Consider the following 121896-nt stretch of genomic DNA (forward strand, 5'->3'; position numbering starts at 1 on the left):
CCTGCTAAAGCCTGCAGAGTGCTTTTGGGGGGGTGGGAGAAGGCAAAAATGCCACCATTTTTGCAAAAAACGACCCGTTTTTCGCAAAAATGGGATGTGGGGGCAGGGCTTCAGGAGGCCAAAAAATGGCTATATTCGGTGTATAAGACGCACCAACATTTCCAACATGGCTCTTTTAGTGGGGAAAGGTGTGTCTTATACTCCGAAAAATACAGTAAGCTATGTTTAGTTAATTACTATGTTTAGGCTTAGTTACTCAAAAGGCTTAAATTTAGGGGGGGGGGAATAAACTACCAGATGTAAAGGATTTTGGATTACTTACATTTAATATTTTAAGGCTCAGCTCCAGAATATTTGGACATTATTTTTCATTTAAAATTGCATCCTTGTCTTTTAAATTATAACCAAATGAGGTTCTTTCTTAAAATATGTGCAATCTTTTTGGGTTCAGAGTAGCTATATTGGATTTGCCTGAAGTGGAAAACAGCTTTGTACTCGCTATCCTTTATTCAAAAATGATCTTTACAAGATAAACTTGGAAGCCATCCATTTTTGTCCCACTTCCTCATGAAATAGTTAAGAGTATCATACAATAATTTAAAAAAATATGCATATAAAAGTTTAATCTGTTGTATAAAAAGTATAGAAGACAATTACATGTTTCTCCTAGATTTTGTTTCTCAAAGGCACATTTAGAGTATCCTGACTAGCCTTTGGGCTCAATTGCACCTGATTCTGCCACCAATTACTTCAGTTTGTGATTCTGTCTAGAGACTTGGAATAAAAAAGTTTTTTACATGCAATAACTTCTGGCATGATGTTTGTCCTACTTCATTTTTTCCCTTCATTTAGCAGAATAAGAGTTGGAAGGGACCTTGGAGGTCTTCTAGTCCAATCTCCTGCTCTCAAGCAGAAAACCATTTCAGGCATATGGTTACCTGATTTCTTCTTAAAAACCTCTGGTGTCAGAGCACTCACAGCTTCTGGAGGCAAGTTATTCAACAATAAATTTTTCTGTCAGGAAATGTATCAGGAAGTTCTAGGTAGCTTCTCTCCTTGAATAGTTTCCATCTATTGCTTCTTGTCCTGCCTTCTGGTGCTTGGAAAATAGGTTTATTCCCTCTTCCTTGTGCCATCACCTTAGATTTTGGAATACTGCTATGATGTCACCCTCTAGTCCTTTTTTTCATTAAACCAATCAATAAAAGAAAAATAAGAATACTCAATTCCTGCAACTGTTCCTCGTATGTTTTAGTCTCCAGTTCCCTAATCATCTTTATTGCTCTTCTCTGCACTTTTTCTAGAGTCTCAACATCTTTTTTATAACATGGTGACCAAAACTGGATACAATTTCCAAACGTGGTCTTACCACGGCATGAACACTTCATGTAATCTTGATTCTATCCCTCGGTTAATGCAGCCTAGGACTGTGTTGGATTTTTTTTTTTTTAGTGCATGGAATAAATCAAGCCAAAAGCTGTTATCTTGTGAATTTTGGCTGATCCTAATAAAAATATTGCATCACTTGTATTTTTAAAAATCTTATTTCAGAATATCATCCCCATCCCCCCAAGACTGATATCCTTTACCCTTTTTATATAAGTACATTTCCGACAACAACCTTATCTACCAATATATTTATCCATCTTAATTGGTAAACAGGTGGGCATGTATATTGCTGTTGATTTCACCAGTAAGCCATGATGACATCAAAATGACACGTGCAGTAACATCATCACACAGTGCCTTTGTGTACTTGGGTGCTGGTGTCTGTCCTAAATACATAAATTACAGCACTTGTGCAATTATGTTGACACACATATCAAGCAAAGGGAGACAAATACATGCAAATATCTACCAGCAGCAGTTGTGTGATGCCATTGCACATTGTTGTCTGCAGCTTGTTCCATATGCCACTGATTACTAAGCATATGGATCACTGCTTAAATCAAAATTACCATCCCTAAAAAGATGAAAAGTAACACTGAGAGTATCAATACTTGGGGAAACATTATTATTACTTCTTCCTTTTCAGCCACTCCTGAGCAAAAAAAAAAAAAAAGTTTTTGTTAAATGCGACAGAGTTGTGATGATGCAATCTGATAATTTGTGTAGAGGGCAGGAAGGCACTGGTTGTTGGTATTTTAATTACTGTATTTATTTTATAAAGTTACACATTTATCAATTGTGTATTACAAAAATAATCTTTCCTTCAGGGTTTTTATTTTTTGCTTAACTTAGGTATTTCCATGTACACAACCTAGGAACTTAGCCACAATCCTAAAGTGTTGACATATTTCTGCTGTGAGATGAGGGGAGCTGAACAGTAATACATATTTATCAATTGTGTATTACAAAAATAATATTTCCTTCAAGTTTTTTTGCTTAACTTAGGTATTTCCATGCACACAACCTAGGAACTTAGCCACAATCCTAAAGTGTTTACATATTTCTGCTGTGAGATGAGGGACTTGAGTAGCCAAGGCCAACATGAACTTTCTATAAGCTCAGCATTTTATCTTGATAGAATATAGAAAGTACTACTGTACTACTGAATGGAATGGAACAGATTGTATCACTCAACTCAAAGATCATTATACAATATTTTCTGTTTAACTACATCATTACCTTCACTATCATATAGAGAAGGTAAAGTAATTTATTGTATATTTTTAAAATCCTGTCATTGCCAGGTAAGAATTGGTTACTTTCCTACTTAAACCCCTGGAGAAGTACGGCTAATCAATATGGCGGCTTCTGAGCTAAATATACCAATGAAGTGACTTGCTGTAAGACAACTACCAATGTTTCCTTCGAAAAGGAACAGCAGATGGAGAGGAACACTTGTTGCTGAAAACAGACAAAACTTAGCACAAAGACAACCATTCTAAAAAGTGGATTTTGTATCTGGAACCATCAAACTTTTGTTTCAAAATTTCAGCAGTTCTACCACCTCTTTTTTGATAGAATCCAACATAGATCTGGAGGCATTCTTCTCTCCAAATTTATAGCATGTACCTCTTTTCTTCTCTCCCATATACATGCACGCTATGTGGAATCCTCCAACAATATAATTGTTTGATGTCACTCCTAAGTTCTTTCACTTAAGAACTTGCTTGAACACAGCTCTACTTCTATTTCATAGACATCCATCTTCTTTCTGGCAAGTGTGAAGGCTCAAACCAGTTATCCAAGGCAAAGAATGGACATTTGCTTTGTTTTTGCTCCCGTTTGACACCATAACTGAGGAAATGTGTTGCTGGATTGGTGAATGAACGTGATATAAAATGAAAGTATTAACAAACCTCCTGAGATGATTTGGTATAATACAGAATCTTTCATTTGCAACTAAACAAACAAACAAACAAAAAAGAAAATGAGATAGAAGGGAAGGGAGAAGTTATAAAAATGGTCAGCAAACTGTCTCATGGCATTATGAGGCCCTTGGGAAGATAATGTCATTGGAAACACATAATGGCAGAAATGGTAGAAAAATTCAATATTGTTTAACCAGAATTCTAGAGTCAGGGCATATCCACAGCAGTTTCTAAACTCTGAGAAGTAAATAGGCCATATGAAATCTGCAAAGACTCTAACCAAGAGTTATCAAATGCCTGAAGGCCTAACGAAGTTTCAGCTCCTACAAACTCTCCCGGAACCTTTGACGCCATTATACAATGTAGATTGTACGTCGGATAACAACCTTCTGATCCACTTGCTATTTTCAAAAGGAGGGTTATCCTAGCCCAGAGTTTCCTTGGCTGCCTTGATGAGTCGAAGTCAACATGCCAATGGATTTACTGCACACATTCAAGAATTCTTTTCTCAAAGCAGGATTTACTGCCTTGTGGACACTTTCCTTCATGCCAATTCACAGCCTTCAGTTCCATCAGAGCCGTCAACGCTTTGGAGATAAGCAGCCAGAACTGACCCCAGACACAGCTGGAAGGATTCTCTGAGTCGCCAGTGGGCGTTTCTAAATCAACCAGGCCTTGATTCTGGCTTCTTACAGCTCCGTTGTTTTCCTGGGTTCTATCAAGATTGTACTTAACATTCCCACTTGACATTCTTGGTCCTGAAGCTTCCTTGCAGTTTGAGAGGGGCTCTGACTTCTCTGGCGCCCCTTCTGCCAATTCTTCAGCAGCAGCAACACGGTCACTAAGACCAACACAATAGTGACTCCCCCAAATACAAGCACTAAAATGAGCTGTGACTGACTCAGCCCCGAGTCTTGCTGAGTTACCACCTCTTTCACAGAGATTAACAGCCCATCATCATTTGATTTCTCGCTGTAGTTAGTGATCCGCTTTCCAGTAACTATAACCTTGGCTGGCTCAGACTGGGTCATCCAAGAGTAACTGCTGGTTGTGCTTCCCAGAGCCCTGTTGTGGTCCTTGTCATCAGGCTGCGACTCAGTGATCCAGGTTGCCTCTGGAGCTTGGAGCTGACATGTTTTCCCAGCAAAGCCCTCGGGACACAAGCAATCAAAATCGTTGATGCGATCATAACACTTAGCCCCATTCCTGCATGGTTGGCTGGCACAATCATCAATGTTGATGGTGCAGAAACGTCCTTCAAAGCCAACCTGGCACTGACAGGAGAAGCGATTAATGCCATCGAGGCAGGTGGCGCCGTTGGCACAGGGACGCATGAGGCAGTCGTCGACATCAATCTCGCAATGTGCACCAGTGAATCCAGCCAGGCACTTGCAGGTGTAGTTGGAAGCAAAGCCATTATCATCGTGGCACAATGCACCATTTTTACATGGAAATCTGAAAAGACAAAAATCAGGGGAAAATTAAGACCCATCATGCTTTTTTTATTTGATTACCACAACCCCATAAGGTCCATTACAAAGTTGGAAGTTTCAATTTTCTCTTTGTAAAAGTAAAACTTTTCAATCTTTGCCCAAAGGTTACAGTTCTGACCTAGGCTTCTCGAGAGCATGAAGCAAACTCCTTGTCCTGACAAAATACCCCTTTTACTAATTTCCTGTGAATTATGCTCATTCACATCCAGCAAAGTCTTTCAAGGGAGGATTTACAGTCCCAGACTTTATCTGACTTAGAGAGCTGACAGGCCGATATCTGCAAAACTTGGTAAGGAGTCTCGTACAGTCACGAACCAATTAAGTGAACTAATTGTCTCCTGCAAACTCCACTCCCCTTTTGCTCCTCTTTTATTTCCTCTGGAAGGACCATTCATCGCCCACCTGTGGCCTTCCTCCCAAGTCGACCCCTGTTCTTTAGCTGTTCCCTTTGTCTGGCAACTCTGCACATGCGCACACTGGGAACAGGCTCCAGCTGTTCATCTGCCTCACTATATCTGACTCTGACGGCAGCTGATAACTGGCATACGGCTCTGGCCCCATCTCTGCCTCCGACACAGAGCCCTCATCAGAGCCTTCCCCAGACTCCAGGACTGGCATATGTTCCTCCCCAACCTCCTCACTGTCTGAATCTGCTGCCAGCTCTGCTGGCCGGCCACAATAGTTACACTTATTTTCATTTACATGGCATTTTCTTGAAGATGTAAAATTCATCGTGTCAGCCTCTGTTTCGCTGTTTGCTTTCGGCTGCCATTGAAAAAGGGAGGGTGAGCCCTGGTATTTGGGAGGGGAAGCTTTAGTACAGGAGAGATTGTAAAGTGGGAGTTTTGGTCTCACCGTTACTGCGCATGCTGGAGATTAGCGCTTGGTGTCGGTCAAAGTCAACCGTCCGCATACCTACCTGATGATGCTCCTTGAAGATGGAACTCACATGACACCTAAGGGATTTACAGATTGGACAGTGGGATGAGGGTTACCAGGGGGAGGGGGTTGGTCACATATTGATATGTATGATTTCACGCACTTTTGCCTCAGATCTTGCTTTGCCTAGCTGCTATCGTTTCATAACCAGTAAAAGTACTCTTAATTCTGCAAAATGGAGTTAAGTGGTTTCTTTCTTGGTTACTGAAGGAGGCCGGCTTGACACATTGTGACCAAAGCAGAGGAGCTCTGGTCTCAGATTATCTTCTGCTTTTTTACTAGGACTGCTCACCCTGCTTTCTCACACGGCCCTGTCTTCAGTTCACAGTCCTTTCCATGGAACCCTTCAAGGCACAGACAGGAATATTCTCCATCACGATCGTATACACACTCGGCTCCATTTCTGCACGGTGACTGATGCTCGCAGACATGAACATCTGAAATAATTTTAAAAAATAAAAAATAAAAGGTGGGTTTAAAACACATTTGAGCTTGATTGTCTCATGCCAATTTTAAGTCTCACTTAAAAAAAAAAACACATTTATTTTTACACTACAATCATTAAGTAGAATTTTTAAAAAATACACAAAAAAGGATGAAGATCCCATAGAAGTCCATAGGGAGGTGCTTCATAAAAGTTACAGTTATTTGGCCATCTACCCAAGATTCACCTTTAGGCAGTCCTTGACCATATGTGAGCCCAACATTTATGCTTACGAGACAATTGTTAGATGAGTTTTGCCCCATTTTATGATCTTCCTTGCCACAATTGTTAAGTGAATCACTGCATTTAATAAGCTAGTTGTTAAATGAATCTGGCTTCCCCATTGACTTTGTTTGTAAGAAGGTCGCAAAAGGGCATCACATGATCTCAGGAGACGGCAACCGTCATAAATATGAGCCAGTTGCCAAGCAGCCAAATTTTGATCATGTAACCATGGGGATACTGCAATGGTCATAAGCGTGAAAAACAGTCATATTTCACTTTTTCCAGTGCCATTGTATCTTCGAATGGTCACTAGACAAATGATAAGTTGAGGACTGCCTGTAATTTGACTTGACCTATGGGAAGAAGTTTTCTTTTAATGAACTTGATCTCAAGAAAAGATGGTAAATATATTTATTTACTGATAACTGAGTAGTATAACATACTTAGTGTCTGAAACAAACAAAATGACAATCGAGGAGGAGGAAAGTATAGAACTGAGTAGTTAGATCAAAAGGAAAAACATTTTCCTAAAATAATTTATTGTCTGGATTCCTTCCGTCCTTCTTCATACTCAGAAGCTACTTTTTAATTTTTCTCTCTCAAAAAACAAACAAACCCTGAAACCCACTCACACAACAACTAACCAACCTATAGTGGAGTTTAGATACATGCTTTATCCATGCTTTACACATTCTCAGAATGTAAGAATGTCCCTCCCAAATAGGGTGAAATGTTCAAAGGATGAATATTGTTGACCCAACGGTGTGTCGAAGGGGAAACCTTGCAAGGGATGGAATGAAGTGGCAGCAATATTCAACAAAAACCGCTTTTGCTGAATGGCCCCACTTATACTGAAACTGCTAAAATTAAAAATGGCTTTTTTTCAGAAGTACATTATCATTGTCTTTACTCTGCCTGACGAGGAGGCACCTATTCCTACTGAGGCTTGTATAGGCAAGTCCAGTCTGAAAGAAAGAGGACCAGAGGTGGTATTCAGCAGGTTCTGACCAGTTCTGGAGAACCGGTAGCGGAAATTCTAAGTAGTTCGGAGAACCGGTAAATACCACCTCTGACTGGCCCCGCCACCATTTATTCTCTGCCTCCCGAGTCCCAGCTGATCAGGAGGGAATGGGGATTTGCAATAACCTTCCCCTGCCACGCCCACCAAGCCACGCCTACCAAGCCATGCCGCACCCACCAAGCCACACCCACAGAAACGGTAGTAAAAAAAAATGAATCCCACCACTGAAAAGGACCAAGAACTCTAAGCAACTGCTGTCTTCTTAAAAGACACCCTTTCAAATACAAGAAGACACTGCTAACAAGGCTATATGATTACTGAGATTAGGTTGAACTGCTACTGTTGTTTTAAAGCTAAAGATGGGATAAGGAACTAAGGTCAGAAAGAATACAGATGTCGGTTTTTAAAGCAGGGTACTAAATGGACTAAAAATCCTAATCTAAATTTTAAAGTGTAGGAGAAAATGCCTCTGGCTTAAACCTTGGGTCTGACCCACATGCACAGGTAGTCCTCAACTTACAATCACCATTGAGCCCAGGATTTATGTTGCCAAGTAAGAAATTTGTAAAGTGAGTTTTTTCCCCATTTTACAACTTCTCTTGGCCATGTTTGTTAAGTGAATCACTGCAGTTGTTAAAGTAGTAACACAGTTGTTAAGTGAGTCTGGCTTCCCCATTGACTTTGCTTGTCATAAGGCCCCAAATGATGATCACGTGACCTCGGGACACAACAACCGTCATAAATATGAACCAGTTTTCAAGTATCTGAATGTAAATCACTTGACCATGGGGATGCTGCAACAGTTATATATGTGAAAAATGGTCATAAGTCACTTTTGTTCGGTGCCATTGTAGCTTTGAATGGTCACTAAATGAACTGTTGTAATTTGAGGACTACATGTACATAGAATTCAATTCTGTTCTTCTCTGCAGATATGACTTCTTTTGTATCTACAGTAAAAGCTACATATCTTGCTCTGGCATGCCCTTGAACTTTTTGTAGTTTGGCTACCAAGTATGTGGTCAAGCTTCTGTACACACACACACACACACACACACACACACATACACCAGTGTAAAGCAGCATTATGTAAGAGTATCCACTTCCAATATGTGTTACCCAGATTTTATTTAAGATTTTTCCATCCTGCTTCAATTGGAGTAACTTACCTTTGTCACAGAACTTGCCAGCCCAGCCAGTTTGGCAAATGCATTGCCAGGGCTGGTGGCATGTCCCATGGCCACAGCCAGGCATTCTCACACAGTGTTCACAATATTTTCCCTCCCAACCGGGATCACATCTGCAAAAGAATGCAAGATCTGGATGAGCAGAGAAAATTCCAGTATACCATAGGTAGTCAAGGGATTTCCCTCCCCCCCTTCCATACTAAATATTTGCAAGCTGAATCTTTTCCAATTCTATACGTAATCCATAATGTGTGTCTGATATATATTCCTACACCTTACAATCTACTTTGAGATAAGCAAAAAATTAAAGATATTGAACTGGAATTCTGACTCTGATACTGATTTTCCCTCTGGCTTTGGTTAGTAGAACTTCTCATCTTCCATCTAACTTCTGCCTCAGAGAAGCAATCTGTTTTTAGTCAAAAAATAAAAGGTTTCCCAGTGCCTCTTCCTCTTTGTCTTCAACCTACTTCTACAGAATATGTCCAATTCCATTTGAAGAATGTTCCAATGCCATTTAAACCAATATCCCACTAGTATATCAAATTGTCTGCTGGTCCATCTCCGGATCACCCAGCCAATAAATCTTCAACAGCCACTGCTGTCTAACTTAGTTGCTAATCATTACACCTTCATTTTTTTTTAAAAAAAAATTTATTTATTTGATTTCTATAGCTGCCCATTTCAACGAGTGAACCTTAGCGGTCCATGTCATAACACATAAAAAACAAAACTATTAAAACAGTACAAAATAATATAGAATACAAATTTAAATAAATGCATTCTTCTTGTGTCCAGAATTCTCATTTTCAAGAACTCACAGCTGACGTCAGCTCCATAGGCCCTCCTCCTCTTATGGGAATATCTTGCTATAAATAATTAAGCTAAATCCTTCTCTCAGCTTCTATTTATCAACTTACTGAAACAAAGTGGGGTTTTTTGGGTGTCTTAGCCTCTTTGGCTTCTGTGATAGAATCACAGAAAGTCAAGCCTTCTTGGGTATAGCTAAGGATTTTACTAAAGGGGAAACAAAATTGGTTCTGTATATGGTCACAGCAGCTAGGTTGTTGATTGCGCAACATTGGAAGAAAGATTTTTTACCGACAATTGGTCAATGGACTCAGAAGGTGGCGGGGTTTGCCGAAATGGCAAAAATTTCAGCTTTTTTAAAAGATCAGAAGCAGGAGAATTATACACAGGAATGGGTAAAATGGATTGATTATATACAGAATAAATACCAGACTAGGAGGTATTATGTAGCCTTTAGGTAAGAATGTTTAGACTGATAGTTGATCAGAGTAAACAATACATGGGATGCTTGGAATTGTTAGAGTGGTGTATAGCGGAAGTCAGGGGGAGGTGTTGAGTGGGAGGTGGGGGTGGGTTAGGGTGGAGGGTGGGGCAATATATATGTATAAATAAACTAGAAGATGGGATTAATGAAATATTGTTATTTTAAGAGAAATTTATATTATGATTTATATATGTTAAATTAGCTTAGAAGATGGGATTAATGGGCTATTATTACTTTAAGAGAAACTTATATTGTGACTGTTGGGAGGAGAGGGGGTACAATATGTGAATGAGTAATTTACTTTTAGACGGGGGGAGGGGAGGGGTAAAGTAATTGGTATAATATTCGAATGAGAATTTTTTGGGGGGGTTGGGGGGAGGGGAGGGGGTATAGTATCTGTATGGGATTTATACTGTATGGTGGGGGGGTTAAAAGGGGAAAATTTGTTTGTATAAAACTTTTTCAATTAAAAAAAAAAGTCAAGCCTTCTTGTGACTGTCATACGCATTGTTACAATATATTATATTGAAAAGGAAGCAATGGCAGACAGAATGGAAGGCTACAGTGGAAAAAAAGCTATACTTGCATTAAAATAATTGTTTACCTGCATTTGCCATCCTTTTCACAGCTGCCGTGGGCCAAATTACAGTGGTCACTGCAGTCATCACCTGCAACTTAGAACAGAGCATAGAACTTTATGTACAACAGAGCCAAGAATGCAGTTAACTACATCAACATTACAGTGAAAGTATAAGACTGACATAATAGTAGGGATCCTTCTTAATACACACTGGTCAAATCATAAAAAACCTGGGATCCCAGTCTAAGATTCTTCATGGGTATTAAACTTCTATGTTGCCGAGAGTCGCCTTGGCAAGATGGGTGGCATAGAAGTTAATAATAAAAAAAATTAAATGAATAAAATATAAATAAAATAAAATATTACAATCCATGAAAGTAGTGCCGGTTGTATTTGAGGTTCTCCACTGACTTCATTGGAATAACTGCACGTTTATTCTTTTGCATATGGTCTTCTTTCTCACACAAATGGAAAAGCACTTAAGACAGAAGCTTTGTCAAAACCCTATGCTCCATTGGAACCAAGATACAGAAAATTCCTTTTCATTTCAGACATACTTTTTTCAAATTCTGTTTATCTCATTGTATTTTCCACTGTATCAGACCACCTTCACCTAATCCTTTATTGTATAGGTCTTGTGCGCTTATAATGTCAGTCTAAACATTTCCCCTGAAAGTTCAAGTCTGCAAAATCATATACATGAAAGGACATTTAGGTATCCAAATAAAAAATTATTCAGCCTGCCCAGCCTGTTTAACTAATGAGGGGGAGCCCACTACCTCTTTGATAATTGGTTCCATCATTGAACTATTCTTGCATTATAAAGTATTTTCCTAATGTTTGGCTGGATCTGCCTTTCTGTAACTTCTGTTCCTTATTCTATGTCCTGCATTCTGGGTCATAGAGAACAGATCTGGACATTTTCCCCATCCAGACATTCACAGTCTTCAAGGACTGAGGCCGTACTCCAACAGCATCACCTTTCTGGGCCAGGGTGAAAATATATAACTGGGTATCATCAACACCAATAATGCTATACCTCATGCTTTCAAATGACCTCACTTACTGGTTTCATGCAGATGTCAAAAAAGGTCAGTGAAAGACTTGATCAAGTTTCACATTTCAGAAACCTAGAACTAAGCCTCTGTTCCCCAATCACCAATGTTGACTGGAACCAGCTGCATAGGAAGGAGAACAACCACTGCAAATCAATACCTCCCATTCCCCAAAGCTGGTGTAGAAAGATACCATAGTCAATGTTGTCAAAAGATCCAAGTGGACCAATATGGTTCTGCTATCTCCATCTCAAGCCCTCACAGGTTTTCCATGGTGAAGTTTCTCTGAATCCAGTCAGCTTTGCTTTTCATTCTTCATCAAAGCACACAAGGCATCTCTTGTACCACTTCCTCTTTCACAACTCTACAACCACAAACTCTACAAGACCTGTGACCACAAAATCCTCATGAGCATAATCCAATATAGAGCCCCTGCCATGTGCTCATTCCAAACTGCAGCAAAAGCCTCCACTGAATTATGTGCCAGAGCTTCATGGAAAACAGGTAAGCTCCTACTGAAATTGCATTGGGTCCATCCGTTGCTTAAGGTGGGCTTATCAAGAGGCCCTTCATGAAGAGGTCTCTATGAACAACTCTAGGGCTAGGGTAAAGAACTGTAATCGACCCACAACTTCCAAATCACAATTCCACTGCCTTGAAAGAAAAAAATCCAATGTATGGGCCTCCATGGGCACATTTCAGAGACAGGACACCCTTTCCACAGGGTCAACCTATTCTACAAAGCACCTGAAAGCAGGACAAGAAGTAATGGATGGAATCTAATCAAGGAGAGAAGCCAACTAGAACTAAGGACAAACTTCCTGACAGTTAGAACAATTAAACAATGGAATAACTTGCCTCCAAAAGTTGTGGGTGCTCCAATATTGAAAGCTTTAAGAAGCGTTTGGGTGATAATTTGTCTGAAATGGTACAAGGTTTCCCGCTTGAGAGATGGGGTTGGACTAGAAGACCTCCAATGTCCCTTCTAATTCTGTTATTCTGTTATAATTTTGCCCAACCAATTTTTCCTTAAAACCAGAATGACTGTAGCAATATAATAGTCACCCACAGACAGCCAGTAACCCCAATGGGGCTCTAGTGTGCACAATGCAGCTGGTTAAGGTGATACCTGTCTTGGAGTTGCAATGTTACAAGACTGATTATAATTATTAAAAGAAAGTAATGGTGAGACCTTATCTGAGTTTCCACACTGTTAACTATTCAAAACCTTGCCTCTCCTGGATTCCCATCAGCCATCATGGGGAAGTGCAAACAGAGAAAGAAAAGAAGCACTATCTAGTAAGAATGGCTATTGCTCAGTATAACCACATCAACTAAAACTGGAAAATAGTCTAGAAACTGGCATGGATTCCTCCACCTTCAGTTCTGAGGCCACTAATATTTCCAGTTCTTTGCCCCATCACTTGATACAAGAATTAGAAGTGTTCCAAGGTGTGGATTTCTTTTTAATTATCTAAGTATCTCCAAGGCTGTAATTGAGCCATCCTCTGGTCCCACCTTTCAATTTTCTACCATTACTTCTTTCCATCCTTTGTCTCCATCTTAGTTTCTTGTGTACAAAGCTACTCTGGCTTCTCTTTCATTGAGGGGGTTTGATCATTTATTGTTAGGTACCTGTAGGATATGCTAAAGTTTCCATCGGGAGAAAGCTAAGATAATGTAGAGAAAACTAAATAAGATACAAAGTACTGATAACTATAGTATACCTTAAAATGGAAATCTAATTGTGTTCTAATTCTAAAATCTAATTGGTAGTAAATTGTGATGGAGGAAAAGGATTAATTAATCTTTCTTCTGATTGTCATTTCCTGCATCAAAACATCTTCCCCAAGCTGAGGTTTTCTCCACGATGAAGATAGTATAGCAACTAGCAAATAGCAACTTTTTTTCAGATCAAAGTGTAACTTTAATAAGAATAAGTTAAGGTATGAAAATATTGTAGGGGACAAAGTAAACAATAACAACAAAACATTCAGATGAGATTCTCACAGCCCACGTAGGATTTTATAGGTTGTGTGTGTGTGATATATGCAATACAGCCCTGGTTCGATTCCCAGTAAGGGTATGGCTAGCTGATGAGACCTAAATAGGTTGAAATAGATCTATACTAGTCTCCCTTTATTTATTTATCAGCACAAATACAACACACACACATGTGTGTGTGTGTGTGTGTGTGTATACATGTATACATACATACACACACACACATCATTTTCTGTAATGAGCCAAAGGACAGAAAGGGGGAGTAGTGAGCTCCCTCCCATATTTGGGCATACCAGGGGTTGTAACACAAATACATACCTATTTCCCTGGCTCAGCTGATAAGGAGGAGAGCCTGTGGCTTAGTGGCTAAGACTCCTGCCTAATATGTAATACAGCCCAGGTTCAAATCACAGTAAGGGTATGGCTAGCTGATGAGAGCTAAATAGCTTGAAATAGATCTATACTAGTCTCCCTTTATTTATTTATCAGCACAAATACAACACACACACACACACACACATACACACATATATATGCTGGTCTTGTTGCATTCGGGTCTTTTCCCATGTAAGATTGAGATTGTCTTGGCAATGTTTCGGCAAGGTCTCACTCGCCATCTTCAGGCTGGGTTTTGGGCTTAAAGCGTGGTCAGAGCTAAGTAAGTGGAATCATTGGTTGTGTGGTTGTATCATGACTGGTAGATTGGTGCTGACTGGTGCTGGCTGTGTGTCCATTGTTGTTTCATGTTGTAACAGCCTGGGTGGTAGGTGGGGCTCGTTTGTTGACTAGGACTGGTTTCCAGATGTCTGGTAGGCAGGAGGTATCATCACGTTTAATACATATATGCATACACACAAAACAAAACCTATAAAATTATATACATACATACATACATATACATATACATATACATATACATATACATATACATATACACATACATACATACATACATACATACATACATACATACATATCTAATAAATAATCAGTTCTTTTTTCCTGATCTATGGCAGAATTCAGGCATTTTATATTATTTTTATTGTTTTTAACTCTGTTGGCTTTTTTACTTTTATTTTATTTCAATTGTGAACCATCCAGAATCATGTATTTGAGACGAGCAGCCTGTATATTTACTAAATAAATAATAATGTAGCCTCTGTTTTCCATTCTTGATTATTTCTGGTCCTCGGGAATATTGTAAGGCCATCCACCGAGTGTCCAGTAGGTGTCACTGCCTACATTAAAACTTAAAATGCAGGGAGGCGCAGTTCAGATGCAGGACAGCCGGCACAGTAACAGATCAGACATCCTGAATGTCAGCCAATTCAAGTTAAACATGACTTCCATGTTTTCCATCCAAACTCATTCCAGATGCAAGCAGAGATACATCGCAGTGAAAGGCCAAAGTAAGTGTTTCCATTCTAAAACATCCTCCAGCTATTTTCTCCCTTTATGTGAAAAGATTCAGGTGGAGAACACTTGAGAAAGTGTGTGAACACTTTCCTGCTCTGTGTTAAGACTGTATTGGATTTGTTCAAAGGGAAAACAACATCTCCTATGGGTTCTAGGAAAATCCAAGGCAATCCTGTGCCACCATTTCCCAGGAAAAAATTGTTTTTTCCAATACTCTTTTCATTTTTCTGCAGTGAACATTTCTTGCCATTGGAAAGGTGTCATATCAATCCGTTACTAATATTACTGTGACTTATTGTGAGGAACAAGGCAATTTTCACCTGCAGCCCATCTACCACTCTAAAATCTTTCAATGTTTTTTTATGATGGATTACTTTATATTTATATTATTTTTATGATAGATTATAGTTGTATGATCCTTCCTTAACTCATAGTGGGGTTTGCATGTACCCAAACTCCACTAGTGCCCAATATCACATAAGGATCTCTTGCTCTGCTACCTTTGTGCCCTGTATAGCTTTGTATTCTACCATCATTTGGGAAAGAAATCTGAATAGCTCCACAGACATCATGCTTTCTTCGCCTTGTCCTCAAAACTCGTTTGCCTCGTGGTCCAAACTAGGGCTAGGCTGCTATGGGCTCACCTGGGTTCGGGAGAACCAGGGGTGGGTTGCTGCCGTCATTACTGCCGGTTTGGTGCGCGCGCAATTCAGTGCGCATGCAATTTTGCCTCCGGAACCCGGGGAAGGCGAAAATGCTCCCCCCCACTCCGCTGTAGTGCAGGAGGCCGACTGGGCCACGCCCACTATGGGCCATTCCCACCCAGCAACTGGGCAGACAACCCGTTTTGGGAAGGAATCCCAACCTCATCCAAATCCTGGATGCTAATTTGGTAAAGGTGCTTATTTGGCACCTGAAGTAGAACCCTCTTCAAATGAGACTCACCCCTCACAGAGAGCTATATAAAAGGAAGGCCATGTGTTCAGTGACAGAATAAAACATTCTCTTCTCTTCGGCGGCACTCGAGAGAGCTCAAGGGAATGTTTAGCTAATCCTCACCTTGGATGAAGTGGTGATGGGCCGCAAGGATCCAAAGCAAGGACATGAGCTGAAGACAGAAGCTCCTGAGCATGATCAGTGTGGCCCCACCGAGATAGTCACCTACAAGAAACAAAGATAAGATCAGGATCCTCTCTTGCAGCATTAGCAAGCCATTTTATATCCCAAGTAGTTGGATGGACGCAAAGTTAAACATGTTAAAATGAGAAACCTTTAAGACTCAGCTTGCATATTGTGCTCCATAAGCAATCGAACCCATCCCTCCGACCTTTTCAAGCTTTTCTCCCCATTTAATACAATACAATACAATACAATAGCAGATTTGGAAGGGACCTTGGAGGTCTTCCAGTCCAACCCCCTCCCTATACCGTTTCAGACAAATGGCTATCCAACATCTTCCTAAAGACTTCCAGTGTTGGGGCATTCACAATTTACTTGGGAAGGGATTGACAGCTCCATATCTATGAAAAACCAAGCCCTTCTTTAAAATCAAGGGCATACATCAGAGAGTGATTCTTCTGAAATCACTGTTCCCTACATATGTGTTCCAAAGTGAAATGCTCACTGTACTGAACAGATAACCCCCTTTCGAGCTTTAGTTAAATTTAAAGTTGAAACACAGAAAAGTTCATGGGGTTACTTGGCTAATTAAAAGTGTAATCCTCTGCTGCCTGCTCAGAAATAATTCCCACTGTTTTCTGAGCCGTTCTGAGAATTTCTCTATCTCCAGCAATACAAGGACACTTAATGGGAGTACAGTTTAAAATTGGACCATGAATTTAACCATGTTGCTGTTTAGTCACAGCTATTCCTACTGCTTCATGTCTCCGGCAGAACAGCCCAATGGTTATTTTCAACGGCTGTCTACCCTTCTGAAGGATTTTTTTTTAAATGGTTGGATATATTTATTACATGTGCTTCCATTTTATTGTGAAAAATTGGAAATCCCTCGTGTTAGGGGATATTGGTCCGATATGAGCAATGTTAGCTTGCTCCAACTTGCAGACCTTCAGATTATTAAAGCATAAGTCTTTCGATACACTATCTGGAGAGGCAGGAGTTGAGTCCAAGATCTTCCTTCTAGGAAGCATGTATGTTCCTACTCTGTTTCTCTGCAAATGAAACATCCCTGGATAATAAGCCCAATCGGGCTTTTGAGCACATGCGCTAAAATAAGCCCTACCCTGAAAATAAGCCCTCCCTGAAAATATTGCAACACAGCCACAGCCATGAAGTGACTACGCTTGCCGCCTCCTGCACCTCAAAAATAATAAGACTCCCCAAAAATAAGGCCAAGCGCTTATTTCAGGGGGTCAAAAGAAAGTAAGACCCTGTCGGTACTAAATGTCAGCTTTTCCCTTTCTTCCAAATAGCTCCAATCTTGTGGCTATTCTATAGTATTATTCATGCCAGCAAGAGTGGGAAACTTGAAGAGCCAGCAATGCAGGTGACCCAAGCTACTTTTTGACACCTGTGAATCCTCACTGATCACACCAGGTGAAAAGTCATGATATGCTGCATCAAGAGAAAGAAGGACTAGGGGAGACATGATAGCAGTGTTCCAATATCTCAGGGGTTGCCACAAAAAAGAGGGAGTCAAACTATTCTCCAAGGCACCTGAGGGTAGAACAAGAAGCAATGGGTGGAAACTAATCAAGGAGAGAAGCAACTTAGAACTGAGGAGAAACTTCCTGACAGTGAGAACAATTAATCAGTGGAACAGCTTGCCTCCAGAAGTTGTGAATGGCCCAACACTGGAAGTCTTTAAGAAGATGTTGGATAGCTATTTGTCTGAAACGGTATAGGGTTTCCTGCCTAGGCAGGGGGTTGGACTAGAAGACCTCCAAGGTCCCTTCCAACTCTACTATTGTATTGTATTGTATTGTATTGTATTGTATTGTAAGAAAGACTCCAAAGCTGTACAAATAACTCCCCAAAGACCCCAGACCAGTTTTATTTTTTTTAAAATCAAAGATAACTATGGACAAATTTCCCCTGCTCCCTTCCCACCAAAATCACAGCTCATCCTACATGTGGCAGATACACCTTTTTTTGTTGTATCATGGCTGTCCCTCTTCTTCTTCTCCACCCCCCATCATCCCCAATAGTATGGACCATATGGACCAAAGCACTGAAAGAAGAGACACAACCTCTTCTCTTCAATCTTGGAACAAAACATAGCCTGCTGTAACATTTTAACCTTTCTTCAAATTCTAGGGTAACCTCATAGATTGCACATGTTCACACACACACACACACACACACACACACACACACACTTATTGGTTTAACATGTCTTCCCTCTTTTGGCAGGGCCAGACAAATGTGTTTCATCCAGAGGGTGCATTTTTCAAAAAAGGGGGTCTGGCAGCTAAGAATTACAGATAGAATAGCAAGGATATATTACTATAATTAGAGTTGCAGAAGTAGAGTTTTGGACCTCGTTTTTCACACTGGGGGAACCAAGGGCAAAAGAGTTTTAAGCCCAGTGAAAATTTAGTGAACCAATTTTAGTCCTTGTTTTATGAAATAGATATAAGAATAAATATATACAGTAAGTTTTTAGGACACTAAGAAGGAGGGGCTGGGGTCCTTCAGTCATGTGTCATTCACCCTGGCTGCAGGGATAGTCTTATTCACTAAAGGTGTGAAATAGATGCTGAGGACAAGGAAGAAAAGTGGAGCGAGTAGGATGTGCCAACCTGTGACTCTTAAAATAACCACCTCACATTTGCAATAAAGATGCTGAACCATTGCTGCTATTAACTAAATGTAACAGCAAGTCCAGTCAATTTTTGTGTACAGAACAGAGGAAGCACCAGCTGCTCCTTTGTTTTTGGTGGAAAACAAAGTCCCCCACCCACATTCTCTCAGCACTTTCCCCAAACTACAATCCCAAAAGTCACTGTAACATAGCTACAGTAAGTAGAACTTTTGTTGCTTTGTAGTGATGATAGAGCTTAAGGCAATATGAAAAGACAAGAATATAATTACAAGCCTATTGCGCCCATTTCAGAATTGTTGATCTCATGAAGCTGGATGTATTCTTGTTGAAAAGATATTCTGGGTGAGTTTACAATAAAGATTCCATGCATGTTTGATTATTAAAGGATGTTATTTTTATGAGCCTATGTAGAATTCTGGTCGCGTTCTGCTGAGGGTAACCGAACTCTACCATTTCCCTAAAATCCTATTGTTGTTCCAATTGGCCAGCAGATTGGCTTTCATTTCTTATCCTGAAGTATTATGTCGTGGTGTAGTGTTTTGTGCTGCTGAACAGCTGCTGCATATCAGGGAAGGGCAAAATGATTCCTGTGAATCTTATAAAATAATTTATGGATTAAGGATGAACAGTTGGTAACCAATTCCTTTTGAGCTATTAGGACCCCAGCTGAATGCCACATGTCATTGAAAAGGTCATTTCTCCCCTCCATTCCCAATAAAGTCTTCAAAGCAGAGATATGACCTAAGTCACCAGCAATCATAAATCAATTATTTTTTTCTAATTGTTTTCCCCCATAAAATGTATTAGAAGCTACCCTGAACCACTTTGAAAGTTCTTCACAACTTTCATTGTAGGAGACCTGAGTTAGTCCATGGTCACCAAAAATCATAAGGAATCTGGTAGCATCTTTTCTGAGTAATAAAATGTTGACGTTTTCACAGTATCACTTAAATCCTGTTCTCAATATTGCTACTTCAATCTCTCTGTTTAATGATTTGGAAAGACGTTATTCCTTTCACAGGCAGCTAATAAAATTCCAAAGGAATCTTTTCATTTATAACTAGTTCAGGGCTCTCCAACCGTGGCAACTTTAAGGCTTGTAGACTTCAACTCCCAGAGCAAAGCTGGTTGAGGAACTCTGGGAGTTGAAGTCCACAAGTCTTAAAGTTGCCAGGTTCAGTTGCCCCTGAACTAGGTGGCTTCCCTGAATTAGCTGAATTTGGAGTCCCTAGGAGGGTGAAAAAAAATGTACTTGTGTACATTTCTGGGTTATAGGTTATGCAATACCATTTGAAATCATATGGTGGGGTCTCTCATCACTATGTGCAGCAGTTACTGAATCAAGAATTCATCAAGAAACTAGATAAGTAGCTGATTTCTCTGCTTCCAATATTTTCAACTGATCCTTTAGAGTTGATAGACTGACAACCTGGAGAGGACAGATTAGAGAAATTAGCACTGAGATAAGTGTATTTTTTTTTTAAAAAGCAGGGACCTATATGTTATCCTAAGACATGGAAGCAATTTCTGCTGCTTTACAATGGGGCTCTAAGATCTGAGTTTCTAATTCCATGCCCCAGGAAAGGAACAAGCATTATTCAAATTTTACAAAGGCAAGATTGGCCAAGTAACAAACCTAGGTGGAAAGCCCTGTTAGGTAGAATTGGTTATCCTTCTATACCAGTGGTTGTCAACCTGTGGGTCGGGACCCCTTTGGGGGTCGAACGACCCTTTCACAGGGGTCGCCTAAGACCACCGGAAAACACTTTTTTTCGATGGTCTTAGGAACTGAGACACCAATTTTATGGTTGGGGGTCACCACAACATGAGGAACTGTATTAAAGGGTTGAGGCATTGGGAAGGTTGAGAACCACTGGTCTATACCCTGTATGCATATGCAGGCTTCTGATGTTTAAAGCCTACTGCTAAAAAGCAACGTGGCTTTTGCAACTTTATTTATTTTTTAAATTTGTAGGCTGCCCATGTCCATCAGGCAACTTCCAACTTAGCTGGACAAAAAGGCAACTTGACAACGACCCTGTCCCCTACCGGCTCTGGGTCTCCCCATCCCGACAGCATAGGCAGAGTTGACCTCGCCTACGTTTGAGGGTACTTCCCTTCAAAATTGCCTTTTCTGGCAGGGCGGATTGTAATAGACCGCTCTTCTGCCTTAACCTCTTAGCACAGCAAGAGAGATGAATGCACAACCTCATTCAGAGGCGGCGGCGAAGCTCCCCCACCCCAAAAAGGCCGCCTGTCTATGCTGGCCACATCCTCTGCCTGATGCCTCCGGCGGCTCCGCATCGCCTGGTCCCTTCTCCGCCCGGCTCGCCTACGGATTCCCGCCGGCCCAGAAAGAGGCGCCTCTCCGGAGGGCAGCCGGAGCCACGGCGTAGCACTCCTCCCCAGCAGCCCCACGTGCTCCTGCTGCCGCTGCCGCCGCCTGGCAGGCGAGCCTCTCTGACAGCCTCTTCCCGAGAGCCCCACCCCAAGGTAGGGCGGCAGACCCTTCCCAAAGCCACAGTCACCTCCGCTCCTTCCAGGTGTGGAGGGGAGGAGCGCTCTCGCCCAGCCGCCGCAGCGCACATGCCGAGGACTCTCCCGCCGCCAGCCGCCATCCAAACATCCCCACCCTCGCCCCAAAGAGCAACCTTCTCCGACCGCGCCTGACTCCATTTGCAGGGCAGACCCCGGGGTGCCAGCTCGCCCTGGCAGCAACACCCCCCCCCCCACGCCATCTCTCGCTGCTTTTGCCGCCTGCCTCCTCGTGCGCCGTGGGATCCTCCCTCCCATTTCAGACCTACCTTTCTTTCCCGGCAGCTCTTTTCCCCCAATTTCCCCGGATCCCTTCCAGGCCACCCTGCCTCCCCCCCCTCCTCTCCCTTGCGCGCATCCCTCCCCTCTCGGATGCCCCCACCCCGCCCCAAAAGCAGACAAACAACTTCCCCTTTTCCTCACCTCGGCGATCGCGGCGGCTCCTTGCTTTCACCCCCCCCCCCGGGCCGGGGGCGTGCCTGCTGGCCTCCCTCTTGCTTCGGGACTAGCGCAGGGATCGGCGAAGGGGGGCTGCCATGCCCTGCCCTGCCCGGGCACGGAGGGTTCGGGAGGCGCGGCGAAACTGCCTGCGAGCCTCCCCGCTCCTCCGGTTGTTGCTCCTCCTGCTGCTGCTGCGGCAGCCGCCACCGCCGCCGCCGCCGTGCGCGCTCAGGCCGGCTGCCAGGGGCTGCGTGTAGCTACACATCCCTGCTCCCTCCCTGGGACATGCCGCCTCCCGCAGCTCGACGATTGCAAGAGGAGGGAGCCAGGAAACCCAAAGCCCCCAAACCGCAGGCGGCGGACGTTCCTCTCCCGCCCAACCCGATCACCTCTCACCTGCGACTCCTTTAGCCTATGCTGGGCGAGGGAGGGGAGGGAGGGGGGAAGAGAGAGCGGAGGAGAGACGCCTTTCTCCAAACCGGAGTAGGATTGGCGCCTCCTCCTCCTCCTCCTCCTCACTCCCTCCCGGCCAGACCAGCAGTTCTTCTCCCGCGTTCTCGTCCCAGCGTGCAAATTGCCCCAGCCGTCGCTCTAGCTCGCCGAGTGGCCTCCCTTTCTGCGAATTCAGGGCTTCCAGGATTGACCCGAGACTCCGCCGTCCATCCTCCGCCGTAATCTTCGGCCTTTCTAAAGCCTTCGCTTATTTGGGAGGTTGCCTTTGGCTTAAGCGTTTGTGGCTGGCAGCCCGATTCACCACATCTGCAGGGTATATAGTCCTAAGGAAGGTAGGTTGGGACGCACGAAAGCTGATGTGAGATTTGTTGGAAAGTTTTCATGAGCCATTTGCAGATGGCACCTGACACACACACACACACACACACTCCCAGTCAGTCCCTGTAGCCACTCCAGAGCAACTTACATGTCATTCAGTTCTGCTAGCAAAAAAAAAAAAAGCTTGATGTTTATTAAACTTCAGCAAACATCAAGGGTGAAAAGCCAAGCAAACACTAGGGAGTAAGAGATATGAACAGAGATAAAAGGATAGACAGCTTAATATCAGGAATCTATGCTATTTATATGTATACTATCAAAAGGTCCAGAGCTTTTCAGAGCCATGGAAAACAATACTGTGGGTCATTAGGACTATGGACAGTCCTAAAGTCCTTTGGTTATTCATTTTATGTACCCAGTGGAACAGATCAGAGATAGAAAGTAGGATCCTAGGTGATCCTGCCTCTATTCTGCACCATGAATTTGGTGGACTGGGATAATGTATCCAACGTTCCTCTTCTCATCAGCTCTGTACACCATTCAGAATTGTACACCATTCACCATTGTTCCGAGCACTGAGTGTTGCTGCTGCTGACTATCAGAACCCGAGAAAGTGCTCCCTGGGCAGTACCTTGGTAAGCACATCTCCACCACATTGTCCATTGAGCAATCTATTTTTCTTGCCCCTTTTCATGTGCGTTCTTCTCATAGTGCAGATTAACGCCTGAAGGCTTCATATCGGCTCTGGACTGCTTTTTTGTCTGCAGTTCTTAAATATGCCATGTTGTCCTTCAATAATGTGGTTGGATCTTTTATTTAGAATCTAATAGCTCCCTGCATGCTGGTTCTGCCAAGCAATATTTAGCCTTTGTAGATGATGAAGACCACCATGCTTTGTTTCTTACTATACTAGGCAATGGGTGAAACTCATTAGGATAATTGTACAATATTTTGCACCTGATATTTCATCATATAGTGCAAGGGTGTCAAACTCGCCATGTCACATTGCCGTCATGTGATGTTTCGCGATGTTTTTCCCATTCACGGAGCTGGGTGGGTGTGGGCTGCATGTGATGCATCCAGTCCACAGACTGACAGTTTGACACCCCTGATATAGTGTATCCAAAATGTTTTGGGTGATTAGTTTACCTGCAGATTAAAATTAAAGTCCATAGTCTCTGTTAACTATCTGCCTAATCTTTTTACACCTGTCCAGTCCTGCGTGAAGCCTACTTACAGTTGCATTGCATGTAGTAGTTTCCACAGCTATCTTATACTGCTTATTGCTTACCATCTTGCTCCATTTTTGCACCTCTGCAGCCAGCAATCTTTGCACTTCTTTCTATGAACTGGGATCAGGTACATCACTTGCTCTAGTTATGTTGCAAATACTTTCAGATAGAATTAAAAAGAGCTCAAAGATCTAAATCCTAATTCTAATTCTTGGTCTGACTGTGTGTCAGAAGCCTCTATTCCAGTAGAAGAGAATGTATGTAGCTCAAAGTTGAACTGTAGAGTCCTTTTTGAGCTTGGTTGTTTGCTTTCAGATATTTCATTATCTGACTAGGTAAATATCAGCAATGCTAGTGAGAGTGGGATTTGCTCCGGGGATGTACTCCAGACAAACTATGGACCAGTAAACAATACCCTAATTGAAGAGCTACCAAGGAGAAAAACACATTCTGACCAACATCAGCAGGATAAGCTATTAAAACAGGGAAGCAGTGATTAACAGAAATATATATTGCTATTTTTTTCAAGCTAAAAACACATGGACAGCTCTCCTTCTCAAGACTGCAGAAAGCCTCATTAGGTACCTTTGGTGATGAGTGGCCCTCCCTCTAAATCATAATGATTAAAAGTCAAAGTCACGTCTTTCTATCATTTCGGAGCAGGGAATATATAAAAACTATGCTGTTGCCCTTACAATACAGTTCCAAAAAGAGAAAAAAATGAGAAGACCTGAATAAACAAACTACAGTATAGTGAATAAAATTATTATATCTCACATTTATTTATGCAGAAATACACACAATCCCTTCTACCACTGTAACTCAAACCAATGAAGTGATTTGTAATCCTGGAGATGCTTGACTACAAGGTCATGAAGCACACCGAAATACAAGGGCCTGACACCATCTGAAGCACCACAAACTGTTCAACAGACGCTTACGGCACTGGCTACCAGGCTAAGGAGATACACTAGAGAAGCAGAGACCAAGAAGATAAATACTCTGTTCTCAAAAAAACAAACAAACACCACCATCCAAGGTATACTACCAAGTGCAGTGTAACAATACAGTAGCACCAAAACAATACTTGCTTCCTCATAACATGGAAAGTCCTATTAGGCACCATAGCAACCAAGCTATTGGACCATATGGCTATAGACAGCTCAGAAGGGCATTGGGAACAACTTCAGAGGCTCAAAGCACCTGTCATAGACAGAGCAGTCACCCAGGATTTAGGATCTAGACAGACCAATATGAGCCCAGTTTGAATTCCATGGAACTGTGGGTGCCTGGCACTATGCAGAGTCAACAGGATGCTAAGGATCTTTCTTAGGAACTCAATGGGAGGAATGTGAAAGGCAACATTGGAACTCAACCCAAGACAGCTCACACAAATGGCCCTCAAGTGTGGCATATACCTAGATGATGTACTGTGCCCATTGCTGTTTTTCATAGATTTGCACCCCCTCAGTCAGATAATCAGAAAGACTGAATATGGATATGAGTTAAGTGTGGAATTCCATCAGCGACCTCCACTCAATGGATGACACCAAGCTGTACGCTAAGGGTGAACAAAACTTTAACTTGCTGATCCACTTGACTTGGATCTATAGTGTAGACACTGGAATGTCCTTTGAACTGGAGAAATGTGGCTGAATGGTAATAAGAGAGGAAAGTAGTTAAGACCGATGGGGTGGAACTACCAGTGGGCCACATATAGCAGGTATATAGACAAGCTATGAGTACTTTGGTATCCCACAGTCACCTGCGAATCACAATGAGGTGGCAAGGAAGACAGCAATATCCAATACCACCAAAGGATGAGGCAGGTCCTGAAGAGCTAGTTCAATGGGAATAACAAGATCCACACCATCAATATGTATTCCCTTCCAGTCATCAGATACCATGCCGGTACAGTGAGTTGGCTAAAGGAGAACATGGAAGCTGCCATTGTGAAGACCCGGAAGCTCCTCACAATGTATGGAGGTTTCCACTCCAAATCCAATACCCAGAGACTGCACCAGCCAGAAGGAGGGCTAGCAGGGTCTAGTGGAGTATCAATCTTGGACAAAACCCAGAGCATCTAGGAGTAGATCAATAAAACAGTTCCCAAAGATGAGCTGCTGAGAGAATGCCTGGGAGGAAGATCAACAGAGGAAGTGCAATGAGATAGATATCTGAGGTGGCAGACATTGGGAAGTCCTACCAGTGATTGGAAGTAGCTGAATTAATAGTCAGATGATTAGCTGATCATAGCAGTACAAGGATAGGCTTTAAATACCAGTTCCATACAAGGAGGAGTCCACCACATTAGACAGGACCCAAGGTGCAGACTATGTAGGAAACCCTGAGAGACAATCCAACACATAGCGGCAGGGTGTAAGGTGCAGGCAGGAACAGCATATGCCGGTGATGGCTAACCTTTTTCTCTCCGGGTGCCGAAAGCGTGCACAAGCACACGTGATAGTGCGCATGCATGCTGTCACCCATAATGCAATGCGGGGGGCTGCGCTTGCGCTCATGACCCCTCACCCCACTGCACATGCAACCCCACTTGCTCCCCACGCATATGCGCATGCCATCCCCTCTGTTTTGGGCTAGGAGGCCTCCCTGCAGCCTCCTGGGCCCCAAAATGGGCCACCGGGGTAGGGGGGCGCACCACAACCCCCAGCCTCCCGCGCATATGTGCACAACCCCCACACACATGCACACACATCTCCCACATGCGCTTCCCCTGTGTATCCCAAAAATCAGCTGGAGGGCGGGAAGTGCGCGCACCTGCACGGTGGAGCTGAGCTAGGTGATGGCTCGCGTGCCCGCAGAAAGGGCTCCACGTGCCAGCTGTGGCACGCGTGCCATAGGATCGCCATCACAGGCGTATGCTGAACAACAGAACCAATGAGCCAACCAAAGACACAATGTATGGAATAGACTCTCCCTATCCAGGTGGGAGATTCCACAGAAGGTCATGAAGAATAACAGGGCTAAAATGCTGTGGGACTTCCTGCTCGAGACAGGCAGGTAGGTAGGTACTAGCCAATCAATCAAGTATTGTGGTAATAGACAAGGACCAGAAGACAGCAGTGGTGATAGACATAGCAGTGCCAAATGACAGCAACTTAAGGAAGAAGGAGTATGAGAATCTGGGAAAGTACCTGAAAGAGGAATTTAAAAAGATATGAAAGTAAACACCAAACTGATCCCGATGAGGATAGGAGCATTTAGGGCAGTGACTCCTAAGCTGGGAGAGTGCTTCGAGAGATCCCAAGATCAACATCAGAGCTCTCTGTCCAAAAGAATGCAGTGCTAGGAACAGCTAAGATACTGCACAGAACCCTCAAATTCCTGGGCCTCTAGTTCTCCGGCGTTTTAATTTCTTTATCAAATGTGTGTAGTTGCCATCTCCCTCAAAGTGGAGTTGTATAAAGAATGGTTCCATGGGTTTTTAAAAAATCATTACACATCTTCCCAAGCATTGTTCAGGGCCTAAAATCCATCTTTCATTGGATGCAAACAGAAGGATGAGAGAAATTTAGTTCAGTGAAGGCCACCTGCAGAAGCAACTTTGAAAAGAGACATCCTAGCTTAAATGAAGCCCCAAGAGCAATAAAAGAATGGGCATAGCAACCAAAATAGAATACTGTACCTCGTTTAAGAAGACTTTTACGAGACGGCTTTGCTAATGCTAATGCCTGGCCTTGCTCAGTGCAATGTTATTAGGCCAATTATTAATTTTTCCTTTGGGGAAAGGAAACCTTAGGAGAGCTTGCATAAAATCCTCTGGCATTTCATATCTTGCATTGCTTATTATCATACAGTCCCAGAGGCTTGAATTAATCAGCTGCTGGATCAGAGTTAGGAAAATCATCTTCTTCTTCTTTTTGGCCCTGCTAGACAAAAAAAAATGTCTATGTGTATACACACATTCACACAACCTTATAAGTCGGAAGACTTGAGATGGAAAAGCGTTTGGGCATCTTTCCATTGGAAGCATCTTCGGCAGGTTATCCTCTGAAACTGCCTTCCCTGAATCAGGCAAAGTTCACTTGGCTAAAATCAACCAGTGGTGCTGTTTTCTTTTTTTGCAGTTTGCACCCTGCTTCTTGGAGCACAACAAAGGTGCAGTGTGGAGGGAGGAATAAAGTGGTGTTCAAGGACCTTTAGCCAGAGGTGGATTCCTACCAGTTCAGACCAGTTCGGCCAAACCGGTAGTAACTTGGAGGCCTGGGTTGCTGGAACCAGCAGCGACTCACATTTGCCATGCCCCCGAACTGGTTCTCCTAGGGCGACGCCCTCTTGATGTTCGGTTCTGTGCATGCGCAGAACAATTTTCATTGCAAATTTTTTTCCCCTTTTTGTAACATTTTTGCCCGTGCTCAGACCTTTTTATGTGCAAATGCACATAAATGCACATAAGCCAGCAGTAACGCCAGCAGCAACCACCCCTGACCTGGGCCAATCTTCCCCTCCTCCTCTAGTTGCTGAAGGGAGATGCAGGCAGTCAGGGCTATGAAAAGCAACTGCAGAAGAACAGTAGACCCAACTACAATGCCAGATTAAATTAATAACTCATAAGTGGGCGCTCATACAAGGTCCATTGCAAACAAATGCCCATGCAGAAGTCTGTGCTAAATCAGGCTTTACGAGCCGAATGTTCTCCTATATGCTGTGATCTTCCTCTTTCTTTTCCTGCCCCAGCCAAGGCTCACCGTTAGCAGCCTGTTCACCCTGCAATAGTGTAACCCAATGCCTTACCATTGTTTCCCCGTCCCCAACATCTATATTTGACTCTGCAGCCACAATGTGTGCAGTGTGTATGTGTGTGTGTGTCTTTGTGCGTGTATGCGCGTGCAGGCATATGCTTTGGTATTCAGCACCTCATTCCCTAAATGCCCAGGATTGCTTAGAAATAGCTTCCATGGGCAGAAGGGAGCTGTGTATATGTCTCCCTCTCTCTCTCTCTGTGCGTGCATGTGTATAGATGTGTGTGTCAGGAAGAGAGAAGAAAGAGAGGGAGAGCTGATGGGGCAAGAGTGAAACAGTCTGTGGCTCATCATTTATTATTTAGCCTATTCATCTCCCCATGGAAGCTGGCTTTGTTGAAATGTAGATCTGTGCAAGTTGTGGCACGGAGAGGTAGCCACCCTCTCAAATTGCTGCTCCTCAGCACATACCCCTGGACATAAAGGTTGCTTGCTAAAAGCTTCCACCTGCTTCCTCTTTGAAACAGGAAGAGGGGATTGCTGTTGTAAGAAGGCACTTGGCCTCTCTGCAATGGGGTGGACAAGGATTATTGAAGCTAATCCGGGCAAGGGGAAAAGGTCGGGGTCTTTATAACCTTTCATTAGATTAGAGTGGGGTTGATTGTGTTATAATCCAAAGTGAATCAAGGTGCAAGAGTTTAATCCTCTGATACTTATTTGTGAAGGATCAAAGATCATTGTGCCCAATTCCTTGTCCAAAGGCAAAACTGCCCATACCAGCTCTCACATATATTGACCTGGGCTATCTGAAACACAGCACTGGGGCCTGGTCTGTGTAAAAGAATCTATACAGAAAAGTCTGTTGTGTATAGCCTGATTATCCAGCCTTGAAATTTTTGAGATTGATTTATTCATCTTGCAGTTGGCCAGTTGACCCTAGACCAGGGGGTGTCAAACTCAATTTCATTGCGGGCTGCATCAGAATTGTGTTTGACCTTGGGAGGAAAAGTGTGTGTGTGGCCAAGGTGGTCATGGGCACAGTGGTGAAATTCAATTTATTTTTTCTTCCGCTTCTGTGGGCGTGGCGGGCGTGGCAGGCGTAGCTTGGTGGGCGTGGCAGGGGAAGGATACTGCAAAATCTCCATTCCCACCCCACTCTGGGGCCAGCCAGAGGTGGCATTTCTCCGGTTCTCCAAACTACTCAAAATTTCCACTACCAGTTCTCCAGAACCTGTCAGAACTTGCTGGATTTCACCCCTGCATGGGCACTTTGATGTCAGTCTTGTAGAGTGGCTGTGGTGGCCCGAGTACTCTGCCAGCAAAAACAGGCTCCCGATTTCCGTTTTCGGGTGCGACGGCCTCCTGCAATCCTCTGCCAGCAAAAATGGAGCTCCGTTTTTGCTGGCAAAGGTACCATAGGCCGGTCCTTCGCTTTTCCAGGGTGGCTCTGCCAGCCAGATCTAAGCATCCCGTGGGCCAGATTTCGGCCTACAGGCCTTGAGTTTGACACCCCTGCACTAGAGCATTTAGGATATTTGCTATTTCTTCATCAAGCAGCAGAAAATGTCTCAATGCTACTTCAATATATATAATGTGGTGTCTACTGCCTTTGTATAGGCTCAGCTCATGCTTTTTTTCAGTCTCCAGCAATTTTGCAGAAGAGTATAAGAAGAATCCTAATTGGGATTAGTCACTATGACTAGAATGATTAATCTGATCACATAAATTTTTGAATAGGATTCTAGATTGTCCTAAAATGAGGTTTATTGAAAGATCTATACTGGGCTGGCATATAACTAAATCCATACCAGGGATGTGCGGTCAGGGGAGGCAGGGGAGGCAGAGCCTCACCGCTCTCATCATGAAAATAAAAAAAGGGAAAAGCGAAAAGGCACTGAGGAGCCTTCCTCAGCCTCCCTCCTGCACACGTGGTCCCATTCCCCGCCTTCCTAAGTCAACATGAAAGGGACCACGGAGCGTGAGCCACGGTCCTGCGGAGCGCGCTCCATGGTCCCCTTCATGTTGACTCAGGAGTCAGGAAGGCGGGGAATGGGACCACGTGTGCAGGAGGCTGAGGCAACCTCAGCCTCCTGCACACGTGGTCCCATTCCCCGCCTTCCTGAGTCAACATGAAGGGGACCGTGGCTCGCGCTGATGACATCACCAGCCTCACCAGCCATAAACCTCACCGCATGTCACTGATCCATACCATAAGCTATGCTTTATAAATCAGAGGGCCACATCTTGTGAAGTAAAAACCAAAGAAACTAGAACTGCATAGTGTGATATAGAAGTTAATAACTGATTTGGAAGTAGGAAAGCAAAGAGGGAAGAAAAATAGCAGAGCAAACAACTGGCGGGTAGAGAATTTTGCACTGCTGCAAACCCAGGATTTACAGAGTTACTATTAAAAAGGAACTAACACACAGGTAAGTCCCTGACTTACAACAGTTCATTTAGTGACTGTTGGAAGTTACAATGGCACTGAAAAAGCAACTTACAATTATTTTTCACAGTTATGACCTTTGCAGCATTCCCATGGTCATGTGATCAAAATTCAGATGCTTGGCAACTGTTTCATACTTAATGACCGTTGCAGTTGCAAAAGGTGATCAGGCAGTTGCTTGATCACCTTTTGCAACCTTCTGACAAGCAAAGCCAAGGGGGAATCCAGCTTCACTTCATTAACAACTGGGTTATTAATTTAAAAATGGCAGTGATTCATGTAACAACTGTGGCAAGAAAAGTAATAAAATGGTACAAAACTCAACAAATTTCTCACATAGCAACATAAATTTTGGGCTCAATTGTGTTAGTAAGTCAAGGACTACCTGTATTTACATTCCAAATAAATGTACTATAAATTCAATTTCCTAAAAATGCCACAGCAGGTGGCAGTATCGAGCTGATCTTGGCAGACTAAAAAAAAACAACAACAACCCAAAGACATGGATGGGAGACCATAAGGAAAGCTATGTGTGGAAACTAGGAAATAAGCCATCTTCCAAATTGCTAACAAGAAATCTGTGCAGCTGTGTCCATATATTTAATAGCAGTCAAGCTCACTTTTCCAGTCTCCCTAAGCCTTGCATCATTCCTCATGTAGGAATGTATGCTGGGTTTGATTTTAAAAAGTCAAGATGGCAACTGCAAAGGTGTGGTCAAAATTCTGGTTTTTATGTGCATCACATCTTGACTTTTTTGACCACACTTTACAGACACCTCTGTTAACTTTTGAATCTATTTAAAAAGTACGTGTCTATGCTGCTTTATGTGGACATAAGCAAGATTGAGCGCCTGAGTAAGTGTTCCTGAATCAACAGCATTTCGGTTAAATGTTTTCCATATTGCGAGGTTTCTGGTGATGCTGCTTCAAATCAAAAACATATATGCCCTGAAGGATGGATGCTCCCCAAATACAAAATACATTGCTGAGGTCCCAAAGTTTTGTTCATTCTATTAAGGATCCTTCAATTTATTGTCAGTCTTCCAAGCCCAGTGCTGCCTGATCTATTTGGTCTGTCACTTCCAGGATTCTCAACCATCTCTTTCCAACTGGAGGGCATCAGGCTGGGAACAGCTGCCACAGTATAACACGGAACTTGCTGGCGGAAAGGTAAATTATAAATCAAGAGAGAGAAATTTGCCTATGCAATATCAGTAGTAGCAGCTCCTGATTTCTGAACCGTTTCCAGGAAGCAACAAAGGAGTTATGCCAGCTTACTTAAAAGAAATGTACCCTAAGGCTACAGTGATTTAGAGGCTTGTTGCTGGTTGGATTTCATAGTGCTTTTATTACAAATGAAGAGAAGTATTGCAATTAGCGTGCTGACTCAGTATGGTTAGAATAGACTCAGCCCTTAGCTGCAAATTAAATGGTAAAATTCAGGCCCGTCCCATTCAGAGTACAGAACGAATATTGGTCAGAATTACAGTGCCAGAAAAAAGCGCCAAATCATACTATACAGTCAATTGCTGGGTTCATTGATAATGCCAAGGCATGTTTTCTGATTTGTTAATAATTCACTGTGGCTGTCTTCGCACCCAATGCTAACTCTGAAACCATGATTTATAATAGCATTTTTCAACCTTGGCACCTTTAAGATGTATGGACTTCAATTTCCAGAATGCTCTAGTCAATAGTTATGTTTATAACAACCCTTAAGGCAAAACAAATATAGGCGGCTTGGTGATGTCCGGTGCAAGTCCAGAAGCATTGAATTGCTTCCATGAATGAGCACGGGTACCCTGAAGCAAACTATATTGTGTCAGGATGTGTCATTGATCTGGATTGCCTCTTTATGAACTTTTCCACAGGAGTGTATGTGGAATTCCTAAGCAGACTAACTTGCCAGCAAGACCTAATTAATTAATTAAGCAGGAATTTGCTTAATTTAAAAGTAGGCAGAGGGGGAGGGAGGTAGTGATTAAGATTTTGGATTAGAAATACAGAGACCCAGAGTTCAAGTCCACCCTGAGTCACAGAATTTAATTAGTGACTTGTGCCAAAAGCCTCTCCCAGCCATCCTCACAGGGTGGCTGTTGAGAGGAATATAGAGTGTGCTTGATTTAAGTTCCTGAACGAGAGGTAGGGTATGCATCCAATCAATCAATCAATCAATCAGTAATGTATATGCTATTTTCACCACCATGCAAACAAAGGAATTAATTCAGGAATAATCCATTGATAGAAAAGCTTGCATGATTAAATCTTCACCGACTATAAAAATTGAAAATGCATCATTTGAGCAGCAATTCTGGCAAAGAGAACCATTCCAATAGCACGTTCTCTCTAGGAAATGCCGTTTGTATCAGTAATCCAGCAAAGGAAGGAGTTGGCCATCTCCTCTGACCTTTGATTTTGAGTCATTAATGTCCTGTGTCCACACTACTCAGCCCTGCTTTTATTAGTGAATTAAGTGCAGGTCATGGGTAATCATTCTAAGAAGCTTCCATTCCCACTTTTAAACCCTTAAATATCAAACTACATTAGATGAAGGTAAATGATAAAACTATCAGATCGGGACAGGTCCACAGAATCATTTACTAACAGGTTAAAATTAATGAGCCAGCTCTTTTAGCGGGATCAACCTCAAGTCATGATTTGAAAATGCATCAGGGGTGTTTAACCGTCAGCTACCAAAATTTATGATTTCCCTCCCTCCTTAACTTTATAATTGTTAGGAACTACAAAGCACATGTGGAATAACCTTCCTGAATGCACTAATAATTTACATAAATTAAGGGGGAAGGCATATGAAAGAGTGAAGATAAAATTGCAGATGACTTTCACACTCCATCAAGGTTAATAGCCATTGATCTCCAGGACTTCTATGAAGTGGTGGTCCAACACTTTTTTGAAGCTAGCACAATGGCCATGCTAATAAAGGCAGTGCCTGACAGCAGGCATAGTTATATATGGTTTTTCTATAGTCATCAGCTCAAAGAAAAGTTTGCAGCTCTGTTTTATACCCTAGCCTTCAAGGGGGGTGGGGGTGGGGGAGGACTAGTTCCAGAACAACCCAATCAGGAGTCTACCATCCTTCCCTTTTTACAAAGGTGGCTTTTATGTAATGTAAAACAAAGTTTGCTCCTCCAATGCCCCTCCATACTGCCCTTGGAAACATGTCCTGCCCTTTAAATGGATTGAATAGGCTGCAAGAAATCTAACCAAAAGTTGAGGCAAAGTATTTTCTGTAATGAAGAATTGAGCTCTATAGCAATAAAGAGAAATCCATGTTAGCCATAAACCTTGATTTTTATAGTACATCTGAATCTCTAGAAGATTATGTAACAGTATCATTCTTGTTACACGTGATTGCTTTAATTTCACATGCCAGGTTTTCCAAAGGAACAAAATAAAACAGAAAGCGGCAATTAATTTGTCTGCCTGCTGTCATTCTCCCCCACCCCTCTTTGAAGATGGTGTAAGATGTTATATTGATACATTTTGGAACATATTGTGGAATCTAACTTCCCAAGAATGTCATTACATCGAACTACCAAATGTAAGCAAACTTGTGATGTCACACATTTATTGTAATATGTTTAACTTTTGAAATAACACAGAATCCTTTCTTCTTGCTGTTGTGAGAGCTGAAGCTAAACTAACTTATGTCCTCCTGGAACTTTTTTTTATGTTTCGAGTGCCATTTTTAAGGAAGGAGGGGAGGAGAAAGAGAAAGAAAGAAAAGAAAGAAAGAAAGAAAGAAAGGAAAGAAAGAAAGAAAGAAAGAAAGAAAAAGAAAGACAGACAGACAGACAGACAATAAAAGCATATCACATGGAGCATGAAAAGGACCCATGGAGGCAGCACATTTTAGTTAAAATGAATAAATATAAAAAGGACCTGAATGATCATGGAGCAGACAAAATGAGTCTTTATAGTACATGGCAACTGTAGCTTTGTTGCTGAGGAACTCTTAAGTGGTCCTATCTGAGTAGAATCTTCCTACCCAGAGGTTAATGGCCTGCCTGATTCAAAGAAAATGTTTTCAGACTACCAGGCTCCTTGGCCATGGAGTTATCTTGTGAGCCAGCAGTAATACAACTCAGCTACTCACCTAAGCACCAACGGTGTCCTAAGGTAAAGTAATTCTTTCTCTGCCTGTCCAAACCTGTCCTATAAACAACTAAGCTTCCACAGGGAAAACAGTATTACAGATTTCACAAGATTTCTCCTTAATGCTGCTCATTGCTCTGGAGAAATCTATGCAGCAGACTTCTTTCTCTGACAGGCAAAGACTTAAATGGATGAGTCCTACAACAGTGATATCTGTCACTGGATTACTACCTAGCATAGTTATTGAAATTGACTAGGTAAACACACACAGTGACAAATTTTCTCCCATTCATTTATGGAGGAATTGGCTCTTGCTTTACCTTATGCAAATGAGTCATTTCCTTAATGCACGCAAGATAGAGGGACAATCATCTCACATTTGGCCAGAGAACCAGAGAACAGTTTATGCAACTACTTGCACATAAGCCAAGTTACTACATTTTCTCCAGAAATGCATAGTCAATCACCTGGCAAGGAGTTATTGGAAGCTTCAGCTGGCAGAGAATACAGATGTCTGTATTCATGTAGGAAAGAGGGAGTAAACAACTGGGTCACAATAACACAAATGTTTCCTTCTCAACTGCAAAGGTTGCAATTGATCATTTCTTTTAAAACTGTATATCAGCTTGGAGCAAGATCAAAGCTTGGCTGTTTAGATCACTTACAGAAACCTTGTTTTCCGATTAGATGGCACAAAGGACAGGGACATTCCTGAAGGCATCCATTGTTGCAAAACCATCTGCCATGGAAAGATCACTGGATTCACGATTATATTTTGGAAAAAAAATAAAAATATCTCTTTCAGACAGAACTACCTTAGGTTTGTAAGATTCCATCCTTATAGGTGATGTCTCTTTGTTTTAACCAATCTTTATTTAAGATAAAGGGTTTTAATCAATTCCTTTCACAAATTCCTTCCCTCCTACTTTATGCAACATGTTGAACAAGCAGTATAGCAGGTATCACAATTTGAGGGTGATTTCCTTTCAAGGAATTCACTTTTCTTTTCTACCTGTTGCATTGAGTTTGTCATTGCCAAGGTAGGAATACAGGGTATGGCCACTCAATTGCAATTCTCTGCTACTTTATCTCTTCTATAAAAGACTTTGCGGGAGGGGGTGGGTGGGAAACCTGTCAGACCAGAAGCATGTTCCAAGTGGTGACAATTTTGTAAACATTAGCATTTTCTAGCACAATAAATTAAATCAGAAGTGAGACACTTTCCCAAAGTCTGGAGCCTGAATTGACTTTACTGACCAGCTGAAGACTACAAGATAACAGCAGGCACACACATATCCATGTTTTTTGAGGGTAATTAAGAAGTGGAAACAGAAGCGAGCTGGACCTGTGAGACAAGCTGCTGCAGATTCTATTCCTTAAAAGATTTAAACTCCTCTCCCCCACCAAAACTGCAACTTAAATGCCATTTGAAATTAAGCAGCAAAATGGCTCAGTGGCTAAGATGCTGAGCTTGTCGATCAGAAGGTTGGCAGTTCGGCGGTTCTAATTCCTAGTGCCGCGTAACGGAGTGAGCTCCCATTACTTGTCCCAGCTTCTGCCAACCTAGCAGTTCGAAAGCCTGTAAAAATGCAAGTAGAAAACTAGGAACCATCTTTGGTGGGAAGGTAATAGCGCTCCGTGCACCCTCTGTGTTTAGTCATGCCAGCCACATGATCACGGAAACGTCTTCGGACAGCGCTGGCTCTTCGGCTTTGAAACGGAGATGAGCACCAGGAATGACTAGCACATATGTGCGAGGGGAACCTTTATCTTTAGCAAATAGCTGAAATTCTCCAGGCATGATTTTGGGACAGTTTGAGGAAGAAGCTGCTTTAGCTAAAATGATTTGCCTCCCACACCGATTTCCAATCTTGTTTTTGAGAAAAAAAAGAATTTTGCTGCCAAATTCAATGGCAAAATTGCTGGGAGCTAGAAAGCTGCATAGAAATGCTTGGGGAATCATTATGGCCCACAGCAGATGAAAGATGGACTATCCCTGATTTAAATTATGGAAGATTTCAAATTGTAGGGTTTGGGGTGTTTTTAGCATAGGATTTCATATGTTTGAATGCAATATTACTTCCTGAGACAGGAAAACAGATGGTGAATATTTTGGTTTTGCATTTACTAGCTGTTTCAGGCTCTCTTCTCAGTAGAGCCTTGCAAGTTCTATATAGGGTATGTGTCAATTCCATTTATATTTTCCTGAAGGTTTTAAAAAACTTTCCTGCTCTCTCCGAGACCAAAATATGTTTCAATTCTTATTTTCCGGCAATGCTAGCTCAAAGTGGAAATTTGACTTAACTCTCAGTTTATGTACCAGTTCTCTATAACAGTCTGCCTTGGGAATGCAATAAAGACTTTTTATGCCTGAGGCATAACAACGTAAGTTGCATCCCACTCTTTAATGGAAACTTATAACAATTAATTAAATCAAGAACAACTTGTTGCAATATATGAAGGCCAAAGTCTGCAACCTTTGACACAGATTGTCCCACTCTGGTAACGGTTTGATCTTCCTGGTCCTTTGTATGTAGATCCAGTTTCCAATTAGGAATGGCATGATTGTGACTTTGAGATGCCAAGGATCTGATAACGCTTCCTGATCAAAAGGCAACCTGTCCCAAGTTTCTTCCCGTCAATTAACACTGGGTCAAGGGAAGCTAGTCAATCAGTAATCAGGATTGTAGAAACAAAAAGACGAATGTTTTTGTACATGACCTTCCAGTGGAACCTTCTACAGAAAATGATGCTCCTTGAAAATCATTTTTAAAATATTATCTTCTTTATTTAAATTTAAGCTATTTAAGTTTAAACATTTAGGCTATTTAAAATTCCGTTTTTAAACGGCATCTACCCTATACATCCAGATTTCTTTGGCATAGATTTCAAGATCAACCAGAATCTTTTTAAAATAGTTTATGAACAAGTGTTAATTTTCTTCATACTTGTAAATAAAGAGTCATTTTGACAGACTTGCATACTGGGCCCTAACTGGAAAAATGAAATTCAATGGTGAGAAAAGTTCTACATTTGAGCAAGAAAAAAAACAAATGCACAGGTACACAGGTGGTACCTGGCTCAATACCGTAGTAGTAACTGCAAGAGGGATCTTGAATTCCTAGTGGACAGTCATTTAAATATGAGGCAGCCGATGCTGCAATGGCAAAAAAGCCAACACTGTCCTAGGCGGTGTTAACAGAGGGAAAGAATCAAAATTACATGAAGTGTTAAAAACATTTTATAATATATATGTATTTGTGTTACAACCCCTGGTATGCCCAAATACTACACTACAACATATATGAATATATTTTACTGTATGCATTTAAAGAAAGTCAAAGACAAGGAATTCATAGATGTTCTAGCTGATTGTAGGCTTGGATTTTCACTTGAAAATAGGAGTTTTCTAGTAATTGTCTCAGAGCTAAGAACTGAAATTCTTCTAGAATTAGAGTTCTAGAATTCTATTCTATAGAACTCCTTTACCATGAGATTGTTTGAATTAAGTAGTATAACAATGCCACCTAGTCTAAATCTCTGCATTGCACATGAACTATAACATAGCCAAGCAATCCTGAAATCAGTGTGTACCAGTGACGTGACTGTGTACTATATACACTGTGCCATAACCCATAATATTCTTATAATCACATTAGTAGGTAATTCTGGGTATAGATCCAGTACATCTAGAAGAGGATAAGCCTGGGAAAGGAATATTCTAGATCCTAGACTGGAGATGAATAAGGTGAAATGGGGCCACTAAATTTTAAGGACAAATTTCAAGAAAGATATTTCAATTTTTAAATAGTTTTTTTTTTAAGTTGAATAAGTTTTCTTTTCGGCTGAGACTATAATAAATCCTAACCTATTTTTTAAAAAGTCCACTATAAAATTCTTGCCATACCACCTTTGGTGACAACATAATATCATTTTGTCCAATAGGTCATAATTTTTAACTGCTCCCTCCAAAATATGTGGGAATTTCGATCACCAAATAGTAGTCCATCTCTACTTTAGACCATATTTATCTTCATATAGTTTACAAAATCCAAGTACATGACAACATGTCACAAACAGAGAAACAACCAGAGATGGGTTCCTACTGGTTCAGCCCAGTTCGGATGAACCGGTAGTGGTATGCCGGCCTGGGTCGCAGAACTGGCAGTGACTCAGGCTGGCCATGCCCCCAAACATGAGTCCCTGGTCGCCACCATTGCCACCGCCATCTTTTTTTTAGTTCTGTGCATGCGCAGAACAATTTCCATTGAACTGCGCATGCACGCGCACGACCAAACCAGCAGTAACGCCAGCTAGAACCCACCCCTGGAAACAACAGGTGTGCGGTACCCAAACTTTCTGTGGAAAGGAGATTTTCTTTTTGACCTTGGACATAATAAGATTGAATTTAAAAGGTGTGACCCCTAACTACACGAAGTAGAACTCAGAAAGTCTGTAAAAGAGGCTCTTAATCTCTTATAACGTGTTAATGTGTCATTTGCTTTGAAATCCTGAGCTTTAAGAGGACTGTTAAGAGAGCAAATGGCTCCTATCATTGTCACCTAGGACAGACACCCATGGAAACCTGAACAGGGCACAACTGTGGAAGCTTCAAGGCAACACAGCCTGCTGGAAATGAGAAACCTCACTACAGCTATGAAAATTTCATCAGCTGGCGCTAGGGAAGCAAGAATCTGGAAGTGCAGAGCAGATGGACAGCCTGGATTCTTGGAGTCATTGTCTTTCTGTTTGTTATCTGACTCCAGCACAGAGAGGATTCAGAGAATTTATGGAGGGCAAAGTATTGAGGGCCTTTCTTGAAATATCTCCAGCTGATGTATGATCCAATGCAGCACTGGCTTTCCAGCAAGAGTATAAATTTCCTAGTGTTTCTTCCATTGCACAGTTCCAAGGCCATACAAATAGGATCCTGCTGACAAGATTTTTCTCCCACTTTCCATGTTGCATACACCACAACTTGCTACTGCGTTTTGAATCTTCAGGAACATACATTGAAAAAAAGTGAACTTTATGTGCTATCCAAACAACTTTTATGATTCTCTACTTTTGTCTTACAATATAGAAAATATTCCCCATACTAATATATATATATATAATACAACACACACACACACATTAATTTTCTACAATTAATGTTGTAGGAAGTTAGCACCCATGTCTCTCCTAGAACCGTGATGGCGAACCTATGGCATGTGTGTGGCACATGGAACCATTTGTCAGCTGGCCAGCATGCATGCTGTAGGGCCGTAGGGCCGTTTTTCGCCCTTCGGGGCCTTCAAGGGCCTTCAGGAGGTTTCCCTGAAGGCTCTGGAGAGCAAAAATCGGCCCTACAGACAAACCGGAAGTCACCATTCCCAGACTTCCGGGTTCCCCGTAGGTCTGTTTTTTGCTCTCCGGAAGCTTTAGGGAAGCTCCTGAGGCATCTGGAGGGTGTCCAGAGGGGTGGGGGAGGCTGTTTCGCCCTCCCCAAGCTCCTAGAAAGCCTTTGCAGCCTGGGGAGGGTGAAAAAACAGTGCCAAAAGCGCGGGGGCTGGTTGCACACCCATGCGCATGCAGGGACATGCACACATAGCATTATGGGTGTGCCATGCCCATGCACGACCCCCCCCCTGTGCTCCCCCCACTTTTGGCATGGGAGCCAAAAAAAGGTTCGTCACCACTGTCCTAGAAGAATGAAATATTTTGAGGAATATTTAAAAAGGCAGGATAAAATATTTCCCCTAAAAGAGAAATAAAAATCTTAAGGGAGACAAAAGCTCAGAATCCCAACTCCCTCATTTCCCAGCAGATATTTTATGCCCATTGAGAAAGATTGGGCCAGCCTATCTACAAAACAAAAGACCTTCATCTCCAGGGTAAAGGGATTAAGACATGACCCTTCAGGACACAAGAGGATTAACCCACTACCATCTAGTAGCAGCACTCACCACATTGCGCAATCTCCTAAGGACATTGCATCCCCCTCCAAACGTCAACCAAACTTAGCTCAGACAACCTACAGAGCCAGCTATGACCCCTACAACAACCAATGCACATGTTCTTGCACAGGAACAGGAAGTTCAAGTGCGAAGCCCAAGAGAAGGTATAAAAGCCACCAACTCTCAACTCCATGTGGTCAGCTGTCTAGAATCACATGTGCTTGGTAGTTCTGCTTCATCAATAAATTTACTCTTTCCAATCAGCCTCCAGCTTCCATTTTTCCCCAGTTCCTTTCTTCCGGCTTGGAACTAAACCAGATGGATATTTAATACAATACAATACAATAGCAGAGTTGGAAGGGACCTTGGAGGTCTTCTAGTACAAACCCCCTGCCTAGGCAGGAAAGCCTATATCGTTTCAGACAAATGGCTATCCAACACCCTCTTAAAAACTTCCAGTGTTGGGGCATTCACAACTTCTGGAGGCAAGCTGTTCCACTGATTAATTGTTCTGTCAGGAAATTTCTCCTCAGTTCTAAATTGCTTCTCTCCTTGATTAGTTTCCACCCATTGCTTTTGTGCCTTGGAGAATAGTTTGACTCCCTCTTCTTTGTGGCAACCCCTGAGATATTGGAACACTGCTATCATGTTTCCCCTAGTCCTTCTTTCTATTAAACTAGACATACCCAGTTCCTGCAACGGTTCTTCATATGTTTTAGTCTCCAGTCCCCTAATCATCTTTGTTGTTCTTCTCTGCACACACATCTCCACATCTCCACATCTTTTCTACATTGTGGTAACCAATACTGAATGCAGTATTCCAAGTGTGGTCTTACCAAGGCATTATAAAGTGGTATTAACAATTCACGTGATCTTGATTCTGTCCCTCTGTTTATGTAGCCTAGAACTGTTTTGGCTTTTTTGGCAGCTGCTGCACACTGCTGGCTCATATTTAAATGGTTGTCCATTAGGACTCCAAGATCCCTTTCACAGTTACTACTGTTGAGCAAGGTACCACCTATACTGTATCTGTACATTTCGTTTTTGTTGCCTAAATGTAGAACCTTACACTTTTCACCATTGAATTTCATTTTATTAGATAGTGCCATTTCTTCGAACAAAGTGTTACAATTATAGTTGTATTGGTGACTCTTAGAAAGCCAATGGCTGTTTAGTGTCAGCATTGCTGGTTCAAATCCTGCCTAAACCATGATGCTTACTGCTTGACATAAAGCCAATTATATCTCAGCCAAACTTGGCTTGTAGTACCTGGATTTATATGCTGCAATAAACTACAGCATACTCTCCTTGAGCTTGTCCTGACATGTCATGTAGAGTCTCACAATGTGCTATGTCATGTTAAAACATGATTAAACAAACCATGATTAGTCTAATGCAAAACCATTCAGAATTATAATTATATAATTATAATAGGGGTTGGTGAAATAACTGTATGTTTTTCAAAGAAGAAACGTCTGGAAAAAAAACACCTGGAATAACTAATAATTAAGAGTATTATTTAGAATATCTAAATCTGTAATGTGATCTAGATTCAAACAGTAGTGATTATTATATTGAGAATAAGCCACAGCATTGTTAAGAAAACCTTCAACAAACCTTGGTGCCAATCGTGTGTGTTGCCCTCCCTTCTCTTATTTTATAAACCTTTCAAGTTTTTCTACTGCATTTCTTTGTATTGTTCTAATAGATTTCTTTTCTGCATTTGCACCATAATCAATTAGAAAAGTCCTTTATTGTAATATATCTGTTACCATAGTAACTAGCTATACATTGCTTCCAGAACATAAAGCCTGATGCCCTGCAGCTTGTTGCTCTACTAAGTCTTTTGGAAGTACTGAGTTGCAAGTGCCTAAGTCGATATAAGGCAGAACTGAACACTTCTGTAACTATAAGTGCTGTAGTTTTCTCTCAGCCATATCTTTGTTAGCCTCAAAATTCAATACGTTTACCACAATTACATCTTTTTTTTAAAAAAAATTGTTCACTAGAAGAAATACAGAAAAGACAAAACATGATAGGGTTCTTGAAAACATTTTGTACATTCACCATTATTCTCAGAATAGCACAAAACATAACAGAGGTTATAAAAGACTGTTGTTGGGGCAATTTACCCTCCCTTCCTATAACTCATTAAAGAGGTGTGAAGTTGTAACAGCAACCAATTCAGAAACAGAAGATAATTGTCTGCTGCACAAGCATTTGTCATTGTAAAATTTAACTCCCCTTCTGTTGTTACTTTTCCAATAATAGCCATGTCTGTACAGTACACTGTCAAAATTAAACAAAACACATTTGCTACCCTAATGTTATTTTAATTGCATCAACTGTGGTTTATTCAATAAGCCACGTGTAACCAAATTATAGCTTAGCATGACATATGAATCCACTTGTTTCTAGCTGCCTGTGTTCTACATTTATTATATTTACTTTTTATTATAAAGGAATTACAGAACCTTATATTTTTTAAATAATCTCAGACATTATAACTTCTTGAAGCTAAGAACAAACATGCCAAAGGCTGGAGCCCATCACAGTGAGAACATTTGCACCATTTGTGACAAACTGCAGGTCTAATGCTGATGCCAGGATTTTCAATCAATCAGAATAAAGCTGGAGGGACCTTGAAGGTCTTCTAGTCCAATCCTGTTCAAGTGGGAGACCCTATATCAGGGGTGTCAAAGTTGCGGCCCACACCTGGACGCATCATACGCTGGCCACACCCGTGAGTTTGACACCCCTGCCCTATACCATTCCAGACAAGTGGCTGTCCGGTGTCTTCTTAAAAACCTCTAGTGATTAAACACTTTAGAAGCAACTTCTGAAGGCAAGCAGTTCCACAGGTTAATTATTCTCACTATTACCGTAGTAAATTTCTCCTTAATTCCAGGTTGCTTCTCTTCTTGATTAGTTTCCATCCTTGTTTTTTGTCCTGCCCCTCAAATACTGGAATACTGCTATCATGACACCCCAGTCCTTCTTTTCTCTAGACTAGCCATATCCAATTCCTGCAACCATTCTTCACATAATTTAGTCTCCAGGCCTTTAATTATCTTGTTTTTCTCTTCACTTTTACCTAAGTTTCAACATCTTTTTTGTAACATGGTGACCAAAACTAGATATTCCAGGTGTGGTCTTACTGTGGTTTTATAAGGCGTGTGGAGCTTCTTGGAGTTTGAGTTAAGAGATACTCCCAAACTGGCAAGTTCTTTTCAATAATTCTGCTAATGATTCCTAATTGGCCAGATAGGAATTTGTGATGTTCACAGCCTGGGTTTTTAGAAAAATATATATCTGGGAATAAGTCGCTTTAATTTTAATCAAAAGTTACCTGCCTTTTGTGAATATTTTCTTAAACCTTGTAGCATCTTTGTATATATCACCAGTGTCATGCACTTTGTTTAACCAGAGTTTATTAACTAAGCCACAATTGAATAAACTCATACAACACCACAGTGACTATACATCCTTATCAGGGGTAGGTTCCTGCCATTCTAACCTCTTCTATAGAAGAGGTTCCACAAATCTACCATGCCATTTAGAACTGGTTCCAGCTCCCTCCCACCGCCCGTTCTCACAACGCTTGTCCCGCCCACAGCTCACTGATTGGCTGGCTCACCAATCGCGCCACCTGCCTCTAAGAGTCCTATCTAAACCTTAAAGTCTTAAAGCTGTCAAATTTGAACACCTCTGTGTTTTTTTTCTAAAGGGTTAGGAGTGCAAGTGTCTTGTAACTTGACAGCTTTAAGACTTGCACACTTCAATGCCAGAGTTCCTGAGCCAACATGTCTGGAGGAGGAATTCTGGGAGTTGAAGTCCACAAGTCTTAAAGCTGTCACGTTTGAACACCCCTGGTGTTTTTTTTCTAAAGGGCTAGGGGTGCAAGGGTCTTGTAACTTGACAGCTTTAAGACTTGCACACTTCAATGCCAGAGTTCCTGAGCCAACATTTTGGTTGCTAAGCAACAGCGTTGTTAAGTGAGTTTCACCACATTTTACAAGTTGGCCACGTCCATCCAGTCACATGACTGCCAAGCCACTCCCACCCGATCACATGGCTGGCAAGCCACTCCCAGAAAGCAGGCCACACCTACAGAAGAGGTTCTAAAAAATTTTGAAACCCACCACTGATCCTTATTATATAGGATAATCCTTTTAGAAAGCTAAATCTTTTAGATTTAATTTTGGTTTTTGTAATCTTTTACCTTAAAAATGGTATAATAGTCTTTTTCATTCCTGTAAAAAATATGGCAATTAAATTGTCTTTTTACAATAAATTTACATATACTTTTTGATTTAAATAATTATATTACAATGTGCATTTTTTATTTTTTCTTGTTTGTAAAGCAAAGGCATAAACATTCTGGATTGGGAGGCCTTATTCAGGATCATTCATGCCTTGGTCACTTCGAGTTTGGACTACTCAAAACACCCTCTATATGGGGTTGCCTTGAAGACCACCAAGTTATAACTGGTCCAGAATGCAATGATGTGCAGTGATGGATGCCCTAGGACTAGGTTTACCCATATTACACCCAGTTGTGCAAGCTCTAGTGGCTCCCAGTTTCCTTCTAGGTGGAATTCAGGGTCCTGGTTATTATTTTTAAAGCCCTATGGCACTGAACCAGGCTATCTGTGCAATCAATTCTTCGTAAGGACATTTACTGTGCTCACCCTGTCTGATACTACCACCTCAGCTAGGGTGAGCACACTCCTTAAACATTGCCATCTTATGGGACCTAGGAAGTGTTCTTTTTCCGTTCCGCTCCATTCTTTTCTTACCTTTTTAGTCTTCCGAAAAACACTTGACCTGGCTCCGCACCCCCCACAAGCCCTGGGACAGGAGGAAATTGATAGAGGACTTACTGTAGTGGTGAACTGCATTTGAAAATGTAATGATTGTGCCAGGTTAATATTTGTGGCTTTTATTGTTTAACCTTTGGTTGTAAGCCACCCAGAATTTGGTAAAGTATGTATAACGCCATAAGCCAAATAAAAAAACATTATAGCTTTGAGCAGAGGTCAAACTCCTCCAAATAATTATCTTTGGTTCACAACAATAGTTGGAAAGTGCTGAAGTTGCTTCCTAGCAAAACTAGGGCACTGTTCACCATATTGACAAAAAGGTTGGGCCACAGGAGGTATTCCAGAGGAATGGTATGGCTGCAGTGATATAATAATATAAGCTGACATGGCAGGCTGCCTGACAAATACAGGGCCTCATTAGTTGGATCATGCACTTAATATCTCAATGCCTTTCGCACTTAGCAGCATACCTATCCAACATTGCACACAGCAGTGGGAGTTGCTGCTGAGGCAGTGCTGGCTTTGTAGGCAATGGAAAGGTAAGGCTTGGCTAGAGGAAATAGGTTGGGCCTACTTGAGGAAAGGAAAGAGATAGTCAAAGAGGAAGATTGTGTCTGAATGTTGCCTTGCTGGATGAAAAAGGGATAAACCTTGCAGAGGAGAAGAGGAAATGACTCAGAAAAAACCCAAAGGATATCTCTGCTCAGCAAGGAGAAGAAAGCAGGATTTGACCAGCTAGTTCTTAATGAGATAGGCCTCCTAGCTCAGGGGTTTCAAACTTGATTTCATTGAGGGCTGTATCAGGGTTGTGTTTGACCTTGGGGGCCTGAGGTGGGTGTAGCCAGGGTGGGTGTGGCCAGCTCGACGTTCTCTCGTCAGGGGTGCCTGTGGTGCCCCAAGCGCTCTGCCAGTGAAAACAGGCCCCAGAGCTCTGTTTTCGGCTGCCACGGCCTCCTGCAACCCTCTGCCAATGAAAACAGAGTGCTTCCCAAGCTCCGTTTTCACTGGCAGAGGGTTGCAGGAGGCCGTGGTGGCTGAAAACGAAGCTCTGGAGCCCATTTTTGCTGGGGAAGCACTGCGGGCCAGTCCTTCGCTGTTTCCGGGGCAGCCCTGCTGGCCAAATCTAACTACCCCACAAACTGGATCTGGTCTGGGCCTTGAGTTTGACACCCCTGTCCTAGCTCAAACCAACCTAGATATAGTATATTGTAGAAACAATACTATGAACCTGGTGATAAAACCAAATATCGTGGCTTTTGTAATTCTGTTTTGAAACTCTGTTTTCACAGTACAACATTTTAATATAATACACTGTATTTAATAGTTTTGGGAGAAATATCCATCTGGGTTCAGTTCCAAGTGGGGAGAAAGACACTGGAAACATGGAGGTTGATTGGAAAGATGGTTTACTGGTGGACACGACCACCTGTCCACCAATTTAAAGTCTTGGTGCAGCTGAATACATGGGTTTGAAAGAGAGTTACTTATACCCTGTCTTGGGCGTGGCCCTTGAGCTTCCTGTTCCTGTCCAATGTATTCTATTGGTTGTTGTCAGATTCCCATGTGGAGTCATGTTTGTCTGGATCAAGTTTGGTTGAACCTTGGGCTGATGTAGTATCCCTAGGTGCCATGTGATGAGCTCTGCTGCTAGATGGGTAGAGGGGTAATTTTATTATGTCCTGAGGGTGAAGGTTTTTTGCCTTGTAGGTAGGTTGTCACCCAAATATCTGCTGGGGGCAGGGAGCTGAGGATGAGTTTCTGTTTCCTTTAAGATATTTATCTTTTAGGGGAAATATTCTGCCTTTTTAATATTTTCTAGAATATTTCATTCTTCTAGGAGAGGGGTGGATGCTAACTTTCTACACTAGCATACTTGGGTAGTCAAAATGTTTGACTTGCTATGATATTTTGTATCATTATATGGAAAGATTTCTGTGTTGTTGTCCTTGGGCGAATTACTCTTGACAATTTCAATTTGAAATCCCTGGCCTATGGATCCACATTTGTTCCTAACCAGAATGAAGCCAAAATGACAGTATGTTATCTCACCACAAATTCCATCCTTTTGTATTTATGTCACCTTGTTCACAAGTCCAAAAGGGGTATAGTTTGACTATAATGTTACAATGCATATTTCATTAAAAAAAAAAAAACCTACTCCCCATGATTTTGCCTTTATAAGCGTCTGGGTGTGTATTTTGCCAGAAAAGGATAAGCAACAGGAAGTGGATGGATTCCGTTAACAGAGCCACTGGGTGATAGATTTGAAATGCCATTTTGGGACAGGTCATCCTGGGCATAATCTATGCAGTTGCTAAAAGCTGATCCCAATCTGATGGCACATAATCAATATTTTATTCATTTGGAAGTGCAGTACATTATCTTTTAAAGTCACCAGGCCTTTTTTTTACAGCAAAACACACACAGTTAAGTTTGTCACCTTCTGCGGCAAACTCCCTTTGTTGCAGAAATGAGACCAAACCAGCTCTTTGTCGAAGGGAAAGGTTTATTGCGCAAGGTTCAGCAGGGATAGCTCAAGCAGAATCAGAACCCCGAAGGGCAGTTTGTTACAGATTTTTATACTTTATCAGGCAGGATATTGATCATTCTCCTAAATGCACATTATTCCCATGTCCCGTATGCCTTGTACACATTAACCCTAGTGACAGGATATCTTGATTGCCTTATGAGGATAGAATAATACCAATTTCCTAGCTAGAGCTAGTCAGGTAGATAAGGTATTTAATCCCCTGTGGAATGGATAAAGCTCGTGGCATTCTTCTCCAGCTTAACTTTACATCTTATGTTAACCCTTTACTTCACCTTCATCATTCATCCAAGGCAGAGTACCTGCGGGTTTAAGAAATTTACTACTTTAAAATGTTGTATAGCACATCCAAGCATTCATCTAGATAGGCCAGGTTTTCTTCCAAACAGGAGCACAAGGCATTGCAGCTTCTGGCTCCAGCCTTAGTTGTGTTTAAAAAGAAGACTAAACTAGACTAGAAATCTTTATTTGCCAATTGTTATTGGATACACAAGGAATTTGTCTTTGATGCATATGTTCTCAATGTACATAAAAAGACAAGATACATTTGTCAAGAATCGTAAGGTACAACGCTTAATGATAGTCATAGGGTACAAATAAGCAATCAGGAAACAATCAATATCAATATAAATCGTAAGGATACAAGTAACAACGTTACAGTCCTGCAGTCATAAGTGGGAGAAGATGGGTGATCAGAACGATGAGAGGACTAATAGTAATAGTAATTGCAGCCTTAGTGAATGGTTTGAAGTGGTGAGGGAATTATTTGTTTAGCAGACTGATGGCGTTAGGGACAAAACTGTTCTTGTGTCTATTTGTCTTGGTGTGCAGTTGTTTTGAGGGTAGGAGTTGAAACAATTTATGACCAGGTTGCGAGGGGTCTGTAAATATTTTCACGGCTCTCTTTCCATCCCTCGAGAGTTTCTTTCCTAAACGCCAAAGAGAAGCGCCAGGATCACCTCGCGCCCCTCATACCTTCCCCCCCCTCCCCCGATTTTCCCCAATGCCATGGCAACCCTCCCGACGCCAAAGCAGCCCCCGCCTCCCCTCTTCGCTTTCCTCCGGCTTTTTTTTTTTTTTTTTTGGTGATGATGCAACCACGCCTCTACGTGGGGATTCCGCCGGATTATCCGGCGTGCCCCGCGGCAAAATGGCGGCCTGAGCTGAGCGGGAGGGTCCGGGCCGAGAGGGGCAGCGGGCGGTGGGTGGGAGGGGGAAAAAAAAGAAGCAAAGTTTGCCGGAGATATGAAATGATTCGTCTCGGGCCGGAGCGACGAAGCAGAGATCCGATCCTCCGGCTCGACTGAGCGGGCAGGAGCAGCCTCCCCGTCGCCGAGAGTGAGAGCCACAAAGTTAGACGAACTGCTGGGGACTCCGCTGCGGGTCGGAGGCGGCTCCTCCTCGCCTCAGGACCCCTGATCCCGTGGAGGTAATAACAATCACCTGTACCCCCTCGGAGCCGCCTGCTAATGAACCGCCCGGGTGGGAGTGGAAAGGGGCGGGAACTAAGCGCCGTCTCTCGCCTTCGCCTCCCGGTCCCGGAGACAGTCTGGCTTTGTGGCTTGTAACCGCAAGGCTTGCAGCCGAAGTTCGCCCTCCCAAGCAAGGTACAAAACCCCGGAGCCGCCTTTCGCTCAAATATAGCCCAGCACGGAGGTTTTTGGGGAGGCGGGAGGAGAGGTGGGGGCAGAGAACTGACGCAGCCCAATCACTGGGGTGGACTTCGTGCAATTCCGCCCACCCGTTCAGACTTGGCGCCAGCCTTTTGGCTCCCGAGCCTTCCCTGCGTGCGAGAGTGGCGGGGCAGGGGTGATTTCTGTGGGAACTAGGTTGGCTTTGTGAATGGGCGAGGGCAGTTGGGGTGAGGTACGGTGAGGAGGGCGAGCTGTGTATTGCAGTGCAGGCTCAATACTTTATTTATTTATTTCGTTAAGCATGTATTAGATAACATATATAAGTATACACATGATTTTGAATGCATGAAATGGATACGAATAAAAGGGAGCATTAGGACAGGGATGGTAGGCACGTTGGTGCGCTTATGCACGCCCCTTAAAAATATGGAGAAGGCCTTTAGAAACCGGTAATGGGTAAGAGAAAGGAGCAAAGGTTATTTTTTAAAAAATTGACTGGAAATCCTGGCATGCTTATCTTAACAATGACATTTTCCAGAGGATGTTTTTTTAACAATTGCACTTACGTTCTGTCAAACTTCCAAGACGCTTAAATAGCACCACTGCTTTCTCCATCGTTTATGGGTAGCAGTCCTCAAGGTAGGTTTGGGAAGAAGGAGAGCAACTAATCCACAATCCTTTAGACAACTTTGTAGTTTAGATTATTTTGAGCTGCGATTTCCCAGGATTAAGCTAATAATTAAACTGCATTCGTGGTGTGTATAAGACTGCTTACATGCACGTCCTTAGCATACTTCAAACATCTGGGTTAAATATATTTTCATCTCTGGATGCTTTGAGCTCTTTCCAGTTCCATTGTATTTGTGCTATGCAGGGATATGATTTATTATCTTGCAGCGTGTGCGCTGTGCAAACTCGCGAACTGGAGTAACTTTCTGGTGAATGAACTGTTCATGCAATTGGGTTTATTCAATAAAATCTGATTCATTTAAACATGAGTTCTGAATACATAGGTTTTGTCTCACCAAAAATAAAATCGTTTATTCCCTTTCATGAAGTAAAAGAAATGAAACGGACATAGAATAAAAGCTGTATTTGCCCAACATGTCTATTCATGGGTTACAGTGCTTATATTCTCTAGGTTTACACTATGCACTGAAATGCAAACCAGATAGCTATATTTAAGTCTAGTGTGTCATTGCTAGTTTATATTCAGAGTGTCATGTTCAATAAATCAGAGCTTACTTCATTAATATGAATTAGCATTGCAATAGCAATAGCACTTGTATACAGCTTCATATGCTTTACAATACTCTAAGCCCATGATGGCGAACCCATGGCACGTGTGCCCCAGGTGCCACGCAGAGGGGGCACGCCAACCATCACCCCAGCCGAGTTCAACTGTGCATGCATGTGTGCCTCCTAGCCAGCTAGGTGTGCCGCACCTGCAAGGGGGGGCACAGCGCATGCAGGGGATGCCCGCCCACATGTGTGGGGGATGGGCACATGTGCAGGGGTGCATTGCATTTTGGCGCCTCACGCAGCACCCACATGCCCTGTTTTGGCTTCCATGTTTGTGCAGGAGGCCTTCCAGGCCCAAAAGTGGAAACTGGACAGTCAGAGCCAAGATAAGGTACAATTAATAAAGGTACATATTAAGGTAAGAGTTGAAGAAAATACTACTATATAAACATTCAGAAAGGAATTTTATATAAAACTTATGCTAGTTTTATTTTGATTATTTTAAAAAACTACTTTTTCTTACGATAAACACATAAAGGAATTTCATATCCTTTCTATTTTCAAAGAAATGCCACTTAATGAGCAAACTGTCACTTGGAACTGTTTGAAAAGGAAGGAGTTAACATAGTCCAAATAATCTGAAGAGGGAATAAATCAGAACCAGTCTATCCTTTGCCAAGATTAAAAAACACAAATAGTTGGGTATATTACAGAATCTCCTCTCGGCCAAGATGCCAGCAATAGGTATGGTTCTCCAAATCTAGAACAGATCGTAGAAAATGAGAAAGTGCCTTTCTGCTTTTTTGCTTGTGCATGTAATATACAGTTGTTCTAATAATCTGAAGCAACTCCATGTTTATAAATTGCATAGTATTTGGAGATGAACTGCAGTGCAATGTGGATTGGGAATATGAATAAGGGATTTGTAAAGATAGGGCATAGATTTATTTCTGAGGCAGAATTAAGGGATCAATTCCTTAAACAGAAATATAATCTATTTCCAAAGACAAACACCAGGAGTTTAATCCTGATGTTGATGGATTGAAAAACAATGATGTTTTATATTGTTTCATCTGAAAGTCACAGTGTGAGTTAAAAATTAATATTAGCTGTTTTGGCCATGAGAAACTAAATCTATAGAGGCCAATTTATTTTAGGCCAAATGAAATGTTACAAAACCATTGCTACTTTGTAAATTTCCAGATTGAACAAAATAGGAAAAAAGGGGGACAGGAGAGGGAAAAATGTAATCTGTATAAAAGCCATATCTATACTAGAGTACATTGTCCCATGAAATCATTTTTTTCTCTCTTTTCCTTCCCTTTGTTTCCTCAACTATTTTTTAATGAAGAGATACAGCAACTCAGCACCTTGCATCATTTTGGAAAATTCATGTGGCTTTATGAAGTGTGAATTGCTAGATTTTAGCAACCATTAATTATATATTATAATATGGGTGTCTGGAATGGGGAGATGCTTGATTCTTCATGTATCAGATACTATGAATGATATATAGACTTATAAAGCAGTAATTATGAGTATCATTATTTGGAATTAATGTAATCCAAACGAAAAGATGAAATTGTGAATGCTGTCTTAACCAATATGTTGTGAATAAAATAGCTGGCAAGGGAAATTGTTGATTTAAGATATGAAAGGGGAAAAAGTCATATGAGGTTTAACTGATAGGCAAAAAAGTCTAATCTCGGTTTCACTACTGAGAGGAAAGTGAGAAAGGCTTATTTAGAGCTGTGGTTTTCAATACTGCATATTTATTTATCTTTTGAGAGAGATAAACTGATAATACGGGCACATGAAAGATGCACCTTTCATGATAGTAAAGTAATCTTAGATGTGGTGATTGAGATGTTGTTCATGTTCAGTTGAATGTTATTTCTGCTTTGTTTGAAAATAGTCCATGTAATCCAAATTAATTTCTTAATTTGAATATTTTATATGGTTCTGTGTGAGAGCCAGTTTAGGGTAACAGTTAAGGTATCAGGCCAGAAACTGAGAGACTGTGAGTCCCAGTGCCATCTTAGCTGGTTGACTTTGTGCGAGTCCTTGTCTCTTAGCCCTAGGAAGTAGACAATGACAAACAACCTGCCAAGAAACTTTGAGAATTCCCTAGGTAATGGAGTATTTGATGTTCTCTGAACTTGGTTATTTGCCTGCAAACGTTGTGTTACCAGAGTAAGTAGCATCTTCAGTGCCAGAAGAAGTGGGGTATGCTCTCTGTTTATATACAGTAGCTTAGCTTGCCCTGTCAGTGTTAAAGAGGGTTTTTTCCTCTTGGTCGTTCCTTGATTAGGGTATCCTTTACTGGATCTTTGTCTGGAATTCTGGTATTCATCTCTGCTTATCTGGATGTTGATTGTTGGTGAGGAGGTGTTTATTTCTTTCCTTTTTAAACTTTTTAAGGTTCCTTTTGAATGGTGTATAAATGTTGTTTATTTCTATGTGCTTGTTGCTGGCTCATTTGTCTGAATGCCAAGCTTATAGGATTTCCCTAGTATTCTTGGATTTTACTTGCTCTAGATGATTAGTTTCCCAGTTGTAACTCTAGTTGAGTCTGTCCATGTGTTGTAAGATTATGGGGTGTTTTATTGTATTTTCTGACTACTAGTTGCTGTTCATAGTTGCGCTCTGCTAGTCTTCTGCCTGTTTGTCCTACACGGTGGCTGTTATAGCCATTACGCTATATATTGTAGATGATTCCTGTTATTTCTTTTTTGGCTCATGAGTCTTGTGGTTTATTTAAAATGTTTTTTTGAGGGTTTCAGTTTTTTTTTTAATAACTCGATATATTCAAATGAACAGAAAACTGAAAACAGAATCATTGGAATTCTTCCTGAGTGTCCTTTAATATGATCCAATAAATGAATATAAATTACATTTTGTTTTGTTATTTATTATTTTACATACTCACAATTTTGTCCAAGCCTTTTATGTTCAATTTGAGATCATAATTTTTGACTTTGGCAATTAATGTTTGACAGTATTTCTGTTGGAACTGGAAAAAATCACATGCATGACATCTCTATTTTTCTACCACTTTTTTGTTATGTTTTTTTTCCAGTTACAACCTGTTGCATAAAAAATTCTAAATTTTATCTTTTATTGGAGTGACCAAGTTTCATAATACAAGATTTACACATTGGCACTTAATATTGGTCATTTCCTCATTTTACAAGGACTGTTGCATTCTATTGATATGCTAGTCCTTTTGTTTTATGCTTTGCATTTCTGTAGGAATGTGTAGTTACAAATTCAGAGCCTGAATTTGCTTCTTCTCTTTAAGCAGAACTTGCCTTGATCTCCATAGTTAACAAGAGTAAGTGATGACAGTTCTCCATAGTGAGGGGGAGGAGTATCCAGACTGGGTTAACCTTGTCCTCTCATTGATTGGACTGAGTCAGATAAGCTCTTTGGGAACGCCCCCTGGCCACCAGGTACTACCCAGTTATCGACTCAGTCCACTCACTGGACGGTTGACCATTCTGGATCTCCAGAAAAATGTTTTTAAAAATCAAAGAAAAAGGGTTTTTTACCTCCCAGTACTGCGCTATAGCCTCTGATCATCAGCAAGGACTGCCACAAGCCCCCTGGGGCGACATGCTGCCCTGGCCACTGAGTGAGACCGGAGTTACTCAGTGAGGACCGTTGCCGGGCAAGCAGAAAAAGAGGGCACAAGCCTCCTGGAGGCAAGCCCTGCCACGGGGCTCTCCAAGCGCAGGAGCACTCCACTGCTCCCCTCAGGTTGAGCGGTGAACCATGGCTTTATCAGCGCCGCGGAGCACTCCCACTCCCTCCATGTGGCCAGAAGAGCGCAGAGGAGCCAAGGAGGGAATCCCTGGCCACAACGGCACCGGACAGAGGCAGGAGGCTTGGATTCAAGCACAAGGGCGCGCGGCAGCTCCGGAGAGCCCCAGCGGCTAGGTGAGCATTTTAAAAGTGGCGCCCTTTCTTCTAAACCATGCGGCGCCATTTTGAAGTCGGGAGGACCCACGTGGTCCAAGATGGCAGCGCCCAGCAGCTCCAATGAAGAAGGGAAGCAGGCAGCTGCAAATCTGGCCAGCAGCCCCACCGGAGGGGCAGAGGAGCATCCATCCAGGTCAGTGGCCTTCCCAGAGACTGCCCATAGGATGGGGGGAGGAAAGGCTAAATCCAAACAGAAGCACCTCTCCCCCAGGACAGATCCAAAGGAAAGGGCGGGCAGAAGCCTTCCAAGCCTCCTTCCAAGTACGAGAGGCGAAGGCATAAGACTTCGAAAAGCTCTGCAAGAAGGCAAGCGGCCACAAGAGCTCCTCAGGCATGGGCACAGAGGGGAAGACTCCAGGGACTGCAGGCTAGGATCCCTATAGACACCTCTGGCCTTTGTGGCTCTGCTCAGGGGGGGGCAATCCACCTCCCTTTCTGCAGTGGGAGCAGCCCTGTCCACAGGACCTCCAGGCCTGGGCATTCCTCTGGCACAGGGGGGCATGGGCCAGCCCCCTCCCATGGGGGCACCCAATTTCGAAGAGATGATGATGAGGGCCTTTCAGCAATGCATGGCAGCAGCATAGCCACAGCCACACGGGGGTCCTCCTTCCCCTTCCAGGGCTCCTGACTACCTGGATGTCCAGGAGGAAGACCTTCCCAGTTCCTCAACCTCATCCCAGGAGGACAGCAACCTGGAAAGTGAGGAGGGAGAGATCAAGGAGAACAAGCTGTCTGATGATGAAGGCATGCCGCCTCCCAAGCCTACATTCACTGGGTTGTTCCAGCCTTCGCTGTTCAAATCTCTGCTCTTCAAGGCGAAGAAAGTAGCCAAGCTGGGCAACAAAGCTACAGAGGCTCCACCTCAACGCCAGGACTTCTCAGCGGAGAACATTTTTGATGAGCAGGCCATCGAGGTTGACACAATACCTACGCCCAAGGCCTCCCTCGCCCTGGTCAAGCACCACTGGGCATCCCCCACTTCGGGCCCTTCATCCTTATCCACGGACAGGGTCTTCTTTAATGTGGACCAGGAGATGACACAGATGTTGGCACAACCCTCCATCGACGCTCCGGTCATGGCTTTGCACACGACTACCACCCTGCCCGGGGAACCAGAGGATGCTCTAAATTTGGAGGACAGGAAGGCGGACCTCACCTTGCAGTGGAGTCATCAGGCAGCCGCTTGGGCGGTGACAGCAGCCACCACAGCCTCCTTCATCATCCGATCATCCTAGCTGTGGCTGCAGGAACTACAGCAACGCACCCCCTTAACAGATGTCCGATCCCATCAGGACATCAACAAGCTGGTGGCGGCCATCCAGTTTTCGTCGGATGCCACCTTAGCTGCAGCCAGGTTTGCGTCCAGGGCGATCGCTTCTTCGGTGGCTTCCCACCGAATGCTACGACATTGGCAGGCAGACATCCGTCACAAGTGGCGACTGGCATCAGCTCCCTTCACAGGGGACGCCCTCTTCGGACCAGCACTGGAACCGTTCCTGATCGAGAACAAGGACAAGAGGAAGGTCCTTCCCACCGCCCCGAAGAAGGGCAGCTTCAGGACGGCGCCGTACCCCAGATGCTCCTACTCCTGGGGTCAAGAGTCTGGGTCCTTCTTTCGGGGTCAGGATTCCTTTAGGGGATCAGAGGCGGGGTACTCAGGGAATAGGCAGTACCAGGGAGGATTCTCTGCCAGGCAGAGATACCCAGACAGGCAACAGAGAGGCAGGCAGCAGAAGCGGCCCTTTCAAGGGGGCAGAGGAGGCGGAGGGGGGCGCTCCTTCCACAAAAACTAAGTCTAGGTCCAGCTCTCCGCCCATCGGGGGGCGCTTGGCATACTTCACCGACCACTGGGACCTCTCCTCCTCCGATAAGTGGGTGCAGAACACCATCAGGCATGGCCTTTCGCTGGAGTTTCTTTCCAACCCCCCGAGTTTCTTCCGGATATGTCCAGTGTCTAACAACCTGACTTGGAGGTTGCTGATGCAGGAGGCCATCCAACACCTGTTGGAGATTAAGGCCATTCAGCCCGTGCCTCCAGAGCAGCAGGGTCAGGGGCACTACTCCATCCTTTTTGTCATTCCCAAGGCTTTGGGGGGCTGGAGAGCGATCCTGGATCTGAAGCGCCTGAACCGCTCTATTCGATATAGGAGGTTCAAGATGCACTCTCTGCATTCTATATTGGAAGGGATTAGGCAGGGGGACTTTTTAACATCCATAGACCTCACGGAGGCTTACCTGCACATTCCCATTGCCAGGGAGCACCATAGATATCTCAGGTTCTGCTTCCTGGAGCACCATTTTCAGTACTGGGCCCTGACCTTTGGGTTGTCTTCGGCCCCTAGGGTATTCACTAAGGTCATGGCAGCTCTGGCAGCACACCTGAGACAGGTACCGGTACATATTCAATGTTACCTAGATGACCTATTATTACAGTCATCTTCCTTTGAGGGTGCCCTAAGGGACCTAGATATCACCATGACAGTCCTCAGAGACCACGGGTTTTCGGTGAACATGGCCAAGAGCCACCTCAACCCCTCTACTAGCCTGATCCACCTAGGGGCCCTAATAGATACCCAGGCAGGCACGGTCTATCTGTCACCAAAAAGACAGATAGCCCTCAGGCAGCTAGCCACCTTGGTAGCCAGGGAGCTTAGGGTATCCTTAGCCATCCTTTCTAAACTGCTGGGTACCATGGTCTCAGCCATCGGCATCGTCCTGTGGGCTCGCCTCCACACCAGAGTTCTCCAATGGTTCCTTTTGCCTTTCCAGCGGAGGCGCATGAGCTGCTCACAGTTCAAGGTACTTCTTCCAGCAGAAGTTACCCGATCCCTGTCTTGGTGGAAGTCCCCGGCGATCACAAAGGGCAAGACCTTTTGGACACCAGACCGCATAATGGTAACAACGAACACCAGCCTGAGCGGGGGGGGGGCACCCATCTGCAGGCTCAGATGGTGCAAGGACATTGGACTCAGGCGGAGGGGACTCACAGCATAAACTGGCTGGAGCTCAGGACGGTCCGCCTGGCCCTATTACATTTCCATCGCTCAGTCCAGGGCCTTCACATATTAGTCTTCACAGACAATATCACCACCAAGGCCCACATAAACAGACGGGGGGGGGGACCAGATCGAGGGCTCTCATGAAGGAGGCCAGGCGTCTGGGGCTGTGGGCCGAAAGGAACCTCCGGTCTCTGAGGGCAGAGCACATACCTGGGGTGGACAACACCAGAGTCGACTGGCTCAGCCAGGCCAAGGTGGACAACGCGGAGTGGAGGCTGCAGCCGGCAATCTTCAAAGAGGTGGCGGAGCGCTTTGGGCGCCTGGAGGTCGACCTGTTCGCCACTTCTCTCAACACCCAGCTCCCAAGGTTCTTCTCCAGGTACCGGACACGGGGGAGGGAAGGGGCGGACGCTCTCTGGTGCCCCTGGCCCAGGGGTCTACTGTATGCCTTCCTGCCCTTACCCCTGATCCCCAGGGTCATACGGAAGGTCCTGCAGGAGGGGGGGGGGAGTGGTTCTGTTGGCCCCTACTGGCTCCGCAGGCCATGGTTTGCAGATCTCCAGTCTCTCAGTGGAGAGACCCTGGAGAATTCCCCAGGAGAAGATATCCCTCAGCCAGGGGTCTCTGGAGCATCCAGACCCCCAATGGCTCCAATTGACCGCCTGGCACTTGATCGGAGCATCCTGAGGAAAGACCTCTTCTCCTGCAGGGTGATACAGACCATCCAAGCCGCCTGCACACCCTCCACGGAGCGCATCTACGGCGCCACATGGTGTGTGTTCTCCTCATGGTGTAGCTCCCAGGGGCACGATCCCATCCAGGTCACGGTGCCACAGGTCTTGGAATTTCTCCAAGCGGGCCTGGACAGGGGGCTGGCTCCCAACACGATCAGGAGGCAGATTTCAGCCATTTCATCAGTTCTCCTGTGTGGCAGGAACCAAGTTTGACTCACCACCCCATGGTCAAGCAATTCCTTAAGGGGGCTTCCAATCTCAAACCTGGGACTTACACAGGGTATTGGACGCTCTGACAGGTACTTCGTTTGAGCCTTTAAGCACTGTTTCCCTTAAGTTCCTGACCCTTAAGGTGGCCTTCCTGGTAGCTATCGCCAGGATATCCGAACTGTAAGCGCTGTCCACCAGGGAGGATCTCTGCGTGTTCCACCAGGACAGAGTGGTGTTGCGGTTGGATCCGTCCTTCATCCCCAAGGTGTGCACCTGCTTCCATCGAGCATAGGAACTGATCTTGTCCAACTTCTGTCCAGACCCCCTTCTCACCCGTTAGAGAAGAAGTGACGTGAGAAGGGCTCTGAGGATTTACCTCAGGAGAACCAGGCCAAGCAGGAAATCTGAAGCCGTGTTCGTCTCCTTCCAGCTGGGGGCTCTGGGAAACAAGGTGACCACTGCCATAGGCAGGTGGTTGCGAACCTGCATTGCCACTGCCTATCAGTCTCAGGGCCTGCCACGCCAGGTTGCATCACAGCTCACTCCACGCGGAGCGCAGCCACTTCCACGGCCTGGGCCACGCAGGCTTCCTTGGCCGAAATCTACAGGGCAGCCACGTGGGCTTCCCCTTCACCTTTCGTAAGGAACTATAAACTGGACTCCTTTGCTTCGGCAGAGGCCTCTTTCGGCTGCAGGGTGTTGCAAGCGGTCCATAGGGCGGGGGCCACGCCTCACCAGGCATAAGTTGGGGGGGCATGTGCCTCAGGGGTCTCCCTCCCTAGGGACGTGTAGGCTTTGGTACGTCCCAGTCTGGATACTCCTCCCCCTCACTATGGAGAAAGGGCGTTGGTACTTACCTGATACGCCTCTTCTCATAGTGGGGGAGAAGTATCCAGCCCCTCCCTGACAATGTTATGTTGATAAAATGTTATGTGGATGGTTTATAAGATTATGTTGATGTTGGAAACAATAAAAGGTAATATCTGGAATAAGAAGTCTGGAGTGAATGGTGCAACAAGTCAGATAGAGTTCTTCGCCGATAACTGGGTAGTACCTGGTGGCCAGGCGGCGTTCCCAAAGAGCTTATCTGACTCAGTCCAATCAATGAGAGGACAAGATTAACCTCTTTTAACCTCTTTAATGGCACTATAAAAAAAATCTGTCTTCCATTATTATGTCGCTTCTGTATTATATATATATTTCTCCCATTATTCATATGCTCTCACATTTATGTTCCCTTTTGATTTGTATTATTTGTCACTGCCTATTCTATTCTTTCTACCTGTTCTTTTTAAAGACTCAAACCGTTTTTTGTTCTGTGCCCATTCAGATAATCTATTCTATGGCTGGTTTGCAGATGATTCTCTGGAAATAATTTACATGCAAAGTAGAGGACAACTTTGAGTGATTATAATTGTTTAATGGTGCAAAGATATTAAAAGATAAGCTACCTGGTTGACATAAAATTCTACTAGTTGCAGAGATGCTATTTCAGGGTGTTGAGAAATAGAGAGCAGATGCCCCAAGAGACTCTTGTTTAATGTGTTTCCTCTTGAGGTGGTGGCAAGATTTAGAGAGATTTCTCAACTGAGGCCTTTGGTCTAGATAGGTTCTTTAGGAAGGCCCATGAACCTCAGGTTTTTTTTCCTGACTGAAATGAATTTTGCTGTCATATTGTTCATTCTGATCGATATTGCTTTCACTAAACCAAACGAATATTGTAAAACACACACACACCCTTTTTGAGTTAAAGCTGCCACTGTCAAAAAGCTGTGGCGATGGGTTGAGGTGGTAAATTCGCTCTTCAGAGGCGAAACGATTTTACCTCCGTTGAGTAAAGCAATCATGTTCCCCATCTTTAAGAAGCCATCAAGCTCATTTCTCTACTTGGAGGCTATCCAGGTTCAAGCAATAAGGAAATCTTTTACTTACACCCAAAGCACAGAAGCATGTGGAATTTGATCTTTCCATCCATCTCTCCACGTCACAGGCTTGAGTGAACTTTACTTGGCATTTATCTTGAAACTGTGCTGTCTTGGGTGCTGAGAAAGTCAGGAGTGTAATAGTTTGACATAATCCTTCTTTGTCTAATTTATACTAAAATGAATGCCCTAATTATGATTTGAAGGCTGTTAGATTTCTACTGTGGAGATGTTCCGGGGCCATTGGAACTAAAGAAGGAACTTTGGTAAGTGCGTATATAATTGAATAAAATAAGCATTATAGTAGAAGGAAAAATGAAGCTGGTGTGCAGCTATCCACTTAATTGCTATTTTGAATCAGAAAATGTTCAGTGTTTGTAGAAAGGTTGCAACCATTTTGTTGCATGTTGAGTTTGAGGACCTGAAGGATGTATATTCTTGTTTTTAGACTTTGTAACAAATGCATAATTTTTTTTAAAAATTATTCTTTTAGGGCTTTTTAAAATAATGAACAAAAACATGGAAAAAACATCAAAACACATAAAAAGCATGATGGTTTTATATGTATATATATATATATTAGAAACATACATACTTGTATAATAATTCAATTAGATAATTATATATAGAATTGAAACTTTATTTTGAAATAATATTAATATAACTTTCTTTTTTATGGTATTTTTTACTTTTTACTTTTTTTATTTTCTTGCCAAAGCACCGTTTTATTTCATCAAGGTTATGGACATTTCAGGACGTATTTATGCAGTGAATTCAGGGTGAAATCATAGTGCAGGGTGAAATCACAACTTGAAGCAGGGATAGATAAGGTACTTCACCATTTTTCTACAGCCACCAAAACTTGGATGGCAGATATGGGAAATTGAGCCGAAAAATATGTTCTAGAAATGCATCTACAACCTAGGTTTCTTTTTAATCATTCCAAAGTTCCTGGATTTTCAAAGGCAGATGGAGAGCATTTGATTATGCATGTGTATGAATGTGGAAAGGTACTGAATTTGTACAAACTTACTTTGCCTTGCATTTGCTTACCTGGGTGAAAAGGACACAACTAATTTTGTACTTCAGTAACCCAATAAATGTATCTATAATTGCTTTTATTATTAGCTTCAGTAGCAATAGGTATAAATAGTTCTTTTTTAAAGATTTGGCTTGTGTTTCCGCAGTATCACAGTATAACAGATAGTTGGATGATGTATACCTAAGTTCTATTAGACAGTTTTAGATTTCTAATGAAAACTGATTAAAAGCTCTAGTTTCCCTATTTTATCAAAAGGTAATCCAAACAAATAATCCAGGATACTTCCAAGTCTGTTTTTTAAAACAATTGAATGGGAGATTAGTGTGCTTTATATTAATGAATCTAGAGTACCAAATATTGGAGGAATTCTTATTTATTTTTGTTTAAACACCAGCTCTAGCTAACAAAATGAAATTCACTGGTGAAAAAAGTAAGGTTCTATATTTAGGCAAGAAAAAACAAATGCACAAATACAGTATAGGTGGTACCTTGCTCAATAGTAGTAACTGTGAGAGAGATCTTGGAGTCCTAGTGGACAATCACTTAAATATAAGCCAGCAGCGGTCAAAAAAAGCCAATGCAGTCCTAGGCTGTGTTAACAGAGGGATAGAATCAAGATCACATGAAGTGTTAATATCACTTTATAATGCTTTGTGGTAAGGCCACATTTGAAATACTACATAGTTTTGGTCACCATGATATAAAAAAGATGTTTAGACTCTAGAAAGAGTATAGATAAGAGCAACAAAGGTGATTATGGAACTGCAGGCTAAAACATATGAAGAAGGGTTGCAGGAATTGGGTATGTCCAATTTAATGAAAAGAAGGACTACTAGAGTGACATGAAAGCAGTGTTCCAATATCAACAGGGGTTGCTGCAAAGAAGAAGGGTCAAACTATTCTCCAAAGCAACTGAAAGTATAAGAAGAAACAACGGAATGAAACCAATCAATGAGAGAAACAATCTAGAATTAAGGCAAAATTTTCTGAGACTTGCCTGCAGAATTTGTAGGTGCACTAACACTGGAGGTTTTTAAGAAGAGATTGTGCAACAGTTTGTCTGAAATGGTATAGGATTTCCTGCCTGAGCAGGGTGGTGGACTAGAAGACCACCAAGGTCCCTTTTAACTCTGTGATTCTGTTATTCTAGTATTCTTTCATTGTACCCATTCTAATGCAAGTTTCCTAATTCCTTGTTTTCTGTAAAAGGTATCTTTTTCTATCTTGCATTTTAACATTTTAGGTTTATTTCATTTTTTGTGTGTAAAAATCAAGTGAAGTTTTACTCTCTTTTAAAAAAAATTATTTACAAACATGTAAAATACACACACACAAAACTTTGATGTACACCACATTTACACAATACAATACGAACAGGAGCTTCCTGTTCTTTCTAATAGCAATTGCCAATCGATATCGCTCACCTTATATTGTTTCTCCTTCTATTATTGCATTTCACCATTCTTAACCCTTCTTATCTTACTCCTCTGTCTGCTATATTGGCTGATTACCTCTAGTAAATTTAAACCACTTGGATACATATATATGTGTTAATTCTCCTTGACTACTATTTTTGGGCTTTGTTGTCTTCCTTCATTGATCCTTGTTTCTTTCTTCCATCCTCCTATACCATTTATCCCATATCTGGTAGTATTCTGTTTCTTCTTTTCTCTGGATTTCTTTTGTTAATTTGTCCATTTCAGCACAGTCCATAACCTTTCTTATTATTTCATCTTCGCTTGGAATTATTTTTTCCCCCCCATTTCTGGGCAAAGGCAATCCTTGCCGCCGTAATTATATGTAATATTAAATACTGAATTTCTTTTTAATATTTCACAGTCATTATTCCTAAAAAAAACCTTCAGGTTTCCATTTTATTTTAACACCTGTTATTACCTCTAACCACTTTTTAATCCTTTTCCAAAAAAATTTAGCCGCCTCACAGGTCCACCATAAGTGGTAGTATGTTCCATGTATTGATTCACATTTCCAGCATTTTGGGGAGGTATTTGTTGAGATTTTAACTAACCTTGTTGATGCCAGGTGACATCTGTAAAACATTTTGTACTGATTTTCCTTGTATGCAACTGATAGTGTCATTTTTAAGTTTGTTCCCTAATTTTTTTCCCATTTATCCAATTCAATATTATAGCCAAAGTTCTGTGCCCATTTTATCATTTGTTCTTTCATGATTTCCTCTTCCATTTTATGCTTCAGGAGAAATTTATATATTCTCCCTATCATCTTTCTATCTGAGCTGTGAATTATTTTATCCAATTCGTGTGGTTCTGTTTCGATATCATATATCAGCGATGGCGAACCTTTTTTGGCTCGCGTGCCACAAGTGGGGGGAGCGCGGGGGGGGGGGTCGTGTGCGTGCGTGCTGCACCCATAATGCAACGCGCGATCCCCAGTGCACATGCGCGCACAACCCCCCCCCCATTTTTACATGCTTTTTTCGCCCTCCCCAGGCTCCAGAGGCTTTATAGGAGCCTGGGGAGGGCGAAAAGAGCCTCCCCTGCCCCCCGGAGGCTTCAGGGACCGTCCGGACGCTGTTTGCTCAGAGGGTGGTTTTAAGCGTTCCGAAGGCGTCAGGTAAGCCTCCGGACGGTCCCTGAAGCCTCCGGAGGCCCTCTGGGAGGGCGGGGGACGCTCTTTTCACCCTCCCCAGGCTTCTATAAAGTCTCTGGAGCCTGGGGAAGGCAAAAAATACCTTTTAAAAAGGTGAACTCAGCTGGCCAGCGCGCGCATGCGCGCTGGCCAGCTGACAGGGCAGCGCCTCGCGTGCCCTGACAAATGGCTCCGTGTGCCACTTGTGGCACGCGTGCTATAGGTTCGCCATCACTGTCATATATTTTAGTATTATTGTGTTTAGTTTTGATTTGCAAGTATGTTAGCCAGTCAACTTTAATTTCCCTGTCCGCCAATTATGTATCTGTATCTTAGTATTTTATTCATATCTATAAAATTTGGATGGATCGTCCTTTCTGTCGGTGATAGCCAATTCGGGATTTTCACTTAGTGGATTTTTTTGATTTTGAGCCAGTTTTGCAATAATGCTCTTCTAATTAAATGTTTTTGAAAGTATTTGTGCGTTTTATTTTTATCATCCCATAGGAATGTATGCCAACCTGCTTGCAAATCATGGCCTTCTAATGTCAAAATTCTTTTATTCTTAGCTCTATCCAAACTTTCACCCATGTTATTGTTACTGCTAATGTGTATAATTCCCAATTTGGTAATGCTAAACCTTCCCTCTCCTTGCTATCTTGCATTGACTTTAGTTTAATCCTCGCTTTTCGTCCTTGCCAAATGAACCTAGTGGTTATTTTGTTTAATTCTTGAAAGAAAGTTTTACCTGAGTTAATAGGTGCGGCTTGCAACAAGAATAAGATTCTTGGTAAAATATTCATTTTGACTGTGGCTATACGTCCCATTAGTGATAGCTGAATATTTTTCCAGTTTTACTCTTAAAGGCTTAAAGTTAACTCCTTCATGTCTGATCCAGAGTGAGAATTTGTATTTTTAAAAATGTTAATATAAAGATTATAAATTGGGTTCTATGTGTACACACACACACACACACACACACACACACACGTTCGCAATCACTTATTTTCCTTGATATATATTTAGGATATGTAATATCCTAAGTATATTTTACAAATGGTTCTTTTAAATTAGACTGAAGAAGAATGACCAGAGTGTAGAAAGATGTTTAATAATTAAATATTTGTTGGTTTTAGTTTAGTCTAGCTTTACCATTAAAAAATGAGAAAGGACTTGGGAAAACAAAATTAAAATGAACTTTGTTAGGAATTGTTTATATACCGAAACAGAGTTAATCCTTTTCTGTAGAGTATAAAAATTTGTTTAAGCACCTAATTTTCAGGCCTCATTAAGTGTCTTTTAAGTGGAAAAGTGGAATATTTGCAATAAATGCATTCCTCTGAATTAGCTTAAGTAGGTGACATCAAAGAGAAGTTTGTTGAAAGGGTAGAGAACCAATCATTGTCTTGGGTTATGACCTATAACTACAGTATTTCATTTAAGTATTATATTACAACTTTGTGTTGATGTAACTGAGATGGTAAATTAAGACACTGTTAATTATTACTTTAAACAAATTGAGATTAATTTTCAGAATTTTTTCTCTAGCAAAGATATTTTTATCATGTAATAGATTAGATTAGAATAGAATAGAATAGAATAGAATAGAATTCTTTATTGGCCAAGTGTGATTGAACATACAAGTAATTTGTCTTTGGTGCATATGCCCTCAGTGTACTTAAAAAAGACATGAAAAGATATATTCATCAAGAATCATAAGGTACAATACTTAACGATAGTCACGGAGTACTAAATAGCATTTACCAGTATTGCTCCTGAAATTGCATTGAATATATTTGTTTTGTATGTTCCTCCAGTTGTTGCTTTAACATCTTTCAGTTATCAACAGCATTAGAACATAACATATCATTAGTTATAGTTACTATAATTAAATTGATATTTCCAATAGAAGAAAATATATGTTGCTCAGAGTTGAACTGTGGAGTCTTTTGTGCTCTCTAGATTGCTTATTTGCTTGATGATGTTTCATTACCCAACTAGATAACATCAGTGCTAGTGTGTGTGATGTTTACTTTATGTTTATGTACAGCAGCTTGCCCCATGTGCTTTAATACAGAGTTCCCAACCTTTCCACTCTGGTGGCCCATGGCCAATAGGCTGCGACCCACAGGTTGGGGACCCCTGCTTTAATATGTTCCTGAAAATGAACACTATCAAAATATATTTTGTTTTGTTATTTATTAACTACTTCCCCTGATCATATTTATTTTAACCCTTTGTGCTAAATGCTATCAATTTGAGATCACAATTTTTTGACTATGCAATTGATAATTTGAGAGTATTTTAGAGGGTTATGGAATAAATCACATGCCTAACATCTCTATTGTTCTATTTCTTTTCTTTATTTTTTTAAAGCTTTAAAATATTGTTCACAACACGCTAAATTGCCTCTTTTGTTAAAAATGGGGGATAAATGTGCTTTCTGATAGTTTCCTTTTTCTTTTATGGTACAGTTTAAAGTGAGATATTGTGACTGTCTTAATTTCTTTGATATCTTGATCTATGAATTGTCCTGGATCTGAAACACCATGAACTAAACTACTGAACTATTTAAACTCTATCTTAGTTTGAAGTGATTTTCAAGTGATTTCAGTCTGCTTTATCTTATATCATATCATTTTGGAAAATGGTTTAATGGGTTTTGGAAGTGAATCCTCTGAGACTTTCTTGACATAGGATGGCAGTGAGACAATTTTATTTTGCAGCAACACAGGCACTGGCACTACTGAAACTGCTTCCAGTTCAGAAAATTTACTTTTGGAAACCATCAGACATCTTCCTGGAACAGTGTGGTTGAAAGAAATTTTGGCATGATTTAGATGGGAACAGAAGGTTCTGAAATTATTCAGTACAGTTTGTTCCTGGATTGATGAATTTTTCACATTTCTAAATAAATCTAATACTTCATATACAAAAACCTGTGTCATAATTATTGAGATTTGAAAATATTTACTTTGGCTTTAGCAGTTTTTCAGTAGTTGTAACTGCCCCTCTATAATCATAACTGAACAAAATTTAGGAATGACCCTTGGTTTCATATAACCTTTCCCTTAGTGCAAAGAGAAAAGATTAAATATTTTCATTTGTTCATTTTATCTCGCAAACAAGTATAGACAAAAAGTGGATGTCAACGAATTCTTAGCATTAGTAAACTGTACAGCCTTATATCAGATAACTTTTAAATATCTTGGAATAAGTATTCAAAGAAAAAAGAATTCAGTAATGTAAATATTTAAACAGTTTATCTCATGTTATTATTGATAGATGGTAAAATTCCAGTGAGTTTATCAGGGAAAAATATATTCAAAATGAATTCCCATTTTAATACTTTAGAGATATTTCAAGGAGTTAAGAAATTGTTAAGAAGCTTTTTATCTGAAGGGCAATGCCGCAGACTTTATCTAAACGATAGTTATAAAAAATGACAAGTGTTTTAACTTTCCTGACTCTCACTTTTATCATGGAACATGTATATCGGAGTGTCAAACTCGTGTCGTCATGCTGTTGTCATGTGACATATATCACAATTTTCCCACTTTGCTAAACCAGGGGTGGGCCTGACTAGCGCATGATGCATCCAGCCTGCAGCCCACAAGTTTCACACCCCTGATGTATATCAACTTCTATTTCTCCATGGGATTCTGGTAATAAAGTCCAAAAACCATTAAGGGCATAATTCAAAGTTATTACATCATCATTAGACCTTTCTTACCTTATGGCAGGGGCTTCATTTCAAGCATTAGCCTCTGAGGTTTATTTGGAAATTATTGGGACAGAAGTGTAATTTGACTCTTATGATCAACTGGGATAATCCCAGTCTGTGAATTGCAGGTAAAAATAATTAATAGGCTAACAAGAATTTTAATTATTTGAACTACTTGCAGATTTTAAAACCATTTAAATTACTGTAAGGGGAATTGGGAATATTTAAAACCAAGGAATGACAGTATATTTAATTAAAACATCTTTTAATTCAAGCTTGGTTTATGTTTATAGTCATTTTCCAAGGTTTGATTGTCAGTTTCATTGTTCATTTATTTATTTAACATAACAACCATCTCTATAAACAATTTATGCTAGAAATATAAAGTGATGGGGGACTCATGCACCTGGTGAGTAGTTGCCCTGCTGTTGTTCTATTTTGGTTTAATAACCATAATTATGGTTATTTTGGGAAGTTATGTTCCCAATGATTTTGGAAAGAGTAAGGTTTAAAAATGTGAATATTACTTTGAATTGCATATGAAAAAATGGAATGTATCATTTATGATTTTTATGGAATTTATAAATGTTATGAATCTGTTGGTTTATCAAGCAATGTTCAAAACTTTGTTAATAGCTTTAAAAGACTTGCAGGTTTAATTGATAAACAGTATAATCTTACCACCACCACCACCACCAATATTTAATTATTGTTGAAAGAGTTGTGATATCATTGAGTGCAGTCATATGGCCTCAGCTAATACAGTGAGTATTTTGCATCTAGTATTTACAGCTTGATTGACAACCTGTAATATAAACATTAGTCCAAACATGATCTTAAAGTGAAACTCCACCCATGCGAGAAGCCAGCAGTCCTCCTGCCACGCGCCATAAATCGTTTACAGTTTGCTCATGCCAGTGCATTTGAGAAACAGCTGCACCCTGGGATTAGCAGTTCGTAGAAGGCCTCTGATGAGCTAAATAAGGGCCTTCTGCTCTGGTTCTAAATGCTGGTAATGGAGAGAGTACAATAACAAGTATTTTCTCTGCACCAAAAAGCAGTTAGTTTAAGCAACGAGATAGGGAATTTGCATAATACAGGATAGTGAGTAATATTATTCCATGCTATGAGAGTATCCAATGATCATGATGCTTACTCTTGAATTGAGTTGGTAATCAGTATTTTACATATGGAAGCCGGTATTCAGGGAAATGTTATATTCTAATAAAGGGTACTGAGTGACAGGGAAACATTTCTTTGGTGATGTTTAGTATTTGTGAGCAATGAATATATTGTCATATGTTCCAGTTATTGGGGAGGAGACTTATCTCATGTCATAAAACACTGGTACAATTGTTATTGGAACTACATTCAATACATTACTTAGATTACTTAGTACAGTACACTCAAGGAGCACCTATGCCCATTTGATGTTCGCTATGTTTAGCAGAGGAAGTCCTGATTTCAGATTTCATTGTATGTAGGGATTTATTGGTCTTCATCTTTACCAGGCTGTAGATTTGTGGTGTGGAACATCTTTTCATAGGGTGCTTAATATTTTGCAGATTGCTTAAAATATTTTCAATAAATATTTTCAGGGTAGTATTCTCTGGTTTTCCATTGTATTTTTATGTTGAATGCTTTAAGAGCCATGGTGGCAGAGTGGTTACAACGAATGCTGCGGGCTACTTCTGCTGCCTGCTGCCTGCTGGCAGTTCAATTCTCACTGGCTCAAGGTTGACTCATATTTCCATCCTTGCAAGGTTGATAAAATGAGGACTCAGCTTGTTGGGAGCAGTATGCTGGCTCTGTAAACTGTTTAGAGAGGGCTGTAAAGCACTGTGAAGCTGTGCATAAGTCTAAGTGCTATTATTCATGCTAACAATTGTATTGTTAGATGATTCGGAATCATTTAGAAATTCAACCCATTTGTAATTGATAGGGTTCTGAATTCTTCATAGGATGTCTTTTTGAAAACAGTTTTAGTCAAAGATTATACAGAGCCTGCATCTGGGCTGATCCTGCTTTAACTTTTATTGAATTCATGTTGCTGGAGACTATTCATTTTTGTGGTCTGATATTTCAGAACACATTTTCTCTTGGTATGTCTCTAGATATATCTGTATTTGGATGTTAATACTGCAATTTTGGAGCTTTGCCATTATGGCAGGTAACAGCAAACACTTGTCAATTGGATTCTAACTTTCTGGGGTTAGGTGTTTTTTTTTTTTAGTCTCCCTATTCCTTTAAGAAATCCATGAATGAATGAATGAATGAATGAATGAATGAATGAATGAATGAATGAATGAAATAAAAATTGGGGATTTCAGTTTTAGGTCATGAATTATTTATAACAGTAATTGACCTAAAATGGAGAATTTGATAGCATGGGAAATTGATCCTCATTTTTATTATTTCAGATGAATGCAGTTCTTCAAAAAGTCTTTATTTGCTCTTTGTATGCCAATTTGGTTTTGGAACATGGCAGGCTTCATGAAGGAATAAATTGTTGGTAAAAGCTATTACTTAATAGAATTATCAACTCCATTCTGCAAAGTGGATAAGGAATACAATACTGTAGCATAGCATATCCTACACTGAAAGAATTAAAGATGAGTTTTGAAAAAAATTGTACAACATTCAAAGGAAAAATTATTCTTCCTTAATGACGCAAGTGGATAAGGTGCAGCACAAGTGTATAGAAAAAGTGATTGGCACATTCAAAAGAAACCAGAGAATAGTTTTCTGTTAGGAATAATTTTTTAATTACTATATTTTGGCTTTGGCTTCCCTTTTCTTCATGGAAATTTAAATGGTTTGTTTTGGCATCCACTTTGTTTTCTTCTCTTTCTTCATTTTTGGCCATTTCTTTTCACATTTATTTTAAACAACCTCATTGAATTCATTCCATAATCCCTCTTGTTTTCTATTAGTGAGATTCACGACTTCAAAATGATTCCTGATGATCTTGAAAATGCAGGTGATGTTTATGTATTAGAAGTGTCATTTTGATTGTTTAAAGACAGTATTAGCTGTGAAAAAAACCATTGCAGTGGCAGTAATTGATGTTCCATTTCCATTTCCTAAACCATTCAATCCAGTTCTACTTTCCTCTTTAATGTTTCAACTTTGACGTTCCAGACTCTAATCACAAACAGTACATGCTGCTTGCATTATCAATCGATTTCAAATTTAAGTTAATCATAAAACTCATCCGTCTCTTCCTCTACATTGGTGTTTGGAACATAAGCTTCAATTATTATCATATTAAAGGGTTGTCCATAAGATCTAATTTATATTATTTGGTCATTGATTGCATTGCATCCAAGTACTGTTCTTGTTACTCCATTTTAAACTATAAAAGTAACTCCATTTCTTTATTTTCATGTCCTCAGTTATAAATATAGTGATTTTCTGACTGAAAGGTTCTGATCTTAATGCATCTTCGTTTGCTGATGTCAAAATGTAAATTTTAGTAGTTTCGTTTCATCTTTTATTGTGTTGAACTTTCCTGTGTTCATGCTTCTTATCTTGTTTTTTACTGTAATTATCTTTGCTTCTATAGTTCCCCCACCCCACCCCCTTTCTGGGAATATTAGCAAATAGATATCCTAATGGCTTTAATTTATCCACTTTATAAAGACCTTTCATGGAAGAGCCTCAATAGCACGTCGAGTGTCATCTGATTTGAGATACCCATCATTGGGCATTACATTGTGAATTGTTTTATTTTTTCTATCCATTTGGTTTTCTTGGTAGAAATACTGAAGTTGTTTACCATTGTCTTCTCCTATGCAGCATGAATAGCTTTGCCATTGTCATTAAAATGATTGTCTGCCTCCAGCATCTTTCTATATTGGTGCTGCCCAATATAGATGCCGGCTTGGTTTAGCTGGGCAGCTGGGATGACCTTCACATCTTTGGTGACCCTGCTGGGAATATATACTACTGTACTATATATGTTGTTGGTACACAATCCCAATTTTCTTTGTTCATCACTCCAGGAACACACACATATTCTGCCACAATAAGGCAGCACAGCACAGAAATGGGTGAAGGGGGGTTAAAGAAGATGTGTCCAGCAGTGCGAATGTAGTTAAAAGTGGTGAAATAATTTGGAATGAAACAAGTAAGGAAAATCTGTAAGTTCAAAATTGAATAGAGCAAGAGAGTTATGCACAATGGCACCTTTGTTGTTTCTTGAACTTAGAAATGAATGTATAAGGAATATTTATGATTACACTTCAGGTATGTTGACTTGGGGCATCAGTGTGCTGTATTTTTACATTCAGATGATTCTATCACTTCTTTGTAACATTTCTGAGGAAGTGGTTGGTATCCAGGTACAAAGGGCTCTGAATAAGAGAGATTATGTGGGGTCCTTTTAGTTGGGTTTTAAACCTAGGACTGGTATGGAGATTACATTGGTGTTCTTGAAGATTAACAGTAGAGGGACCTGGAGACAGAAGGGCATAAGGGCTTCTTATCCTTATCGATAAGGGCTTCTTATCCTTTTAAGTCTCTCAGAAGCATTCATAACCTTTTAATAGAATGTGTGAAGGCTGGAAATTGGGGATACCATTCTGAAGTGATTCTACGCTTTCCTGAGTGGCTGATGCCTTTTTGTGTTGTTGGGAAAGGAGGGAAAAAGTAATTGGGGATACCGGTGTGGATTGCATCAGGGAGAATTATTTCTCATCCTGTTTAATGTCCACTTAAAATGGCTAGGTCTTTTTAAAAACTTTTTTTTAAAAAAAATCGTTGCATAATTTTTAGTGTAAATTTCAGTATCATTTGTGGTTTTATGTTTTAACTGTTTTTAGATTGTACATTGTAAGGTGCCTCAAGTTGTCGAGTTAGATGGCATACAAATGGCGTAAAATATGTTACATATTAAATAGTGACTTATTAAAAAGCAAATATTTTGGGTACCTTGGTAAGATATTCATTAGACAGAGGAATATGGATGGAGAAAGTTTAAGGCATGCAAATACGGTAGAAGAGAAGTGGGTAGTATATAATCTATTGTGAGAAATGGATATTTGTTGAAAGAGGTGCAAATGATTTTATAAAACCATTTTTCTGCCTGCTTCGTTATATTGAAGTTTGAGTTGGGTATGTCAGGAGAAAAATAAATTGACCAAGTTTGGAATGGATACCTAATAATGTGTGCATAATAAAAAAGAAGAAAATATAGATTGAAAGAGGGCGAACTGGATATCATTAAAAAAGAAGTTTATTGAGATGGTTTGGTTATATATAGAAAGGATAAGTGAGGATCAAGAAGTAAAACAGATACATGAAGGAACAGTGGATGACTGAGAAAGTCATTGTTAAATGGAGTTGATGAGATTTTCAAAAAGAAAGAGGTACGTCCAAAAATAAAAGTCAAAAGTCAACATAGGAATCAGTATAGATATAAGAGAGATAGAAGATATGCAAAAATAGAATATATAAAGTGTATATTGACATCACACACACGCAGGCACACACACACAAAATTAAATGCTGTGGATGTCTGTGTGCTGTTACATAGTATCTTTAACTGTTTTAGTTTTATGGTTTGTACTTTTCGTTCTACATAACATTGCTTACTGAAAGGAAATAGAGTCATGAAGGTACCTTATTCAGATACGTTAATATATTTGAGAGATATAACATTTTATTCATGTTCACTGTGATTTATCTATCCTCATTCTAATTTCAAAAGCTGAATAACAAGACAGAAACAATGATGTTTTCTCCTAAATAAACTTCATGTCCATTGGGGGCAGGCTGGGATGTAGCAATGTTCTGAAAAATTTGATTAGTTTTTAAAAAATATTTCTAGTCTAGCTTTATGGGTCAATGTCCTGCAACAACAGCTGCTTAAAAACATAATGATCACAGATTAGTAAACAACCCCAGAAAGCCTGTAGGTAAACAAAAACTGCCAAATTAAACTAATTAAAATGGAGAAAACTCAAACAGTCCAATAAATTTCTCTTAGAGACTAGAAAAAGAGATTTTCAAAAGTTTGCAGCCATTTCAGAGCTGTGGTGTCATTATACAAAATATCCTGTTGTGTGATGGTTAAATTTGCAGTTTTTACAATGAGAAATGCCTCTTTACTGATTTGAATGAGTAATTACAGGTACCGTGGTGCATGTTATTGTACTAATACCAACCACTTAATGTTTCCAAGTTTACATTGTATAAATTATTGACTGTTAAAGTTGTTTTACTCTTTAGTGAAACACCCATGAGGACTAGTAACTTTCATAATAAATGGGAGAAAGCTACATTATGCTCTGAAATGAAACAAGAACCTACATGTTGTTTGCTACCTGCCCCCAGGTTAACCCAATGAGTCAGACAAGCCTTTACTCTATTTGTTTAGTAGGCAAGGCATGGCTTACATGAGATAGATTTCTAACTCACTCTTTCCTGCTTCTGGGTGTTTGCTGCTGTTGAAAGTGATGACCCCCCCCTCCCCCTTAAAATATAGTTTCAATGTTGTATCATGTTGATTATCTGTCTGAATTAAATTAATCATATATTAGCCTGTGATCCCCCTGTTTTAACTAATAATATTTCATACAGCAGCATCTCTGTTTTTTTTTAAATGGAAGACAATGCTTTCTCCAACGCAGCCCTTCTTAGCCTTATCCCTGCTATTTCTTCTTGAAAAACATTCATAGGCTCTGTAAGCAATGAAGAAAGATGTGGGTGGGTTAAGAGGAATGAAATAAATAGTGGGCATACAATTGAGTTTTGTTCTTCTTGTCTTACTCTTTGCCCAGCTGTATATAGTAAGTTAGTAGTACGTGTCTCTTCTTATTCCTATGAAAGTAGACTTTGTTCTCTGGAGACTGCTAATCATGCCCCATGGGGGTGTAATCAGTTATAAGGTATTTAATATGTGCAGGCAGGAACAGGCTGCCTGGCCAGGCTGGCAGATTGCAACACTACAATTATAAAGGGCCCCTTTCCCTAGGTCTGCCCGCCCACCAGTGGCAGGATGAGGGCCATGCCCTGAGATGTGTTGTAAAACACACAAAGAATAAATGTGGGTGGGAACAGGTGAGCTGCAGAAACACCTCTTCTGGGTTGATTGCTTTCCTGAGCATCTGAATTCTGGGTGAATTGCCGCCTTCATAGGAATCAGGAAGTGGATTACTGGTAGAAGGGCTTCTCCCTTTTCTTCTGGCTTTCCCCCTCTGATGTGTGCTTGTCATTGGGGGAGAAGCGTTTTGGGATGATACGTTGCTTCTGGGTCACTGGCCATCCTACAAACTTCTTTTCCCCTGCCTTCATACTGTAAAATGCAAGTGCCATAGTATTTATGTTCTGGACCTCTTTCCTTGATAGTTCTCGAATTGGAGGGGAAAGTGTTTTCCAGAGAGGTTAGTGAAGAATGTAAAGTAGTTGTCTTAGAATACACAAAGTCATGAACCGACTGTGTTTACCTTGTCAATGTGTTCCAGCCTGCTCCTATCCTTTACAGCATTCCAGTCTAGGTTTCTTATCTATAAGAGGAGTTGTGTCGTTAATTCCCTACGGGGTCATTTCATGTGAGTCCTATATTAAATATAGGGTCTTTGATGAAAAAAACAATAACCTGCAGTCAGTATTTCAAACCCACATGGTTAAAAGTAGAACATGTATGAGGAAAATTGGGGAGGGGCGGTGGTGTTTGCTATCCTGCTTTATCTGAGTTTGTCAGAGATATAGGCGGTAGCTCTTCCTGGAATAAAGTTTCCTGTTTCAGGAATGCCTTTTTTTATTGTGTATTATTAGTGTAGCCCACTCACATTATTCTGTGTATTGTGGACAGCTGTTTGTACTTGAAAAAAACGGGTTACCTTTCATTTGTAATGGAGTTATAGGACTTCATGTTCATTGTCTAACCATTGCTATTATTATATGAGAGCACTCATGTGTCAAAGTAAGACAGTTGGTTTTTCAGTCCTCATAAAAAATAATGAAGGATATCAAAGTGTTCAATTTTTTAACCAGGCAAAGAACCAGGGTATTTGTGGGACTGCCACTCTCTGAGACTATCTTCCTCCTACATTAGACTACTTAGGGTGGGCATGTTACGCATCTTTTCCATCTAGTATTGAGACCCAGAAACTTTTTCAGTCAACTCTTGTCTGCAGAGCTCCTTTCCCCATTTTCAGCTTTCCGGAAAGCTGTAAAGGGCTGGCTTCTCCCCCAGGCATGGGGATATGGTAAGGTTGGAACTCAAGGATTGTATGGATTGATGGTGCATCAGGCACTTGGTGTTCTTGTTTCCCCCTTCCCTGATTTTTGGCTTTATTGCTGTGAGCTGCCCAGAGGGGTATTTTAAAATATGGGCTTTCCTATAAGTCAAATCAATCAAGTCTGAGTCGCAGTAAAGCCACACAAGAAGCTTCATAATTCAACTAGAGTTTGTAACTTATATTTAGAACAATTTTATACAGAAGGGCAGTAGTGATGATTCTCAGAATTAGACACTTCTCTGGAAACCTGTCTTGATGATGAATACATGACTCAAATACTTATTGTCATAGTCCAGGATAAGGAGAATGGGAAACAGACAGTAAAAAAAATCAAAACATAAAGATATAAAAAGTATGTATAATAATGAATATACCATTATAGGGAGAGTGAGGCACACAGGTTTAAATAGCATAAAAGATACATCTAAGTTTATTTTTTTTAAAGCTAAAAGAGAAAGTATATGTTAAAACAAAAGTCTAAAAAAATTGAGTGGGTAGAGTAAAAAAAAGTTAGCATATGGCAAAATAAATCTTATCACAACATAAAGCACTTTTAAATAACCAACTAAGTGCAGATTAAGTCTAGTTTATGGACGGGCAGATCAACATCTAATGGGTTATAAGTACTGCTGCACAGAACCTGGCAACATTATATCTTGTAGCCAGATTAGTATCTGCAAGCATCAAGATGGTCTAGAATTGTCCTGTGTGTCCAAGGATAGATGGATGGATGGATGGATTTATTTATTTATTTCCTACCTTTGTTATATTTACAAATAACGCAGCAAACATATCCATCTTCCTCCTCCTATTTTCCCCAGAAAAACAACCCTGTGAGGTGGGTTGGCTGAAAGAGAATGACTGGACCAAAGTCACTTAGTTGGCTTCCATGGTTAAGATGGAACTTGAACTTATGGTCTCCCACTTTCTAGCCTGATGACTTAACTGCTAGACCAAATTGGCTTTCATGTAATATATATACAGCAATGGGGAGCTGACTACAAATGTCTTTGTAATATAGCATTGAAGAAGTACGTGGTCTGCTGTTTCTGTGTGTCCATAGTCAAAGGGGCATTGTCTCTACAGTAGGGAAACTTCCTGTATTGGCCCTTTAAGGGCAGCTGAGGGGAGGGCGAAACATTGTGCCAGAGTAAAGGCCCTCCAGTGGTTAGGGATTTGAGGTTAGCTAAGTATGCCATGGAGACAGAATGCTTGAGTTCACTGGCAATAAACGTTGGGGACCTGGCTGGATCCATCTAGCACTCTCTGTGTGCTGTTTAATGAGTGCTTTGGCTTGATCGTATCCTATGATGAGTAAGAGACATGGAGAGAAGCCCAGGGATGAGATTTTAGTTGCCGTTGCCTTTTTTCCATGTGGAATGAAAATCATGGTTCATGATTAATGGGGCACAGCAAAGAGGAAGAAATAGCTAATAATTGAATATGTGAACCCACATCCCGGCCTCCACATCACCAACACTCTAATCTTCACTGTGTATACGTTGTAGCTTTTGCCTCCATCTTGCGTGAGTGAATTGAAGTATAGACTTCCTGCTGTATTGAATATCTATTTGACTTTGTACTTAACATTTCTGATAGTGATGAGCTATTAGCAGAGGAGGTATTGGATTAGTCTATATTGATCTGAAGTTGTCTGTTTATAGTAGGCAGTTGAAGTAGAGAAGAGAGTAGATATCAGACATGGTGGGAGAAGGACATGAGTGCAATTCCTAAGAATAAAAAAAAAATACTGATGTCTTATTGGATTTCTCTTTGTGGATTAAGTCAATAACAAAACTTGTGAACAAAACTTGTGTTTGGGTCGAGGAAGATCCTTCATATCCCTCAAAACAAAACTGTCCTTGGCTCAAAATGTTAAATTCCTAGGTATATTTTTGTTTCTTCAACATCTTTTTTTTTGGTTACTTTTAAATTATCCTGTCATCCTCTTTATTTTATGCCAAAGCAGATGTTGGTAGCTCCTGTGCTTTCCCCAGTGCCTGACTGAGGAAGTGGTGGATGCCTGTAGCTGGTATATTTCAAGGTGGGATGGAGGACACGTGGGCTTGGCTGCTTGTTTTTGTTCTGTGCCTTTCGTGGAATGCAGTGTGTTTGCCTTTCTTGGCCTGTGGTTTAAGCCTGCATTCCTGTGTATAGAGTCAGCATGGCGGCAGGCGGCGTGCTGTTCATGCCCTACAGCTACATGGTTTCAGCTCCACATCAAAGGTGTGTTCAGTGCGTAGCTTGTGCCATTCCTGGCCACACCTGGTGGCCTGCAGGCATGCAAGTAGGAGGGCTCAGAGATGCAATTGCAGACTACGATGTTTAAACTCAGGCTTCTCCATACTTGTGAAATCAGAGGAGTTGAATTTACGTTAAACAACCAAAACAGGTCAAACTCGGCAGGAAGAAACAGTCTCTCTAAAGGACAGCCCAATACCTCTAGCACAAAAAGAAATAGTGTTTCTTTAATAGACTAAGATCATTTGAGGAGAGCCGGGTGCCTGCTGATGGGTTATCTACTACATTTCTCAAACGGTACCCTGTGCAAAAGGATGTTGAAATAGGATACAGTCTGACAGTACAGGAGTATTTTGCATATCAAGAGAATGACATAATTCCTTGCTTCAGATGTTTGGGTCTTGTCAGGCTACATAATAGAAGAAGATCAACCCATGGAGCTGTTTGGGGAATGGGAGAAGGGGTTGTCTTTTCCTGAAATGTTATTCTCAGTTAAGTTTCTTTCATTATATTTTTGTTTTAATAGATTGATATACCAAACATCATTTACCGTTCTTAAAATCAAATACAGTATCTAAAATTAAACATATGTATTTTAACATTTTGGAAGCGCTTGCTTCTCTTAAGAAGGGCCTTCTTGTATTTGGTATAGAATGGTAGACCACATAACTGTGATCAAGATTAATATCTGTGTCAAGATTCACAGAGATTGTAACCTAATCATTTCTACTAATTGCGTCACAGGTGAATTTAAAGTGATGGAAGTTAGGATCATTGTGCAATATAAATACCTTGTGTGGGATTATAATGTAATTTAATATAAGAAATATTTTTGAAGCTGTATCTAGAACTGTGTGTAAGATGCCTGCTGGTTAATACCCAAAAGAGTGGATCCAGGGTTTCTCCTGGGATTGTAAGACTTCTGGATATACTTGTAGACCAAGGGTGTCAAACTCATGTCATCACAGCGTTGTCATGTGATGTATCGGGACTGAAGTGGGGCCAGCACATGACGCAACTGGGCCATGGGCCGCAACTTTCACACCCCTGTTGTAGACTGTGTTTTAATGCATAACAAAGTAAAATGGTATCTGTGTGTTCTCTGTTCTCCTTGACACTCTGTGTCTTGCTTGGGATGATGATAAATTATGCAGAAATTCATGAAACCATATTTTTAGGTTGATTTATTAATAATGAGTGGCTGGGGGCTTGATCTATTTAAAACTGCCTTCATACATATGAATCCATGTGACAACAGCATTGCTTTTTTGCTAGTACTAAAGCACCCTCTCCTGGGGAAAATTAATATGACAGATCTATTTCATTGCCAGCACAAATTGGTTAACATGGGATCAAACTACATATTATGGACAGTTTTGTGTGCTTCTGTGTCTTTTTTAAAAACTCTGCAAAATAACCATTGAAGCTGCCATCAGGCCACATAGCACCCTCCAGGTCATCATAGATAAACAATGATCTTTTTTTCTGTTAAGGACATTTATGATCTTCTGTTTCTTATTGCTGCCTCAAATACTGCTTTTAAGTTTAAAGAATAGTTGGGAAATAGGCAGGCAGTTGCCTGCAATTCTGTAGCTAGTGTAAGTATTGGAATTAGAGTGTAAGTGCCATTATCACATCTTGCCTTATAAAATATGTCCAGAATTCACAGGACTGTCTTGTACTGTCTTATGTCAATTTTGTGCCAACATATATGTAATTGATTTCTTTTTTTCTTCTCCTAGGCTGTGAGTTCTCTGTGTGAAGACCGCTATTAAAACCAGTAAGTACAAGCTAATTTACTTACTCAACAATTTCAGTGAATATTAAATTTATCTGGTTGTGGTTTTTGTATGTTATGCAGCATTATTACTGTCAAAATTGTCTCTTAAGAAAATTTTTCAGGAGTAGAGAACCATTTACCTAGTTATCACATAAATGTAAAGAGAGTTTGTTTTGCCAAATTGTGTTAAAACAAATACATGACTAAAACTTTGACATAGATTTGGGATTTAAGCCATTTGGGGGATTAATTAGTGATAGAGCAGTGTTTCTTCTCTTGGCAACTATAAGACATGTGGATATCAATTCCCAGAATTCCCCAGCCAGCATGCAGTCAGTTGAAAGAAAATGGAATCATGGATTGCATGGGAATTGAACTTTTGAGGGTTCCTTGCTCTAGCATAGTTTTTCTCAACCTTAGCAACTGTAAGATATGTGGACTTCAACTGATACTTGCCAACTTACTTTATAGGAATATCTTATGCTTTGAAAAATGATGTGAATAAGTTGAACTTTTGCTTCTCAAGCTGGCCGTAATTAAATTGGGTAACATCTTTTACAAACTTTTGCTGTAAAGATTGCCTGTTTGTAACTGGTTAGCCAGCTGTATAACTTCCTGTTGTTGCATGTTTTCCCCCCATAGTTCTGCAGCAACATGATGAACCTTTTTTTAGAGGCATATGTTGTTTTTGGAAACAGAGTGCATGTGCTTGCGCATGTGTTCTTAGCATTTGTAAAGGACTTCAGGATGGAGAGTGCTGAAGAAAAACAATAATTCTTAGGGAAATAAAATGTTTCTTAGAAATGGAAAGAACCAAAGATGGGACACAAAAGAGTTGCCCAGAGTCACTTTCAGTTGAAAGATGGGCAGCATATAAATTTAACAAATAAATAAATACAATCAGTTCAGAAATGCTTTTAAAAGAATCTTCATTTCCAAGCAGCTTTTTGTAAGTTACATATAGCTTAAAATAATTAAAAACAAAACCACTAAAATTTATTCAAGAGAAATAGGCTATAAAAGGAAGCTAAGATTCTTTCCAGTAGCATGGTCATCAAGCTTCAGGTCTACCTGGATTTTTTTTTAAAAAATTGATAATTTCAGAGTTCCAATAATACCATGTCGAATTGTAGCTTGCGGGTTTTGTTTAGTTCTCTTAGAAAATGTGAATTAGAGTAGTTCTAATTCCTGCAAGTTATTATAATTCTTTATGTATGAGGCTGATTAGTAACTCATGTAGAATTTCATTTCTCAAGTTTCAGGAGCCTTCAGCCAGATGCTGTTGGATGCAGTTAGGAGACTACTTTTGAAGTCATGTGGACAAACATGTTTGGACAGGACATTACTTTAGGTCTGTAAATATCTTTATTTTATAAGAGGCCTATTCAGGGATTTTATAACTTTTTGTACTGATCTTACAATTGTACCCCAAAAGCTTTATTTTGGATGGGACTGGTGAAGGTAGAACTAAAGCAAATAATGTTTAATATAACAAGCAAAATCAGTTCAATGAAATGATAGATAAGCAAATTCGAGGAAGTTGATGAAGGTTTATTACTCCAGCTCTCAGTAAACATAGATCAGATCTTTGTGGTACAGTAGAGCAATTTAAAGGGATTAATACAAAACTTTTAAAAAGGCAATAAACATCAAAGATTGCTAGTGAATAGGGCCTTTGAGGTTTTTTATTGTTGCTATTGTTGATTTAAATCCAGTAACTTGCGAATCCCTTTGCTAAGTGAGAAAAACTACTTAACAAATATTTTTACTCACTGTTCTAATTTTATATATTATAGATAGATGATAGATAGATAGAGAGATAGATAGATAGATAGATAGAGAGATAGATAGATAGATAGATAGATAGATAGATAGATAGATAGATAGATGATAGATAGATGGATGGATAGATCACACACATTTTATATATGCATAACTTCCAGCATTTGTTGCTATATAATCCAGAACTTACTTTCTTTCCATTAATGCTATTCTCCCAGTGCAATTCCTTAATGGAACAATTCACCTTGTAGTATTTCCAACACGTACCAGTTTTTATATATGCTGCCCTTAGCATAAAACACACTAGGTTCATATACATTATGAAATTGTTAAAACATCAAGGGGTGGCAATAATGCTGCAATTCCCTGAACTATATATTTTCCCAAAAGTGAATTTAAATGTCCCTGCCCTAATTTATTTCCCATATGCTTTTAGATTAGATACTATTCTGTACTGTGTTTCCACTTGTATATTATAGATACCTGGCCTTTGGCTCCTTTTAAAAGAAAGACACAACAAATCTCAAAGATATTTGGCCTTCAATGCAAAGTTTTGTCCTGAATTATTATTTTTAGGGGAAAACCATTCATATTTCTGTTGAATTAATGTACTTGTTTTAGTAGGTCGTTCAGTTTTTCCCCACTGACAAATTTGTGATACTCATTTGAGTCATCAGAAAAGGATGCTGTACAGATGCAGTCATATATAAGTAAGCTGAACAAATATTTTTGCCCATGGGCACCAAGCCTATGGAAAAGCCATATAAAGTGTACTGTGAATTATGATCTATTTATTTAATGGAAACAAATTGTTTTGTAAGAAGCTATTCCCAGAGAAAATTAGAGATTTTGAATTCCTTAGTTTTAATAGTTTAATGTCATTTTTACTTTTTATTTTTTATATCTAGATTTTTTTTATTGTGGCTACATTTTTTATTTTTTTATTTTTTCCATTTTATTAAGTTTGGGTGTTTGACAGCATTTGAAATAAGACAACAGGTGGTGATTTGGAAGACAGTGTCTAATCAAGAAGTAGTGACTTAACCCCCCCCCCCTCCTTTAGTTTCTTACTATTTTAATTATTTGAATTAAATGACTATGTTTCTGTATTTCAGATTTATTTTTAAATCAATGCATCCAAAATATTTACGATTAAAACATCTAAATTGTTTAATGGGGCAAAAAATTTAACTTTTTCCTGTTTCTCCAGCCAAGTATTTAATTTAAAATATCTTGAGTTTTTTGAGTTTTTATATAAACCTAATTATTCATGGAAGTATCCAACAGCTCTCAAAGTTACTTGACGGAGAGATGGGTAGCATAAATTTAGTAAATAAATTTTAAAAAATTAGAGGGGTTAAAAGTCTTAAATATGAAAAGCAATTTCTGTGTATGGTTAATTTGTTTTTGTGTTGATTATTTTTATCTTATTTCTTTTTATTTTGACTGCTGCTTTTATTAAACTAGCTAGTGATTCAATTGGAAGGAAAATAATCCCTTTCTTTATTCCCCTAAACAGACTAAACTTTTTGATGACATGTTATTTCCCTAAATAATGGCGTTTGATCTGCTTATATTTGAATTAAGTACACTCATAAAGGATTTTCAGAACGTAGCTTTTTATAGCAATAACATCAGCTTAAGTAATCAAAAGCTTTGAAAGCATACAGTACTAACAAAAGTACAAACATTTTCTTTTGACTACAAAAGTAAATTGTATTTAATGTTCTTTTTGCAAACATTAAATGATGAATCCTGACATGACCTTTATATATAATTTGTGATTATTCTCTTTGCATTATAAAGTCATTTCCATTTTAGTTCAAAAGACTATTTTTTTCTAGTTTAATAAGACTGTTGACATATATAGGAATTATACCAGGGATGGCTTTTTGGTACATCTCTACTGAGCTGTAAAATTAATTGGCAGCCCTTTGATTGGCAGATATCAAGGACTGGCTTAAATTATTGAACAAACAATAAGCAAACAAGTACACCTTAGTTAAAAGAAAATAAAGACCACTTTTCAGTGAAATAAATCCCCTATTTATCATATACTGTATAATATAGGGTAGTCCTTCAGCAATCTGATTTAAATTAGCAGAATGGGAAAAATGGCTATGTTGCTATTTTGCTTAGTTTAAATGATAAGAATGAAAGATAGTAATGGTACCTTGCAGAATAACCAAGATCGTATTTCTTTTCTTCTAGAACCAATTTAAGTAGGATTAAAACCATTGCATTAAATTTAAAGATAAAAGAAAAACCAAATACGATGCTAAATGCATTAATTGACCAATCATTTTGTTATTTGTACAATAAAAATATACAACTAGTCCTACTGTCAACCTGTTTACTATATATTTAAAATAAACTTCAGTGGAGGCTAACTTGTTTACCTATGATAGATAGGCTGGGAAATCCACCAGCTGTTAGAAGAGGCTCCACTGGGCAGTGCAGAGATAATGGTGATAATAAAATATTACTGAAAATCATCTCTTGGAGCACAGGGTTGATAATAAACTTCAACACACACTGGCTTTCGCTTGGGATTTTCCTACCAGTTGCATTTATTTTGTTTCCAGAGATTTCCATAATAAATCAAGGAGTTATAATAATGATCATAAAATGGCTTTTCACAGTGTTTTCTAAGATGTGCTAATAAATAATTAGGAATTATTTGTATTCTATTAATCTCGGGGGTTATTCACAGCATGGAGTACAGAAAATCCTGGCGGATATAAATGAAGATTCAGAGAAGGAATTAACCAGGACAGGTCTTATACTTGCTTTCCTCCTCATACATAAGATAGATATCTTGTTTCATTAAAAAAAAAAAGATACTCAGAAAGTTTTTCTTTACTTGTATGGAATTGCAAAACAGAGTGAGTCCTTTTTTGAGCTGCTTTTTCCCCAGCTGTGCTATTGTAAGATTGTTTATTCTGTACTCATTGAGGCCCAAAGAAAACACTGTAGTAAGGAAAGGGGCCAACAAACTTGTTGGGGCAAGGCCAATAGCAGGGCATCTATAAGACTTGTTTCAGCAGCTTTCTAGCCCAATACAAGCCTTGCTGACTTCCTGTTCTATTAATCTTGAAGCTTTAGATCTTTCTAGTTAATCTTTTCAGTCTCATTTGCAAATTAGCCATGTTTAAGTTTGGACCAAATGTTATTGATAAATATTTTTTGTAATACAAAGTATGGCAGGTCTAAGCGACTATTTGTGCGGATTGCTTTCTAGGCCTTCAGATATTCAGCATGGAAGATGGGAGGATTGTGCCTCAGAACCTCATTTAAAAAAAACAAACAGAAAATGGCGTCACGAGTGGTCTTTAATGGGAAACCAGCCTTTAAAACTTGGTCCATATTTTATACAATAATGCTTTAACACTAGCACACTGTACAACACTCCCCCCCCCCCAAAAAAAAGTTTGAAAATGAAATCTTTACTTAGGCATCTCAGAATAGAATTTTCCTTTCTCCTCTTGTGGATATAAAAGCTTATTTTCCACTGATCATATGCATGACTGGCTATAATTTGGTCTTAATCACAGCTTAATTTTTAAAAGATATTTCCTTATTTTCCACTTGTAACAAACAGTAATGTTTGCAAACTGCAAGAGCCTCTAGAGTCCTATTTGGATCACAGAATATTTCCAATTATGGATAAAGTACTTTAGATCAGAAGGTGTTCTGCAACTTCAGGGTTGGGAGTGCTTTATACAACATAACTTGCAGGTTCCTCAAGCTGAAATATTTGAAGTAGAGGAGGTATTCATCATAAACTGGTTGTCTCTCCCCCCCCCCCCCCCCCCAACTCTTAGATTCTTGGATTGAGTGCCTTTTTCAGACTTCAGATCAGAACCCAGATTGGTAGGTATTCGGTATATCCATTAAATAGCTATGAGCATTGCCTTGGCCTGAGGACTGCACCTCTCCACATAAGATTCCATTTCAGTTATTTCTTCAAGGAGGCTTCATGTTTTTCCTGATATGTGCGAGATGAACCAAAGAGACTATGTTATGCTAGATCAGAGTATTTGTTCAGCTAACTCAGAGCCGTCTTGCCTCCAGTATTATCTGAACTAATTTCAGCTATTCCAGTACTATATTTCCTATCATGGGTGACTGATCCTTTAAACTGGTGAGTACGTCATAGACTAAAAAGTATGTGATCTTATTACTGAACCAGGATCCTTCCTACTAGCAAAATATTGACATAGAGAAAGGCTTTCTCAAGACAGGATTCAGATACCAAGGGTCATCACTTTTGTGACTCCCATAATGAAAATTGTTGCTAAGTGTTAATCTTTAATCTGTTTTAGGAAAATTATAGATATAAGACAGGTTTTCTCAATGATACTTTGAAGAGTGAATTTATAACCATTTTAATTCTATGAAATTTCTAACAACTGGTGAATAAAATAAAATCTTTGTTTTTTAGATAGTGGAATTAAAAGATGGGAGAAATAGCCCAAAGATTTTGCATTCTTCTGGAATTTTTATGGATCATTAGCTTACTCGTTCTCTCTCAGAGATTGCTGCTATTCCCCATGTTTATATGGTTACAGTAAACTATTGTTTCTAATATACAGTAGCATACCTTGATTTATATGGTAGGATATTTATTGAATTATGGACAGAAGAAATAATATGGCTTCATTCACATTTCTGTTTAATTTGGAAGAGTCTAGGTGCTACACAGAGTGAAATTTATTGGTGATGCTGTGTTCCTCCTGATATCCTTCTTTACCTCTTGGTCTGCTTTAACCAAGCATTGCAACATGCTAGTTCTTGAGGATTGCAAAGCCCCTTATGACTACTAGATCTTATTGCATTGTTGGCTCAAGGACATGCATTCCTTGTACAGGAGGAAATAAGACAAGAAACTGCTTGCTTGCAAAGGAGATAAGCTCCATTCCGCAAAGTGTTGTCTGATTTACTATATTTCTTTTTCCCTCCCAGCCTCTTCTGACCTTACTGATCTTTGCTATGAGCATTCCTTGTCAGTTTCTTACAATGCTTTGCATTGCTTTTACAAGATAGGTATGTCAATCTTATTAATCATATTTATGCTAGTAATTTCTACCTTTGTTTGTATGAACTTAAATAAGTGAGTTTTGCTTGCAGTTGTTGTCGATAGACAATTCTGTATTGATCCTGGATGATGATAGCACACACAGTAGCATACTATGTACCCTTTAAATGCAATATACATATATTGTATATAGTGATAGAGATAGGCTACTGCACCCATGAATACTCTGGGGATATTATCATGGCCATACTGGTTTGAAGCCAGCCTGCCTGGTTTCCAAAAGGAGTTAGACACATCTCGTCTTTGCTGACAAGTTTGCTGTGCCATCTGGTAATACAGTAACTTAAATGCTGTCTTTGCTATGTCACAGATAATGAAAGCCTAATTTAGCAGATCATACAAGCCTTAGCTATTTCTCCATCCCTATTAGAAACTGCACAGAATGTCTGGTATATATAGTTATGCAATGTGTGTGTGTGTGTGTGTGTGTGTGTGTACAGTATATGTATATAAGATTTTAGGAGGAACTGGGAGATTGGTTTATCATTTGTGAATGAACTGTATCGCTGTGTAGGTGAAGCCTATCCTGCTGTATGTTTTCTGCTTTTTAAATGTTTGCTATATGATAGTATTTATGTTTAGTGTATTTTATGGATGCAGGACTATTTTTATTATATTTGCTGGTCACTACTCTGATGTCTATTGTATGAATAGCCAAGTTCAGTTTTAGAGATGCTTGCATTTTCCATTTAGGATCCGTCTTTGGCTTTGCCCTTGGCTTTTGAGGAAGCATTAACAGCAGATGTTTCTTTGGGCTGTTTGTGTCCTTCTCCCATTCAAATATAATTTGCCTTTAATTAATTCAAGCACACAACTCTTCCAGCTTGTCTTATACTTCATATCTGCAGTTTATTCTCTGTTGTCATTGTTGGCTCTGACAGCAATAGATCAATAGCTCCTGTCTAGTTTGTCACTGTTGCCTGTAACGTTTTTGGCCTTTCCTAAAGAGCCCAATCAATATTTTGCTCCAAGGTTTGTTCTCATATGCTATATATAATCTGAACACATGCCGTGTGTGTGTGTGTGTGTGTGTGTGTGTGTGTTGTGTGTGTATCACACGCAGTGAGAGGATGAACCTGCTTTTGCTCTCACTAGCTGGGCTGACACCGCTGTGTTTTTTCTTCTGCTCTTTCTTTATACTGCAGTTACTATTCCCACACTCTCGGATTATATGGCTATTGTGAGTCAGCAGATTTTTGTTTGTCTCGTGAAAACATACTTGGCTTTTGGGGGCATCTATGACTCTTTTTTTGTAATTTCTGCTGTTGGCAGGTGACCTGTGGTGAAAATCAAGCAAGAAGGACAATGACAAGCACAGTACCTTCTAAGAAGCCTTACCGCAAGGCTCCACCACAACATCGTGAGATTCATCATGAGCTGCCCATTCTGTGTGATGAATATGATGGTGTGATTTTGGCAGAGCAGAATCAGGTAACTGAAATCAAGGCACTTAAGGATCTGGTGTATCTGCAGAAGGGGTTCAGCTGTATCAGGACAGATAACCTTAAACAGCAGGTGGATGGGTATGATGAAGTTTGCAATGTTAACTTTCCTTCCTTGTCTTTGGAGTCAAGTAGTGACAAGAAAGTAGAAGGATGCAAAGCAGAGCTAAACCTGAAGAGTTTGAATCTATCTTCTGGCGTACTTCCCAGCTGGAAAGTAGAGAAACAGAGTATGAAGTACTCTCAATATCCTAGCCAAAGGTGGCTCAGTAAGTTCATGAGCCAGAATGTGGAGACCTTAATGGCTTCTGGAGATGAAGGCCAAAAGCCAATCTGCTCCTTTAAAAGTAGAAGTTCTCTTATGTTCAAAGAACCTGCTGAGGAACTGGCACCAAGGAAATTCCATATTCCAACCACTCACCTACCTCTCAAAGGCATCTTGAAGCAGACAAAGATGCTGAATGTACAGCCTCAAAGCTTGGGAATATCCAACTCAGTAGAAACCCTGACCCAAAGCCACCAATCACAACAGTATTATGACCCTCAACCTTGCGTCAAGAGACATGACAGGCATGCATCAGAATGTCACAATGTTAGCTCTTCAGAGTTTGTTCAACGAAAAGACAAAAAAAGACAGGAGAAACTCCAGTTCTCAAAGTTCCTGGATGAAATCACCCACAGAGTCCTGAGTCCTGTCTATTTGCATTCTTTGGATGAAGACAGTGAAGAAGAAAGAATCCAGAAGTCTTTCACAGTTTCCAAATGTGCCACACGAAAAGGGAAGAAGGAAAGCACTAACCAGTTTGCTAAGAAAAGCCCTTGCCTAGTTAAGAGAAGAGAAGAATGGAGGCGAGAGGGCCTTGAAATAATATTCTGCCATAGGAAGACTCCAGAGGAGATGGACAGGACATCTAGACAAAGGAGAAAGCTTGCTCTAGTGAGGAAGGTCAGCACAAAGAAGCTTCATTCTGTGGAGGAACAGGTGGTGGATTTGTGTCAATATCAGTTGCAATACCTAGTGGAATTGAGTTTGCTAACATACATTATATTTTAAGCAGCAGCATCTACCCTCATGGAAAATATCTTAGCCAGTGGGTGGGAAGGATACAAGGCAGGACCAAAAGGAATACTTAGTACGGACTTGCAATCCACCTGGCCACATGCCATTTTAGTGTGAGGTTACCTGGAAGAGAAAAAGAGCTCCTCTCCTCCCTTGTGTTGGAAACAGGAGAATGGTAGTTATGCCACTTAGAATTTCTTTTTCTTTCAGCTTAGCTATCAATCAGGTAGTGTTTAGAAAGAGGGAATAAGTAACCAATCTAGCACTTAAAATACATATCTGTTGTAGCAATAAGCATCCGAAGGGAACTTTTCCCTCGTTCCTCAGTTGAGGATTTAATATAAAGCTTTTTAGCCCTGTCTTCTATGGAAAGAGATTATTATCTAATAAGGAAGCTCAGCCCATTAAATGGGAACCTTTCAAACATTCAGTTAATTTATATCCCTTTATATTCAAATTTAGATTGCTTTGGTTTGTTTCTTCAAGGTATTTTTTCCACACCTTTGTTGCTGTGGTCAGTCTAGAGCACCTCTTTTGCATTAATTTGAATAGTAACACAATAAATCCTGCTGCTGTTGTTTGTTATCTGATTGCAAGATTTCAAAGTTGTAGCTTAAAAGACTAAATGCATCTGCTATGATTTACTTACTGGGTCAGACAGGCTAATAAATGCACATTTTCATTGAAGCATTGTTCTTAAGATCTTCCATTCCTCCAAGGAAAAGAATTCTTAAGTGAAATGCTTTAACACAGGGGTGTCCAAATTTGGGAACTTTAAGACTCGTGGGACTTCAACTCCCAGAATTCTGGGAGTTGAAGTCCACAAGTCTTAAAGTTTCCAAGTTTGGACACCCCTGCTTTAACAGAAGATTCTGAAATTTCTGATTTAAGACGATATCGGGTCTTCTAAATGATTTTTTTTCTTTTGTTTTCATGGTTTTGTATGTCTGCTCTTCCTCTTTCTTGCTATCTGATTGGTCACCTTTCCCTCTGATTCAAATGCTGTGTGAAAGCAAAGAATAAAAAGTGTGGAATAGCTTGTTTGACAACTCTATATATGACAAATATGCCGAAAGTAGCAATGAGCAAGAAGAGAAGGAGCAATTATTCCAAAGGTGCTTTTTCAAAAGCAACTGGACTTTGTTTTTCCTTGAGGACATTTCGCTTCTCATCCAATATGCTTCTTCAATTCTGAATGAATGGTGGAGGATGGAAGAATTTATATATACATCCTCCACCATTCAGTCAGAATTGAAGAAACTTCTTAGGTTTCTTTTCAAGGAAAAACAAAGAAAGTCCTGTTGCTTTTTGAAAAGGCACCTTTGGGACAATCATCACCTGGATGACTGAGAATCTCCATAGACAAAAGGAGCAATAATAAACTATGATAGTTAAAAGTTAGGACCACTGAGGGTTTCTGATTCAAAGCTTCCCAAACCTCGAAAGATAATTTTGAAGTAAAATTAAATGGAAATATTCAGCAATAGTACATTTTGACACTTGGTCGATTGAGGACATCTGGATTCAAATTCCTATCAAACCATAACATTTAGAGGTTGAATTTAGATGTTTTCATTTCTGTTGGCTTAAAATATCCTAGTTTGTTGTGAGACTATCCTTTCTGTAAAGTGGAGTTGGTGAAGAATATTCTAGGTCCTTAAGAGCAACATTATTTATCTTAATTTTTTAATGATAGGATTGCCAGAGTAATTGATTTAACACTGATTTATGGCACAATATAGCATTTTGCTAACATCCCAAAACAACATAGTGATACGTTGAATGTCAAATAGTTTGTGTTGATAGAAGGGACTAAACAAATGTCTGGAAAGGCTTAAGTCAACCTGTGTTTTCACTGAAAGAATATATTTGCCATAAAACAAATCCTAAGTACTATTTGTGTAATAAGCCTTGTAATTGAGAGATCTGTTCAGAATACTCTTGTGTTCTTGATCCAAATTGTCCTCCCTTCATAACCACAGTTGTAGCCTAACGTAGGCAGTTTCTCAAATATATTTGTGGCTTCCCAGAAATCTGATTTTTAGGTTGGTCTTGTCCTCTGACATCTGCTTGCACAAGTCCCTGCAGTTTTCTTGGCATGATTTCAAATGTACTTTGCCTGGGGTTGAGAGAGTGATTGGCCCAACTGAATTCAGGCAAGAGTAGAATGCATAGTCTCCTGGTTTCAAGACTTTGTACTTTAACCACTGTCCAAACTGGTCCTTATTTTTTCCATTTAGTATGATTTAGTTTGATAGTTCATACTTTTAATTAAACCTTGATTGTTTCCTTTTATTTTCTGTAGGAGTCCTTGACAGATGCAGAAAGGATAAAGTAAGTATCCTGGCCCTTTTTTGTTCCATAGTTGCTTGTACTACTTCTGGTTTCCAGTTGTATTATCTGTGCTTATTTCCCGATGTTGTGGAATTGTGTTTTCCTCTGTTAATCTTTTAATATGCTTAAAAAGAACTAATGTATAACTTTTAAGTCTGGTAAAAGTGATTGCTTTTTTTTTTGAAAATTTTTATTGGTTTTTACAAATTTTTAAAGGAAAAAGGGTAAAGAAAGGGTATAGAAAAGTTTGACAGCTACATCATGCGGGGGAAGGTAGTCCCCCCAAGTCTCGTAACTTTTACAAAAAAAGGTAGGAAAATTCATCAACATTTGAGTAGATATTGGCAGTTTTGGTTTTACATTAAATCATCAATATATTCAATCATTTTTATGTCACTTCCATTAATTACATTATAACAACAATTGCAATAATGTTTCACTTCATTTTTGTGACCTGTCTTCTCAGTGTTGGATCCTCCCCCCTGTCTTCTGGCCGAGCCTCGGCCCCTCCCTCCTTCATATCTTGTGTACCATCCCCTGTTTCGTCTAGAAGGGCACTAGGTTTTTTAATGAAAGCCTCCGCTTCCACTACTGTGTTGATTCTAATTCTGCTGCCCTCCCAGAAAATCAACATACCCTCTGGCAATAACCACCTGAACCAGACCCCTTTATTATATAGTTTTTTTTGCTAAAGAAGAATATTTCTTCCTCTTATCTCTTACTTTCTTTGGGATCTGTTTAAGAATGGTTATTTCTCTGTCTTTATATTTTAGTGGTCCCACCCTCTGAGCACCTAGGACCTCATCTCTTGTGGTCTTTCTAAGAAATTTAACATGAACTTCCCTTGGAACGTTGTGTGTTCTAGCATATGCCAAGTTAATCCTATAAATCAGGTCAATATCCCACCAGAGCTGTTGTTTGTCTCTGTTGATGTATTCTGCTAATATTGTGGTCATAGTCTCCTTAAGGTCTTCGTTCTCAGTTTCAGGCAAATTTTGAAACCTAAGGAAAAAAGACATCCTTTCGAATTCCATTTTTATCATATGGTTTTCAAATTCTACGTTCCCCCTTTGGATTGTCCTAACCTCCTCCCTCATCCCAACTGCACCCTCCTCCAGTACACCTATTCTTTGTTTATTTTGTGTGGCTTGTTGTTGCGTTTCTCTGAGCTGATCATTTAAGTCTGTCAGTTGTTTTTTCAATTCATCCTGTCCCTTTAAGAGAGATTGAAGCATCTGGTGAACGGATAAGTCCTTTGAACTCTCTTCGGAGGCTTTAGATTGTAGAAATGATCCCAATTGTGACTGTTAAGTAATTGGACTAGACATAGAAGATGTTGGGGCCGAAGAAGCCTTGCCAGGCAGCAATTTTTTAGGACCCATCATAAAGCTCAGAGATAGTTATAAGTCTGTGCAAAGAAATGGCGTCTGTGGAAAAGCACAACTGGGAGAGATCACGAGGCAGGCAAACCCAGAGGGGAATATTAGTCTTCCAAAGCAGCTCTTAGCCAAATAATTGAGTCCAATGTTCCAAATCCAGGGGAAGTGTATAATAAAAGAGGGTCCTAGAGATCTCTGGGGTGGAGAATAGTTCAAAGCCAGAAAATCTTCCAAAAGAGGAATCTCATTCGTGAAATCAAAGAAGTCAAAGAAGAAGGAGGAAGTTGGCCATCTTGGCTCAGCCTTTATAGGAGGTCAGGAAACAACAAGTCCATAGTTCTCATAAATAGTTTGAAGAAAGATTAACTCAGCCATCCACTCTCTTGCAATTGTAATAAAAAATCATCCTCCCATTTGTTAAGGGAAGTGAAAGTCCGTTTTTAGCTCTCTCTCTCTCTCTCCTCTGAGAGGGAGAGATGTTACAAATGCCGCTTTTCCGAGGGGGGTGGAATCCCCCCCCTCCAATCTGAACTCTTCCGGAGATTGAACCAAGAATTTAACAAGACTGCAGTTCATCAAATAAGTAAATCAGCAAAAGACTTGGGGAGACTCCCCACCTCACCGCACTTCAGCTGTAGCCTTCAAATTGATTATTTCCTTCCAGGCTCCGCTTGGCGAAGATGCGCGGCGACATGCAGCGCCGGCGCGCACCCCCCACGCTTCCCGGCTCCTGGGGCGAAGCTGGAGACCCCCCCCCACGGCCGCCGCCGATCCAGGGGGTCCCGGCAGGGCGCCCCTCCAAGGCACCCTGTGCTCCCAAAGGGAGTCCACCGAAAAGGCGAGCAGCGGACGCGCACGTCCGTCGCCTTCGGGGACCGGAAGTGACTCCTGGTAAAAGTGATTTGTCAGCGTTCCAAATATCATGCAGAATTAAATCATTGTCCAAGGCAAAGTAGTCCTTAAAACTCCAATTTAATAAGACAGGCATGTTGGCATTAAGCTGGTGAAATTTCAACTCTAAGGTACATCCGGTGAATTCCCCAAGTTAAAAGTTCATCATCTATCCCCACACCCCATAATTCATCACATGGTCCAATCTTCATCTTCCACTCTGGCATGTACACCCCTCTTCTTCCGGCCAGGTGTCGAGGTGCGGAGACAAAAGACGACCTTGAGCTTCTAAGAAATCCATAACAATACATTCCACAATCCTACTCCTTTCTATTCCCCCCTCCCAACTACTATACCAATGAAACAGCATAATATGTATGTTTTAATTATGTGGCAGGCCAAAGATCCTAAAAGGAACAGAATTACAGGCCTGACAGGCGGCCTCTCCTCAAGAGAAAACCGTTTCCTGAAAAGAGAATAACATAAATGTTAACTATCAAAATTTAACCACCTCTTCCTCCCCCAGGGGGACCCTTTGGCTTATCAGGGAATTTCTCATGGAATTGCTTCACTAATTTATCTGCTTTCAGATCCCAACTTTTCACCCACGTAGCTTCTGACAAAGGGTATCCCTTCCAATGCACTAAATATTGTAAACGACCTCTATACAGCCTGGAATCTAATATTTTTTTCACTTCATAATGTGTTTCCCCTTCTACCACTACGGGAGGAGGTGGAGTTTGGGTGGATGGTCTCGTGCTAGACTCCCTTACCGGCTTCAATAAGCTACAATGGAATACCGGGTAAATTTTCCCTAAGAGTCTGGGTAGGCTGAGTCGAACTGTAACTGGGTTAATTATCTTTTCTATTGGGAAAGGACCTAAAATTTTGGACCTAATTTCTTACTAGGCATCTTTAATCTTATGTATTTAGTAGACAAAAAAACTTTGTCCCCCACTCGAAAGGGGGGTTGTAGGGAACGATGTTTATCAGCTTGCTTCTTGTAGGCTTCTGCCGCATCTGTTAGCGCCTTTTTGGTATTCTCCCATCCCTTCTTTAGTGCCTCCAGCCATTCATTCAGGGACATGGATGAGGGAGGTTCCTTAGGTAGTTCAGGCATGGGAACGAATTCCATGCCACTGGTAATCTGGAAAGGAGTTAATCCGGTACTGCTGTGAACCATATTATTATATGCTACTTCAGCGAAAGGTAGCAAGTCCGACCAATTGTCTTGCTGATAGTCCACATAACACCGGATATACTGTTCCACCATCGCATTGGCCCTCTCTGCTGCCCCATTTGTGCTGGGATGAAATGCTGAGCTGAGTCCCTGCGTGGACCCGATCGATTTTAGGAATTCTCTCCAGAACTTGGCGGTGAATTGAACTCCGCGATCTGAAATGATCCTTTTTGGAACTCCATGTAGGCGATAAATGTGTTTCACAAACATTTTCGCTAATTTCTTTGCGGATGGTAGGCTTGAACAAGCGATAAAGTGTGCTTGCTTGGAAAACAAATCAATAACTGTCCAGATTACTTTATTACCACTGCTATCTGGAAGTTCGACAATGAAGTCCATTGCTATCTCTTCCCATGGTCGGCTAGGGTTGGCCACTTGTTGTAGTAGTCCAGGGGGCTTTCCCGGACGGGTTTTCATTGTTGCACAAGTAGCACAGCTTTTTACATAATCTTCCACCTCCGACCTCATCTTTGGCCACCAAAATTGACGTCTAGCGAGGTGGAGAGTTTTCAGGAATCCAAAATGACCTCCTAGTTTCGCATCATGACTCCGCTGTAGCACTTGCAATCTCATTTCTGCAGGGACGTACAGTTTGGATCCCTTCCAGGCTACGCCATCATTAATCGTTAGGATGTCTTTGTTGTTGTTGAACCTTTGGAAATATTGGGCCCAACGGACCTGTTTGGGGGATAACTTTCGATGGGCAAGGAGAGTTTCGAGGTTTTTATGATCAGTCCATACCTCGAACGGTATAACCCCCCTTCCAGGAGATGCCTCCAGGTGAGCATGCTCCATCTGATCGCGAATGCCTCCTTCTCCCAAATGGGCCACCTTCTTTCCGTAGTGGTGAGTTTCTTGGAGATGTAAGCGCATGGTAAGAGGTGGCCTTCTTTATTCTTTTGTAGTAGCACCGCAGCTATCGCGACATCACTGGCATCCGTTTGGATTATGAAAGGTCGCTCTGGATCGGGGTGTTGCAATATGGGTTCTTGGGCAAAGAGCCGTTTTAATTTCTCAAAAGCCTTTTGACAGTCGATTGTCCATTTTAATGGTTGGTTTGCTTTTGGTTTAGTAGGGGAAGGCCCCGTTCTTAATAGGTCAGTCAATGGTAGGGCAATTTCAGCAAAGGTTGGAATAAACTGCCTATAAAAGTTTGCAAATCCAAGGAAGCTTTGTAATTGTTTGCGAGTGCTTGGAGGTTTCCAATCTAACACCGCTTTCACTTTTTCTGGGTCCATTTCTACTCCTTCATTGGAGATACGATATCCCAGATAATCTAGCGAGGTCTTGTGGAATTCACACTTTGACAATTTTGCATAAAGTTTGGCAGCTAGAAGTTTTTTCAGGACTTGCCGTACCAGTTTCACATGTTCTTCCATGGTCTCAGAGAAGATCAAGATGTCATCTAAATAAACGAGTACTCCGCGGTACAGGTGGTCGTGTAGCACTTCATTTATGTACTGCATGAATACTGCGGGTGCTCCTTGTAGTCCGAAAGGCATGACTTTATATTGGAAGCTGCCTAAGGGAGTATTAAAAGCGGTCTTCCACTCATCCCCTTTCCGGATTCGTATACGGTAATACGCCTCTCTCAAATCCAGCTTGGTGAAGATCTTGCCCTTAGCCAAGTGGTTCAACATATCTTTCATGAGAGGGAGGGGATAGGTATTCTTTTCGCATACCGCATTCAAAGCTCGTAAGTCCACACAGAGGTGAACCCCCCCATCTTTCTTTTCCCTGAAGAGCACTGGGGCTGCTACTTTTGATTTTGCTGGTTCAATAAACCCTCTTTTCAAATTGGTGTCGATGTACTTCCTCAATTCTATCATCTCTTTAGGCGTCATAGAGTACATTTTGGGCTTTGGTAAGGTTACCCCAGGTTTGAACTCTATGGCACAATCTGTGGCGCGGTGAGGTGGAAGGTAGTTTCCGTCTTCCTCACTGAACACCTCCGCCAGATCCCAATAGATCTTTGGGACTCGTTGGATTCCCGGAAGTTTAGTGTCTGCTGCGGTTGCTGCAGGTTCTGGATGGGTTGGGCTGTTAGGTTCCAATGTTCCTGGGTGGCCTTTTGGTTCCACTGGTGGTAACGGCCCAAGTCCAATAGTCACCTTTCTAACGCCATCCTCCCACTTTATGGTAGGTTCCCACTTGTCCAACCATGCAAGCCCTAGGATAACTGACTCCTGCATTCCAGGGGCCACGATGAATCTGAGGAACTCATAGTGGCGGCCTATCACCAGTTTTACTAACTCAGTGATCTTTGTAGCCGGAGCTCCCCCAATTAGGGTTCCATCCACTTGCTCAAACGGAATGGGTTGTTTCAGGGGTCTGGTGCGTATACCTAGTTGCTCCACTATTGACATGCTGATTAAGCATCGGGTGCAGCCGGTATCTATAATCACCCCAACTTCCCCTTCTACCCCCGTTTTCGGTATTTGGAGTTTGGCTTTTATTTGGAAGGGGCGGATAGGTGCACTCACCATTGGGTCGTCTTCTGGGTTTCCTTCCTCTTCCTCCTCTGAAGTGTCCAGGGCGTTTTCAGTGGCTCCGCTCTCTGCCCCTGCTGGCTGTTGTGCCAGACGACTTTTTTCTGGGGGTTTTCTGGGGGTTTTCTTGACTGTGCTGGCAGGTGGTTGGCGTGGTTGTGGAACTGGGGCTGGAGCCCAGCATGTAGATGCCCGGTGGCCAAGCTGACCACAACGGTAGCACTTTATTTTGGGGCCCCAGGAACGAGGGGTTGGCAGGAGCTTTTCAGTTTGCTGCCTCTGCGTTCGGTGGGCTAACGGTTTTTTTTCAGGGGTTCTGGTACCAGGCTTTGGATAGGTATTAATCTCGTGGTCCAGTATGATTGCAGTGGTGTACCATTCTTGGATACGATCTGGGGTCCCCCTTACGGCACAAGCTTGTTTCAGTTTGGGATCTAAGGCCTTTTTGAACGTATAGACCAATAGTCTCTCTGGCCAGTAACGTAGTCTTCCAGCTATTCTCCGGAATTCCCAAACTAATTCTTTGACCGGCCGACCCCCCTGTCGTAATTCCTGGATCTGGTCTTCAGCATCTACCTGTTGGGCCACATCGTAAAATCGGGCCCGCATCAGTTGGATGAACCCCGTACATGCCAGAGTGGAAGATGAAGATTGGACCATGTGATGAATTATGGGGTGTGGGGATAGATGATGAACTTTTAACTTGGGGAATTCACCGGATGTACCTTAGAGTTGAAATAATGTCAGCGTTCCAAATATCATGCAGAATTAAATCATTGTCCAAGGCAAAGTAGTCCTTAAAACTCCAATTTAATAAGACAGGCATGTTGGCATTAAGCTGGTGAAATTTCAACTCTAAGGTACATCTGGTGAATTCCCCAAGTTAAAAGTTCATCATCTATCCCCACACCCCATAATTCATCACATGGTCCAATCTTCATCTTCCACTCTGGCATGATTGTTGTAGAGCTGATAATGGCTGAGTTGAGCTTAAACTGCCAGGGATGCTCTTCACAGAAACCCAGCTGTAGAATTATTAAATGAAAGTTCAAGTGTTATCTTTGTCTTAGTGCTGCTGCAACAGGTTAGCTTAAGAACAATATCCATTCTAAGTTTCATCATCTATTTATGTGGCTTGAAAATATTACTTTACGTTGTTTTTGGAAAATTGAATGGGTAAAATATTTGCAGATGATAAGCCTGTGAAGAACAACACTAACAGAATTATTGAATCTTTGGGAAACGTCTACATAGATGTAGATGTATGGACATGGCAACATCATCCTTTTGCATCAGTATTTCCAAAGCCAATATGTGAATATTCATCTAGAAATGTATTTGGTGATTTAGAAGTAGATAGATCTCTTAATATGAACATTGAAGTCAAGGTAAAAATGGGGTGGTTATTTTCTTTCCTGCAATGTTATTTGTTTTCCCTGGGAACACGTAAATTATTGAGTGAGTTTCGACTTCCAGTGGAGGATACCTGAGCTATTTAGCCCCATCTGACTGCTGTGCTTAATCTAAAGCAGTGCTTCTCAATTATTTTCTGTCATGCCCCCCCTAGGAAGAAGAAAACATTTCGCGCCCCCCCCCCCCCGCGCGACTGTAAATAGTATAATTTGTCTATAAAATTGTTATAAGTACACCTCTGCATAACATAGCACACCGGTCTTTCCTCGTCTCCCACCGTAGTCACATGCTTTCTTTCCTCTTTCCCTCTTACTTGTCTATCCTTCCTTCCACCCTCCCTTCCTCCTTCCCTTCCTTCCTGCCTCCCTTCCAGTTCCCTCCTTCCTCTTTCCCCCTGCCTGCCTGCCTTCTTTCCTCTTTCCCTATCCTCCTATCCTTCCTTTCTCCCTCCCTCCTTCCCTGCCTCCCTTCCAGTTCCATTCTTCCCTCCTTCCTTCTGCCTCCTTCCTGCCTGCTTGCCTTCTTTCCTCTTTCCCTCTTGCTTGTCTATCCTTCCTTCCTTCCACCCTCCCTTCCTCCTTCCCTTCCTTCCTGCCTCCCTTCCAGTTCCCTCCTTCCTCTTTCCCCCTGCCTGCCTGCCTTCTTTCCTCTTTCCCTATCCTCCTATCCTTCCTTTCTCCCTCCCTCCTTCCCTGCCTCCCTTCCAGTTCCATTCTTCCCTCCTTCCTTCTGCCTCCTTCCTGCCTGCTTGCCTTCTTTCCTCTTTCCCTCTTGCTTGTCTATCCTTACTCCCTCCTCCCTTTCTTCCCTCCCTCCCTGCCAGCAGCTCCTCCAGCATCCCAGCTGGAAGCAGCAGCACACCAGGGGCGAAGGGGTGGCGGTGGCAAGATCGGGCGACCGCCGCCCCTTTGTCCCTTCCCCAACAGCGGCTGTTGCGCTTCCGCTTCCAGACGGAATCCTGGCGGTGGAGCTGCTGGCGGGGAGGCGAGCTACCTGCATAAAGACGCCACCGAGGGCATGGCAGAATATATCCCGGCTTGAAGTGGCAGCGCTGGGGACTGCTCAGAGACTCATCAGAGCCGCGGGCTGGAGCTGTGCAAAAAGTCTGCTTGGGCTGGGGGGGGGAGGGAGGGAAGCCTGGGACAGCCATGCTTCCCTCCCTCCCACCCCAGCCCCAGCAGGCTTCTTGCACAGCTCCAGCCTGCGGCTCCAATGAAAATCCACAGTCCGAAGTGCTGCCACTTCCAGGCGGGATATATTATGCCTCGCCCACGCCGCCGCCGTTGCACCCAGATGGAAAGGGAGCCTTCGCGCCCCCCTTTATGGAGCCTCGCGCCCCCCCAGGGGGGCGCGCCCCACTATTTGAGAACCGCTGATCTAAAGGCTGTAAACTAAGAAGGAACTTTTTGCATAGATAGATGGCCTAGTTTTTAGAATTAAACTCCCTGTCTATAGAATAGTAGAGAAAAGCAATTAGTATGTACTTTTGTATTTCACAAGTAACATTTTGGGAATTCCCTCCCTCCCTCCACCACTTTCTCTCTCTCATACACACAAACACTCGTACATCTTTAACCATCACAGACATGTCAATATAATGATTACTTGCCTTCTGATTTTCTTAGATTAAATAAGCCTAATATCAGTACCTGGGAAATTTTTGGGCAGATAGTAAAGCAGGACATTTGTAATCATTTTAAAGACAATACTGCGCTTCCTGAGCCAAGCTTTTTATAAAAATAGGTCATGTGAGACAGACCTCATCTCCTTTGCAAGTCAATTATTTTAGCTATCCATGCTGTGGATATAGCCTGCCTCGATTCCAGAAAAGCTTTTGACAAGATTCCACATGGCATTCTCCTTGACAAGTCTTAAAGTATAATTTGGATAGCATCACAGTAAGATTGGTCTACAGCAGAAGGCCAGCTGTGCTTAGGCAATCAGAATGAACGGTTCTACATCATGTTACAAAACAGTAACTACTGGAATCTGTCTTACAACCAGTATTATTTGGCATTTTTATAGAAATCTGGATAATGAGATTGATGGGCTGCTTACTAAATCTGTAGAGGACACAAAATTGGAAGATGTGGCTAAAATCCTAGGTGACAGAACAAGATTGCAGTCTAATTTGAACAAATTAGAAGGCTGGATTGAAAAGAAGCAAGTTGTTCTTCAAAAGGGAAAAAATGTAAGTTGTTATATTTAGGGAGGAAAAATACATGGCACCCCTAAAAGATGAGTATTTTCGGCTTGAAAGTGCCATAATGGAGAATGACTTGTGTTTATTCATTGCCAACAAGCTAACATAAGTTAGTGTGAGATAATTGTTAGAAGAGCATTATATCAAAGATGTGTGAAGCCCTTATTCCCCTCTATTACACCCTGGTGAGTCCACATACATGATTTTGGGACCACATTTCCAGAAAGTTGCAGGGGCTTCATCACTGGAGGTTTTAAGAAAAGACTGGGCAGCCACCTATGTGAAATGGTATAGGGCCGTGATAGCGAACCTATGGCACGCGTGCCACAAGTGGCACGCGGAGCCATTTGTCAGGGCACGCGAGGCGCTGCCCTGTCAGCTGGCCAGCGCGCATGCGCGCGCTGGCCAGCTGAGTTCACCTTTTTAAAAGCTATTTTTCGCCTTCCCCAGGCTCCAGAGGCTTTATAGGAGCCTGGGGAGGGCGGAAAGAGCCTCCCCCGCCCCCCCGGAGGCTTCAGGGAATGTCCCGAGGCTTCCCTGAAGCCTTCGGAACACTTAAAACCAACCTCCGAGCAACCCGGAAGTGACTTCCGGGTTGCTCGGATGGTCGTTTTAAGCGCTCTGAAGGCTTCAGGGAAGCCTCGGGACGGTCCCTGAACAGGCACGAGACGTGCGTCTCCATCGCCTAGGCCCGGATCGCCTCCACTGCGCGGCGCCTCAGGCTCGGCGTCCTTGCACCCGGCCTTCACATCGCTGCCGCTGCCACCGCCGCTAGGACGGGCTCGGCCGAAGGGAAATCCGTCAGGCTTCAGCCGCGCCGCCCTCGCCTCCTCCTCCTATAGCCGCGCCATCGCAAGGATTAAGGCGAAAGGGGGCGGGGGCGGGGAAAGCGAAGGGGGCTTTGTTGTCCTCCTTCTCCTCCTCCTTTCCCCCACCGGCTCGAACGCGGCGCCAGGGTCCGGCAGGCAGCGAACGAGTCGAAGCCTGCCGACTGGAGGAAGAGGGTGAGAGGCGGGTCCTGTGAACGGGGGCAGCAGCGGCGACAATAGTCGTAACTTGCCGGCGGGCCGCTCCGGCTGGGAGACAAAGGAGGGGAAAGGCGGCAGGTGGCCGAGTTGCGACTATTGTCGCCGCTGCTGCCGCCGTTCACACGACCCGCCTCTCACCCTCTTCCTCCAGTCGGCAGGCTCCGACTCGTTCGCTGCCTGCCGGGCCCCGGCGCCGCGTTCGAGCGTTCCGTGAAGCCTCCGGGGGGGGGGAGGCTCTTTTCGCCCTCCCCAGGCTCCTATAAAGCCTCTGGAGCCTGGGGAAGGCGAAAAAATCATGCAAAGCCCCCTTCGCTTTCCCCGCCCCCGCCCCCTTTCGCCTTAATCCTTGCGATGGCGTGGCTAGAGGAGGAGGAGGAGGAGGCGAGGGCGGCGCGGCTGAAGCCTGACGGATTTCCCTTTGGCCTAGCCCGTCCTGGCGGCGGTGGCGGCGGTGGCGGCAGCGATGTGAAGGCCGGGCGCAAGGACGCCGAGCCTGAGGCGCCGCGCGGTGGAGGCGATCCGGGCCCGGGCGATGGAGATGCACGTCTCGTGCCTGTTCAGGGACCGTCCCGAGGCTTCCCTGAAGCCTTCAGAGCGCTTAAAACGACCATCCGAGCAACCCGGAAGTCCGGGTTGCTCGGAGGTTGGTTTTAAGTGTTCCGAAGGCTTCAGGGAAGCCTCCGGACGTTCCCTGAAGCCTCCGGGGGTGGCGGGAAGGTTTTAAGTGTTCCGAAGGCTTCAGGGAAGCCTCCGGACGTTCCCTGAAGCCTCCGGGGGTGGCGGGGAGGTTTTAAGTGTTCCGAAGGCTTCAGGGAAGCCTCCGGACGTTCCCTGAAGCCTCCGGGGGTGGCGGGGAGGTTTTAAGTGTTCCGAAGGCTTCAGGGAAGCCTCCGGACGTTCCCTGAAGCCTCCGGGGGTGGCGGGGAGGTTTTAAGTGTTCCGAAGGCTTCAGGGAAGCCTCCGGACGTTCCCTGAAGCCTCCGGGGGGTGGCGGGGAGGTTTTAAGTGTTCCGAAGGCTTCAGGGAAGCCTCCGGACGTTCCCTGAAGCCTCCGGGGGGTGGCGGGGAGGTTTTAAGTGTTCCGAAGGCTTCAGGGAAGCCTCCGGACGTTCCCTGAAGCCTCCGGGGGGTGGCGGGGAGGTTTTAAGTGTTCCGAAGGCTTCAGGGAAGCCTCCGGACGTTCCCTGAAGCCTCCGGGGGTGGCGGGGAGGTTTTAAGTGTTCCGAAGGCTTCAGGGAAGCCTCCGGACGTTCCCTGAAGCCTCCGGGGGTGGCGGGGAGGTTTTAAGTGTTCCGAAGGCTTCAGGGAAGCCTCCGGACGTTCCCTGAAGCCTCCGGGGGGTGGCGGGGAGGTTTTAAGTGTTCCGAAGGCTTCAGGGAAGCCTCCGGACGTTCCCTGAAACCTCCGGGGGGTGGCGGGGAGGTTTTAAGTGTTCCGAAGGCTTCAGGGAAGCCTCCGGACGTTCCCTGAAACCTCCGGGGGGTGGCGGGGAGGTTTTAAGTGTTCCGAAGGCTTCAGGGAAGCCTCCGGACGTTCCCTGAAGCCTCCGGGGGTGGCGGGGAGGTTTTAAGTGTTCCGAAGGCTTCAGGGAAGCCTCCGGACGTTCCCTGAAGCCTCCGGGGGTGGCGGGGAGGTTTTAAGTGTTCCGAAGGCTTCAGGGAAGCCTCCGGACGTTCCCTGAAACCTCCGGGGGGTGGCGGGGAGGTTTTAAGTGTTCTGAAGGCTTCAGGGAAGCCTCCGGACGTTCCCTGAAGCCTCCGGGGGGGGGGGGGTCGGGGATGTTTTAAGTGTTCCGAAGGCTTCAGGGAAGCCTCCGGACGTTCCCTGAAGCCTCCGGGGGTGGCGGGGAGGTTTTAAGTGTTCCGAAGGCTTCAGGGAAGCCTCCGGACGTTCCCTGAAGCCTCCGGGGGGGCGGGGGAGGCTCTTTTCGCCCTCCCCAGGCTCCTATAAAGCCTCTGGAGCCTGGGGAAGGCGAATAAATCATGCAAAAATGGGCCCGTTGTGCGCGCATGCGCACTGGGGGCGCGTTGCATTATGGGTGCGGCACGCCCGCACACGACCCCCCCCCGCGCTACCCCCACTTGTGGCACGCGAGCCAAAAAAGGTTCGCCATCGCTGGTATAGGGCCTCCTGCTTGAGCAGGGGACTGGACTAGAAGATCTCAGAGGTCCCTTCCAGCTTTATCCTGATTGATTGAGTGATAATTTAGAACAGTTTCAGAGGAGGGTGACAAAGCTGATAGTCTAGAGCACAGATGGAAGGAACCTTGGATGTTCAACCAGAAAGAAAAAAGACTGAAATGAGACATTGAAAAGGTAGTATAGATAAGATAATCAGGTATTATTTTCCATTGTCATAGAAATGAAAACCAAAAATAATGGTTACAAGTTTCAGCCTCTTGAAATTTGCTTAAATAAAAGGATAAACTTTTTGGTAGTAAGATCTGAACATCAGTGGAATATTTTTCCTATAGAGGTTGTGGATTTTCTATCCCTGGTTAGATTTTTAAAAGGATGCTGCTTGAGGGTAATTTAATTTATTTTCATGCATTCAGATGGTTGGATAAGATCTTTGTATTTTTCACTTCCATGATTCTGTGATTCTTTTCCTGGCTTACCAAATGATGGTTTTTGAGAATCCTGTACAGGAAATTTTGAACTTGAAGCTATCACTTTTCTGTCCACAGGACTTGTGAATATTATGCAGAAGGGAAGGTGGTTTGGGTGTCCTAAGTGTGTGGGTTATAATTAGCCAATTGTTTAAAGCAAATTTTCAATTTATAAAGCTCATTTGTTCACTTTGCAGCTAAATTAGATACCAATTGAAGCTACGTTTTATGCATTTATCTTGTTTCATCTTTCCAGATTCCAGGAATGCAATTGAACTTTGTTCAGAGGCACATTGCTATATTGGCAGCAAAGTTTTCTGTAGTTTAATTGGAAATAAGTTGCTGCTTTTTGTACCTTAGGTTGTTGCAGCGTGACAATGAGGAGCTGCGTCGACGTCTGGTCTATGTCACCAACAAAATGGAAGCAATGGAGAGGGAGTTGGAGTCTGGGCAAGACTACCTGGAGATGGAATTGGGCCAAAATCGTGAAGAGCTAGAAAAATTTAAAGACAAATTCCGTAGGTATGTGACTTTTAGAACATCAGGTGGGGAGGAGGGGAGGAGAGAAAAGCAGTCCAGTTCCTTAGTTGATAGTGTTTAGCTTATTCTGTAACATATTTTACCATAATCTGCCATTTATAGAAATACTGCAAATGAAGTCAGTGAAACCTTTGGCTTTCCAGGTGTTGTTTACTAAAAACTCCTAATAGCTCTGGCTGCTATTCTTCATAGTAGTTTGATAACATCTGGAAAACCAAAGATTATATTCTCTTGTAGATCATTATACACAGGGAAATTGTTCTATATGAAATGTGTGTCCTGAGACATACAGACACCACTTACGAAGCTGGTCCCCTCCCCCTTTACCATTTGACTTGCTATTGGATAGCTTAGTGTTATGTAAGACCCATAGATTTACCAAGCTATATTTTAATTACTATATAGAGATTCTTTGGTCAGGCTTTTTAATACCTTGGTTAATAACTTAAGACAGTCATAGGGAGCCAGAAACAGAGAAGAAAATGAGTTTTATTGACTCTTGTGATCCAAATGTCTCTCCATGATTCCCCAAGATGATGGCTATGTTGAATGATGCCTTACATAGGGGGAAGGGGTCCTTTCTCATGGCCTATTAATATTTATAGTTTATTAAATATAACCAGGCCTGGATACAGTAGTTTAAACCAAAGTGAGAGTCCAGTTCTTAGAAAACACAGATAAGTCATGGATCACCAGCTTAGAAACTGGAGCAATGGAGACAAATGTGCAGTCATTAATATAGCAACTTCACAGGTGGGAGGAAGATGAGGTGATGAAGAGAGAGACAGAGATTAACCTTTACTTATAACTGTATTCTACCATACACGATTGAGAGATTTCTCTGAAAGCTTTATCATAGTCTTCAACATTTCTGCTCTTTCACTGGAGTGGATTTTGATCATTTCCCCCTTATCAAGCTTGTTGTGTCCCTCCTCCCCTACATTCCTCTATCTCTCACACACACACACATTTTGTACCTCCTTTCTCAACCTTTCTGCAGGTTAATGCAGAAGGAGATGAAATACCCAAACATGACAGAATTTAAGGCATGCTGTAAATACAATACCACAGTCCATTGTATAATATGTCATATCTGGTGTTTACCCCAGGGGATATTTTGTGCCTATTCAGTAACATGGGTGTTCTTCTTTATCTTAGATTGCAAAATAGTTACACAGCTTCACAAAGAACAAATCAGGATTTGGAGGAGAAGCTGCATGCCCTGGTAAGTGATTGTATGGCCCTATCAGTAGAATGGACAGGTCTAACTGTTTTAAAGGTCTTAAAGGGTATAGTATATCTGTATTACTGTATAGTAATACCAAAATGCAATGAATCAAAAGTAATGAGTAGAATTTCAGTCTAGAGTTGATGAAAGGGGGTATTCCTTTCAAGTTTTATGTTTTGTGCAACAGTGTTTTGGGTTCTCCTGCAACGCAGCTATTTGTAGTTTTGTCTTGCAGCTTTTTAAAAGAGACTTGGAGTCATTATGTGCTGCTTATAGCAGAATCTGGGTGGGATGGTTTTGTCATGAATTGTGGGATGTCAAAGTGGCGCCAACATTTGTATATTATGTGCATTCATAACACTCATGGCTTTTTTTCTCTCCTCTCTCTTTCTCTCTCTGTCTCTGTTTCTTTCCTTCCTACGCTGCTGCTGGCACATGCTGGGTGTGCTCACCTCTCAGGCCTCTCTCAGTCAAAACTGGATTTTTGCAGTTGCGTCTTTTTGTTTGTGTGTTTTTCTTTTCCTCTTCACATGTTTCAGCCTTTCCAGTTTCATTGTTACTCAGTTCCATGCATTACTCAGCCCCACTTGCACTGGGATCCAGAATCTGAATCAGCCTGCAACTTGGGTTTGAATGAAATAGCTGATCTTTTCCTAGCATGACTTGCTTCATCCTATTTTATGGGATGCCCTAGTTTGGGTGGGGTGGAGTGCCATTTATCTACCCCCAAAATTAATCCACAAACTGACATGAAATATAGTACTTTTTGTTATCATTGCAGAACTAGGAGTTGGGTAGTACAGTTCTCAGAAGCTTCAATCACCATAACCAAAACTAAGGATTTCTCATTCTGGTACAAATACAACATTAAATCATTATCATTTTAATCCAATATCAACACTCATGCTTCACAAGATAGAATGGAGTGGGAACAACTGCATGTTTTTCAAATTAAGTGAAATGTTTTGTTGAAGCAGCTGCTGACACAAAGGTGTCAGTAATATTTGTGTTAGTATGAAAGTTATATTATCTGTCATCTGAATTGAGAGATAGGTGGCAAATAAATTTGGAAATAAAATAAATGGGGTGAACATGTGAAATAACAGAAAGCTTCTGATCCTGCTCATTTTATATCACAATGTATAACTGTGCAGGAAAAAGAAACAAAATAAATGATAGATAGATAGATGATAGATAGATGATAGATAGATAGATAGATAGATAGATAGATAGATAGATAGATAGATGATAGATAGATTGATAGATGATTGATAGATAGATAGATAGATAGATAGATAGATAGATAGATAGATGATAGATAAAAAGATAGAGATTACATTATATGTAGATATATCCGCAAGGCTAGGAATTCTGCTTTTCTGAGTGGGCTTTAGAACAATAAGGTATTACTTTAAATGCAAAATGAATATCTCAGAATCCATTTTCATGGAAAGCACAACTGGACAACTTTCAGTTGTATATTTTTCTGCTCCCTGAATCCCATCCTGACCATACTCCTTTACTATGAGTGCTTTGCTGGATGGGATTGCCATTGAGGCAGGAAATGCGTCATATAGTGTGAACAGTAAAGTAGGCTTAAAGTAATAGACAGATCTCAACATTCATTCTTCAAACTCGGGCCAGATATCAGCCCCAATCACTTGCATCATCAATGCACCCACTGCCTTCATTTTGCTCCAAAGGGTGGGTCTCAGCTGCTGGAAGGTTGCTCACCCATTGAAAGAGCCTATACTTATCGGTATAGTAGTACCGGTATTTAAAGGCTGTTGTACACTTATTTGAAAGCAAACCCTATTAGACTGAATGAGGCACACTAGACCTGGGCTGTTTTTCTGTGGAAAAGGTAAGGTATTTTTGTAGGTCAAATGCCTATTGAAATTTCGCAGTAGAATTTGCCCTTCCTGTGATGAGATGTTTATGTTTTGCTGCTTCAGAAAAATATCTTATTTGGAAGAAGTTGGGATAAAAGGACTGTCTTGGAGATTCAAGAAATACATTGAGGGCTAGGATGCGCAAATCAGTTTAAGTCTAATCCTTATCAATATGGAATGCATTTAAACATTACTTTTTGCCCCTCAGACAGTCTTAGAATTCCTGTTTAAAAAATAAACACCATTCAGTTTTGTCTAGTGATTAAGGCACCAGGCTAGAAACCAGGAGACTGAATTCTAGTCCCGCCTTAGGCATGAAAGCCAGAATGCATGACTTTGGGCCAGTCAATTTCTCTCAGCCCAATTCACCTCATAGAATGGTTGTTGTGGGAAAATAGGAGGAAGAAGAAATATTAGGTATTAGATATGTTTGCCACCTTGAGTTATTTATAAAAATAATAAAGGAATAGAAATAAATAAATAAATACCCTCAATCATTGTTATTTATTGCACTTATCCTATGCACCTTGCTCAAAGTATGTATTTTTGTTTGAATTCATTCCAAGGTGGATTTCATTTTTGGTGGGTCACATCACTTTTATTAAAAAGAATGTATATATTAGCCTGCAATGCTAGGTAAGTGTAGGAGAATAGAATTTTAAATCTCATGGCGTAGGAACTTTTTCTTTCTAATGATAAGCTCTAGCTGTTAATTTGATATGTTTTTAAAGGGTACAATATCTGCTTGTTTCCAATATTTTCTCCTACCATCTCTCACCATGTCTAGACTAAAATTTGAAAATTGAGATTTTTGTTAATTAGCAATGAATATTGTGAAATTAAAGACCACGTGTAATGGTCAAGTCCAGATGAAGCCAAATAAGTTACTATTCCTCTGCCCTACAATTAGATGTTTAATTATTGCAGAAAATCTAGGTATGTGTAGGGTTGCGGAAAACCTGAGTAGAAGATATAATAAGTTCAGTTGTTTTGGATATTTTATGTGCTCCTATTACTTTTCTCACACAAACAGCTTTTCATAATTCCCCTAAGCATAATTCATTTCCTGCTCAAATATGTCTATTCAAACCAAAATGACTAAAGTTTGATCTTTCTTGCTTTCCAAAATGTTCTTGGATTTCAATTCTTATAATGCCTGACAATAGATAACACTAGCTTAAAATGATATGAATTGGAGCACAGCAGAAGCTCAGGCTTGCCAATACCTGATTTAAAGGGCACTCTTCATGTTTGCATGATGTTTTTGCAAACAGGTATGAAGAAGTCAAGAAACACACAAACATAGTTTGCATTCCTAAGTAATGCCTTCCTAAGACACACAAAAAGAATTAGATGGGTTATTTAAACCTCTTGCTAAAGGAAGAAAAGGAGTTCGATTTTTAGAGTTGGGCAGGCTATGGAAGAGAAGAGGGCAAGGATGAAGACTGCCAATTGTTGATTAATGTGACTCATCACCTGTATATTGCTATTCTCTAGATTAAAAAAGCTGAAATGGATCGGAAAACTCTTGATTGGGAAATTGTGGAGCTCACCAATAAGCTTCTGGATGCCAAAACAACTATCAATAAACTGGAAGAGCTTAATGTAAGCAGTCTTTTTTTCAGAACATTGATCTTGTATAGGAAATAGGGAAATAATTAATAGGTGTATCCTTATTTAAGTATATTAGTGTTTAAAGTTCTGTGAAGAGGAGCACATGACAGGCTGCTGAAGATCAATAAACATCCTTCTAAAAAAAAAAGACTGGCGGTGTATAAGAGAGCCCAATTCCTATCCAAGCAACATATTGATGCTGAACTTTTTCAAAAAGATGGATTGTGAAAATTGGGATACTTAATCTGTGTTTTGTTTAGAACAGCCTTTCCCAATTGGGTGTTCTTAAAATGCACAAAATTATGAATATGGGCCTTCCCACTTGATGTGGTTCATATACCAGCATATCCTGAGGATCTAGGTATGGAAATGCAATGCATTAACTGACAGCCATACAACTCAATTTATTCTATCAGACATTCACCAAAGATTTTGATGCTTTTTTTTTGTCTAGTGAGTTGTTTTTTATTTTGTTTTTTATTTTTATTATTTTTCCTATTGGCTTTGTACACTGATATATTAGCCAGTTCTCCGCTTACAGTAGTTGTCTTTCGTAAAGCCTGTTTTAAAAATAACTATTCTAGTTTGTGAATGAACTTGTCAAATTGCACAAGTTTTAATCAGCCACAATGGAGAAGAGGCTAGTAGCTAGAATAGGTAGTAGAAGATAGTAGCTGTACATTTTAATGCATTTTTAGTTTTCTAAAATGTTCATTGGGACTTGCGAAAGAAATTGATATGATCAAGACTAGTTCTGCCCTTAGCCTTCAGCTGCAGGTTCTGTGTTGGCATAGACCAGGGGTGTCAAACTTGCCCGCAGGCCAGTTGCGTCACATGCTGGCCCTGCCCGGTTTAGCGAATGGGGGGAAAGTCCCGATACATCACGTGATTCCTCTGTGATGATGCGAGTTTGACACCCCTGCCGTAGACTTGCAAGTTCTCAGTTGTTTTGATTTCAACATTATGAAATACTTTTGTACTTTTGCCTCGGACATCACCTTCTTCTGGACTATTTCAAGCTATGTCAATTCAATTATGATGTGTTATCTTGACAGGAGCGATACCGGCTAGACTGTAACTTAGCAGTGCAGCTCCTGAAGTGCAACAAATCTCATTTTCGGAACCACAAATTTGCTGATGTGAGTAAAACCCTGGAGGGGTTTGAGGATCTGTGAATCACTTTAATGGCCTGGGATGAACTTATTTTTCTGGGATTTCTGTTTCCTAACAACAAACAGTTAATGCCAGTCATCTCATACATGTTGTTTCTCATTCTCATTGCCTCATTGGCTTTGAATTCAGTAGGTTCCTGAAAAGAGTTTCATGAATTGCAGGCTTCCTGCTTAATCCTAACTTTCTTCTTTTTGTTTCATTAACCATGTCTATATGAATCCTCAGCACAATGAGTTATTATAAGAGAATTAGTAATCTAGTGCAAGAATCTGTTTACTAAAGGGGTTTTAACTAACTAAAGTCAGAAGGTGATTTAGTAGCAGGATAGAAAACAAGGAAGCTAGTTAGACTAGGAAGTTTAAATATCTAGTAGATTTCCAGATTCCATAAACATTATCACAAATTTGTTCCAAAGTTCAGTATGTTCTTGCTACTGATTTTACTATTATTTTTGCTGGCTTTCAGGCTTGCAGAATGGCACACAAATACAATCATAGTCAACTAGAAGTCCTAACAGCTTTTGTAAAAAAAAAAAAAAAAGATATACTGTTCAAATTTGCTTTCAACCTAAAAATCATCTATGAGTTAAACTGATATCTTAAACAGAAAGCTATATACAAAATAGATGCATGGACTTATTGCATCTTGACAGTGTTTCCAAAGTATTGGTGTCACCACTGAGAAGGATTTCTTACGTATCCAACAGATCTTAATAGTGTTAGAATTATCCCCAAGGCAGATGTTGAAAGTCTTCTGGTACTAATGTATCATTGGGCTCGCAGATGAATTGGGACCAAGATTTAACAGCAAATACAATTGAAACATTTATATTTCATTTATACATATACTTATATTAATTGCAGCTTTTTAAAATAGGAACAAGATTAATAGATGATGTTTGCATAATACGTTTAAAATATACTGATAGATATAAAAATCAATATATTAAATCTACCCTTTCTTTATTGGAAGCGAGAAGAGTTCATTTTCAGTTATACTATATTATTCCATAATTAAATGGCCCCTTTACAATTATATAAGTATAGCTACAACACATTTATATATTTAAACTATTTTCAAACACTTGCTTTCTCCCATTTCAATATTGCAATAGCACACTGGTAGAACCAATTGTATCATGAATTTTTCATCTAACCTGTCTATACTCTGATGTCTAGAGTCAGCTGCTGCTGACATCTTCAAACCTGCCACTCCATCTCCAGAATGTCATATTATATACATATTAGTTAAAATGAGACCACCATCTTTTCCATGAGATGCTTTCAGTTCAGGCTAATGGAAACCAGACCAACATGCTATTAATTCCTATTTATATTGAATATGTATTACTTAGTAAATTAGTACTTTTATTTTTAGTGCTTCTTTGAAGCCTGGTTATTTTCCCAGCCGCATAAGAAAATTGCTCCATTGTATTGAAACTCTGCCTTGATGAAAGTCATCGCATACTTGCTTTAATATTAAGAGATTCATGCACGTACTGTTTTTCAACATTTTAAAAAATGGATTATTTCAAATATAGACTGCCAAGCTACTCACCCCATGGATGACTTGTGGGCATACCTTTAGGAAATAGTTATCTATTTAAAGAATGATTTTTTTTTCATTTATATTTACAGGCCTAGTACATGTTCTCAGGTATCAGTGTTTACACATTTCTACTGCTGGATATTTATGTTAGCGCAATGCTTGTCGTTGCAATCCTAATAGATCTGGCCCATCACAGGGCATTTGGTCAGAGACAAAGACTATGCCACCTCTGCATTCACCCTATTTGATCTCTGCCATGGGTGCTGGCTTTCATGTTCCCTGTCATTCCCCTTTTCATGGTTTACAGGAATTGCTGCAGTATTTTCTGGGAAATGAACAAGAGCTGAGTCCTGCAGGAAGGCATCTTAGAGAGCAAGGAAGGACCACGTTCTGCTAAAAGCTCAGCCCTAAGATGTTCTGCACGAAATCTGTGTAACTGCAGAGATGAAAGCTGATGAAAACGATATACTCCTTGCTTATAATTTGCTTGACTGACTGTCCATGAGAAGATTCCCAGGGAGTGCAAAGTGGTTCTGTTTCTAAAATCAATCGAACTAATTCTAGGGTAGTTTGGCCAAGGCAGTGGCCTATAATTACTAGATGCTTCCTAGCAAACATAGTTCAGTGTGGCAATCAACCTTTCCCCCCCCCCCCCCCAGCGATCAATAGTACTGTGTTGGCCTAACATGAGCAAGGAATGCAAGATATTGCAAATATTTCTATTTCTTCTAAATGTATATTGGAAACACAATATTTCCCTTGATTCTGGGATAGGAACAGAAGTATTTTGAATGTAGATATTATATATTTGAAAAGCCCTTCGGTTACATTTAGTTAGAACAAGCAGCTTAGATGGGTTTTGCCAAAACCTCTCCAGCCACCTTGGTGCATTTGTCCATCCCATTTACCCTCTTTCCTATGTGCTATTTTAATTCTGCACTACTCTGTCTTTTTCTTATTAGCTGCCATCTGAGCTGCAAGACATGGTCAACAAGCACTTGCAAAACACTCAGGATTCTGTAGGCCCTGGCCAGGAGGAACTGCACAGCTTGGCTCCCTCTGACGCTGTGCCCACCTCAGTCATTGCTAGAGTGTTGGAGAAGCCAGAATCCCTGGTGCTGAACTCAGCCAAATCCAGCAGTGGAAGTTGCTCTATGGCTGAAGATGTTTTTGTGCATGTAGATATGAGTGGCACTCTTCCTGAAACTTGTGTGAGTTCGAGGCAAGCGGAAAACAAGGGGAAGGAGGGATCTAGACAGCAAAATGGGAGCTGCAAGCCACAGAACTGCTTGGAGAGCCTGCCAAAGGAGGTGCCTACTTTTGAGAAACTAAGCCCATATCCCACCCCTCCCCCTCCCCACCCCATGTATCCAGGGCGCAAAGTCATTGAGTTTTCCGAGGATAAGGTGCGGATTCCAAAGAACAGCCCACTGCCCAATTGTACTTATGCTACCCGCCAAGCTATCTCTTTGAGCTTAGTCCAGGGGGAGGATGAGAACTGCGACAGGCAGCGCCCCCTTCCCAGCAGCCCAGCCTCAGGTCAACGCTCTGCCTCCAGCTGCTCCTACCAACCTTCCCCCAAGTTGAACCGGGTTCCTGGATCTTCTCAAAGCAGCCCCTTCAGCAGCCCCCCCCAGGTTCCCAGCACATTTGCCAGCTCCGCCAGCTCCGAGGAAGATTTACTAGCTAACTGGCAGCGGATGTTTGTGGATAAGGCTCCTCCTACCACAGAGCAGGTGCTAGTAAACCGTACTGCATTTAGCAGTGACACAGCACAGGAGCTCCAGAAACGTTTCAGCCGCTCCATGCAAGAGTTAGGTCGGGTAGCTTCCGCCTACTCGGATGGTGAGGAATCCGTGCAGAGCTACAGCTGGACTGTAAGCAGAGACTCAAGCATGGACATCGACAGCACAGAGTTTCGAAGTCGCCGGAACCACTTCTCTTCTGACTACAGCACAGATTTCTCCCAGGACGAAAGCTGCAAATTGCTGCAAGGGTCTGGCACTGCGGGGATGGCAGAGCCTGTCACTTCTTCACCAGAGAAGTCCAAAGATTACATAGACTACCCATCTGGGAGCCCAGCTGAGGAACAGGAATTGCTGCTCCAGGAAAGCAGGGTGAACAGCCAGGAGGGGGTTTCTGAGCAGGGCAAGGATGGCAAGAGCAAGCCACTACCTGGGCGCCCACATCGCAGCCCCAAGAGAATGGGGGTTCATCATTTACATCGGAAGGACAGCTTAACCCAGGCTCAGGAGCAAGGCAACTTACTTACTTGAGAACGGAGAAGAAGAATTGTCTTGGCTACCCAGGTTGAGTGTTGCATTCTCATCCCAGGGTTGCCCTTCAAGCCCTGAGACTCAAGGGATTGCCATCACATTATTCTGGCCAGGAATTTTAGGCAATGTTTAAGTATTTATTGTCTTTTTAATACACGGGAAAGGGGGAGACAGCTCTCCCCTAGCACCAGGATGCACTTGGATGTATGCTGGCAACTCTTTTGTGCTGATGTTGACTGCTCAAGCACTCCTCAGGTGTGGATAAGAGATAGAATCGTGCCTGCCTTCTTCAACCTGTTCTCCTTGTCTTGAAGGCCAAGATCTAGAAAATAGTTACACTGAGTCCAAGTATAATAATATATGTGATTGGAAAACCAGCACAATTTTAGATCTACACAAGCACTCTAACTGTATGAAATTGAATCTGGTGTTAATTACCTTACACACCTTCCCTCTTAAGGTAAAGAACAATGGAGTAGTTGAAACAAAGGTATGCTTTCTATCTCCCCTCCATGCGTCCTTTCTCAAAACGCTCAGTGAGGGATTCCACCTGACTTCATTTCTTTTCTTCAAAAATTCTGCCTTCACACTTACTGATCAGTTCCAATTGATTCAAATTAAGACACCTGAAGCCTATATTTCTACCTTTTTGGCTTGTGGCACGAGATAGGAATATTTAGTCCCTATTTTCTTGCCTCAAATCTCCCACCAAGCCATCAGGTGAAGAACATGAATGAAGTGAGAAGCCTTCTGTGAGTTAACATCCTCAGTTCTGTAAGCTTTTGGTGAATTCTGTAATATTTTGGTGAGTTCATGTTTGTTTCTCCAAGCCTTCCTGTGGCTAAATGCATTGGTCAACAAGGCACATGAGGCATAGGAATCACCTCTACTGTTTCTTTGCATGTTGCATATGGGGAGTGGGGCTCCATGTTATGGAAGTTGGGGTTTTCTGCCAAACTACATCACAGACTCCCTGCCATAGTCTCCCAACTTGAGCTAGAGTGTTTGCCATAATGAGCTGAGTCTGTGTAGCTGTCTGTTTAGCTATCACTTGGATACTCTGGATCATGATTTGGTGATAGTGTACTATCTATGCTTTCCTTTGGATTAGTCTTCCTCACTCTTATTCTTTAGATGTGTAGGGGCTAAAATTCCCAGCAAGTGTGACTGTATAGGGCTCTGTGGTTTCAACATTTCTGGGGGGGTGGGGGGAATGCCAAATTGAGGAATGCTGCTTCAGGTCTTCAACTATTAATATGTACGTATCTCTCCATTTTGGGGTGAGCAGAAAGGTGTTGTGGGATGGGGTGGTATATGCTATAGAAGAGATATCTCAGCTTTTTAATCTTGAGTCATCTTATGTCTGGTCCATAACATTATTTCACTAGCTGAGGAAAAAATTCACATTGATCCAAGACTAAACCATACAGCCAGCTTGCCTCTTGATGACTCTTCTTGACACAAATTTAGATACTTCTTGTTTGCCCCCTTGGAGATGGCTGATGAGGATGGGCATCCCAATATGGGGTCCAAAATGACACTAGTGCCTTCCCAAGGCCTTACCCAAGGTCTTTTATTCCCTTTTCCCCCTTTTGGTTTCCTACTTATATTCAGTATTTTGTTCTTTTCTGGCTGTTTTTGTGTGTTATTTGCGCATTTGAGGGGAGGGACTAATTTCATAGTGTTAAGAATTTTTCATTAAAGAATCAAACTTCTATATTTGAATTCATTAACCTGCCCTGCTATTCATGCAACCAGAGAAACTTCTTGGCTACTTTGCTTAATTGTTTTTGCCAGTTACTTGTTTAAATGAGATTTTGGTAATTTTCTGTTAGAGAATATTACAGCTTTTCTTTTCAAATACAGCAATCTGGTCATCCTGACCTTTTGGAGATGGTCGTGTTTAAATTATTACTAATGGACCATTCCTTTAGTTAAGCTGCTAGCTACTGCATTGTATTAGTGAGATGTAACACAGTATTTTTTGCTAATAAACTGGTGCTAAAGATATTATTCCTTTAGCTTACATAATACTTAGTGGTCTGATTTCTTCAGTTGATATTTACTTACTTACTTTTCTTGATTTAGCTTGTGAATTCCTTGAATTTTCTCTGCACTACATGGAAGAGGACAAAGGTCACTATTTTTTTCTGTTCCAGTCCTCCTGTATTCTTTTAATCCGGTTACTGATGGAGATAGGGCAGCTTGGTGACCTTTTATTTAAGCCAGTATTGGTTGAATCTTAATCTAGTTGAAATGAAATAGTTCTCATGAGCTAATTGGGTCAATAGAATCGATTCAGGACCATTTTGGTTACAATATGTTAAATCCAGATCCAGTTCTCCTTTCTGTGTTTGGTTGCATAAAACATTCCGAAGCTGATAACGTTATCAGTGTAGCTAATAACAAGATTATCTAAAAAAAAAAATCTTCTCTATGTAGGTACATTGAGCTAAAGTGTGGCCCCATAAAATTCAGCTCAGGTTTGCTACCATCCCGCTTTTGGCCCTTACAGCGCTCCAAGTTGGTGGGATCTAAAATTTTGGACTTTTTACATTTTAAAAAAAAGTTGGGTGTGGTTTAAGGGCCAAAAATGGATAATTTAAAGTCTTGCAGAGGTTATGGGTACCCATTTAACCCCTTAAGCTAACTCCCTCTATAAGTGACCTTTGAAGTGCTGTTGACATGCTGCCCAAGCACTCGGGTAGCCCTGTAGGTAATAACTTAATGGGCTTAAAGGCTGGAGGAAGAAAGCCAGAAAAAAATAAATATTTTTTTATTATTATTATAAATGAATAGTATAATTTATCAAGTGAATTTACTGACCTTTGTGCAATCTGGCTTCTTAGCCCTTCACCTCTGGCAGTATTTTGTTGGAGAACTTGAATTGACTCATTTAGCTGCTCCCACCCTTTAGAGTCCCAACTCAAGACTGTTAATCTACAACTAACATGTTTTGGTGGTGGTGGTGGTGTGTGTTTTGTTTTGGGGTTTTTTTGGGGGGCGGGGTGTTTTGTTTTGTTTTGAGATTTACAAACTGATGATGTATATTTTAAAGGCAGAAATAAAAACTATTTTAAAAATATGTCTGTGCAGTCGGTTGTTTATTTTGTGGCTTGAATCAGAAACAAGGCATAGAAATGTGCTAAAATTCTAAAGTGCTATCACGGGTATTTTTCAAAACTTGATAATTGATATTTTAATCAGAAATGCAAGGGATCTAATCTGGAACCACCTTAATGCAAAAGATTGCTGCAATGTTTAGATACAACCCTACCTGTGAATTACATCAAGATTAACTTTCCTTTATGATTGTATTCAAATTAAATTATTTTTTCTGGAATTATCAGTTAGGTAACAATTGACCTTTGGTCTTTAGCAGGATGCTGAAGGCCTTAGTGTAGCATGAGGCATCCTTAGTAAAGTAGAAGCATATATTCTTTTTTTTTTTAATTTTCAGTATTTAGGTTTTAGAGTTCCTTCAAATTCTTGATATACTTGTATACCAGCCTTCCCAATATGAGTCCTTCTAGATCAGTGTTTCTCAAACTTGGCGACTTTAAGTCCTGTGGACTTCAACTCCCAGAATTCCCCAGCCAGCTGGGGATTCTGGGAGTTGAAGTCCACAGGACTTAAAGTCGCCAAGTTTGAGAAACACTGTTCTAGATGTTTTGCTAATATCCACATCAACCTCCCCTTCAACCACTTTGAAGGTTGAGTTTGAAATCCAAAACCTCTCTGTTTGGAAGTCCACTATAAACCATGCAAGGGTTTACTGGAAAAATCCTAATTAGAAAATGCAGACACTGCTGCCTCCTATTGGTTTTCAAGGTCTTTGTATTTTATTTGCAAATGAGATATATTACTCTCCTCTATCACTGATGATGTGACGTAGTTTGGTAATGAAATGTCTGCAAGAAAACAACCAAGCTCAGAGAGCATTTCTAGAATGATGGTAATACTGTACAATATTTTTATTGTTGAACCAAAGTGAACGTATACATAGAAGGCCAATATATAAAAATTAGTAGAAATAGTGAGCTGTAATCACACCTGATCTCTGTAATGTGTTTTGCAATCTTCACTTGTACTAAAAAAAGTGTGGTGGTCTATTGTAATATCACTTTGGTTCTGAAATAGTTGTTGATACATTCCTGGGGGATGATTTTTTTTTAATTGATACATTTATGTGTGCTTTAATAATAGTTGTTTTGGATTTTATTTTTAAATAAGAAAAAGTTGGTACATTGGACTTACCACGCTGTGGGACAGAGGATTTTGTAATGTGATATCTTCTTTCTATTCACACCCAGGGCAGAACCAGAAGATTCTCACAGTGCTTTCTGGGGGAAGATACAATTTATCCAGCAGCTTCAGTATGACAACTCCCAGGATTATTTAACGAAAATACGCTTCAAAAAATAAGTGTGTGTGTATAGGATTAAACTGTGTAGAATTAGTTGCTTAAATTGGTATATATCGATCAACACCTAGGTGAGCTAGATGCCCTGTTTCTGTTGTAGAAAAAGAACTTCAAGTCAAATGGTCTTTAGCAAAATCAGGGCATTTTATGATATACCAGAGCTATCCCTGAGACTTGAATTTTAAATCTGGACAGTTTCTAGTCCTTGCTAGAAACTATCTTCTGTTCTGCCAAAAATTCTTCACCCAATCATTGCAATAGTTATGCTCACAGCATTTTATAAGATGGGACAGAGGATTGTGTGCGCAATTCTACAGATGTGTCCCAAGCAATCCATACATATATGAAGTTATTTGGGGTCCACAGGAAAGAAAATTCTAGACTCCCATTTATTTGGAAATAGTGGTTGGTGCATACTTCTCCCCTTTTGCCAGTGGGGGAATATATTTCCCTGGCTGGAGCCACATTTGAGGTTTCTGTGCCTCCCCCAAATAATGTGTGTCCCTTGTTACCAGTTGCTGCTTTTTTTTTTTTTAATAACAAAGTTTTATTGGTTTTTTTGATGTTTTACAAAGGAAAAAGGTAGGGGAAAAGTTACAAATTTTGGCAACTGCAATGTGCGGTAGGTGCGCCCCCCCCCCTCCATACTCATAGTATACATTTGCACATAATTCATTATTAAGTAATAACATATAGTCAGCATATAAATTCAGTTAATAATTTCGATCAGTTTATATCAGGTGGATTTTCTTACTCATTTTTGTGATCTGAGCTTTCTCGGTGTTGCCCCATCTCCCCCCGCCGACAGGGCTCCGGCCCCTCCCATGTCCTGTGTATCTGATGAAGAGTCATCAGGTTTTTCTAGGAGTAGTTTGGTTTTTTCCATAAAGGCCTGTGCCTCTATGGGTGTATTAATTCTAACTCTTGTCTCCTCCCAGAATATTAGCATACCTTCAGGCATCAACCATCTAAACCACACCCCCTTCTGGTATAATTTATTCGCTAATTGCGAATAACATTTTCTTTTTTCCCTCTCTTTCTTGGGGATCTGTTTCAGAATGGTTATCTCCTTATCTTTGTATGTCAAGGCTTGCCCCCTTTGTGCACTCAGAATTTCATCTCTTGTACTTTTTCTAAGAAATTTAATGTGTACCTCCCTGGGAATGTTGTGTGTTCTAGCGTAGGCTGAGTTCACTCTATAAACCAGGTCTATTTCCCACCCCATCTGTTGTTTCTCTTTCTGGATGTATTCAGCCAAAATGTTTGTCATGATGTCCCTTATGTTTTCATCATCTGCCTCCATCACATTTTGAAATCTAAGATAAAAAGACATTCTCTCAAACTCTATTTTCATCTGCTGGGTATCAAGTTCTTTGTTTCCCTTCTGCATCCCCTCCATCCCTTCCCTCATCTCAGCCATCCCACCCTCCAAAAGATCCAGTCTCTGTGAGTTTTTATTAATTTGAACCTGGTTCTCTTTAATTTCTTCTTTCATCTCTTTTAATTGTTTTTTTATT

The 121896-nt window shown here is 41.3% G+C and overlaps 2 protein-coding genes across 5 annotated transcripts; one reads left to right on the forward strand and one right to left on the reverse strand.

Annotated features, from left to right (window-relative positions):
• Positions 1-1971: 1971 nt before the first annotated feature.
• On the reverse strand, positions 1972-22645 carry DLK2 (delta like non-canonical Notch ligand 2). 4 transcript variants are annotated; one of them, XM_081944558.1, is made up of 6 exons: positions 22172-22645; positions 16075-16176; positions 10565-10634; positions 8649-8779; positions 6042-6186; positions 1972-4772 (listed from the first exon to the last, which is right to left on the reverse strand). In XM_081944558.1, the coding sequence occupies exons 2-6, from the start codon at positions 16145-16147 to the stop codon at positions 4007-4009; spliced, it is 1185 nt and encodes a 394-aa protein (XP_081800684.1). In that variant the 5' UTR covers positions 16148-16176; positions 22172-22645; the 3' UTR covers positions 1972-4006. The 4 variants fall into 4 exon arrangements, with proteins under 4 accessions (XP_081800684.1, XP_081800685.1, XP_081800683.1 ...); XM_081944559.1 differs by having other exon boundaries at positions 10565-10628; positions 21758-22645; XM_081944557.1 differs by having other exon boundaries at positions 21758-22645.
• A 26757-nt stretch (positions 22646-49402) lies between these two features.
• TJAP1 (tight junction associated protein 1) lies at positions 49403-119041 on the forward strand. Its single transcript, XM_081943592.1, is given in 13 exon segments — positions 49403-49782; positions 80681-80718; positions 81975-82069; positions 86325-86373; positions 88871-89029; positions 92406-92434; positions 101872-102031; positions 102033-102037; positions 106046-106207; positions 107384-107450; positions 110843-110950; positions 112015-112098; positions 114643-119041. Coding segments are annotated over 9 exon segments (2055 nt in total). The 5' UTR covers positions 49403-49782; positions 80681-80718; positions 81975-82069; positions 86325-86373; positions 88871-88903; the 3' UTR covers positions 115957-119041.
• Positions 119042-121896: the final 2855 nt, after the last annotated feature.

This window comes from Natrix helvetica (genome assembly GCF_964273705.1).
Source record: "Natrix helvetica genome assembly, chromosome: 2".
NCBI lineage: Eukaryota > Metazoa > Chordata > Lepidosauria > Squamata > Natricidae > Natrix > Natrix helvetica.

What these genes read in the sequence shown, in the direction of transcription:
- DLK2 (XM_081944556.1), bottom strand. An exon ending in GAAAAGGATGGCAAATGCAG is followed by an intron (nt 8,780 to 10,564) that starts GTAAACAATTAT and finishes ATTCTTTTGCAG; the next exon opens with ATGTGATCCCGGTTGGGAGG. An exon ending in GGGCCGTGTGAGAAAGCAGG is followed by an intron (nt 4,773 to 6,041) that starts GTGAGCAGTCCT and finishes TTGTCTTTTCAG; the next exon opens with ATTTCCATGTAAAAATGGTG.